Source organism: Ahaetulla prasina, chromosome 4 (genome assembly GCF_028640845.1).
Source record: "Ahaetulla prasina isolate Xishuangbanna chromosome 4, ASM2864084v1, whole genome shotgun sequence".
Taxonomy (NCBI): domain Eukaryota; kingdom Metazoa; phylum Chordata; class Lepidosauria; order Squamata; family Colubridae; genus Ahaetulla; species Ahaetulla prasina.
Genome location: NC_080542.1, coordinates 8,222,694 through 8,330,576, shown reverse-complemented (window position 1 = coordinate 8,330,576; position 107,883 = coordinate 8,222,694). Strand labels below are relative to the sequence as shown.

Sequence of the window (107,883 nt, the reverse complement as noted above, 5' to 3'; positions counted from 1 at the left end):
TACATGAATACGTTAATCAGGTGTCACACATTTACTGTATGTATGTTTGATCAGGAGGGGTAATGCCCAACCTTTCAAAAATTACCTTAACCTCAGTAGATGTTCAACAAGGTGACTGAACATCTTTTTAAAAAATGTAAAGAAAAATATTTGTTGTGTCAGAACTAGATGCATTTGAAAGACACAGAAAGCATAGATTACATTTAAAAAAAAAGATTTGTGCACAAACAGTTTTACTCATTTAAGGGATTTTTGAGATTGGCAAAGATTAGATAGCAAAGACAAATTCTTACTTTGGTACCTCGTAAGGTATTCTAGCAGGGTTTTCATCAAATTTCATTTTATAAAATTTGTAGCTCATATGAGATGCCATCCCACCAATGGTGAAATCTCCAGACTGGTACCACTCATGTGGAGCACGGAAAACATCACTTGCAGGGCAGCTCAGAGTAATTACTCTGTGCACCAAAAGCATCAGAAGAAACATCTTCATGCTTCCGTTATTGTTCAGATGGTTTATATTCTATTTCCTATATTCCATTGGAAAGTGTATATAGAGATATATATTTCTATCTTCCAATACTTCATCTAAGGATTAATCCAAGGATTATATCTGAGAATGCATCTAAGTAGAAAATCTATTATTTTGTACATGAAGATCCATCTGAGTGCAAATTTGTATCTTGAATATCAGAAGGATTTGAACAGATACTCTGGCAGAAAAGAACAGAGGGTAGAATCTTAAAGCAATGAATTTGACAGAGCTCTTAATATCCCTTGTGCCAATCTCCCAGTGGTTCAAGACTTACTTTATAGCCAAACAAAAGCCTTGAATGTTGTTGGATGTAAATACCCATCTGTGAAGCCTTTTTTTATTATTTGCATTTATATCCCACCCTTCTCCGAAGACTCAGGGCGGCTTACACTATATTAGCAATAGTCTTCATCCTATTTGTATATTTATATACAAAGTCAACTTATTGCCCCCAACAATCTGGGTCCTCATTCTACCTACCTTATAAAGGATGGAAGGCTGAGTCAACCTTGGGCCTGGTGGGACTAGAACCTGCAGTAATTGCAGGCAGCTGTGTTAATAACAGACTGTTTTACCAGTCTGAGCCACAGAGGCCTTTGATGCTTAGGCCATATGAAGAAAATATGGTGATTCCTCTAGGAGATAATTATTTTGTTTTGACCAGGTAGTAAGTGGCTGATGCTTCAGCTATTTTTTTAATTTTTATTTGAAATGATCAAAGACCAACGAAAGTAGCATCAGGAAGATTTGCAGCAGACTATATATTTAATTATGGAAATTGTAGAAATAACAATAGTGCTGTTTTTCAAGATACCACATTTATTTTCTATCACTTTTTTTCACAAAATAGAATATGAACAGATCCAGCAGATATCAGTCCCTTATTGTCTGTATTGTTTGTGAGGAGTAACAAGGCAAAATCTTTTAAATGAATTACCTTAAGTTCACTAAAAAATCTTCAAAAGATTACTTGCACCAAAGTTTCATACATTCTATTGGAAACAATTTAACATAGACTAAACTAAACTATTATCAGGGCTGCACTGTGAGAGGTGGGGGGAGGAAGCTGTGGGGGGAAAACTCGAGGGAGGGCACCCATGGGTTACCATGAGGAAACAAAACCAAGCCTGATATCATCCTATGAAAATTGCTGGTCATTCCATGATCAAGCAAAGGAATGCGGCCAGCTGAGTAGTCAATGACTGTTACCCAGGGGTGCTATTCAACAGGTTCTGACAGGTTCTAGAGAACTGGTAGCAGTCATTTTGAGTAGTTCGGAGAACTGCCAAATACCACCTCTGGCTGGTTCCAGAGTGGGGAGGGAATGGGGATTTTGCAGTATCCTTCCCCTGGAGTGGGGTCGGAATGGAGATTTTGCGGTATCTTTCCCCTTCCACACCCACCAAACCACACCACGCCCACCAAGCCACGCCCAAGAACTAGTAGTAAAAAAAATGAATTCCACTACTTCCGTTACCGAAACCATTTATCAGCACATAGTTGGATACTTCTTCATTATCAAGGGGTGAAAGGGAACAGGGAAAAGTTTACCATATACTTCAGGCATGAAAACCTCAGATCCAGCTTTGCTTCTTCTGTAACCATTTGTCTTTAGTAAAGTATACCATTGGCTAACTATGGGCCTAAGAATCTTTCTTTTCGAACTGACCTGGGCTGGGACAGCTGACATTTATTTCTTCTTCCACACCTAGAAGCATTTGAAAGACAGAGAAGTTATAGATTACAAATAAATCCTAATTTTTTCCTCAAACACCTTTTATTCATATAAAAAAAAGAAAAAAAAAGCTTTTTCCAATGGTATATCTTTTGCAGGGGTGTTAAACTGAAGGCCTGTGAAGGCCCCTGAGGTACTTAGATTTGCCTGCGGGGCCACCCTGGAAACAGCGAAGGACCTGCCTGTGATGGTTCTGCCAGCAAAAACGGAGCTCAAGGGGATCACACGCTGCCACCCAGCTCCATATTTGTTAGTAGAGGGCAGCAGGAGGCCGTTGAAGCCAAGAACAGAGTTCATGAGGGCCACACGTGCACCCCACTGAGCTCCGTTGGCAGAGGGCTGCATGAGGCTGTTGCAGCTGAAAAAAGAGCTCGGGAGTACCATGCACTCTCCCCCCCCCTCCTCCAGCTCCATTTTTGCTTGCAAAGGAGTCGTGGAAGAAATATCCTTCTGGGTTCAGTTCCAAATTGGGAAAAAGATACTGGATTCATGGAAGTTGCTTGGAAAGAAGGTTTATTGGTGAACAGGATCGCATGGCTTCCTGGGCTCCTGAGTTCCTGAGCAAAAAAAGGGGGCAAAGATGGTGAGAGTGCCTTGGCTTCATGCCCTTTGTTGGGCTTTGAATTTGAGTTTGTATTTTGATTGGTTGTCAGACTCCGATGGGGCCATGCAGGGACAACTCTGTAGGCTGTCTTGAGTCCCAAGCTTGCTTGAACCTTGCTGGGTGGGACTCTTGGGGTTTGTATAACTGGGAAAAGAATCTGGAAGTTTGGAATAATGACAAGTTTCCAGAAAAACCTCTTCTCCATAAAAAACACTCTGAAGCCATTGTCTTTCAAAGTTCTTTACTAGCATAAGGAAACTGGCACACGATGAATGAAATTCCAAAACTGAAACTTCTGGATTCTTTTCCCAGTTATACAAACCCCAAGAGTCCCACCCCCTTAACCCCTTTGCTGGTCACATGGTCCAACGTTCTTCCACTTTGTTCGAAACCTCTTCTTGCCACTCCTTCTGCAGATGTGAACACAATCCGACCTTGACCACTTGAAGAATGTTACCATACCCCTCAACCCCCCTTCTTTCCCTCAGGGGAGAAATGTGGCAGCGTCTGGAAACCTACGGCCTAGTATGGTTTCTAGGCCTGACAGTAATTATACCAGGTGCCATGCGGTGAGTTATGTTGCTAGATGGGTAGAGGGCTAATCCTACCTTTCTTGGATCTTGGGTGAGGGCATTTGCTTATGAATAGACCTGGCTACCTCTTTATCTCTTAAGTGAGCACACATGTATCACCTTTATTGCAAGAGTTGTATTGGGTGACAATTTGCTTCTGGGTACATTTCACCTTTAAACCCTACATGGCTTGGGACCAGGTTATTTGATGAAACGTCTCTTTTTGATCCCATCCATGTGATCCGGTAGAGCAGAGAGGCAGGGAATGTTGTGTGTCCTCTCTCTTAAGTAAGGACATCTGGTGGGACCCAGAAGAATGATCTCCTTTTTGAAGGCTTCTTCCCTCTGAAGCATCATCCGGATGGAGATGAAATTGGCTCCTACTTTGACACTCTCTTGCAAAGCCCTGAGCACCCAGTTTTTCCAATAGGCCTGTGGAACCCAGAGTGGGTTGGAGCCCATCAAGTGGATCAACTGGCTGATTGTTATCTCTAAAAGGTAAAGGTAAAGGTTCCCCTCACACATACGTGCTAGTCGTTGCCAACTCTAGGGGGCGGTGCTCATGTCAGTTTCAAAGCTGAAAAGCCAGTGCTGTCCGAAGACGTCTCCGTGGTCATGTGGCTGGCATGACTCTACACCAAAGGTGCACGGAACGCTGTTTCCTTCCCACCAAGGTGGTTCCTATGAAAATCAGCCCAAAAAAATTGGACCAAAAAACAGGACAAAATGGCCAAAAAAAGAGCCCAAAAATGGCTGGAAAACAGGCCCAAAATAGCCAGCAGAGTGTTGCAGGAGGCCATGAAAAGGAGGTGCAGGGGCCTGCTAATCTATGAGAAACACTCAAAATTTTACCTCAGATATTTCCATTTTTGTAATTGCTCCCTCTATCAAAGAAAAATGTACACTTTTTTTCTGGAATTTGCACTGGATTTCATCTTTGCTTTTGTTGAAAAATGCCTTCTAATTCCATACTGATTGAAATCACTCTTTATTATGGTTTTTGTTCAGTACAACTTTGAATTAATGATGAGACAGAAGAAAAATATATTTAATTCCATTTCTCTGAATTTTCCATATTATTGAAATCTGGTAACAGGTTGCAATGAAAATACATTTATGGATAGAGAGTGAATGGTAATGTTCCATCATGAAATTCTTTTGTTAAATGCTGTTAAATGTACCGGATTAACAAATATCAAAGAAGCCTAAAAAATTCCAAACTGATATTCCATAATACTATGTTAAATATATATTCACAAAAAGGTAATTAGCTTTTTACTATATTTGTATTGTGCTTTATGAATTTGAAAGTATAACAGCCATGAAAATGTATCCGCAAACAATGAACATTGTTTGAGTCAATATCTGAAATATCTTAACAGGAACCATGAAACCTAGATTACCAAAGTCAAGTTCAACAGGAGTGTTGAAATGGGGAAAGGATTAGGTTAAAGAAACTTGGGAAATGATGGAAATGCAGCAACATGAGAACTTATTTAGAAAGGCCAGCAATAATAAATTCTAATAATCATATATATCCTATATGAATCATTATTTAACAAAAATAATGTCTATGTTTCTCAACTTGTATATTGATATATTGATCATCAATTGTGTTGTAAATGTTGTACCTTGATGAACGTATCTTTTCTTTTATGTACATTGAGAGCATATGCACCAAGACAAATTCCTTGTGCGTCCAATCACACTTGGCCAATAAAATTCTATTCTATATAACTATCCTGTACGCAGCAGTCTTTCTATTCCTTTTTTGAAAAGTTCTGCTAAATCAGAAATATCACATGATATACTAATTTCTCTTTATGAGTTGCTCCCTGTGGTTTAGCTCAGGCCGTAAAACAATGATGTAGCACTTTGGCAAAAATATGCATCCCAGTAATGCAGCACTGGAGGCCAAGATGGAGAAGACCTCCACAGCTACCATGGCTTTGCCTTTTGTGCTCAGATAGGCTGGAAAGAAGGAGATCCACACACTGCAGAAGGCCAACATGCTGAAGGTGATGAACTTGGCTTCATTAAAGCTGTCAGGTAATTTACGGGCAAGGAAAGCCACAATAAAGCTGGCAATGGCCAAGATACCCATGTAGCCCAAGACACAGTAGAAGAAGAAAGATGACCCCTCATTGCACTGTAAAATCATTTCTTTGAGCTCTGAGTGCATGTCCAACTCAGGGAATGGGGGATATGTCAGCAACCAAATAATACAAATGCATACTTGTAAGAGAGAACAGGAAAGGACAGTAGAAAGAGCCAATCTTTTCCCCACCCATTTCCTCATCTGAGATCCCGGTTTAGTGGCCATGAAAGCAAAAACTACTGTGATAGTTTTGGCCAATACACTAGAAACTGACACCGAGAAAGTGACACCAAACATTGATTGTCGGAGAAGGCAGGTCACTTTGCCAGGTTGGCTGAGAAAGAATAAAGAGGAGAAAAAACAGAGCTGAAGAGAGACAAGCAGAGTGTAGGTGAGGAACCGGTTGTTGGCTTTGACAATGGGAGTATCTCTATGCTTAATAAAAGTTCCAAGTACCCAAGATGTCAGTAAGATGAAACCAAGAGCTGCTGAGGCTAAACCAATTCCTAAGGTTTCTTCAAAAGTTAGAAAGACCAGAAGTTTCAGGATACATCCTTTCTTTTCTTGATTTGGATAATGATCTTCTGAACATTCAAAACAGTCATCCATCTCTGGAAACAAAATCAAGGAATTTATCATCTAGGTATTCCAAATTATTAGAAATCACCTTATTAATTTTTTGCATTTAAAACTAGTATATTAAATATAATGAAAAATGGTAGAATTTCTACCCTACCATTTTGATCTGAAATCTTTCCTGCTGGGCATGGAACACAATTATAGCAGCAGAAGTGATCCCCCTCAATCCCTTTCTTCCAGGATCCAGGGAAACAAGGGTCATTGCATCGAGAAAGTGGGAGAACCTGGTGATAAGAATAGAAGATTATGCAACTGAACATATTTAAAACAGTTTGTAATTGTTTTTGACTTCCCAAAAAGATACTGAATTTTTCAACTTCATCAACTTAAAAAAATGTGGAAATTGCAATGATGTAGAAAAGATCCTGTTTGAAGGGCAGGATGTGCAAATAATTGTGCATAGTAACAATATCAAGGAAAAGTGGCCACTCTAGTGATTTCTGATTCAAATCCAAACCAAAAATACAAACATGCCTTTTACATTGTAATATCATATTGTCATATGAATTAAATAGAGGAGATCAAGCCTGACTGCTCTTTAGAAGGCCAAATCCTGAAGATGAAACTGAAATATTTTGGCCACCTAATGAGAAGGAAGGACTCACTGGAGAAGAGCTTAATGCTGGGAAAGATGGAGGGCAAAAGAAGAAGGGAATGAAAGAGAATGAGGTGGCTGGATGGAGTCACTGAAGCAGTAAGCGTGAGCGTAAATGGACTCCAGAGAACGGTAGAGGACAGGAAGGCCTGGAGGAACGTTGTCCATGGGGTCGCGATGGGTTGGACATGGCTTCGCAACTAACAACATCATATTTTCAATTTGAGGAATGGCTGATCATCATGAAGGTTTGAAAAGAATATGCCATTGTTTATTTTAAAAAAAACACAAGAATTTAAGTTTCTAAAGAGACTACATTCAATATCAGATCAAAATGGATTAAGCCTAGCTGACTCAATAATTCAATACCTGGTTAAAAGCTGGGTGCCAGACAATCATATCTTCATCAATGAATAATTCTTTCCCTTTTGGAGTCTGTAGATCCATCTTTCCAACTCTAACTCTCTGAAAGGATCTGTTTGGAAAAGTGATCAAGTTGGTGATGTCGAATCCACCTGTTGCTTCCCCTTTCTCATTCAGGAATACTCTCTCCCCAGCTGAATTGTTGAAAGAAATGCCTTGAAGAAATGAATGGAGCTACTTGAAAAGGAATGAAAGAGAAAGGGAGTTGAATACAATGTAGTAGGGAGGAGAACACCATATTCAAGTTTCATTGACTCATTCTTCCCAGTCCTATAACAATTATTAAATATGTACCCTTAGAAATTTAATCATTGATATTTCATAGATATGTACAGTACATAGCCACTCTATTATTAATTTGATATTATTTTAAGGAAAGATAAGAATGAACTAAAGCAGAATGAAAATAGGCTATTTGAATGACTCAAAGTCCTTCAGTTGTGATTTAGGTTCATTTCTTAAACTGTAATGAAACCAGGACCATAGCTAGTCTTCCCCCATTGACCTTGGAGTCTCCTCAACTTCTAGGGGCAAGGTTTCCACTCATTAATTATTCTCACTGTCAGGACATTTTTCCTTATTTATAGGTTGTTTCTCATACTTAACATGTAGCAAATATTAAGACTTTCCATAGTAGATTCAAAAGATAATTTTACATCAAACTGTTCATTGAAATCAAAGAAGTGTCCAATGCAGAGAGAATACCTGACAAGCCTGGAGATCTAGATGGTCAGTTTGTTTACCCATTATAGCTTTTTTTCTATTGAAACGTAATGTGTGCAGAGACTGCAAAGCATGAGCCACAGCATAAGCGGCATTGTAGATGCTGTAGCTATGGCCAGTCATTTCCATTTCAAACAAAGGTGCAGGAAGATCTTCTAGCTTCTTCTGCCCATCACACGGCTTATTATCCATTTCTTGTAATTCTGGTTTTGGAAATGAACAATCAAATGATTGTTCCCAAACGCCCTGCAGAAACCCATTTCTGGAGACTGAAAGAGGATTGATGGTCCGAAGAAATTCCTTGAAACCTACGACTTCTGTTGAATGAACAGTGAAGGAAAGAGCCCCGTGGAACATCTGGAGATCCCAACTGACTTGCAATCCAGATAATATGAAATCAATCTGTGCAGTCATGATCCACACCTTTGTAAACAATGCAATTTCCTTGCTTTCAGGATCTACGATAAACATGACAGTTCTTAGCCACGTAATTGCCCAGGATTCTCCATAGATGAGAAATGCATTGGCTTTGCTATTCATCATATTAATGGAGATAACTGAGATTTTTAGATAAAATCCTGGTAGGTCTTCCATATGGACTAGTTGGGAAAGCCTTTGTACAAATGATGAACATATTCCATTCTGTGAGAGTAAAAGCTGCATTTTCTGTAAGAAATTTTCTCCATTGTTGTTATCTACAGAAAAAATCCCAATCCATGTCCACTTGAAATGGTGAAGCAGTTGGATAATCCCAATGTACTGCTGGTCCTCTTTTGGGACCATGAAATAAAGTGAAGAGAGCATACTGGTCCCAAATGCATCTTGGGCTAATGGGCCATATGTCAACTATAAGAAAGTAGAATAGTATTCTGTTGAAATGTTAAATCAAATCTATTTTTTCATATTTAGTTTTCTTATGAAATACATTTTGGAAACATATTCCCAAGAATTCTTCTAAATATTAATATAGAAAGGAAATTAATTGGATTTACTTCAGAGACGTATAAGAGAAAATTGTTTCAATAGGTGCAAGAGTATTATATCAATTTCCCTCAGGTATGGAATGTCTTTGGATACTTACTTTTTATATTTGGTATTATAGTTTCAGAAAAGGATGCTATTTAGTAAACCATAAGCCATGCAGATCATCTTAAGAAAACCTAAACCTAATCTTTGATGTTCATCATATATTCCATAACAACAACAAAATATAGAATTTCCCTCCTCAATGTCATCGCAGCTTACTTGTGGAATCTTGAAGAAACCTGTAAGTTCACCTATATGAGACGATGTTTCAAAATCCAATCCTCCAATGATAGCCATGAGATTCCTCTGATTGTCACATTTGTAGTTAAGGACAAATTCCTGAGATTTGAAAAGCAGGTCCAGGGTGGTGCGATAGGTCATCCTCGGATTCAGGTAACTGTCATAGATGTGGAACCCAAGAGTGACGTTAGGTATGATCTGTGGATCCTCATTGATCTCCTTCACAGCAAAGGCCAAGGCAAGGACATGTTGATGAAATTTGGTGATTATGCTGCAAATGGTTTAAACACCCCCATTGAAAAAGTAAGTTGACAATTCCCATCATTTCTGTATGAATAAGAAACAATTCTTTCTCTGTCAGTAGTAAAAAGATCATCACTTTTTCTAAAATTCTTAATAATTGTTCTTAACTACAGAGGGATCCTTGGTTCTCTCCGAGTTTGGTGGCTTTCTTGCAGACATTTCATTACCCAAAGTAGATAATATCATCACTGCCTGGCACTGAGGATGTTATCTAGTTTGGATAATAAAATGTCTGCAAGAAAAGAGCCAATTTCAGAAAGCATTAAGGACTCCTCATTTCAACCCTGAGCTGCAAATATTCTCCTTTATTGGTAAGTTATTTATTTATTGATTGATTGATTGATTTGAATAGTTCTCAAGGACTCACTGTACAAACAGAATAAAAACAACATACAAAATACAATTAAAACGGAATTTAAAAACTTATTTAAATAGCCTGAAAATTTAAAAATTTACCATACACTAAAAAAACCTTTAAAATTAATAAAATTTAACATTTAAAATTCAATTTAAGCCAGCCTAGTGGATAAAATGTGTCTTCAGTTGTGGAAAGTCCAAGGTCAGGTATTTGAAAACTGTTCAGACAACACAGAACTTTGGGGCCTGCCAGATTGTTTAACATGAGAAGTCCCTCTCTGTGACACTCTACATGTTAACAGCATCTGTTCCCAACTAAGCCATGCAAAATCTAACCAACACCTTAAAATAGCAAAAAACATAGCCAGTAGTCTAATCTGACATGAGCTCTGAGCTTCTATTCAAGCTGCATTCTGGACTAACTGAAGCTGAAGTTCTAAAGAGTTCGAATTATAATTTTTACATAATATTTCCATGACTTGCAACACATATATACTGCAACAAATACAAGTAGTGACTTTTTTCAAAATACTATATTTTCTACAAGATTTTCAGATAATGTTACATGAATATGTTAATCAGGTGTATGTTTGATGTGGAGGGCTAATGCCCAACCTTTAAAAAAATTACCTTAACCTCAGTAGATGTTCAACAAGGTGATTGAACATCTTTTAAAAAAATGTAAAGAAAAATATTTGTTGTGTCAGAACCAGATGAAAGACACGGAAAGCATAGATTACATTTTTAAAAAAAGATTTGTGCACAAACAGTTTTACTCATTTGTTGGGGTTCTTTGATCTTGGTTGTTTTCTTACAAATGTTTCATTACCAAATTAGGTAACATCATTAATTCTAAAAGGGAGTAGGGTTTTCTCTTTTATATACTATCAGTATTGATGTGAAAAGTTCCTTGATTAGGCTATTATTTACTGTTTCTTTGTCTGACTTTCTAGTTCCTTGATTGGCATATTGTTTACTTCTTGATTGTTGATATCTTCATCCAAATGGTATTAAAACATATCTAAGGTAAAGGTTTTCCTCACACATACGTGCTAGTCGTTCCCGACTCTAGCTGTCATCTCCATTTCAAGCAGAAAGCCACTGTCAAGACATCTCTGTGATCATATGGAGCATGACTAAAAGGCGACATGTAACATTCCCACCAAAGGAGGTCCCTATTTTTCTACTTGCATTTTTATACGTGCTTTGAACTGCTAGGTTGGCAGAAGCTGGGACAAATCATCACCCTTCATGGCAGCACTAGATTCAAGCTGAATGACTTTTGATCAATGCTCAGTGTCTTAGCTTGCCACCGCTTCTCCCAAAACATATATATTCATATTTAAAATCTATGTTATTATACAGTCATAGATCTGTTATTATATATTTCAAAATGGCATAAAATTAAAAGTTTTGAAATGCAATTCACTGAAAGTTGTCCTAGTATGACTTAATAGACACATAAAAAGCTTCTTCATCCGTGTCCTGGAATTTTAAGATAAGCTGAGTGAAATTTAATGCAGAATCTATGAATTGGGCAATGCAAAAAAACCAAACAAAAACGAAACAAAATCCACCCTATCTTTATCATAGATGTGAACTTTATCTGCCTATGAAAGAAAACGAAATTCTTACATTGGTACCTCGTAAGGTATTCTAGCAGGATTTTCATCAAATTTCATTTTATAAAATTCATAGCCCATGTGAGATGCCATCCCACCAATGGTGAAGTCTCCAGGCTGGTACCACTCATGTGGAGCAAGGAAAACATCACCTGCAGGGCAGCTCAGAGTAACTGCTCTGGGCACCAAAAGCATCAGAAGAAACATCTTCATGCTTTCGTTATTGTTCAGATGGTTTATATTCTATTTCCTATATTCCATTGGAAAGTGTATATAGAGATATATATTTCTATCTTCCAATACTTCATCTAAGGATTAATCCAAGGATTATATCTGAGAATGCATCTAAATAGAAAATCTATTATTTTGTACTTGAAGATCCATCTGAGTGCAAATTTGTATCTTGAATATCAGAAGGATTTGAACAGATACTCTGGCAGAAAAGAACAGAGGGTAGAATCTTAAAGCAATGAATTTGACAGAGCTCTTAATATCCCTTGTGCCAATCTCCCAGTGGTTCAGGACTTACTTTATAGCCAAACAAAAGCCTTGAATGTTGTTGGATATAAATACCCTTCTGTGGAGCCTTTGATGCTTAGGCCATTGGAAGAAAATATGGTGATTCCTCTAGGAGATAATTATTTTGTTTTTATCAGATAGTAAGTGGCTGATGCCTCAGTTTTTTTTTTAAACAAGCAAAGACCAATGAAAGTAGCATCAGGAAGATTTTCAGTAGACTATATATTCAATTATTGAAATTATAGAAATAAAAATGGTGCTGTTTTTCAAGATACCACATTTATTTTCTACCAATTTTTTTCACAAAATAGAATATGAACAGATCCAGCAGATATCAGTCCCTTATTGTCTGTATTGTTTGTGAGGAGTAACAATGCAAAATCTTTTAAATGAATTACCTTAAGTTCACTAAAAAATCTTCAAAAGATTACTTGCACCAAAATTTCATACGTTCTATTGGAAACAATTTAACATAAACTAGACTAAACTATTATCAGGGCTGCACTGTGAGAGAGGGGGGGGAGGAAGCTGTGGGGGGAAAACTCGAGGGAGGGTACCCATGGGTTACAATGAGGAAACAAAACCAAGCCTGATATCATCCTATGAAAATTGCTGGTCATTCCATGATCAAGCAAAGGAATGCAGCCAGCTGAGTAGTCAATGACTGTTACCCAGGGGTGCTATTCAACAGGTTCTGACAGGTTCTAGAGAACTGGTAGCAGTCATTTTGAGTAGTTCGGAGAACTGCCAAATACCACCTCTGGCTGGTCCCAGAGTGGGGAGGGAATGGGGATTTTGCAGTATCCTTCCCCTGGAGTGGGGTCGGAATGGAGATTTTGCAGTATCTTTCCTTCCATGAAAAAATTAAGAGACAGAACTAGTAGTAAAAAAAATGAATTCCACTACTTCCGTTACCGAAACCATTTGTCAGCACATAGTTGGATACTTCTTCATTATCAAGGGGTGAAAGGGAACAGGGAAAAGTTTACCATATAATTCAGGCATGAAAACCTCAGATCCAGCTTTGCTTCTTCTGTAACCATTTGTCTTTAGTAAAGTATACCATTGGCTAACTATGGGCCTAAGAATCTTTCTTTTTTGAACCTCTACAGCTGACATTTATTTCTTCTTCCACACCTAGAAGCATTTGAAAGACAGAGAAGTTATAGATTACAAATAAAGCCTAATTTTTTCCTCAAACACCTTTTATTCATATAAAAAAAAGAAAAAAAAGCCTTTTCCAATGGTATCTGTTTTGCAGGGGTGTCAAACTGAAGACCTGTGGCCCCTGAGGTACTTAGATTTGCCTGCGGGGCCACCCTGGAAACAGCGAAGGACCTGTCTGTGATTGTTCTGTCAGCAAAAACGGAGCTCAAGAAGATCACACGCTGCCACCCAGCTCCATATTTGTTAGCAGAGGACAGCAGAAGGCCGTTGCAGCCAAGAACAGACTTCATGAGGGCCATACGTGCGCCCCCCTGAGCTCCGTTTTCATTGGCAGAGGGCTGCAGAAGGCTGTTGCAGCTGAAAACAAATGAGTAATGCACTTTCATATCTATTTGCTTAATCTGGAAGAAATATCCTTCTGGGTTCAGTTCCAAATGGGGAAAAAGACACTGGATTCATGGAAGTTGCTTGGAAAGAAGGTTTCTTGGTGAACAGGATCACATGGCTTCCTGGGCTTCTGAGTTCCTGAGCAAAAAAAGGGGGCAAAGATGGTGAGAGTGCCTTGGTTTTATGCCCTTTGTTGGGCCTTGAATTGGTTATCAGACTCCTATGTGTCGTGTCCCACTCCTCCGCTGATGGCCGGGTCAGCTCTGCCAAAGTCCTAGCAAAGTCCTCAGGGCAGGCAGGAGACCAGAAAGTGACTTCAGCAAGATATGTTTAGACTTTGCCTGACTCGGAGAATGCCAGAAAGCAGGTCCTTTATATAGGCCATGGGTGTGGCTCCATGACTCAGCACTTATCCAGGCCTGTTTCCTTCTATGTCAAATTATCAAGTCTTCTGAGTTCCTGAGCAAAAAAGCAAAGATGGTGAGAGTGCCTTGGTTTTATGCCCTTTGTTGGGCCTTGAATTGGTTATCAGACTCCTATGTGTCGTGTCCCACTCCTCCGCTGATGGCCAGGTTAGGAAACCAGTATGCCTCTGCAGCTCTGCCAAAGTCCTAGCAAAGTCCTCAGGGCAGGCAGGAGACCAGAAAGTGACTTCAGCAAGATATGTTTAGACTTTGCCTGACTCAGAGAATGCCAGAAAGCAGGTCCTTTATATAGGCCATGGGTGTGGCTCCATGACTCAGCACTTATCCAGGCCTGTCCTTCCTTCTGTTGCCTCCGTCTATCAAGTCTTCTGAGTTCCTGAGCAAAAAAAGGGGGCAAAGATGGTGAGAGTGCCTTGGTTTTATGCCCTTTGTTGGGCCTTGAATTGGTTATCAGACTCCTATGTGTCGTGTCCCACTCCTCCGCTGATGGCCAGGTTAGGGAAACCGAATCAGGCGTGCCTCTGCAGCTCTGCCAAAGTCCTAGCAAAGTCCTCAGGGCAGGCAGGAGACCAGAAAGTGACTTCAGCAAGATATGTTTAGACTTTGCCTGACTCAGAGAATGCCAGAAAGCAGGTCCTTTATATAGGCCATGGGGTGTGGCTCCATGACTCAGCACTTATCCAGGCCTGCCCCTCCCTTCCTTCTGTTGCCTCCGTCTATCAAGTCTTCTGACGCGAGGGTCACACCAGTCTGCAACTGTTGGCAATTGACCTCCCTCAGGCTCACATGCTGTGGAGGAGGGAGTCTATCTCCGCTTGCCTGGGCATGGAGCCAGAGCTGGGGGCTGGAGATACTTCCTCCTTTTCAGCCTGTCTGGGCATGGAGCCAAGGCTGGGGCCGGGAGGCATACTAGGACATTCCTCCGTGTTCGGAAGCAGATAAGAAGGCCCCGGCTGTGGTGAGATCAGACGAGACAAAACACTATGGGGCCATGCATGGGCAACTCTGTAGGATGTCTTGAGTCCCAAACTTGCTTGAGGCTTGCTGGGTGATGTAATCTCCCCAGGTGGCATGTGGTGAGTTCTGTTGCTAGATGGGTAGAGGGCTAATCCTACCTTTGTTGGATCTTGGGTGAGGGCATTTGCTTATGAATAGACCTGGCTACCTCTTTATCTCTTAAGTGAGCACACATGTATCACCTTTATTGCAAGAGTTGTATTGGGTGACAATTTCTCTGGGTACATTTCACCTTTAAGCCCTACATGGCTTGGGACCAGGTTATTTGAAGAAACGTCTCTTTTTGATCCCATCCATGTGATCCGGTAGAGCAGAGAGGCAGGGAATGTTGTGTGTCCTCTCTCTTAAGTAAGGACATCTGGTGGGACCCAGAAGAAGTGTATTCTTTGTGAAGGCTTTTTCCCTCTGAAGCATCATCCGGATGGAGATGAAATTGGCTCCTACTTTGACACTCTTTTGCAAAGCCCTGAGCACCCAGTTTTGCCAATAGGCCTGTGGAACCCAGAGTGGGTTGGAGCCCATCAAGTGGCTCAACTGACTGATTGTTATCTCTAGGGATGTATTTTTATAGTTTGTATTTGGGGTTTTATTTTTTAAGCAACTGAGAGACACTAACAGTGAATTGGTGGCCATATAAATTCTCTTAAATAAATAAATTCCTTACAATGGTTCTATTTTTCTACTTGCATTTTATGTGCTTTCGAAACTGCTAGGTTGGCAGAAGCTGGGACAAGTAACGGGAGCTCACCCCGTTACACGGCAGCACTAGGGATTCGAACTGCTGAGCTGCCGACCTTTCAATCGATAAGCTCAATGTCCTAGTCCCTGAGCCACGGCGTCCCCTTGTTATCTCTAGGGATGTATTTTTATAGTTTGTATTTGGGGTTTTTATTTTTTTTTATTTTTTTAAGCAACTGAGAGACACTAACAGTGAATTGGTGGCCATATAAATTCTCTTAAATAAATAAATTCCTTACAATGGTATGTCATACGTTTTTATTCAATAATATTCTTTGAATTTCAGTTTATAAATATCTGGAAATGTCAAAGGATCAACATGCAGTGCCTCTGGCGCAGTGGTGAAATCCAAAATTTTTTTTACTACCTGTTCTGTCTCTTTCTTGGTTTTATTTCTTTTTCAAAGGATACTGCAAAATCTCCATTCCCATCGCACTCTGGGGCCAGCCAGATGTGGTATTAACCAGTTGTCCGAACTACTCAAAATTTCCGCTACCAGTTATCTCAAACCCTGCTGGATTTCCCCCCCTGCTCTGGTGGCTAAAAAGAGCTGAGTGCAGCCCCCTGTGCCTCATTTTCATCCTCCATAGCCTCCTGCAGTACTGTGCCAGCTAAAAATGGCCTGAAAATCAGCCCAAAAAAATTGGACCAAAAAACAGGACAAAATGGCCAAAAAAAGAGCCCAGAAATGGCTGGAAAACAGGCCCAAAATAGCCAGCAGAGTGTTGCAGGAGGCCATGAAAAGGAGGTCAATCTTTATGAGAAACACTCAAAATTTTACCTCAGATATTTCCATTTTTGTAATTGCTCCCTCTATCAAAGAAAAGTGTATATTTTTTTCTGGAATTTGCACTGGATTTCATCTTTGCTTTTGTTGAAAAATGCCTTCTAATTCCATACTGATTGAAATCACTCTTTATTATGGTTTTTGTTCAGTACAACTTTGAATTAATGATGAGACAGAAGAAAAATATATTTAATTCCATTTCTCTGAATTTTCCATATTACTAAAATCTGGTAACAGATTGCAATGAAAATAGATTTATGGATAGAAAGTGAATGGTTATGATCCACCATGAAAGTATTTGTTAAATACTGTTAAATGTATCGGATTAACAAACTCAATAAATTTTCATATCAAAGAAGCCTAAAAAATTTCAAACTGATATTGTATAATACTATGTTAAATATATATTCATAAAAAGATAATTACTTTTTACTATATTTACATAGTGCTTTATGAATTTGAAAGTATAACAGCCATGAAAATGTATCTGCAAACAATGAACATTGTTTGAATAAATATCTGAAATATCTTAACAGGAACCACGAAACCTAGATTATCAAAGTCAAGTTCAACAGGAGTGTTGAAATGGGGAAAGGATTAGGTTAAAGAAACTTGGGAAATGATGGAAATGCAGCAACATGAGAATTTACTTAGAAAGTCCAGCAATAATAAATTCTAATAATCATATATATCCTATATAAATCATTATTTAACAGAAATAATGTCTATGTTTCTAAACTTGTATATAATTTTCCTGTAGGCGGAAGTTTTTCTTTTCCTTTTTTGAAAAGTTCTGCTAAGTCAGAAATATCACATGATATACTAATTTCTCTTTATGAGTTGCTCCCTGTGGTTTAGCTCAGGCCGTAAAATAATGATGTAGCACTTTGGCAAAAATATGCATCCCAGTAATGCAGCACTAGAGGCCAAGATGGAGAAGACCTCCACAGCTACCATGGCTTTGCCTTTTGTGCTCAGATAGGATGGGAAAAAAGAGACCCACACACTGCAAAAGGCCAACATGCTGAAGGTGATGAACTTGGCTTCATTAAAGCTGTCAGGTAATTTACGGGCTAGAAAAGCCACAATAAAGCTGGCAATGGCCAAGATACCCATGTAGCCCAAGACACAGTAGAAGAAGAAAGATGACCCCTCATTGCACTGTAAAATCATTTCTTTGAATTCTGAGTGAATGTCCAACTCAGGGAATGGGGGATATGTCAGCAACCAAAGAATACAAATACATACTTGTAAGAGAGAACAGGAAAGGACAGTAGAAAGAGCCAATCTTTTCCCCACCCATTTCCTCATCTGAGATCCTGGTTTCGTGGCCATGAAAGCAACAACTACTGTGATAGTTTTGGCCAATACACTAGAAACTGACACTGAGAAAGTGACACCAAACATTGATTGTCGGAGAAGGCAGGTCACTTTGCCAGGTTGGCTGAGAAAGAATAAAGAGGAGAGAAAACAGAGCTGAAGAGAGACAAGCAGGGTGTAGGTGAGGAACCGGTTGTTGGCTTTGACAATGGGAGTATCTCTATGCTTAATAAAAGTTCCAAGTACCCAAGATGTCAGGAAGAAGAAACCAAGAGCTGCTGAGGCTAAACCAATTCCTAAGGCTTCTTCAAAAGTTAGAAAGACCAGAAGTTTCAGGATACATCCTTTCTTTTCTTGATTTGGATAATAATCTTCTGAACATTCAAAACAGTCATCCATCTCTGAAAGCAAAATCAAGGAATTTGTCATCTAGGTATTACAAATTATTAGAAATCACTTTATTAATTTTTTGCATCTCAAACTAGTATATTAAAGTCTAATGAAAAATGGTAAAATGCATAACCTACCATTTTGATCTGAAATCTTCCCTTCTGGGCATGGAACACAATTATAGCAGCAGAACTGATTTCCCTCAATCCCTTTCTTCCAGGATCCAGGGAAACAAGGGTCATTGCATCGAGAAAGTGGGAGAACCTGGTGATAAGAATAGAAGGTTATGAAACTGGAGACATTTAAAACAGTTTGTAATTGTTTTTGACTTCCCAAAAAAGATATTGAATTTTTCAACTTCATCAACTTAAAAAGATGTGGAAATTGCGATGATGTAGAAAAGATCCTTTTTGAAAAGCAGGACGTGCAAATAATTGTGCATAGTAACAATTTCATGGAAAAGTGGCCACTCTAGTAATTTCTGATTCAAATCCAAACCAAAAATGCAAACATGCCTTTTACCTTGTAATATCATATTGTCATCTGAATTAAATAGAGGAGATCAACCCTGACTGCTCTTTAGAAGGCCAGATCCCAAAGATGAAACTGAAATACTTTGGCCACCTCATGAGAAGAAAGGACTCACTGGAGAAGAGCCTAATGCTGGGAAAGATGGAGGGCAAAAATAGAAGGAGATGAAAGAGAATGAGGTGGCTGGATGGAGTCACTGAAACAGTAAGCGTGAGCTTAAATGGACTCCAGAGGATGGTAGAGGATAGCAAGGCTTGGAGGAATGTTGTCCATTGGGTCACGATGGGTTTGACATGGCTTCGCAACTAACATCATCATATTTTATATTTGAGGAATGTCTGATCATCATGAAGGTTTGAAAAGAATATGCCATTGTTTATTTAAAAAAAAAACAAAACCCAGAATTTAAATTTCTAAAGAGACTACATTCAATATCAGATCAAAATGGATTAAGCCTAGCTGATTCAATAATTCAATACCTGGTTAAAAGCTGGGTGCCAGACAATCATATCTTCATCAATGAATAATTCTTTCCCTTTTGGAGTCTGGAGATCCATCTTTCCAACTTTAACTCTCTGAAAGGATCTGTTTGGAAAAGTGATCAAGTTGGTGATGTCGAAGCCACCTGTTGCTTCCCCTTTCTCATTCAGGAACACTCTCTCCCCAGCTGAATTGTTAAAAGAACTGCCTTGAAGAAATGAATGGAGCTACATGATAAAAGAATGAAAGAGAAAGGAAATTGAATGCAATGTAGTAGGGAGGAGAACACCATATTCAGGTTTCATGACTCATTCTTCCCAGTCCTATAACAATTATTGTGTACACTTAGAAATTTAATCATTGATATTTCAGAGAAGTGTACAGTACATAGCCACTCTATTATTAATTTGATATTATTTTAAGGAAATATAAGAATGAACTAAAGCAGAATGAAAATAGGCTATTTGAATGATTCAAAGTCCTTCAGTTGTGATTTAGGTTCATTTCTTAAACATGAAACCAGAACCACAGCTAATCTTCCCTCATTGACATAAAGATATTCTGAAATATGATAGATTTCCTTTAGCCAGATCTGGAAATTTGAGACTCATTATTTGATAGAGGTAAGATGGAGATTATTGCAAACATTAAGTTGTTCCAAAGCATGGATACCACTTCTGAAAAGCATCTTTTAATTCATTCCCCTTGAATTCTGAGAAGAACTGAAAGCTCAGCTTCTCAATCTGAAAAATTCATGAGCCAGGAAGAAGTATTTGGAGAATTGATTGTTTTTAGAGGAAACAGTGAAAAGTAACCTGAATTATCATTTTAAATATCTTGTATTGAACAAGCTATGATGATTTCCTACGTAATTCCTACTGATACCTAAAGCATGATAAAAGGTAGAGACAGGAAGTAGAGGGTCAGCCATACTGGATTTATTGTAATTCTCAATAACAAAGATGAAATGAAAGAAGGTGTTGAAGTTTCAGGAATGTACAGTGGGAGAGACGATGCGATAACTGGAATTTTATATTATGCGAGCAGAAGCAATAGAACAAAGTCAGACTGGAGTTTTGGTCTTATGAAATATTCCATGGATTAGAATTCTCAAGGGGAAAACAACCCAGGAAGCCATGGAAGATTTCAAAAGTGAGATTATAAAAGCCCTGTCTAGCACAATTCCAATAAACAAGAAAAATAAGACATCTCAAAATAATAATAATAATAATAATCAGCATGGCTCAAAAAAGAACTCTCTGATAAACTGAAATACAAAAAGGACAAGTATAAAAAGGTCAAGGGAACAATTGGTTCATTAATGAGAGAAAATTGATTTTTTTTGCTTCTATCTTTATATAAATCAGCCTCACCTATCTACACACACACACACACACACACACACACACACACACACACACACAAAATGCAGATGAGGAATGCAAGTCAAAATAAGCAAGGAAATGGTAGAGAAAACCTATCTGCTCTAGACAAGTTCAAATTACCAGGACCAGATGGATTACATCCCAGGGGATCAGAAGGAAGTAGAAGATTAGATATCAGAACCACCGAACTCTATCAAAGAATGGTTGTAGGAATGTCTAGTTTAATAAAAAGAAAGACTAGAGATGACATGACAGCAGTCTTCAAATATCTAAGGAACTGCCACAAAGAAGAGGGGGTCAACATGTTCTCCAAAGAACCTGAAGGCAGGATGAGTAGAAATTGATGGAAACTAATCAAGAAGAGAACCAAGCTAGAACTACTGTAAGGAGAAATTTCCTGACGGAACAATTAAGGAGTAGTTTACTTCCAGAAGTTATGGGTATTCCAACACTGGAAGTTTTTAAAAAGAGATTGGACAACCATTTGTCTGAAATTGTACAGGGTTTCCTGCTTGGGGAGGAAACAGCAAGGTCCTTTCCAAATCTTTTATTGTGTTGTAATTTATATAGTGCAGATGATACCACTATAATAGCAGAAAATGAAGAGGAATTAAAGAGCCTCTTGATGCAGGTAAAGAAGGAGAATGCAAAAGTTGAGTGCCAAAGAATTGAGGCCTTTGAACTCTGGTGCTGGAGAAGACTGCTGCAAGTCCCTTGGATTGCAAGGCGAAAAAACCGTCAGTCCTAGAGGAGATCAACCCTGACTGCTCTTCAGAAGGCCAGATCCTGAAGATAAAACTCAAATACTTTTGCCACCTAATGAGAAGGAAGGACTCACTGGAGAAGAGCCTAATGATGGGAAAGATTGAGGGCAAAAGAAGAAAGGGACTCTGTCGTATCCCACTCCTCCTCTGACGGCCGGGTCTGGGAAGTCTGTATCAAGCGTGGCCACGAAGTCTCTGCAGCTTTGCCAAATTCCTGTCAGAGTTCTCAGGGCAGGCAGGAATCCAAGGTGTGACTTCAGCAACCAGATGAGACTTTGCCTGACTCAAGGAATGCCAAAAAGCAGATCCTTTATATAGGCCATGGGGTGTGGCTCCATGACTCAGCACTTATCCAGGCCTGCCCCTCCCTTCCTTTTGCTGACGTTGCCTCTCCATTCTCCGGAAGCGGGGATCTGTCCACGTTTTGTCCTCCTGCTCAGCTGCCGGTAATTCTAGCTCGTGGCTGGCTTCTTGCTCAGTTTGTCCGGGCATGGTGCTAGGGCTGGGGGTTGGAGGCATGCCAGGCCATTCTTCTTCACTATCAGTCTCTGGCTCAGATAATAGGAGATGGGAGGAGCCCGGCTGCTGAGAGGGGGACGGGTGAGGCACAACAGACTCAATGATCCGAATATGGAAAATGGGGAAAACAAAAACTAGTTTTTCTGAATCTATTTTATACAAAAGAAGAAAAACGGTGTTGAAAGTGTCCTTGGAAGTCTTCTAGTCCAATACATTGCTGAAGGAGGAGACTTAATACCATTTTAGACAAATCACTACCTAATGACTGCAAAAATCTCCAATGTTGGAGTCTCCTCAACTTCTAGGGGCAAGGTTTCCACTCATTAATTATTCTCACTGTCAGGACATTTTTCCTTATTTATAGGTTGTTTCTCATACTTAACATGTAGCAAATATTAAGACTTTCCATAGTAGATTCAAAAGATAATTCTACATCAAACTGTTCATTGAAATCAAAGAAGTGTCCAATGCAGAGAGAATACACAAATTTTGTTTAACACACAAAATCATCTATTGCAATATCCTTCCTGTAAAAGACTACTTCAGCTTCAATCGCAATAATACAAGAGCAAACAATAGATTCAAACTTAATGTCAACCGCTTCAAACTTGATTGCAGAAAATATGACTTCTGTAACAAGGTTGTTAACGCTTGGAACTCATTACCTGACTCCATAGTCTCTACTCAAAATCCCAAAATCTTCGACCTCACCCCATTCCTAAGAGGACTATAAGGGGCATGCATAAGAAAGTGCCTACCATTCCTGTCCTATTGTTCCTTTCATTATATCAAATTAACATAGCTGTTGCATACTTTTACTTATATATTTTTTTTCTTTTATGATGTGTTGTTTTTTATTTATGTCGATGTTTGTGTATACTGTTGTGACAAATGAAAAAAAGAAAGAAAAAAGAATACCTGAGAAGCCTGGAGATCTAGATAGCCAGTTTGTTTACCCATTATAGCTTTTTTTCTATTGAAACATAATGTGTACAGAGTTTGTAAAGCATGAGCCACAGCATAAATAGCATTGTAGACGCTGTAGCTGTGGCCAGTCATTTCCATTTCAAACAAAGGAGAAGGAAGATCTTCTAACTTTTTCTGTCCAGTGCATGGATTACTCTGCCTTTCTTGTAATTCCGGTTTTGGAAATGAACAATCAAACGATTGTTCCCAAACGTCCTGCAGAAATCCATCTCTGGAGAGTGAAAGAGGATTTACACTCTGAAGAAATTCCTTGAAACCTACAACTGCTGTTGAATGAACAGTAAAGGAAAGAGCCCCGTGGAACATCTGCAGATCCCAACTGACTTGAAATCCAGATAATATGAAATCAATCTGTGCAGTCATGATCCACACTTTTCTAAACAATGCAATTTCCTTGCTTTCAGGATCTACCACAAATGTGACAGCTCTCAGCCACGTAATTGCCCAGGATTCTCCATAGACGAGAAATGCATTGGCTTTGCTATTCAGCATATTAATGGAGATAACTGAGACTGCTTGATAAAGTCTTGGGAAGTCTTCCACATGGATTAGTTGGGAAAGCCTTTCTACAAATGATGAACATATTCCATTCTGTGAGAGTAAGGGCTGCATTTTCTGTAAGAAATTTTCTCCATTGTTGTTATCAACAGCAAAAATCCCAATCCATGTCCACTTGAAATGGTGAAGCAGTTGGATAATCCCAATGTACTGATGGTCCTCTTTTGGGACCATGAAATAAAGTGAAGAGAGCTTACTGGTCTCAAATGCATCTTGGACTAATGAGCCATATGTCAGCTATAAGAAAGTAGAATAGTATTCTGTTGAAATGTTAAATCAAATCTATTTTTTCTTATCTAGTTTTCTTATGAAATACATCCAGGGAACATTGTCCCAAAATTCTTCTAAACATCACTGTAGAAAGGAGTTTCTTAGAATTACTTCAAAGACATATCAGAAAACAATTGCTTTAATGGGTGCAAAGAGTCCTACCATTCATTCTTCCCTTATATATGAAACGTCTTTGGATACTCACATCCTGTGTCTGGTATTATAGTTTCAGAAAAGTAGAACTAATTAGTAAACCTTTAGAAATGCAGAACATTTTAACACAAACATAAGCCTAATCTTTGATGCTTATGAAATATTCCATAACAATATTAACAACAATAAAATATAGAATTTCCTTCCTCAACCTCATCACAGCTTACTTGTGGAATCTTGAAGAAACCTATAAGTTCACCTATGTAAGATGATGTTTCAAAATCCAATCCTCCAATGATAGCCATGAGATTCTTCTGGTTGTCACATCTGTAGTTAGGGACAAATTCCCGGGATTTGAAAAGCAGGTCCAGAGTGGTGCGATAGGTCATCCCCGCATTGTTGTAACTATCATAGATGTGGAACCCAAGAGTGACGTTAGGTAAGATCTGGAGATCCTCATTGATCTCCTTCACAGCAAATGCCAAGGCAAGGACGTGTTGATGAAATTTGGTGATAACGCTGCAAATATTTTAAAAAGCCCAGATGAAAAAGTAAGTTGACAATTCCCATCATTTCTCGATGAATAACAAACATTTCTTTCACTGACATTAGTAAAAAGATCATCCCTCGCTTTTCTAAAGTTCTTAATGATTTCTACAGAGGGATCCTTGGTGCTTTCTGAACTTGGTGGCTTTCTTGCAAACGTTTCATTACCCAAAGTAAGAATTATCATCACTGCCTAGCATTGAGGATGTTATCTAGTTTGCCAAAAAATATCCAGTCTCAGAGAGCACCAAAGACCCCTCATTTGAACCTTGAGCTGTAAATATTTTTCTTGGTTGCTAATTTCTACAGAATTCAAGCTTACTTTGTACATAATATTTCCATGACTTGCAACAAATATATACTGAAAAAAAATACAAGAAGTGACTTTTTTCAAAACACTATTTTCTACAAGATTTTCAGAAAAGTTTACATGAATAAATTAATCCAGTGTCACTCATTTACTTTATGTAAATGAGGAGGGATAATGCCAAACTGTTTTAAAATTATCTCTAACCTCAGTAAATGTTCAACAAGGTGATTGAACCTCTTTAAAAAAAAAAGAAAAAGAAAAAAATATTTGTTCTGAAAGACACAGAAAGCATAGATCACATAAAAAAAAAAAAAGATTTGTGCACAAACAGCTTTTACTCATATGAGGGATTTTTGAGATTGGCTAAGATTTAGAAGGCCAGATCCTGAAGATGAAACTGAAATACTTTGGCCACCTAATGAGAAGGAAGGACTCACTGGAGAAGAGCCTAATGCTGGGAACGACTGAGGGCAAAAGAAGAAGGGGACGACAGAGAACGAGGTGGCTGGATGGAGTCACTGAAGCAGTAGGCATGAGTTTAAATGGACTCCAGAGGATGGTAGAGGACAGGAAGGCCTGGAAGAATGTTGTCCATGGGGTCGCGATGGGTCGGACACGACTTTGCAACTAACAACAACAACAACAACAACAACAACAACAACAACAAAAATAGCGAAGAAAAATTCTTACATTGGTACTTCGTAAAGTATTCTAGCAGGGTTTTCATCAAATTTAATTTCAATAAAGTGGTAAATGATGTGAGACACTATCCCACCAATGGTGAAGTCTCCAGGCTGGTACCACTCATGTGGAACAAGGAAAGCATCACTTTTAGGGCAGCTCAGAGAAATTACTTTATGCACCAAAAACATCAGGAGAAACATCTTGATGGTCTTGTTATTGTGGAAATGTTTTCCCTTGCATCCAACCCATAGGGAAACCTGTATAATCCAATACTTCATCTAAAGGTAGATCTAAGGATTATATACTCTGGCAGAAGAGAACAGAGGGTGGGTACTTGAAGTAATGAATCTGATAAAGACATTACTACTCTTGTACAAAACTCTCTGTGGTTCAAGACTCACTTTATAGCCAAACAGAAACCTTCATTGTTGCTGAATTTCAATAGCCTTCTGTGCAGCCTTCCATGTTTTGGCCTACAGTAATTCCTCTAGGATGTAATTATTTTGTTTTGATGTGGTGGTTCAGCTATTTTTTTTTTTAATGAGCAAATCCCAACAAAAGTAGTATAAGGGAGATTTGCAATAGAATATATATTTTATTATTATAATTGTAGAAATAAAAATAGAGCTTTTTTTCAAGATACCGCATTTATTTTCTACCAATTTTTCACACACACACACACTCAAAAAAAGAACAAATCCAGAAGGTATCTGTCATTTATTGTAAGCATGTTTTCCGGGGAGAAAACAACACCGATCTTTTTTTTTTTTAAATTACCTTAAGCACTCTAAAACTCTTCAAAATAATGTCTTGTACATTCTCTGACAAACATTCTCATATATTCTAAAGAATGTTATTTCTTTTCCCACATCTAGAAGCATTTTTTTTAAATTTGAATTTATATCCCGCCCTTCTCCGAAGACTCAGGGTGTTAAGTTCGGGCAATGAAGAGGCAGGAGACGATACAAGTGACAACAGCTCTTTGGTTTATTGTGATCCCAGCAAAAGCCAACAGGCAAAAACCCCTCTTTAAATAGTATTTTGGCTGAGGCATCAGCCAATCAGCAACGTGCATTTTCCCGCCCAAATTTCCCTCCTAAAATTCAAATACATTACACTCCTCCCCTCCCAGAACACATTTTACCATATTTACATAGCTTTTTGCATAACATTTGCATGTTATTTTTCCACATAGTCACGCAGATAGACAGGGCGTCTCCTAACTCTTTCTGACCTGTGGAATTCATTCCCTGGGAGTGAGTAGAGCTGGTCGGAGGGACTGTTTGTTCCTCCCAGCTCCTCCTCTGGGCCATCCGGCTTTGGATTATTGTCAGAGTCATCCCTGCTGTCCTCTGGAGGAGCCGGTTGGCGTTGCTGGACTTCTTCATACTCAGCTAAGTCCTCCGATCACCTCGGGGTTGAGTTAGCTGTTGGTTCAACTATTGGGTAGTCAGGGTCTGGCTGTTTGGTTTCTGGATTGTTTTGTATTCTTTTTCGTAATTGATCTATGTGGCGTCTCCACACTCGGCCATCCCCCATGTCCACTATGTATGACTTTGGGCCCTCACTCCTACAATTGTTCCCTTTAGCCATGCTGGGCCCTCACTATAGTTATGTGCCCATACCGGGTCACCTGTTGTCATTGTTCTGGTTCTTCCCTTTGTGCTTTGGTACCCATCAGGGGAGTATGTTGGTTTAACCAATCTAGGGGGCACCGGAGTCTTCTACCCATTAATAACTCCGATGGGCTGCGGCCGGTGGTCACACAGGGAGTTCTATGTTGGACTGCCAGGAAGGTATCAATTTTGGATTGCCAATCTCCTGGGCTAATTCTAGATAGCACTTCCTTGGCACTGTGTAAGAAAAGTTCTGCAAGTCCGTTCGTCGCCGGGTGGAAAGGTGCCGAGAGGACATGTCGGATGCCCTCTTCTGCCAAGTACCCCTCAAACTGGGTGGCCGTGAACTGTGGGCCGTTATCGGACACTAGGGTGTCGGGCAACCCATGTGTCACAAATAGATGCCTCAAGACTGTGATTACAGCTTCCGCTGTTGTGGTTTTCATGAGTAAAATTTCTAACCACTTCAAGTAGGCATCTACCACAATTAAGAAGGTCTGCCCATGGAATGGCCTAGCAAAATCTATGTGGATCCTGGACCAAGGACCCTAGGGTTTCTCCCAATCCCTTATGGGGGCTGTTGGGAGTAGTGGCCTTGATTCTTGATATGCTTGGCATTTCCCTACCCTTTCGCTAATGTCTTTATCCATTTGTGGCAACCACACGTAACTTCTCGCTAGGCTTTTCATCCTCACAATCCCCGGGTGGCCCACATGCAATAGTTCCAACACATGCCCTCATAATTTCTCCAGAATAACCACTCTATCCCCCCATAACAGACAACCCCCTTGTACCGACAGTTCTGAATGCTTTTTTGTAAACTCTTTGAAACGATCCCCCGGTGCAGCGGGCCATCCCCTCTGCACCCAACCTATCACAGTTCTGACGACAATGTCTTTGTAAGATGCCCTAGTCACTTCCGTAGATGTGACTGGGCCAGAGTCCAAAAAGTCAATTAACAAGACGGGCGTCCCTGGGGTCGGGTCTTCAATAGTCTCTGGCAATGGGCATCTACTGCATGTCCCAAGTCCTTGCCCAGTCGGTGAGACAGTTTGTACGAATATGCTGCCAGGAAAATAGTCCAACGGGTCAGCCTGGATGATAATGCAATATGTGTTGGACGGTCCCCCGCCAATAGTCCCAATAAAGGTCTGTAGTCTGTGACTATTTCAAATTGTCGCCCAAACAGGTACTCGTGGAATTTTTTAACCCCAGAAACTATAGCCAGGGCTTCCCAGTCTAGTTGGCTATAGTTCCTTTCCGCTGCGGACATCGTGCGGGAAAAATATGCGATAGGGGCTTCTGAACCATTCAGTAACCTGTGGCTGAGGACAGCCCCTACCCCGTAGGGTGATGCATCACAAACTAGTACTAGTGGCAACGTCCCATTGTACTGAATTAGAAGGCTATCGCTGGACAAGAGATTCTTAACGCCTTCAAATGCCTTAGCCTCAACCCTGCCCCAAGTCCAAACAGCTTTTTCCGCTAGCAGTTTATGTAGCGGTTTGGCTACCGTTGCCTTATTTTTTAAAAATACCGCATAGAAGTTTACAAGCCCCAAAAATGCTTGTAATTCTGTTTTGTTTTTTGGGGTTGGAGCCTTTCTAATGGCTTGCACTTTGCTCTCAGTTGGGTGGATGCCTTCCTTATCTATCCGGTAACCCAAGAATTCTACAGATTCAACTCCTATCTGGCATTTGTTGAGTTTAACCTTAAGCCCCGCAGACCTGAAAATGCCCAAAACCTTCCGCAATTTGACCCCTAATTCTTCCAAGTTTTCTGCTGATACCAGTACATCGTCAAAATATGGAACTACTCCCGGTAGACCTTGTAGGAGTCGTTCCATTAGGTTTTGGAATAACCCGGGGGCTACACTAACTCCGAACTGAAGTCGAGTGCATTTAAAAGTGCCCCGATGTGTGACAATCGTCTGCGCTTCAGCCGTTCCTTTTTCAACCGTTAATTGTTGGTAGGCTTCAGCCAGATCAAGTTTGGCAAAGACCTGTCCCTGCCCTAACGAGTGCAACAAATGTTGCACTAGGGGAACGGGGTAAGCACTCTTTTGCAATGCTTTGTTAAGCGTTGCCTTATAGTCAGTGCAAATCCGGACTGATCCGTCCAGTTTGACTGGTGTCACTATTGGTGTCTCCCATTTTGCATGGTCGACGGGGACTAGTATTCCCTGGCTTACTAATTTGTCTAGTTCCCTGTCAATCTTGGATTTGAGGGCGAATGGAACCCTCCTAGCTTTTAATCTAATGGGAGCCACCTGGGGGTCCAAATTGAATGAAATGGGGGTCCCCACGTACTTGCCCAGGCTGTCTTGGAAAACGTCCTCGAATTCGCTCAACAGTTCGCCCTTCAGTTTGACTCCGCTTCTGTGAACCCCGGTTATTCCCATGCCCAAGGCGCGGAACGAGTCCAGACCTAGCAAACTGGGCAGGTTTCCATCTACGATGGTGATGGGCAGGGTTTTCTTGAATTGTCCATATTTTACTCTGACGGACGTGACTCCTCAAACAGGGATTCGGTTCCCCTGGTAGTCTTGCACTCTCAGCTTTTGGGGTTGCAGCTGGCGTTTTGCGACATCTGGTAGGTCCCTTGCGATAGTGTCCCAAGACATAATCGTGATTGATGAGCCAGTATCCACCTCCATTTTACACTGCACTCTTTCGATATATGTCTTGGTGAATATTTTCTTTTCTAGCCGTGTCGATGCGTGGCCCACTCACACAGTGGTCTGATTCAACTTTGCGCTTTTTTTAAACTGACCAATCCCTGGCCGTTTCGTGGATCTGGCGCCCTGTTGATTGGCCGGTTTGAATTTTGGGCGGGAAGGTTGTGGAGCTCGGCAGGCCTGAGCTATGTGTCCTTTCTTTTCACACCGCCGACAAATTGCGTCTTTGAACCTGCAATTCTGTCGTTGGTGTTGGCCTCCGCAACTCACGCACTCGTCCCGGTCACCTCTCTCTGGCCTCCCGGTGTGGAAAACCTCTTCCTCTTCTTCACCGTCCGATTCAGCCTGGATTTCTTCGCTGTAGACTGGCTTTGCTTTCGTCGCAGCATTCGGCGTGTTCGGCTTTTGTAAGGTTTCCGCCGCTTTGGTGGACATCTCGTGTGCCCTGGCCTCATCCAGGGCTATCGCCAGGGTTAGGTTGCTTTTCGACAGCAGCCGCCTCTGTAGTCAGATGTCCCTGACCCCACAAATGAGTTGTTCTAATAAAGTGTCCTCCAAGTCTCTATACTCACAGTGGGTTGCAGCTTTCCTTAATGCGGCCATATACACACTTATCGATTCGCCCTCTCGCTGAACTCTTTGCTCAACTCGAACCATTGTACAAACTTCGACGGCACTGGCGCGTAGTGTGCTCATAGTGTCGTCTGTAGCGTTTGCCATGGCACCGACTGTACAGGCATTGGTTCCGACAGTGATTCGGCGGTATCGAAGACTTCTGGCCCACAGTGGCTCAGGAAGTAAGCGCACTTCCGATTATCTGATACTCCTTGCAGTTCATTAGCTTCGAGGAAACACTCAAAACGAGCCATGTACGACCCCCATTTCTCCTTGGCTGGGTCGAATGGCGCTGGCGGCGTATAGCTAGACATCGCTATGTATCCGCTCTTGATACTGGCTGGGTTTGAAACTAGTTTGCTCCTTCAGCTCTTTTCCTAGTCTCACTGCCTTCAAAATCCCATCCTCGTCGCCAATGTTATGTTCGGGCAATGAAGAGGCAGGAGACGATACAAGTGACAATAGCTCTTTGGTTTATTGTGATCCCAGCAAAAGCCAACAGGCAAAAACCTCTCTTTAAATAGTATTTTGGCTGAGGCATCAGCCAATCAGCAACGTGCATTTTCCCGCCCAAATTTCCCTCCTAAAATTCAAATACATTACACAGGGTGGTTTACATTGTGTTAAGCAATAGTCTTCATCCATTTGTATATTATATACAAAGTCAACTTTTATTGCCCCCAACAATCTGGGTCCTCATTTTACCTACCTTATAAAGGATGGAAGGCTGAGTCAACCTTGGGCCTGGTGGGACTTGAACTTGCAGTAATTGCAAGCAGCTGTGTTAATAACAGACTGCTTAGTCTGTTGAACCACCAGAGGCTTTGAAAGGCAGAGAAGTTATAGGTTAGAAATAAAGCCTATATTTTTGTTCAAACACCTTTTATTCACATAAGAAATTTTGGGGGAACTGGCTAAGATTATAAAAAGAAAAAAAAACTTTTACAATCGGATGTCTTACAGTTTGATTTAAGGACCTTCCTTAGATTTCAATTCATAAAAGTGACAAGCTATGCAGGACACCATGCCACCGATTAAGAAATCACCAGTCAACATGGGACTCTACATGGGACTGTAGTTGAAAAGTATCCAGAACTACAATTGGTTCAAAATGCAGCCACCTGTATGGCTTTGTGCAGACCCAGGTGCGCACAAGTGTCACCTTTATTGCAAGACTTGTATTGGGTGACAATTTGCTTCTGGGTACATTTCAAGGTGCTAGTTACCACCTTTAAACCTTACATGGCTTGGGACCAGTTTATCTGAAGAACTGTCTCTTCCTGATCCCATCCATGTGATCTGGTAGAGCAGAGAGGAATGGAATGTTGTGTGTTCTCTCTCTTAAGTAAGGACATCTGATGGGATCCAGAAGATGTGTATTCTTTGTGATGGCTTTTTCTCTCTGGAACATCATCCAGATGAAGATAAGATTGGCTCCTACTTCGACACTCTCTTTCAAAGCCCTGAGCACCCAGTTTTTCCAATAGGCCTGTGGAACCCAGAGTGGGTTGGAGCCCATCAAGTGGCTGATTGTTACCCCTAGGGGTGTATTTTTATTGTTTGCATATTGGGTTTTTATTTTTATTTTTTTAAGCAGCTGAGAGACACTGACAGTGAATTGGTGGCCATATAAATTCTCTTAAATAAATAAACTCCTTACAATGATATGTCGTCAGTTCTTATTCAAGGATGTTCTTTGAATTTCAGTTTATAAAACTGGTAAACTATGTGGGACATTGTGCCACCGATGATGAGAACAGAGGAAATATCACCTGCAGAGAAGTACAGAGTAACTAGTTTCTATCTGAATTTCATTATTACCTGGGTGACATACCTTGTCCATATCAGTCATCTGTCTGTCTATCTGTCTCTCTGTCTGTCTATCTATCTATCTATCTACCTATCATCTATCTACCTACCTACCTACCTACCTACCTACCTATCTTCCATCCATCATCTATCTATCCATCTACATGTCTACCTACATAACTATATTTATTTATTTATTTTGTTTGTCAAACATGTACAAGATAACAAGTATAGGTATGAACGTAAACATGAACAAAGGAAGTAAGTACAGAGAAATGGGGGCAGTAGGACAGGGATGGTAGGCATGCTGGGCTGCTTATGCATGTCCCCTTTAGGGACCTCTTAGGAATGGGGTGAGGTCCACAGTAAACAGTTTGAGATTGAAGCTGTGAGGGTTTGAGGATGTAACAATAGAGTTGGGTAGAGCATTCCAGGCATTGACCACTCTGTTGCTGAAGGCGTATTTTCTGCCATTGAGTTTGGAGCGGTTTACCTTGAGTTTGTATCGATTGTTTGCCCGTGTATTATTGTGGTTGAAGCTGAAGATGTCGTAGACAGGCAAGAGGTTGTAGCTGATAATTTTGTGTAGTATGCTTAGATCAGACCGCAGGTGGCGCAATTTCAGATTGTCCAAGAGCAAAACTTCAAGCCTGGAGGCACAGAGAATTCTATTGTAAGTAGAAGACTGGAGAATGCCTATCTATCCTCTCCATCTAGTGAACACTCAAAATGTTCCTCAAAGTTTCTTCATCTTTGTAGTCCTGTGCTCTATCAGAGAGGGATATACACTTTTTCTAAGATTGGAGCTGAATTTCACATTTCTGACTTTCTAGGAAAATTCCAGGCTTTTTATTGTAAACACTCACATTTTTTTCCCCTCAGATATTTTCATTTTTGTAATCGCTCCCTCTATCAGAGAAAAGTGTACATTTTTTTCCGAGAGTTTGCAGTGGAGTTCACCTTTAGTGAAAAATGCCTTCTAATTCCATACTGATTGAAATAACTTTTTATTGTGGTCTTTGTTCAGCCCAACTTTGAATAAAGGATGAGACAGAGGAGAAATACATTTAATTCCATTTCAACGAATTTCCCATATTATTGAAATCTGGCAACAGGTTTTAATGAAAATAGATTTATGGATGGAGTGAATGGTTATGATCCAGCATATCACTCTCCTAAACAACTAATTCCCACTACACTGTCAAACTATTTACTAAGATTAATATAACAACAGAGTTGGAAGGGACCTTGGAGGCCTTCTAGTCCAACCCCCTGCCCAGGCAGGAAACCCTACACCATCTCAGACAGATGGTTATCCAACATTTTCTTAAAAATTTCCAGTGTTGGAGCATTCACAACTTCTGCAGGCAAGCCGTTTCACTTATTACTTATTAGATTATATTACTATTCTTCTTCTCATCCTTCGTATTACTTTCTCTTCTCACTTATGACTATAACCATGTTGCTTATATCTTTACAATTTATATCATTTTATTTGTTTCCTGGTATGATTTGATTGCTTATTAGTAACCTATGACTATCACTAAGAGCTATATCTTATGATTCTTGATGAATGTATTTTTAATGTATTTTTTTTTCTTTTTATGTACACTGAGAGCATATACACCAAAGACAAAGTTATCATGTGTCCAATCACAATTGGCCAATAAATAATTCTATTCTATTCCTCTCTATTCTATTCTAAATGTATGGGATTTTCATTTCAAAGAAGCCTAAAAAATGTAAAATTGATGTCCCATAAGGTAAAGGTAAAGGTTCCCCTTGCACATATGTGCTAGTCACTCCCAACTCTAGGGGGCGGTGCTCATCTTCATTTCAAAGCTGAAGAGCCAGCGCTGCCCGAAGACATGTGGTCATGTGGTCAAGTGGACATGACTAAACACCATGGAACGCTGTTACCTTCCCAGCAAAACTGGTCCTATTTTTCTACTTGCATTTTTGACATGCTTTTGAACTGCTAGGTTGGCAGAAGCTAGAACAAATAACAGGAGCTCACCCCATTACACGGCACTAAGGATTCGAACCGCCGAACTGCCTACCTTTCGATCAACAAGCTCAGCATCTTAGCCACTGAGCCATCACATCTTTTCTGATATCCTATAATACTATGTTAAATATATATTCATAAAATGGTAATTAGCTTTTTACTATATTTATATAGTGCTTTAAGAATTGGAAGTATAAAAGCCATGAGAATGTATCTCCAAACAGTAGACATTGTTTGAGTCAATATCTGAAATATCTTAACAGGAACCAAGAAACGTAGATTATCAAAGTCAAGTTCAAAAGGAGCGTTGAAATGGGGAAAGGATTAGGTTAACGAATCTTGGAAAATGATGGAAATACAGCAACATGAGAACTTACTTGGGAAAGGCCAACCATAATAAAACTTAATAATCACAAATATCCTACAGAAATCATTATTTAACAGAAATAAAAATTTCTATGTTTCTAAACTTATGTATAATTTTCCTGTACAGTCTTTCTATTCCTTTTTTGAAAAGTTCTGCTAAGTCAGAAGGATCACATGATGTACTAATTTCTCTTTCTGAGTTGTTCCCTGTGGTTGAGGTCAGGACGCAAAACAATGATGTAGCACTTTGGCAAGAATATGCATCCCAATAATGCAGCACTGGAGGCCAAGATGGAGAAGACCTCCACAGCTACCATGGCTTTGCCTTTTGTGCTCAGATAGGCTGGAAAGAAGGAGATCCACACACTGCAAAAGGCCAACATGCTGAAGGTGATGAACTTGGCTTCGTTAAAGCTGTCGGGTAATTTACGGGCAAGGAAAGCCACAATAAAGCTGGCAATGGCCAAGATACCCATGTAGCCCAAGACACAGTAGAAGAAGAAAGCTGAACCCTCATTGCACTGTAAAATCATTTCTTGGAGCTCTGAGTGCATGTCCAACTCAGGGAATGGGGGAGATGTTGACAACCAAAGAATACAAATGCATACTTGTAAGAGAAGGAATGAGAGGACAATAGAAAAGGCCAATCTTTTCCCCACCCATCTCCTCATTTGAGATCCTGGTTTTGTGGCCATGAAAGCAACAACCACAGTGATGGTTTTGGCCATTACACTAGAAATGGCCATGGAGAAAGTGATGCCAAACATTGATTGTCGGAGAAGGCAGGTGACCTTGCCAGGTTGGCTAAGGAAGAATAAAGAGGAGAGAAAACAGAGCTGAAGAGAGACAAGCAGGGTGTAGGTGAGGGACCGGTTGTTGGCTTTGACAATGGGAGTATCCCTGTGCTTAATAAAAGTTCCAAGTACCCAAGTTGTCAGGAAGAAGAAACCAAGAGTTGCTGAGGATAAACCAATTCCTAAGTCTTCTTTAAAAGTTAGAAAGACCAGAAGTTTCAGGATGCATCCTTTCTTTTCCTTATTTGGATAATGATCTTCTGAACATTCAAAACAGTCATCCATCTCTGGAAGCAAAATCAAGGAATTTGTCATCTAAGCATTCCATTTTATTAGAAATCCCTTTATTAATTTTTTACATCCCAAACTAGTATATTAAATTCTAATAAAAAAAGGTAGAATGCATAACCCACCATTTTTATCTGAAATCTTCCCTTCTGGGCATGGAGCACAGTCATAGCAGCAGAACTGATTTCCCTCAATCCCTTTCTTCCAGGATCCAGGGAAACAAGGGTCATTGCATCGAGAAAGTGGAAGAACCTGGTGATGAGCATAAAAGGTTTTGAAATTGGAAATATTTAAAAGAGTTTGTAATAGTTTAAGGCTTCCCAAAAAGATATTAAAACAGTTTGTTTTATTTTTCAACTTCATCAACTTAAAGATCTGGAAATTGCAAGGGACATGGTGGCTCAGTGGCTAAAGACGCTGAGCTTGTCGATCAGAAAGATCGGCAGCTAGGCGGTTCGAATCCCTAGCGCTGTGAGCTCCCGTTACTTGTCCCTGCTTCTGCCAACCTAGCAGTTCGAAAGCATGTAAAAATGCAGGTAGGAAAAATAGGGACCAACTTTAGTGGGAAGGTAACAGCGTTCTGTGTGTCTTTGGCATTTAGTCATGCCGGCCATATGACCATGGAGACGTCTTTGGACAGCGCTGGCTTTTCAGCTTTGAAAGGGAGATGAGCACCACCCCCTAGAGTCGGGAATGACTAGCACATATGTGTGAGGGAAACCTTTACCTTTACCTTTAGGAAAGGTCCTGTTTGAAGGGCAGGATGTGTAAATAATTCCACAGAGTGAAAATCTCATGGAAAAGTGGCCAGTCTTATGATTTCTGATTCAAATCCAGAACAAAAATGCAAACATGCCTTTTACATTGTATTGTATATTGTCAATTTGAGGATGCCTGATCATCAAAAAGATTTGAAAAGAATATGCTATTTGTTATTATTAAAAAAGACAACAGAAATCAGATTTCTAAACAAACTATATCTAATATGGGATCATAATGGATTAATCTTAGCTGCTTCAATAATTCGATACCTGATTAAAAGCTGGATGCCAGATAATTCCATCTTCTTCAAGGAATAATTCTTTCCCTTTTGGAGCGTGGAGATCCATCTTTCCAATTCTAACTCTCTGAAAGGATCTGTTTAGAAAAGTGATCAAGTTGGTGATGTCAAATCCACCTGTTGCTTCCCCTTTCTCATTCAAGAGTACTCTCTCTCCAGCCGAATTGTTAAAAGCAATGCCTTGAAGAAATGAATGGAGCTACTTGAAATAGAATGAAAGAGAATGAGAAAGGGAAGGGAAGGGAAGGGAAGAGAAGAGAAGAGAAGAGAAGAGAAGAGAAGAGAAGAGAAGAGAAGAGAAGAGAAGAGAAGAGAAGAGAAGAGAAGAGAAGAGAAGAGAAGTTTTATTGGCCAAGTGTGATTGGACACACAAGGAATTTGTCTTGGTGCATATGCTCTCAGTGTACATAAAAGAAAGGATACCTTCATCAAGGAACAACACTTACAACACTTAATGATAGTCATAGGATACAAATTTAACACTTAATGATACAACACTTAATGATAGTCATAGGCTACAAAGAAGCAATCAGGAAACAATATCAGTATAAATTGTAAGGCTACAACAACAAAGTTACAGTCATAAGTGGAAGGAAGTGGAGATGGGAACGATGAGAAGATTAATAGTAGTGCGGATACAATGTAGTAGAGAGGGGAACACCATTATCATGTTTCATTGACTCATTCTTCCCAGTCCTATAACAATTACTAAATGTGTACACTTAGAAATCTATTATTAATTTGATATTATTTTAAGGAAAGATAAGAATGAACTAAAGCAAAATGAAAATAGGATGTTGGGATTACTCAAATTTCTTCAGTTATGATTCCTGTTCACTTCTTGAACAATAATGAAATCTATATAATAGATAATCTTCCCTCAATGGCATAAAGATATTTGATAGTCTGAAATTTGACAAATTTCCTTTAGCCAGATTTGAAAATGTGAGGTTTATTAATCAATAGATAGAGGTGAGTTAGAGATTGTTCCAAACATAAAGTTGTTCCAAAGCATGGATGCCACTTCTGAAAAGGACTGTCTTTTAATTCATTCCCCTTGAATTCTCATATTGACTGAAAGCTCAGCATCTCAATCTGAAAAATTCATGAGCCAGGAAGAAGTATTTGGAGAATTGATTGTTTTTGGAGGAAACAATGAAAAATAACCTAAATTATCATTTTAAATATCTCATATTGTACAATCTATAATGGTTTCCTATATAATTCCTACTGATACCTAAAGCATGGTAAAAGGTAGACACAGGAAGTAGAGGGTCAGCCATAATGGATTTATTGTAATTCTCACTAACAAAGAGAAATGAAAGAAAGTGTTGAAGTTATAGGAATGTTCAGTGCGAGTAACCATGCAATAACTGGAATTTAATATTATGCAAGTGGAAGTAATAGAACAAAGTCAGACTGGATTTTTTGGTCTTTAAGAGAGCTGATTTCAATATAATTAGAGAGATCTTATGAAAGATTCCATGGGTTAGAATCCTCAAGGGGAAAACAACCCAAGAAGCCTGGGAAAATTTGAAAAGTGAGATTATAAAAGCCCTGGCTAGCACAATTCCAATGAAGAAGAAAAACTAGAGATCTAAAAAAAATATCAGCAATGCTCAATGAAGAAATCTCAGATAAACTAAAAGACAAAAAGGACAGGTATAAAAAGTGGAAAGAGGGGCAAATAACTAAGGCTGAATATCAGCAAATTGCTTGAATCTGCAAAAATGAAATCAGGAAAGCTAAGGCTCAAAATAAACTAAGGCTTGCAACTAAAGTAAAAAATAATTTTAAAAAGCATCTTTCAACAATGTAAAAATGAATCCAAAGATCAAGAAAACAATTGGTTCATTAATGGGAGAAAACTGATTTTTTTGTATTTGTCTTTACATAAAACAGTCCAAACTATCTACGCACACACACATACCCCGTAAAATGCAGATGAGGAATGCAAGTCAAAATAAGCAAGGAAATGGTAGGAGAACACTTATCTGCTCTAGACAAGTTTGAATTACGAGGACCAGATGGATTACACCCCCAGGGATCAGAAGGAAGTGGAAGATATGATCTGAGAACCACTGAACTATATCAAAGAATGGTTGTAGGAATGTCTAGTTTAATGAAAAGAAGGACTAGAGGATAGCAGTCTTCAAATATCTAAGGAAGTGCCACAAAGAAGAGGGGGTCAATATATTCTCCAAGGAGTCTGAGGCTAGGACGAGAAGAAACTAATGGAAACTAATCAAGAAGAGAACCAAGCTAGAAATAAGGAGAAATTTATTTCTTTTCTTTTTAATTTTATTTTATTACGATTTTCTTTTTTCATAACATTAGGGCATATTCAATAGAACGGTGACATTATTATTTATTTCGGATCTACCTTCCATATAGTTTCTATATACATTATACACATCTAATCATCAATAGCCATATATATATATATATATATATATATATATATATATGTCTTTGGTTGTTCGAGTTTTCTCCCGTGTAAAATTGGAAGTGTCTTGGCGACGTTTCGACGAAGTCTCATTCGTCATCTTCAGGCTTCAGCTTCGTGCTTCTGGGAGCAATGTGTGATCGCAGCTGTTTCTTCCTTTTAACTGCTAGTGGGGGTTTGAACTGATTGGGTGGGAGCTTGGCTGTGCTCTGATTGGATGGGGGTTTTTCTGTGCTCTGATTGGCTGGGGGTGTGTCCTGTGTTGGTGGGGGCTTGGTTGTGCTCAGTCTGGTCTGTGCTGCAGGGGGATTTGAGCTGGTGAGCTGCATAGCTGTTGTTTGGCTTTGTGGTCGTGCTACATCTTCATAGTGGGTCTGCTGCATGAATGGATTGGAGGGGTTTGAAATGGCTAATGTTGCAGCTGCGGTCTGGCTTCTGGTCCTTGGTCGTGCTTCATGATCAGTGTGGGTTTGGGTCTGCTTTCTGGGTGGATGTGCGGTGGTGACAAAATTGAGTTAGAAAATCAAGGAGTATATGAAATCCCATGCACCGCATGCCCCACCACATACATTGGACAAACCAACAGAAGAATAAGTGCACGCATTGAAGAACACAAGAATTCATTCAAAAAAGAGGAACCAACTTCTTCCCTGGTCCAACACTTTAAAGTCACAGGACATGATATTGACTTTAAAAAGACCAGAACTATCGCCAAAACTGAACACTTTAACAACAGAATAATCAGAGAAGCCATTGAGATAGAAAAACGCCCACACAGCATGAACAAACGAGATGACACCTCCCGCCTACCAGCCATTTGGAAACCCGCTCTTATTGACAAACGAGTCCCTAACACGAGGAATGACACCAGACCCACACTCACAAGGTCCACACAGGATGTCACCACCGCATCCACCCAGAAAGCAGACCCAAACCCACACTGATCATGAAGCACGACCAAGGACCAGAAGCCAGACCAGCTGCAACATTAGCCATTTCAAACCCTCCAATCCATTCATGCAGCAGACCCACTATGAAGATGTAGCACGACCACAAAGCCAAACAACAGCTATGCAGCTCACCAGCTCAAATCCCCTGCAGCACAGACTAGACTGAGCACAACCAAGCCCCCACCAACACAGGACACACCCCAGCCAATCAGAGCACAAAAACCCCATCCAATCAGAGCACAGCCAAGCTCCCACCCAATCAGTTCAAACCCCACTAGCAGTTAAAAGGAAGAAACAGCTATCACACATTGCTCCCAGAAGCACGGCTGAAGCCTGAAGATGACGAATGAGACTTCGTCAAACGTCGCCAAGACACTTCCAATTTTACACGGGAGAAAACTCGAACAACCAAAGACCTATATACAAACACCGTGAAAACCTCAGAAAACATATATATATATATATATATATATATATATATATATATATATATATATATATATATATATGGCTATTGATGATTAGATGTGTATATATATATATGTCTTTGGTTTTTCGGGTTTTCTCCCACGTAAAATTGGAAGTGTCTTGGCGACGTTTCGACGAAATCCCATTCGTCATCATCAGGCTAGGTGCTTACAGCTTCCTATTTCTAGGAGAAATGTATGATCGCTGCTGTTTCTTCCTTTTAACTGCTAGTGGGGGTTTGAACTGATTGGTTGGGAGCTTGGCTGTGTTCTGATTGGGTGGAGGTGTGTTCTGATTGGTTGGGAGTTTGATTGGTTGGGAGATATATATGTTTTCTGAGGTTTTCGCGGGTGTTTGTATGCAGGTCTTTGATTATTCGGGTTTTCAAAGTTGGTTATTCAGGTAACCAAAGACCTAAATATATATATATATTAGTTTCTATTTCTATTGATTGTCCATGTGTACCAATTTTCCCAGACCACATAGTATTCTGAATCTTCTTTTTTTTGTAATTCTATGGTAAGCCTGTCCATTTCTGCGCAATCATATACTTTTTTGATAATCATTTTATAAACCTCCTCTGGGAGACCATCCTGTCCTGGTGTCTTATTGTTTTTAAGTCTTAGGATTGCCCCCCTCAATTCTTCTGGTGTTATTTCTTTATTTAACATTGCCCTTTTTTCTTCTTTTAGCGGCATAAGCCATTCTTCCCATAGATAATTATCAATTTTGTCCTTTGCTGTTTCTTTTTGCTTGTAAAGGTTCATATAATAATCTTGTACTATTCTCTTTTTCTCTTCTTCATTATTTTGTGGAATCCCCATCTCATCATTTAATTGTTAAATAATTCTTTCCTCTTTCTCTTTCTTCAACTTGTAGGCCAATCACTGTCCAGTTTTATTAGCTTGTTCAAAGAAATTTTGTTTAGAAAATTTTAATTTTCTTGCAATTTCTGCTTTTTCTAGTAAATTTAATTTATGTCTAGCAAGAGTCAAAGTTTCTTTGACTAAATTATCTCCTGATTTTGTTTGTAGTTGGTTCTCCAATTTTTCAATTTCTTTCGTTAGGATATTGTGTTCCTTCCATTTGTCTTTATTTTTCTTTGCCATATAAGCTATAGCTATCCCCCTTAAATAAGCTTTCATCACATCCCATAGATTTGTTAGGGAGGTATGAGGTTTTTTGTTTTCTTTAAAAAATAATGTCAATTCTTTCGTTATTCTTTCTATGTATGCCTCCTCTTTTAAAATTTGGGGGTTTAGCATCCATCAATTAATTTTTTTTTGTTTTTGGCCTCTCCAAATTATCTCAAGGGGATTATGATCTGCCCAGCTGTTTGGGGAAATTTCAATTTTTTCTATTTCTATGCCCAATTCCTTATTCATCCAGATCATGTTGATTCTGGACCAAGGACACATTTCTTGACAAAACAATTAATGAGTGATTTATCTCCAAAAGTTGTGGATGCTCCAACACTGGAGGTTTTTAAAAAGAGATTGGACAACCGTTTGTCTGAAATTGTATAGGGTTTCCTGCTTAGAGAGGAAGCAGCAAGGTCCTTTCAGATTCATTATCCTGTTGTAATTTACATACTGCAGATGATAGCACTCTAATGGCAGAAAGTGAAGAGGAAGTAAAGAGCCTCTTGATGTAGGTAAAGAAGGAGAGTGCAAAGGTTGGCTTGAAACTCAAGATTAAGAAAAGTAAGGTCATGGCATCTGGCCTTCTCAATTCCTGTCAAATAGATAGGGAAGAAATTGAAGCAGTGACAGATTTTATTCTCCAGGGCTCCAAGTTCACTGCAGATGGGTACTACAGCTAAGAAATTAAAAGATGCTTGCTCCTAGGGAGGAAAGCTTTGGCAAATCTAGACAGCATACTAAAAAGTAGAGACATCACCCTTCCAAAAAAAGTGTGTATAGTCAAGGCTATGTTTTTTCCCAGTGCAATGTATAGCTGTGGAAGTTGGATCATGAGGAAGGCTGGGTGCCAAAAAATCGAGGCCTTTGAAATGTGGTGCTGGAGAAAACTCCTGCGAGTCCCTTTGACTGCAAGGCGATCAAACCGGTCAGTCCTAGAGGAGATCAACCTTGACCGCTCTTTAGAAAGTCAGATCCTGAAGATGAAACTCAAATACTTTGCCCACCTATTGAAAAGGAAGGACTCACTGGAGAAGAGCCTAATGCTGGGAATAATTGAGGAGCAGAAAAAGGGCACTAAATGATCAGAATATGGAAAATGAGAAAACAGAATCCTTTTTTTCTGAATCTATTTTATACAGAAGAAGAATAACAGAGTTGGAAGGGACCGTGGAAATCTTCTAGTCCAATATACTGCTCAAGGAGGAGAATTAATACCATTTTAGACAAATCACTGCCTAATCACTTTGCAAAAATCTCCAATGTTGGAGTCTCCACAACTTCTAGAGGCAAGGTTTCCACTAATTAATTATTCTCACTGTCAGGACATTTTTCCTTATTTATAAATTGTTTCTCATACTTAACATGTAGAAAATATTAAGACTTTCCACAATGGGTTCAAAAGATAATTCTACATCAAACTGTTCATTGAAATCAAAGAAGTGTCCAGTACAGAGAGAATACCTGACAAGCCTGGAGATCTACATGGCCAGTTTGTTTACCCATCATAGCTTTTTTTCTATTGAAACGTAATGTGTACAGAGCTTGTAAAGCAAGAGCCACAGCATAAACAGCATTGTAGATGCTGTAGCTGTGGCCAGTCATTTCCATTTCAAACAAAGGTGAAGGAAGATCTTCTAACTTCTTCTGTCCAGTGCATGGGTTACTCTGCCTTTCTTGTAATTCTGGTTTTGGAAATGAACAATCAAATGATTGTTCCCAAACATCCTGCAGAAATCCATCTCTGGAGACTGAGAGAGGAGTGATGGTCTGAAGAAATTCCTTGAAACCTACAACTGCTGTTGAATGAACAGTGAAGGATAGAGCCCCATGGAACATCTGGAGATCCCAACTGACTTGAAATCCTGATAATATGAAATCAATCTGTGCAGTCATGATCCACACATTTCTGAACAATGCAGTTTCCGTGCTTTCAGGATCTACCACAAATGTAACAGACGTTAGCCACATAATTGCCCAGGATTCTCCATAGACAAGAAATGCATTGGCTTTGCTATTCATCATATTAATGGAGGTAACTGAGACTGCTTGATAAAGTCCTGGTAGGTCTTCCACATGAATTAGTTGTGGAACCCTTTCTATGAACGCTGAACAGATTCCACTCTGAGAAAGTAAGGGCTGCATTTTCTGTAAGAAAATTTCTCCATTGTTGTTATCAACAGCAAAAATCCCAATCCATGTCCACCTGAAATGATGAAGCAGTTGGATAATCCCAATGTACTGATGGTCTTCTTTTGGGACCATGAAATAAAGTGAAGAGAGCTTACTGGTCTCAAATGCATCTTGGGCTAATGAGCCATATGTCAGCTATAAGAAAGTGGAATAATATTCTACTTAAATGTTAAATCACATCTATTTTTTCTTATCTAGTTTTCTTTTTTAAAAAATATACATTTTATTGACTTTTAACAATTAAACAATTTTCATTCAACTCTTCTGGTCCCATTACTGTTCTCCTACACTCTATATAATTTTACTAAATTATATTACTAATTCTAATTAGAATTTCCAATTCTTACTAATACTACTATCTGTTATTTCCCATTTTTTTCCTATTTTCGACCCAGTTATACCATTTCTCTCATATTATATAAAAATCTGAATCCATCCATCCTTTCAGTTCAAGTGTCATTTGGTCCATCTCGGCGCAATCCAATATTTTGAATTGGATGCATTTTCTGTAAGAAATTTTCTCCGTTGTTGTTATCAACAGCAAAAAACCCCAATCCACACCCACTTGAAATGATGAAGCAGTTGGACAATCCCAATGTACTGATGGTCTTCTTCTGGGACCATGAAATAAAGTGAGGAGAGCTTACTAGTCTCAGATGCTTCTTGGGTTAATGAGCCATATGTTAACTATAAGAAAGTGGAATAGTATTCTATTGAAATGTTAAATCACATCTAATTTTTTCTTATCAAGTTTTCTTATGAAATACATTCAGGGAACATTTTCCCTAGAATTCTTCTAAATATTAATATAGAAAAGAAGCATTTGGATTTCCTTCAGAGACGTATAAAAGAACAATTGTTTCAATAGGTGCAAGAGTACTATATCAATTTCCCTCAGGTACAGAATACTCTAGATATTTACTTCTTATACTTGGCATTATATTTTCAGAAAAGAATGCTAATTAGTAAACCATAAACTATGCAGATCATCTTAACACAAACCTAAACAAAATCTTTGATGCTCATTATATTTTCCATAACAATAACAAATTTCTCTCCTCAACCTCATCACAGCTTACTTGCGGAATCTTGAAGAAACCTTTAACTTCACCTATATAAGATGATGTTTCAAAATCCAATCCCCCAATCATAGCCATGAGATTCTTCTGGCTATCACATTTGTAGTTTGGGACAAATTCCTGGGATTTGAAAAGCAGGTCCAGAGTGGTGCGATAGGTCATCCTCGCATTTAGGTAACTGTCATAGATGTGGAACCCAAGAGTGACATTAGGTAAGATCTGGGAGTCCTCATTGATCTCCTTCACAGCAAAGGCCAAGGCAAGGACGTGTTGATGAAATTTGGTGATTACACTGCAAATATTTTAAATACCCCACTTGAAAAAGTAAGTTGACAATTCTCATCATTTCTGTATGAATAAGAAACAATTCTTTCTCTGACAGTAGTAAAAAGATCATCACTTTTTCTAAAATTCTAAATAATTCCTACAGTGGGATCCTTGGTGCTCTCTGAGATTGGTTGCTTTCTTGCAAACATTTCATCACTCAAAATATATAATATCATCACTGCCTGGCACTGAGGATGCTATCTAGTTTGGATAATTAAAAGTCTGCAGGAAAATAACTAATTTCAGAGAGCACCAAGGCCCCCTCCTTTCAACCCTGGGCTGCAAATATTCTCCTTTATTGGTAATTTCTTGAATTCAAATTTACTTTTTACATAATATTTCCATGACTTGTAACAAATATACACGTAGTGACTTTTTAAAAAATACTATATTTTCTACAAGATTTTCAGATCATTTTATATGAAAACATAAATCAGGTGACGCTCATATACTGTACGTATATTTGTTGAGGAAGGATAATGTCAAACCATTTTAAAATTACCTCAGTAGATGTTCAACCAGGTGAATGAACATCTTTAACAAAAATGCAAAGGAAAATATTGGTTCTGTCAGAACCAGATGCATTTGAAAGACATAGAAAGCATAGATTACATTTCTTTAAAAAAAGATTTGCGCAGAAACAGCTTTTACTTATATAAGGGTTTTTCTAGATTAGAGCGTGGAATAAAATTCTTACATTGGTACCTCGTAAGGTGTTATGGCAGGATTTTCTTTAAATTTACTTTCAAGAAAGTGGTAAAGGAGGTGAGACACTATCCCACCAATGGTGAAGTCTCCAGGCTGGTACCACTCATGGGGAATAAGGAAAGCATCACTTGCAGGGCAGCTCAGAGTAACTACTCTGTGCACCAAAAAGATCAGAAATAACATCTTCATGCTTTTGTTATTGTGAAAATGGTTTGCCTTCCATCCTACCCATAGGGAAGCATATCTAATCCAATACTTCATCTAAAGAAAGATCTAAGGATTATATCGGAGAATGCATCTAAATAGAAAATCTGTTATTTTGTACTTGAACATCCATGTGAGTACAAATTTGTATTTTCAATATCAGAAGTATTTGAACAGATACTCTGGCAGAAAAGAACAGAAGGTAGAAATTTGAAACAATGAATCTGACAAAACTCTTAGTATCCCTTCTGCCAATCTCCCAGTGGTTCAAGACTTACTTTAGAGCCAAACAAAAGCCTTGAATGTTGTTGGATATAAATACCCTTCTGTGGAGCCTTTGATGCTTAGGCCATTGGAAGAAAATATGGTGATTCCTCTAGGAGATAATTATTTTGTTTTGATCAGATAGTAAGTGGCTGATGCTTCAGTTATTTTTTTTATTATTATTTTTATTTTAAACAAGCAAAGACCAATGAAAGTAGCATCAGGAAGATTTGCAGCAGACTATATATTTAATTATGGAAATTGTAGAAATAAAAATAGTGCTGTTTTTCAAGATACCACATTTATTTTCTACCAATTGTTTTCACAAAATAGAATGTGAACACATCCAGCAGATATCAGTCCCTTCTTGTCTGTATTGTTGGTGAGGAGTAACAATGCAGAAAGTTTTAAATGAATTGCCTTAAGTTCACTAAAAAATCTTCAAAACATTTCTTGCACCAAAGTTTCATATGTTCTATTGGAAACAATTTAACATAAACTAGACTAAACTATTATCAGGGCTGCACTGGAACAGAGGGGGGAGGAAGCTGTGGGGGGAAAACTCGAGGGAGGGTAACCATGGGTTACCATGAGGAAACAAAACCAAGCCTCATATTTATTTATTTATTTATTTTATTTGTCACAACAATATATATGAGCATCACACAAAAGATTATATAGTATATAAACATATATATGAGGAAATATAAGGAGGTATAAGCATATATATATATATATAAGAAGAAGAAAAATGAAAAACAATAGGACAGAAATGGAAGGCACGTTTGTGCTCTTATGCACGCCCCTTATGGTCCTCTTAGGAAAGGGGTGAGGTCAATAGTAGAAAGTTTTTGGTTAAAGTTTTTAGGATTATGGGAGGAGACCACAGAGTCAGGTAAAGTGTTCCAAGCACTGATGATTCTGTTACAGAAGTCATATTTTCTGCAATCTAGATTAAAGCGGTTAACATTAAGTTTAAATCTATTGGTTGCTCTTGTATTATTGCAATTAAAGCTTAAGTAGTCTTTAACAGGAAGGACATTACAACAGATGATTCTATGAGTTAAACTTAGGTCTTGTCGAAGGCGACGGAGTTCCAAGTTTTCTAAGCCTAGGATTTCAAGTCTGGTGGGATAAGGTATTTTGTAGTTTGCAGAGGAGTGAAGAACTCTTCTTGTAAAATATTTCTGGACATGTTCAATTGTATTGATGTCAGAAATGTGGTGAGGGTTCCAGACAGGCAAGCTGTATTCTAGAATTGGTCTAGCAAATGTTTTATATGCTCTGGTTAGTAGTGTAGTGTTTTTGGAAAAGAAGCTACGCAAGATTAGGTTGACAACTCTTGGAGCCTTTTTTGCTATGTAGTTGCAGTGGGCTTTGGCACTTAGATCATTTGACATGAAAACTCCAAGGTCTTTAACGGGATGGGGGTCATCTGTAAGGTAATGTCTATTTTTTTTTTTTGAATTTATATCCCGCCCTTCCCTGAAGACTTAGGGCGGCTTACATTGTGTAAGGCAATAGTCTCATTCTATTTGTATATTTATATACAAAGTCAACTTATTGCCCCCCCACAACAATCTGGGTCCTCATTTTACCTACCTTATAAAGGATGGAAGGCTGAGTCAACCTTGGGCCTGGTGGGCCTCGAGCCTGCAGTAATTGTAATTGCAGGCAGCTGTGTGTTAATAACAGGCATTAGCCTGGTGAGCCACTTCCCAGCCCTATCAAGTATGTACTTAGTATTTGGGTTCTTTTTTCCAATATGTAAGACTGAGCATTTGCTGGTTGAGATTTGGAGTTGCCAAGTTTTAGACCAAGCGGTTAGATGATCAAGGTCTTTTTGAATGGTAGATGTATTGTCGGTGGTGTTAAATAGTTTGACATCGTCAGCAAAGAGAACACAATTACTTGAGATATGGTCACAAAGATGTATAGTATAAAGAGTGTTGGTCCAAGAACGCTGCCTTGAGGAATGCCACTCTTGACAGGAACAGGATTTGATAAAGCATTGCCAATTTTGACCACTTGTTGTCTGTTAGACAGAAAAGCAGATTTCCATTTGTGAAGGGGTCCTGAAATGCCATAGGATTTTAGTTTTAGGAGAAGTTTATCATGTACTACTGAGTCAAAAGCTTTGCAGAAGTCTATGTAGATTGCATCTATTGTTTTGCCTTGATCAAGATTTGTAGTCCATATGTTTTTACAGTGGAGAAGTTGTAAGTTACATGACAATTTTTTCCTGAAACCAAATTGTTTATTGGAGAGTAGGTTGTTAGTTTCTAAGTGTAAGGTAATGGATTGGTTGATGATTGATTCCATGATTTTGCAGGTGACGCAGCACAGAGAGATTGGTCTGTAATTTTCAACTAAGCTGGGGTCTCCTTTTTTGAAGATTGGGATGACTGTGGCTAGTGACCAAAGTTTGGGAAGAGAACTGGTCATGAAAGCTTTATCAAAGATTATGCTTAGGGGTTCTGCTATATTCTGCTATTTTAGTGGAAAGTTTTTTAAAGAAGTATGCACATAGTCCATCGGGTCCAATAGATAGTGATGGTTTCAAGTTATGAAGAGCTTTTCCAACATTATCTTCTGTGAAATCTATATGTGTTAAGTCGTCATACTCATTGCTGGTATGATTTGGGAATGTCGGATATGTGTCATCGCTGTTAACAAAAACTGAGCCAAAGAATATGTTGAAGAGGTTTGCTTTAACTGTTTCATCATTGCATTCTTTGCCATTAGAATCTTTTAGTGGTTGGATGGATCTTGAGTCTTTAAGTTTATTGTTCACAAAATTATAAGAGGCACGATTGGAATTTGTGCGCAGAAGGTCCTCTTCTTGTTTGGTGTGATAATTTGTGCATTCAGTTTTTATTTGGTTGCATATATTTCTGTAGTGGTTTTTGAAATTTGCTACATAGTCTTTTTTGTTTCTTCTCCAGAGGGATATTTTTTTTTGATTGAAGCTTTTTTATTGATATGGGTAGTTTGCTTTTCCTGATCTTGGTGGTCGTTTGTGGTATGTATAATTTAATGACTCTATTGATTTCAAGTAGGAAAACTCTATAGTGGTCTTCAGCAGTTATACAGGTTGCGAACAGATTTTGCCAGTCCAGAGATGAGAGATCGTTGTTTATAAGGTCATAGTTGGCTTTTTTGAAGTTGTAGTTAGGAATACTATTGCTATGATGATTTATGTAAGGGTATATATTGAGACGAAAGTCAATCATGCAGTGGTCGCTGTTGGAAAAGGGTTCTTTAATTTGTAGTCCATAAATTGAGTTTGTGTTGTTGCAGAAGATGAGGTCAAGGCAATTGCTGAGTCTTGTATTGTTAGTTACAAGTTGTTCAAGACCTAGGTTTGTAACAGCATTGTATAGCGTAGTATGGATTGGATCAGTTGTACATTCATTAGTTACCCAGTTAATAAGAGGTAGATTTAGGTCACCAAGGAAGATGAGAGGATATGGGCAAGAGGTAGCCCATGTTAGCAGTGAGGTTAACATATTTGCGTGAATAATGTCGTAGTCAGGGGCTCTGTAGCATAGTAAGAATTGAAGTGTGGTGTTAAGGGATAGGTCGCATACAATAGTTTCAGGAAGAGAAAGTTTACGTGCAACTTGAATGTTTTTTAGATTCAGTGACTTTTTGTAAAAGATAGCCACTCCACCACCTCTTCACCACGATCTGATTGATAAACTTGATGTTCTTTGTTTGAAACAATGGAGTCAGGAAGGGATGAGTTTAGCCATGTTTCACAAACGAATATGATATCAAATGTACCACTGTTTAACAAGAGGATAAATTCAGGTAATTTGTTAACAATGCTTCTTGCATTTATCAATTTGCATTTGAGATCTGAAGTGATTGGTGTTGAAGAGGTAAGGGCCGTGCATACCTAGTTTTGGATGTTAGTTGGTTGAGGGTTGTGTACAACAGGTGGTTGTATAGGTGGTTGGATGGGTGGATGGATGTTCTGGGAGGTGAGTGTTTGGATGTTGGGTACTTGACTGTTTGTTGAGATGGTTGGTTGGATGGTTGGATGGATGGCTATTTGGATGGCTGTTTGGATGGATTGTTGGATGGCTGGTTGGATGGCTGGTTGGATGGTTGTTTGAAAGGCTGGTTGGAAGGTTTGTTGGATGGCTGTTTGGATGGCTGTTTGGATGGCTGTTTGGATGGCTGGTTGTATGGATGGTTGTATGGATGGTTGGGTGATGGCTGTTTGTATGGATGGTTGGATGGATGGTTGGATGGATGGTTGGATGGATGGTTGGGTGATGGGTACTTGATTGAATATTGGGATGGCTGGTTGATTGTTTTGGGTGATGGGGGGTTTGGAGGTGATTTTTTGATTGTAGGTTTTATTTTTTATGCAATCAGCATGGTAGTCAATATATAGGTTGGATTCACCATTGTCTTGTCTTCGTTTGAGTTCTGTGTGGAATTCACGAGAATGTATCCGTTGCAGAAAAGATAGATCAAGACGTGATCTAAGTTTACTGTAGGCAGGGTTGGTTTTAGCAATTGAGTTTATAGTATAAATGAACTTACGTTTGCTGTCCTCATTTATGCATATGACTCTACAAAATCTTGGTGCTATTGATCCATCACTGTTTTTATATTCTGGTCCATCTCTGGAGACTGCAATTATTTCACTTGGGGAGATGGTTGATGAATTATAATTTCCAATGATGTTGTGAATCTTAATGATATCCGGTTCATTAGTGTTTTCTAATCCAAATAATATTGCATTATTTATTTTTTCCTCTCTCCATGTCATTTCTAATTAGTTGGTCAGTAGTTATTTGTTGTTTAGGTTGTGTTGTAGTTATTTCTTGTCTAGGTTGTGTTGTAGGTTGTGTATTATGTAATGTTAGATGAGTTGGGAAGAGATTTAGATCATTTGAGTTTTCATTTTTTTGTGTTGTAATTTGTTTTATCAGATTTGTGAAACTATTAGAATTTTTTTTCCTAAGTTTTGTTCAATAGCTTGTATTCTTTTTTCCTAAGTTTTGTTCAATAGCTATTATTCTTGTTTCTAAGTTTTTATCAGCGTCAGTGGTTGATCTGTTGGATTTTCTGGCTGGCATAATGATATTTATTGAGCATTAAATTAGCATTAAAGCAGTATCTTTCTTATTTCTTTTGTTTTATTTCAGACTCTTTTCAATTTTAGTATTGAAGTAGTATCTCTCACTTAATCAATCTTCCTCAATTTTTATCTCTCCCTCTTTCACTTTCTCTGGCAATCACTATGGTAATGGTGAAGATTTGGTGGGAAATTTAAAATGATGAAACTGGGCAGTTGAAGTCCTTTAAGTACGGGATGATGGAGGCAGATGGGAGCGCAATATCTCCTTAGTAACTGACCGGTCCTGTCGATCCACTCAGTCCTGGGGATTTAGTCCTGGCAATTCTGGTCCTGGTGATCCAACTTGAAATTCTTGACAGGAATGGGGAAGCCCAATGTCAGATTCGGAGATGGGAATCCCCGGCAGCAAGTTTCGGCGGTGGGGGAAGCCTATTTCGGCGTGGTCACAATGGCGAGAATTTTAAAAAGTAGATAGAAGTTGGGAGACTGGAGTCTCCTCGGAACTCTCCAGCTACAGCAGAACAGGGCAGGGCTTTATCTACAGCACAAGGAATACCTGAGGGCTTTGGCAGAGCAAAATTTCCTTTAAATCCTGGTTGATGATGGAAATGCAGCAACATGAGAACTTATTTAGAAAGGCCAGCAATAATAAATTCTAATAATCATATATATCCGATATAAATCATTATTTAACAGAAATAATGTCTATGTTTCTAAACTTGTATATAATTTTCCTGTAGGCGGAAGTTTTTCTTTTCCTTTTTTGAAAAGTTCTGCTAAGTCAGAAATATCACCTGATATATTAATTTCTCTTTATGAGTTGCTCCCTGTGGTTTAGCTCAGGCCGTAAAACAATGATGTAGCACTTTGGCAAAAATATGCATCCCAGTAATGCAGCACTGGAGGACAATATGGAGAAGACCTCCACAGCTACCATGGCTTTGCCTTTTGTGCTCAGATAGGATGGGAAAAAAGAGATCCACACACTGCAAAAGGCCAACATGCTGAAGGTGATGAACTTGGCTTCATTAAAGCTGTCAGGTAATTTACGGGCTAGAAAAGCCACAATAAAGCTGGCAATGGCCAAGATACCCATGTAGCCCAAGACACAGTAGAAGAAGAAAGATGACCCCTCATTGCACTGTAAAATCATTTCTTGGAGCTCTGAGTGTGTATCTAACTCAGGGAATGGGGGAAATGTCAACAACCAAAGAATACAAATACATACTTGGAAGAGAGAACAGGAAAGGACAGTAGAAAGAGCCAATCTTCTCCCCACCCATCTCCTCATCTGAGATCCCGGTTTCGTGGCCATGAAAGCCACAACCACAGTGATGGTTTTGGCCAATACACTAGAAATGGCCATGGAGAAAGTGACACCAAACATTGATTGTTGAAAAAGGCAGATTACTTTGCCAGGTTGGCTGAGAAAGAGTAAAGAGGAGAGAAAACAGAGCTGAAGAGAGACAAGCAGGGTGTAGGTGAGGAACCGGTTGTTGGCTTTGACAATGGGAGTATCTCTATGCTTAATAAAAGTTCCAAGTACCCAAGATGTCAGGAAGATGAAACCAAGAGCTGCTGAGGCTAAACCAATTCCTAAGGTTTCTTCAAAAGTTAGAAAGACCAGAAGTTTCAGGATACATCCTTTCTTTTCTTTATTTGGATAATGATCTTCTGAACATTCAAAACAGTCATCCATTTCTGGAAGCAAAATCAAGGAATTTATCATCTAGGTATTCAAAATTATTAGAAATCACCTTATTAATTTTTTGCATTTAAAACTAGTATATTAAATATAACGAAAAATGGTAGAATTTCTACTCTACCATTTTGATCTGAAATCTTTCCTGCTGGGCATGGAACACAATTATAGCAGCAGAACTGATCCCCCTCAATCCCTTTCTTCCAGGATCCAGGGAAACAAGGGTCATTGCATCGAGAAAGTGGAAGAACCTGGTGATAAGAATAGAAGGTTATGAAACTGGAGACATTTAAAACAGTTTGTAATTGTTTTTGACTTCCCAAAAAGATACTGAATTTTTCAACTTCATCAACTTAAAAAGATGTGGAAATTGCAATGATGTAGAAAAGATCCTGTTTGAAGGGCAGGATGTGCAAATAATTGTGCATAGTAACAATATCATGGAAAAGTGGCCACTCTAGTGATTTCTGATTCAAACCCAAACCAAAAATACAAACATGCCTTTTACATTGTAATATCATATTGTCATATGAATTAAATAGAGGAGATCAAGCCTGACTGCTCTTTAGAAGACCAGATCCCAAAGATGAAACTGAAATATTTTGGCGACCTAATGAGAAGGAAGGACTCATTTGAGAAGAGCCTAATGCTGGGAAAGATGGAGGGCAAAAGAAGAAGGGGATGAAAGAGAACGAGGTGGCTGGATGGAGTCACTGAAGCAGTAGGTGTGAGCTTAAATGGACTCCAGAGGATGGTAGAGGATAGGAAGGAACATTGTCCATGGGGTCACGATGTGTCGGACACGACTTCACAACTAACAACATCATATTTTTAATTTGAGGAATGCCTAATCATCAAAAAGATTTGAAAAGAATATGCCATTGTTTATTTTTAAAAAAACAACAACCCAAAAATCAAATTTCTAAAGAGACTACATTCAATATCAGATCAAAATGGATTAAGCCTAGCTGATTCAATAATTCAATACCTGGTTAAAAGCTGGGTGCCAGATAATCATATCTTCATCAATGAATAATTCTTTCCCTTTTGGAGTCTGTAGATCCATCTTTCCAACTCTAACTCTCTGAAAGGATCTGTTTGGAAAAGTGATCAAGTTGATGATGTCGAAGCCACCTGTTGCTTCCCCTTTCTCATTCAGGAATACTCTCTCCCCAGCTGAATTGTTGAAAGAAATGCCTTGAAGAAATGAATGGAGCTACATGATAAAAGAATGAAAGAGAAAGGAAATTGAATACAATGTAGTAGGGAGGAGAACACCATATTCAAGTTTCATTGACTCATTCTTCCCAGTCCTACAACAATTATTAAATGTGTACACTTAGAAATTTAATCATTGATATTTCAGAGAAGTGTACAGTACATAGCCAATCTATTATTAATTTGATATTATTTTAAGGAAATATAAGAATGAACTAAAGCAGAATGAAAATAGGCTATTTGAATGATTCAAAGTCCTTCAGTTGTGATTTAGGTTCATTTCTTAAACATGAAACCAGAACCACAGCTAATCTTCCCTCATTGACATAAAGATATTCTGAAATATGATAGATTTCCTTTAGCCAGATCTGGAAATTTGAGACTCATTATTCGATAGAGGTAAGATGGAGATTGTTGCAAACATTAAGTTGTTCCAAAGCATGGATACCACTTCTGAAAAGCATCTTTTAATTCATTCCCCTTGAATTCTTATAAGAACCAAAAGCTCAGCTTCACAATCTGAAAAATTCATGAGCCAGGAAGAAGTATTTGGAGAATGGATTGTTTTTAGAGGAAACAGTGAAAAGTAACCTGAATTATCATTTTAAATATCTTGTATTGTACAAGCTATGATGATTTCCTACGAAATTCCTACTGATACCTAAAGCATGATAAAAGGTAGAGACAGGAAGTAGAGGGTCAGCCATACTGGATTTATTGTAATTCTCAAGAACAAAGATGAAATTAAAGAAGGTGTTGAAGTTACAGGAATGTACAGTGTGAGAGACCATACAATAAGTTGAATTTAATATTATGCAAACAGAAGCAATAGAAAAAAGTCAGACTGGAGTTTTGGTCTTATGAAATATTCCATGGATTAGAATTCTCAAGGGGAAAACAACCCAGGAAGCCATGGAAGATTTCAAAAGTGAGATTATAAAAGCCCCGTCTAGCACAATTCCAATAAACAAGAAAAATAAGACATCTCAAAAAAAAATCATCAGCATGGCTCAAGAAAGAACTCTCTGATAAATTGAAATACAAAAAGGACAAGTATAAAAAGGTCAAGGGAACAATTGGTTCATTAATCAATCATCATTGATAAAATCAATCATCATTGATTTTTTTGCTTCTATCTTTAGATAAAACAGCCTCACCTATCTACACACACACACACACACACACACACACACAAAATGCAGATGAGGAATGCAAGATAAAATAAGCAAAGAAATGGTAGGAGAAAACCTATCTGCTCTACACAAGTTCAAATTACCAGGACCAGATGGATTACACCCCCAGGGGATCAGAAGGAAGTAGAAGATATGATCTCAGAACCACCGAACTCTATCTCTCTATGGTTGTAGGAATGTCTTATAGTCTTATAGTCCAATAGATATGTCAAGGGGGAGACTTAAAACTATTTTAGACAAATCACTGCCTAATCACTTTGCAAAAAACTCCAGTGTTGGGGTTTCCAGAACTACTAGGGGCAAGGTTTTCACTAAATAAATAAGAAAATAATAATAATGATGATGATGATGATGATGATGATGATGATGTTCCAACACTAGAAATTTTTAAGAAAATGCTGGTGAAAATGCTTGCTTGAAATGGTGTAGGGTTTCCTGCCTGGGCAGGGGGTTGGACTAGAAGACCTCCAAGGTCCCTTCCAACTCTATTATTGTTGTTGTTGTTGTTGTTGTTGTTATAAATAATTATTCTCACTGTCAGGAAATTTCTCCTTATTTCTAGATTGTTTCTCATACTTAATATGTAGAAAATATTAAGACTTTTCCACAATGGGTTCAAAAGATAATTCTACATCAAACTGTTCACTGAAATAAAAGAAGTGTCCAATGCAGAGAGAATACCTGACAAGCCTGGAGATCTGGGTGATCAGTTTTTTTACCCATCATAGTTTTTTTCTTATTGAATCCCGACATGAATAGAGCCTGCAAAGCATGAGCCACAGCATAAACAGCGTTGTAGACACTGTAGCTCTGGCCAGTCATTTCTATTTCAAACAAAGGGGCGGGAACATCTTCTAACTTCTTCTGCCCAGTGCATGTCTTACTATGCATTTCTTGTAATTCTGGTTTTGGAAATGAACAATCAAACAACTGTTCCCAAACATCCTGAAGAAACCCATCTCTGGAGACTGAAAGAGGGTTGATAGACTGAATAAATTCTTTGAAACCTACAACTGCTGTTGAGTGAACAGTGAAGGAAAGAGCCCCATGGAAAATCTGGAGATCCCAACTGACTTGAAATCCAGATAATGTGAAATCAATCTGTGCAGTCATAATCCACACCTTTGTAAACAATGCAGTTTCCGTCCTTTCAGGATCTACGATAAATGTGACAAATCGTAGCCACAGAATTGCCCAGGATTCTCCATAGACGAGAAATGCATTGGCTTTGCTGTTCATCATATTAGTGAAAATTCTTGAGACCATGTGGTAAAATTCTGTGTAGGCTTCCAAATGGATTAGTTGTGGAAGCCTTTGCATGAACGCTGAACAGATTCCATTCTCTGAAAGTAAGGGCTGCATTTTCCGTAAGAAGTTTTCTCCATTGTTGTTATCAACAGCAAAGATCCCAATCCATGTCCACTTGAAATGGTGAAGCAGTTGGATAATCCCAATGTACTGATGGTCTTCTTTCGGGACCATGAAATAAAGTGAAGAGAGCTTACTGGTCTCAAATGCATCTTGGGCTAATGAGCCATATGTCAACTATAAGAAAGTAGAATAGTATTCTGTTGAAATGTTAAATCACATCTATTTTTTTCTATTCAAGTTTTCTTATGAAATACATTCAGGGAACATTTTTCCCAGAATTCTTCTATGTATTAATATAGAAAGGAATTATTTGGATTTCCTTCAGAGATGTATAAGAGAACAATTGTTTCAATAGCTGCAAGAGTACTATATCAATTTCCCTCAGATATGGAATACTCTGGATACTTACTTCCTACATTTGGTATTATAGTTTCAGAAAAGGATGCTATTTAGTAAACCATAAGCCATGCAGATCAACTTAACACAAACCTAAACCTAATCTTTGATGTTCATTATATATTCCATAACAACAACAAAATATAGAATTTCCTTCCTCAACCTCATCACAGCTTACTTGTGGAATCTTGAAGAAACCTGTAAGTTCACCTATATAAGACGATGTTTCAAAATCCAATCCACCAATGATAGCCATGAGATTCTTCTGGCTATCACATCTATAGTTAGGGACAAATTCCTGGGATTTGAAAAGCAGGTCCAGAGTGGTGCGATAGGTCATCTTTGCATGGAGGTAACTGTCATAGATGTGGAACCCAAGACTGACATTAGATAAGATCTGGGGATCCTCATTGATCTCCTTCACAGCAAAAGCCAAGGCAAGGACATGTTGATGAAATTTGGTGATTACACTGCAAATATTTTAAAAACCCCAGTTGAAAAAGTAAGTTGACAATTCTCATCATTTCTGTATGAATAAGAAACAATTCTTTCTCTGACAGTAGTAAAAAGATCATCACTTTTTCTAAAATTCTTAATAATTTCTACAGAGGGATCCTTGGTGCTCTCTGAGCTTGGTGGCTTTCTTGCAAACATTTCATTATCCAAAGTAGGTAATATCATCACTGCCTGGCACTGAGGATGTTATCTAGTTTGGATAATGAAATGTCTGCAAGAAAATATCCAATTTCAGAAAGCACTAAGGACTCCTCATTTCAACCCTGAGCTACAAATATTCTCCTTTATTGGTATTTTCTACAGAGTTCAAATTTACAATGTTACACACTATTTCCATGACTTGCAACATATACTGCAACAAATACAAGTAGTGACTTTTTTCAAATACCTATATTTTCTACAAGATTTTCGGAGCAGGTTACATGAATACATTAATCAGGTGTCAGTCATTTACTATATGTATGTTTGATGAGGAGAGAAAGGGGGAAAAAACAGATCCAGAAAACTACAGACCTATTAGCCTGACCTCAATACCAGGAAAGATTCTGGAAAAGATAATCAAGAAACGAATCCCCGAACACCTAAAAACAAACAAAGTAATAACCAAAAGCCAACATGGGTTTGTTAAAAACAGGTCATGCCAGAATAATCTTATTGCATTCTTTGACAAAATGACAAAATTAGTGGACCAGAGGAATGCTGTCAATATAATTTACTTTATACCACTTTATACCACTTTATAATGCCTTGGCAAGGCCACACTTGGAATATAGTACTCGGTTTTGGTGGTTATGATGTAAAAAAGATGCTGAGACTCTAAAAAGAGTGCAGAGAAGATCAACAAAGATGTTTACGGGACTGGAGGCTAAAACATATGAAGAACGGTTGCAGGAACTGGGTATGTCTAGTTTAATGAAAAGAAGGACTAGGGGAGACATGATAGCAGCCTTCATTCTAGCTGCTGCACCACCATGGCTCTTTACATAGATTACATATAAAAACCTACATTTTTGCTGAAAACCTTTTACTCATATAAGGAATTTTGGGGGAGCTTATTAAGATTAGAGCAGAGAAGAGCAGAGAAGAATGCAGAGAATTGTAACAAAGATGATTAGGGGACTGGAGGCTAAAACATATGAAGAACGATTGCAGGAACTGGGTATGTCTAGTTTAATGAACAGAAGGACTAGGGGAGACATGATAGCAGTGTTCCAATATCTCAGGGGCTGCCACAAAGAAGAGGGAGTCAAACTATTTTCCAAAGCACCTGAGGGTAGAACAAGAAGCAATGGGTAGAAACTAATCAAGGAGAGAAGCAACTTAGAACTAAGGAGAAATTTCCTGACAGTTAGAACAATCAATAAGTGGAACAACTTGCCTGCAGAAGTTGTGAATGCTCCAACACTGGAAATTTTTAAGAAAATGTTGGATAGCCATTTCTCTGAGATGGTGTAGGGTTTCCTGCCTGGGCAGGGGGTTGGACTAGAAGACCTCCAAGGTCCCTTCCAACTCTGTTATTATTATTATTAGATAATACCAAACCATTTTAAAATTACCTCTAACCTCAGTATATGTTTAACAAGGTGAGTGAATCTCTTTTAAAAAAATAGAAAGAAAAATATTTGTTCTGTCAGAACCAGATGCATTTGAAAGACCCAGAAAGCATAATTACATTAAAAAAAAAAAAGATTTGTGCACAAACAGCTTTTACTCATATAAGGGATTTTTGAGATTGGCTAAGATTAGAGAGTGAAGAAATATTCTTACACTGGTATCTCGTAAGGTGTTATGGCAGGGTTTTCTTTAAATTTACTTTCAATAAAATGGTAAAGGAGGTGAGACACCATCCCACCAATGGTGAAGTCTCCAGGCTGGTACCACTCATGTGGAACAAGAAAAGCATCACTTGCAGAGCAGCTCAAAGTACCTACTTTATGGACCAAAAACATCAGGAGAAACATCTTGATGGTCTTGTTATTGTGAAAATGTTTTGCCTTCCATCCTTCCCATAAGGAAGCCTATATAATCCAATATTTCTTCTAAAGATAGATCTAAGGATTATATTTGAGAATACATCTAATGAGAACATCTATCATTTTCTGTTTGAACTTCCATGTGAGTACAAATTTTTATCTTGAATATCACCAGGATTTGAACAGATACTCTGGCAGAAGAGAACAGAGGGTGGGTACTTGAGACAATGAATCTGATAAAGACATTACTACCCCTTGTACCAAACTCTCTGTGGCTCAAGACTCACTTTATAGCCAAACAGAAACCTTCATTGTTGTTGAATTTCAATACCCTTCTGTGCAGCCTTTGATGTTTTGGTGTATAGTAATTCCTCTAGGATGTAATTATTTTGTTTTGATGAGTTGGTTCAGCTATTTTTTTTCTTAAATGAGCAAATGCCAACAAAAGTAGCATAAGGGAGATTTGTAATAGAATATATATTTAATTATTATAATTGTAGAAATAAAAATAGAGCTTTTTTCCCAAAGCACATTTTCACATTTATTTTCTACCAATTTTTAACTGTGTGTATATATATATATATGTATGTATTTATGTATGTACATATATATATATGTGTGTGTGTGTGTGTGTGTGTGTGTGTGTGTGTGTGTGTGTTTTCTGAGGTTTTCGCGGGTGTTTGTATGTAAGTCTTTGGTTATTCGGGTTTTCTCCCGCGTAAAATTGGAAGTGTCTTGGCGACGTTTCGACGAAGTCTCATTCGTCATCTTCAGGCTTCAGCTTCGTGCTTCTGGGAGCAATGTATGATCGCAGCTCCCAAGCTCCCACCCAATCAGTTCAAATCCCCACTAGCAGTTAAAAAGAAGAAACAGCTGTGATCACACTTTGCTCCCAGAAGCACAAAGCTGAAGCCTGAAGATGACGAATGAGACTTCGTCGAAACGTCGCCAAGACACTTCCAATTTTACACGGGAGAAAACCCGAATAACCAAAGATCTACATACAAACACCCATGAAAACCTCAGAAAACATATATATGTATGTATGTATGTATCTATTTATGTATGTATATATGTATACGTATATGTATATAAACAGATCCAGAAGGTATCAGTCATTTTTGTAAGCATTTTTTCTGGGGAGAAAACAATACTGATCTTTTTTTTTTTTTAAATTACCTTAAGCTCTCTAAAACTCTTCAAAATAATGTCTTGCACATTCTCTGACAAACACTTTCATATATTCTAAAGAATGTTATTTCTTTTCCCACCTCTAGAAGCATCTGAAAGGCAGAGAATTTATAGGTTAGAAATAAAGCCTACATTTTTGCTCAAACCCATTTTACTCATATAAGAGATTTTGGGGGAATTGGCTAAGATTATAAAAAGGAAAAAAAAATGCTTTTACAAAGGGATGTCTTATAGCCATGATGGCGAAGCTATGGCACGCGTGCCACAGGTGGCCCGTGTAGCCCTATCAGTGGGCATACAAGCTCAGCTCCAGTGCACATGCGCGCACTGCACAGCTGATTTTTGGGCCATCTGGGCCCACCAGAAGTAGGGAAACAGGCTCTTTCCTGCCTCCAGAGGGCCTGGGTGGTGATGTGGAAGGCCCATTTTTCTCTCTCACCTGGCTCCAGAGCCTCTCTAGGAGTCTGGAGGAATGGAAAACTGCCTTTCCCACCCCACCCCTCCCCAGAAACGGCCCTTTTACCAACTTCCGGTTGGACAGGAAGTGACATTTTTTGCTGTCCCCAGCCTCTCTAGGAGTCTGGAGTCTGGGGACAGCAAAAAAGTCATTTCCTGTTCAACCGGAAGTTGGTAAATGGGCTATTTCTGGCATCCAGAGGGACTCCAGGGAAATGGGGAAAGCCATTTTCCACCCTCCCAGACTTATAGCTAGGCTCTGGAGACAGGTAGGAGAGAAAAATGGGCCTACCGGGAAATCGCGTGTCGGGAGTGGGGGGGGGAGAGTTGCGTGCAAATGCACAGGGGTGGGACACATAGAATTATGGGGCACGTGATGGCAAAAAGGTTAGCCATCGCTGTCTTATAGTTTGATTTAAGGACGTTCCTTAAATTTCAATTCATAAAAGTGACAAGCTAGGCCGGGCACCATGCCACCAATTAAGAAATCACCAGTCGACCATGGACTCTACATGGGACTGTAGTTGAAAAGTATCTAGAACTACAATTGGTTCAAAATGCATCTGCCTGTATGGTTTTGTGCAGACCCAGGTCCATGCATGTGTCACCTTTATTGCAAGAGTTCTGTTGGGTGACAATTTGCTTCTGGGTCCATTTCAAGGTGCTAGTTATCACCTTTAAACCTTACATGGCTTGGGACCAGTTTATTTGAAGAACTGTCTCTTCCTGATCCCATCCATGTGATCCGGTAGACCAGAGAGTCAGGGAATGTTGTGTGTCTTCTCTCTTAAGTAAGGACATCTGGTGGGACTCAGAAGAAGTGAATTCTTTGTGATGACTTCTTCTCTCTGGAACATCAGATAACAGATTAACAGGGTTGGAAGTGACCTAATAGGTCATCTAGTCCAACCCCCTGCTCAAGCATGAGACCCCATACCATTTCTGACAATTGGCAGTCCAATCTTTGCTTGAAAGTCTCAAGTAATGAAGCTCCCACAACTTCCGAAGGCAAACTGTTCCATTGGTGGATTGTCCTCACTGTCAGAAAGTTCCTCCTCATTTCTAGGTTGAATCTTTCCTTGGTCAGTTTCCATCCATTGTCTGGCCTTCAGGTGTTTTGGAAAACAGCTTGACCCCCTCTGCTCTGTGGCAGCCCCTCAAGTATTGGAAGATGTCTGTCATGTCTCCTCTGCTCCTTCTCTTCCCTAGACTAGCCATGTCCAGTTTATGTAGCCGTTCTTCATATGTTTTATTCTCCAGTCCATTAATCATCCTGGTTGCTCTCCTTTGCACTTTTTCTAGAGTCTCAACATCTTTTTATAGTGTGGTGACCAAAACTGGATTCAGTAGTCTAGGTGTGGTCTTACTAGGGCTTTATAGAGTGGTATTAGTACCTCACTTGGTCTTTATAGAGTGGTATTAATATCACATATCATCCAAATGGAGATAAGATTGGCTCATACTTTGAAAACTCTTTTGCAAAGCCCCAAGCACCCCATTTTGCCAATAGGCCTATGGAACCCAGCATCAGTTGAAGCCAATCAAGTGACTCAACTGGCTGATTATTATCTCAAGGGGTGTATTTTTATTGATTGTATTTAGGGTTTTGATTTTTATTGTTTTAAGCAGTTGAGAGACACTGACAGTGAATCATTGGCCATATAAATTCTCTTAAATAAATAAACTCCTTATAATGGTATGTCATAAGTTCTTATTCAAGGATCTTCTTTGAATTTCAGTTTATAAAACTGGTAAACTGCATAAAAGAACAATTAGACACAAGAACAGTTTTTTCCTGAAGGCCATCACTCTGCTAAACAAATAATTCCCTCAACACTGTCAAACTATTTACTAAATCTGCACTACTATTAATCTTCTCATAGTTCCCATCACCAATCTCTTTCCACTTATGACTATATGACTGTAACTTTGTTGCTGGCAATCCTTATGATTTATATTGATATATTGACCATCATTTGTGTTGTAAATGTTGTACCTTGATGAAGGTATCTTTTCTTTTATGTACACTGAGAGCATAGGCACCAAGACAAATTCCTTGTGTGTCCAATCACACTTGGCCAATAAAAATTCTATTCTATTCTATTCTATTCTAAACAATGTGGGACAGTATCACTTGCAGAGAAGTACAGAGTATTTAGTTTCATTCTGAATTAGGGTTGCACTTTCATTATTACTTGGGTGACATGACTTGTCCATCTCTCTCTCTCTCTCTCTCTCTCTCTCTCTCCATCTATATATCCATCTACGTGTCTACCTACATAACTATATGCCTATCTATCGTCTTCATCTAGTGAACGCTCAAAATGTTCCTCAAAGTTTCTTCATCTTTGTAGTCCTGTCCTCTACCAGAGAATGGTACACTTTTTCTAGGATTTGAGCTGATTTCAGCTGACTGTCTTGAAAAATGCCAGCCTTTTTATTGTAAACTAATTCAAATCACTCTTTCTAATGATCAGCAACACTTTGAGTAAAGCATGAAACAGAAGGAAGAATACATTTCATTTCACTAAATTTCCCCTGTTGTTAATATCTGATAAATAGGTTGTTCTGGAAATAGATTTATGGGTAGAGAGTGAATGGTTATGACCCAATATAATAATAATAATAATAATAAAAGGTGGAAGGGACCTTGGAGGTCTTCTAGTCCAACCCCCTGCCCAGGCAGGAAACCCTACACCATTTCAGACAAATGGCTATCCAACATTTTCTTAAAAATTTCCAGTGTTGGAGCATTCACAACTTCTGCAGGCATGTTGTTCCACTGATTAATTGTTCTAACTGTCAGGAAATTTCTCCTTAGTTCTAAGTTGCTTCTCTCCTTGATCAGTTTCCACCCATTGCTTCTTGTTTGGAGAACAGCCCGACTCCCTCTTCTTTGTGGCAACCCCTGAGATATTGGAACACTGCTATCATGTCTCCCCTAGTCCTTCTTTTTATTAAACTAGACATACCCAGTTCCTGCAACCGTTCTTCATATGTTTTAGCCTCCAGTCCCCTAATCATCTTTGTTGCTCTTCTCTGCACTCTTTCTAGAGTCTCAACATCTTTTTTACATCATGGTGACCAAAACTGGATGCAATATTCCAAGTGTGGCCTTATCAAGGCATTATAAAGTGTTACTAACATTTCACGTGATCTTGATTCTATCCCTCTGTTTATGCAGCCCAGAACTGTGTTGGCTTTTTTAGCAGCTGCTGCACACTGCTGGCTCATATCTAAATGGTTATCCACTAGGACTCCAAGATCCCTCTCACAGTTACTACTATTGTGCAAGGTACCACATATATGGTACCTGTGCATTTTGTTTTTTTGGCCTAAATGTAGAACCTTACTTTTTTCACTGTTGAATTTCATTTTGTTAGATAGCGCCCAATGTTCAAGTCTGTCAAGATCTTTCTGTAACTTGAGCCTATCTTCTGGAGTGTTGGCTATTCCTGCCAGCTTGGTATCATCTGCAAATTTGATAAGTTCCCCATCTATCCCCTCGTCCAAATCATTGATGAAGATGTTGAAGAGTACTGGGCCTAAAACAGAGCCTTGGGGTACTCCACTGCATACTTCCCTCCATGTGGATGTAGTTCCGTTGAGGACTACACGTTGAGTGCGGTTGGTCAGCCAGTTACAAATCCATCTGGTGGTGGTGCTGTCTAACCCACATTTTTCTACTTTATCTAGTAGTAGGTTATGGTCTACTTTATCAAATGCTTTACTGAAGTCCAAGTAAATTATATCGACAGCATTCCTCTGGTCTACTAATTTTGTCATTTTGTCAAAGAATGCGATAAGATTAGTCTGGCATGATCTGTTTTTGACAAACCCATGTTGGCTTTTGGTTATTACTTTGTTTGCTTCTAGGTGTTCGGTGATTCGTTGCTTGATTATCTTTTCCAGAATCTTCCCCGGTATTGAGGTCAGGATGATAGGTCTGTAGTTTCCTGGATCTGTTTTTTTTCCTTTTTTGAAGATGGGAACTACATCAGCTCTTTTCCAGTCCTCTGGCAGCTCCCCTGTGCTCCAGGATCTTTGAAAGATATAGTTCAGTGGTACTGAGATCACGTCTGCTAGTTCCTTCAGAACCTTGGGGTGTAATCCATCCGGTCCTGGTGATTTGAACTTGTCTAGGGTAGACAGGTGTTCACTTACCATTTTCTTCCCTATTTTAACTTGTGTTTCTAATCTGTTTTTTGTAATGCTGTTTTTGATAGGTTGGATTGTTTTTTCCTTTTGTGTAAAGACAGATGCAAAATATGAGTTAAGTAGATCTGCTTTCTCCCTGTTGCTTGTCATCTTCTTACCACTTTCTCCCAGCAATGGGCCAATTGTTTCCTTGACTTATTTCTTGTTTTTAACATGTTGGAAGAAGCTTTTTTTGTTATTTTTTACTTTTGTCGCTAGCCTTTGTTCATTGTGAGCCTTAGCTTTCCTCACTTCATCTTTACAGGCTCGGGCTATTTGCTGATATTCTGCCTTAGTTATTTGCCCCTCTTTCCACTTTTTATATTTGTCCTTTTTGTCTTTCAATTTGTCAGATAGCTCTTTATGCATCCATGCTGGTTTCTTTTGGGATCTATTATTTTTCTTTTTCATTGGTATTGTGTTAGACTGCGCTTTTATAATCTCACTTTTCAAAATTTCCCAAGCTTCTTGAGTCGTTTTCCCCCTGAGGATTCTCATCCATTGAATCCTTCTCAAGCTCTCTCTAAGTTTATTGAAATTAGCTCTCTTAAAGTCCAAGACTCTAGTTTGACTTTGTTTTACTACTTGTATTTGCTTAATGTCGAATTCCAATATTGCGTGGTCACTTGCCCCCAAGGTTCCTGTAGCTTCAACACCTTCTATCATTTCATCTCTGTTAGTGAGAATTAAGTCCAGTATGGCTGATCCCCTTGTCGCCTTCTCTATTTTTTGGGAAATAAAGTTGTCTGCTAGGTTTGTTAGGAACCTGTTGGATCTTCCACTTGGTGCAGAGTTTGTTTCCCAGTTGATATCAGGGTAGTTAAAATCCCCCATTACTACTGTGATGTGCTTCCTACATACCTTAGTTAGCTGACTAGCAAAAAGTTCATCTACTTCCTCTGTTTGGTTGGGTGGCCTATAGTATAGACCTATGGCAATATCGTTTTTCACCCCTTTTATCTTGACCCAAATACATTCAAGATGATTTTCATCATTGTTGTGCTCTATTTCTGTAGAGATGTAGTTATTTCTTATAGAAAATTTCTGAAAGAAGCAAAAAAGATTTTGCTTCTTTCAGCAAAAATGGAGTCCAGGGGACCTACACATGCTTTCGGCCTGGACAGCCTCCTGCAGCCTTCTGCCACAAAAAACAGTGCTCCCAACATGAGTGATGTTGAGCTGACCACATCCACCAGGCCCGCAAAGGTCAAACACAACCTTTTAATAAATAATTTTTTATTTCCATTTTTCAACATCGTATTTATGTACAAACTATTATCCATCATTAATCATTAATTTTTATTTATTACTAATTCAGGCCTGCCCGACTGCCACTTCCTTTCTACACAACTTCCCTCTCTACCTCTACTACTTTCCCTTATCCTTCATCCCCTTCGCTTTACTCCTTCCTCTCCTCCTTCTCCACTCCTCCCTTCTTCCACCCTATCTAACCCTCTTATTCCCCTTCTCCTTCTCTACACTTTCCTATCTACTTTCTTCCCTCCTTCTACTCCTCTCTCCTTTTCTTCCCGAAATTGCAGTCGAGCATCCCCAATATCATTTTAAATTTTTTAATTTCATATCTTCAAAAATTACTGTACATTAATAATCAGTCCATGTATCACTTGTTGATTCATTTTCCTCCCCTTCCCCCCCTCCTCCCCCTTCCCCCCCACAGACTTGCCAGAGCAAATACCGGGTATTATAACCAACAATCACAAGCTAAAGTATACAAAATATACATAACCTCCCACCTTAAAAAAAATTTAAAACTATAGATCCCCTCACAATAAAAATAAAAAAGATAGGAAAGAATAATAAAAAAAAAAAGAAAAGAAACAATACCAACTTCACATATTGCTTCTTCTTACAGTCCATTTTTTAAAATTAATCCATCTTCTCAAATTCAATTTTTTTCTTTTCCCACTTGTATATTCCTTCAAATTTCATAAGTCCATTAACTCAAATTTTTATCACTTATATATTTCTTCAATTGCCATAACATTTAATGTCCATTCTTCTTATAGTCTTATAGTCCATTTTAAAAATTAGTCCATCTTCTAAAGTTCAAATTTTTTTTTCCCGCCCACTTGTATATTCCTTCAGATTTCATAAATCCATTTCTTAAATTACAATCCAGCTTCTCAAATTCAGGTTTTCATCACTTATATATTTCTTCAATTGTCATAAGATTTAATATTCAATCTTCCAATACTACTCTATCAATCAAATATCAAGCAAATAATCATTTAGACTACATCCACAATATAACAGTAAACAATTAAAATCATTACATCCACATTATCTGAATTCATAAATTTCACTTTCCAACCTTCACAATTGAGTAATATACCATACCATAGATTTATACCATACAGATAGCAAATAACACAAATCCTATAATTTATATCCTAAACAGATCAATTCCAAAAATTAACCATAATCATCCTATTCACATCTTAAACATTCCTCCCCTCTCCCATTCTATTTTCCATCATTTCCAAACCAGTTAACTTAGCATCTGACAACAAAGAATTCCCACTCTTTAAAACATTAATATAAAAATGTCTCGCTTTCATAACAGAATTAAGAAAATACTTTCTACCTCTAAAATTCACTGACAAACCCATTGGGACTTCCCATCTAAAATGTATCTGATATTTCTTAAGCTCATCCACCAAAAAAGCAAATTCTCTTCTGTTTCTTAACATTTTAGGAGGAATTTCCTTCATCATTTTTATATCTTGTCCCAATATCTGAAATTTATTTTTATAAAAGGCTTGCAAAATTTCATACCTAACCTTTTTAGTTGTAAAATAAATAACCACATCCCTAGGTACTCTATTTTGTCTTGCCCACCAAGAATTAACACGATAAATTCTTTCAATATTAGTCTCAAAATCTTCTGGCTCCACACCCTTTATCTGTGCAAAGGCTTATGAAAATCTCCTTTAAATTTTCCTTCCTATTTTGTTTCAACCCCCTCACCCTTATAGCATATTCCATTAATCTATATTGTAATATTACTCTTTCTTCATCTGCCCTATCTACCTTTGCCTTTATATCTTCCATCTTATTATCTAAGTTCCAATTGTTTTGATCTTTTTGAATTTCTTCTATTTTCCTTTGCAGCTCTAAATTAGCTTTATTAAATTCTGCAAGATCATCCTGCATCTGAATACAAGAACTTAATATTTCCGCAATTGCATCCTTTACCATTTTCATTTCCTCTTCTGCTCTTCCACCACTTCCTTGAAATCCAACATCTCTTTCTCTATTTCGTCAAATTTTTGATCTATTTCTAAAAAGTGACTCTCCAAAAACTCCTGTAAAAAATTTCTTACTTCCTTTTTGATTTCTTCTTTTAATTTTTGAATCTGAGCTGAAGAAATTTCAAAGTTTTTAATAACTTTTGGCACTATTTGCTTAAAAGCCATTTTTAAAAAAAGGATAACTTAATAATAGACCAAGAAAAAGAAAGAAAAAAAAATTATAAAAGAAAGTTTCAAAAAACTTATCTTCTAAATCACTATAATCCCAAGGAAGAAGAAAAAATATAAATCATAAGATTCTCATTTCTTCCAATTAGTCAGTATCTTCCTATATATCTTCTTTTTCAACACACTTTTAGCACTATTTGCTTAAAAGCCATTTTTTTTAAAAAAAATATAACTTAATAACAGGTCAAGAGAAAAGAAAAAATATTTAGAGAAGAAAAAATTTCAAAAAACCTTTCTTCTAAATCAGTATAATCCCAAAGCAAAAGAAAAAATATAAATCATAAAATTCTCATATCTTCCATTTAGTCAGTATGTTTCTGTGTATCTTCTTTCTTCTATTTCAACACTAGCCGTTAGTAAGCATTTCTACTTTCGTTTTCAGAACACACATTCCACAAAACCGCCATTTTTTTCTCTCTCCTATTTTCGCAGCAAATAAATCCTCAGGGGCACACAGTCTTCTTACAAACAGGTGCTAGAACGCCAGTTTCTGCTCCGTCCACGTTCCAATCCATCATTAAACCAATTCCTGTCATGGAAATTGGACGCTTCGTTTGTTTGCCATAAAGGCAAATGCCTCTCCTAGCCAGGAGCTTATCAGGTTATAGAAGGAGAACTTCCCACAAGCTTTAAAAGCTTATTAGGGCATCTCTACCTCAAACCTAATTGCTCAACTTTTCTCCTTTGCCTGAAGGAAAGAATCCAAGCTGTCGGACTCAGATTTACGATGTCCTGACAGCTTACAGACTAGGGAGTTAGCAGCTAAATCATAGCTGCTTCTTCACGAAGCGGAGCCAAAACCGGAAGACTTCGGTCAAACACAACCTTGATGCAGCCCTCAATGAAATCAAGTTTGATACCCTTGATCTAGGGGAACACTCACATATTTTCCCTCAGATATTTACATTTTTGTAATTGCTCTCTCTAACAGAGGCAAGTTTACATTTTTTTTCCAAGGATTTGCCCTGGATTTCAACTTTGCTTTTATTGAAAAATGCCGTCTAATTCCATACTGATTGAAATCACTTTTTATTATGGTCTTTGTTCAGCACAACTTTGAATAAAGGATGAGACAGAGGAAAAAATACATTTAATTCTATTTCACTGAATTTCCCGTATTAATGAAATCTGGCAACAGGTTGCAATGAAAATAGATAGATTGATTGATTGATTGATTGATTGATTGATTGATTACTTGATTGATTCACATTTTTATACCGCCCTTCTCCGAAGACTCAGTACAGCAAGTAAAAGGACAATAATACAAAAAACCATTTAAAATACCATAACAAAATTAAAAATCTAATTAAACTGCTGTATACTTAAAACTATTAGGTAAAAAATACAAAAGATAAAAACCCCTGTTAAAAACCCGCTAAAATCCCCAAATATTAAAATCAATCAATCAGGCCAGCCCCGCTTGGTGAAAAAAGAAAGTCTTGAGCTCGCGTTTAAAGGTCCGAAGATCAGGGAGAATACGGAGTCCCACCGGCAGCTTGTTCCACAGAGCCGGGCCCCCCACAGAGCACGCTCTTCCCCTGGGGGCCGCCAGCCGACATTGGTTGGCTGACGGCACCCTAAGGAAGCCCTCCCTGTGAGAGCACACTGGATGCACCGGACAATGGGAGGGAACTGGCGGCAGCAGGCGGTCCCGTAAATATCCCGGTCTGATGCCAACACCTTGAAACGCACCCGGAAGACCACCGGCAACCAATGCAACCCGCGCAGGAGAGGTGTTACATGGGAGCTACGAGGATCTCCCTCAACCCCCCGCGCGGCCACATTCTGTACCAGTTGGAGCCTCCGGATGCTCTTCAAGGGGAGCCCCATGTAGAGAGCATTGCAGTAATCCAGGCGGGAAGTGACGAGGGCATGAGTGACTGTGCATAATGAGTCCCGGTCCAGGAAAGGGCGCAATTAGCGAATCAGGCGGACCTGATAAAAAGCTCCCCTTGGTGATGGCCGTCAAATGATCTTCTCCGTGCGTCCAGGAGAACACCTAAATTGCGCACCGATTCCCTGGGGGCCAACGATTCGCCCCCCACAGTCAGCAATGGGGTAAGCTGACTGTGCCGGGACACCGGCAACCACAGCCACTCCATCTTGGATGGGTTGAGTCGGAGCCTGTTCGTCCCCATCCAGATCCGAACAGCTTCAAGACATTTATGGATAGAGAGCAAATGGTTAATTTATATCGTTTTATTTGTTTCCTGTTATGATTTGATTGCATATTGCAAACATATGACTGTCACTAAGTACTATATCTTATGATTCTTGATGAATGTATTTTATTTTATTTTATTTTATTTTATTTATTTTATTTTATTTATTTATTTATTTATTTATTTATTTATTTATTTATTTATTTATTTATTTTATTTATTTATTTATTTATTTATTTATTTATTTATTTATTTATTTATTTTTTTATGTGCACGGAGAGCATTCACACCAAAGACAAATTCATAGTGTCCAATCACACACAGCCAATAAAAAATTCTATTCTATTCTGTTCTGTTCCATTCCGTTCTAAATGTATGGGATTTAACAACTCAATAAATTTTCATTTCAAAGAAGAAAAAAACATGCGCGCGCACACACACACACACACATATCCAAAACTGATATACTATAATACTATGCTAAACATATATTCATAAAATGGTAATTAGCTTTTTACTATATTTATACAGTGCTTTAAGAATTGAAAGTATAAAAGCTATGAGAATGTATCTGCAAACATTGAACATTGTTTGAGTCAATAATTTTCCTGTAGGCAGAAGTCTTACTTTTTTGAAACGTTCTGCTAAGTCAGAAAGATCACATAATGTACTAATTTCTCTTTCTGAGTTGCTCCCTGTGGTTTAGCTCAGGACACAAAACAATGATGTAGCACTTTGGCAAGAATATGCATCCCAGTAATGCAGCACTGGAGGCCAAGATGGAGAAGATCTCCACAGCTACCATGGCTTTTCCTTTTGTGCTCAGATAGGCTGGAAAGAAGGAGATCCAAACACTGCAAAAGGCCAACATGCTGAAGGTGATGAACTTGGCTTCATTAAAGCTGTTGGGTAATTTACGGGCAAAGAAAGCCACAATAAAGCTGGCGATGGCCAAGATACCCTTGTAGCCCAAGACACAGTAGAAGAAGAAAGCTGACCCCTCATTGCATTGTAAAATCATTTCTTGGAGCTCTGAGTGCATGTCCAACTCAGGGAATGGGGGAGATGTTGACAACCACAGAATACAAATGCATACTTGTAAGAGAAAGCATGAGAGGACAATAGAAAGGGCCAATCTTTTCCCCACCCATCTCCTCATGTGAGATCCTGGTTTCGTGGCCATGAAAGCAACAACTACAGTGATGGTTTTGGCCAGTACACTAGAAATGGCCACAGAGAAAGTGACACCAAACATTGATTGTTGGAAAAGGCAGATTACTTTGCCAGGTTGGCTGAGAAAGAGTAAAGAGGAGAGAAAACAGAGCTGAAGAGAGACAAGCAGGGTGTAGGTGAGGGACCGATTGTTGGCTTTGACAATGGGAGTATCCCTGTGCTTAATAAAAGTTCCAAGTACCCAAGATGTCAGGAAGAAGAAACCAAGAGCTGCTGAGGCTAAACCAATTCCTAAGGCTTCTTTAAAAGTTAGAAAGACCAGAAGTTTCAGGATACATCCTTTCTTTTCTTGATTTGGATAATGATCTTCTGGACATTCAAAACAGTCATCCATTTCTGGAAGCAAAATCAAGGAATTTGTCATCTAGGCATTCCATATTATTAGAAATCCCTTTATTAATTTTTTGCATTTAAAATTAGTATATTAAAGTCTAATGAAAAATGGTAGAATTCCTACCGTACCATTTTGATCCGAAATCTTCCCTTCTGGGCATGGAGCACAGTCATAGCAGCAGAACTGATCTCCCTCGATCCCTTTCTTCCAGGATCCAGGGAAACAAGGATCATTGCATCGAGAAAGTGGAAGAACCTGCTGATAAGTATACAGAGTTTTGAAATTGGAGATGTTTAAAACAATTTGTAATTGTTTAAGACTTCCCAAAAAGATATTAAAACAGTTTGTTCAATTTTTCAATTTCATCAACTTAAAAAGTTGTGGAAATTGCAGTGATGTAGGAAAAAATATAATTTCACATAGTGACAGTCTCATGGAAAATTGGCAATTCTCGTGGTTTCTGATTCAAATCCAAACCAAAAATGCAAACATGCCTTTTACATGACATTTTTTTGTGAATTTTTCAGAGTTTGATATTTTAAATTTGCCTTCAATAAAATAAAAAGATGGGGGGTGGGGGAAGAGTGGTTGATTAAATGCCTCCATACCTGGTTAAAAGCTGGGTGCCAGACAATCCCATCTTCATCAATGAATAATTCTTTCCCTTTTGGAGCCTGGAGATCCATCTTTCCAATTCTAATTCTCTGAAAGGATCTATTTGGAAAAGTGATCAAGTTGGTGATGTCGAAACCACCTGTTACTTCCCCTTTCTCATTCAGGAACACTCTCTCCCCAGCTGAATTGTTGAAAGAAATGCCTCGAAGAAATGAATGGAGCTATTTGAAAAAGAATGAAAGAGAAAGGGAGTTGAATACAATGTAGTAGGGAGGAGAACACCATATTCAAGTTTCATTGACTCATTCTTCCCAGTCCTATAACAATTATTCAATGTGTACCCTTAGAAATTTAATAATTAATATTTCATAGAAGTGTACAGTACATAGCCACACTATTATTAATTTGATATTATTTTAAGGAAAAATAAGAATGAACTAAAGGAGAATGAAAATAGGCTATTGGGATTGTTCAAATTTCTTCCATTATGATTCAGGTTCACTTCTTTTTTTTTTTTTTGTAAAAAGTTTTATTTTCATTTTCCAACAACCTATTCAATATACAGTCTCTTATTCAACATTAATCATTAATTTTCATTTGTTACTTATTCGGGCCTGCCCAGCTACCACTTCCTTCTTTAACAAACCTTTCCTCCTCCCTTCTCTACTTTCTTCTACTTTCTTCATCCTTCCTCTCCTTCTCTTTTCTACATCCTCTCCTCCTTCCCTACTCTTCTCTTCCACCCTTTCTAACCCTCTCTCTTTCCCCTTTCTTCTTCCTCTCCTTTCCCCCTTTTCTACCTCTCTCTTTCCTACCTACTTTCTTCCTTCACTCACTCCTCTCCCTTTCCATTCCCTTCTGAAATGGCAGCTGAGCAGCCCCGCTTTCATTTCAAATTATTTCTATTTCTTAATTACTTATCTTCAATCATTCCTTTACTTTGATCCTTCATCTCCCCCCCTCTCCCCATTTCCGCTCCCTCCCCCCTCCCACCCCCCGAGACTTCCCAGAACAAAGTACAGGGTATAAAATTAACAATCATAAATTAAAATACAACATAATTCAAATCCATAGTCACTCCTCTCTCTAAGACCTTAACTCCCCTTCCAGAAACAAAAAGGTACATTCTTCTTCCAGTCCATTATATATCAGTCCATTCCACTCCTAAAATCTTCAGAATCTTCCAATTAAATTAGTATTTCCAGTTCATCAATAATATCCAATCTTCATCGATCAAGACCAAAACGATATTCCATCTTCCAGTATTCATCAGAAATTCTTCTATAATATATCTTTCTTCCTTAAACAGTGTCCCAAATATAATTCATATTTCCAGCTTAAATTCTTAAATTTTTATCCAATCTCCAAAAATAAACAATATTCTATCTTCTCATATCTTTAATATCACTTACATAAATCAAATAACATTACTAATATTAATATTTCTTCAATTTACCTTACATCTGTCAAATAACATTATTAAAATTATAACTTATATCCAAAATATATCAATTATAACAATTAAATTCTATTTAACCAAATACCAACATTACATCCTCCAAAAGTTGAACAATATTCCATCTTCCCATTCCTTTATACCTCACATATATCAAATAGTAACACCTTATACCCAAAATAAGTCAGTTATAAAAATTAAACCCTATATATATATTTTTTTTTAAAAAAAAAATACCATCAAAATCACATCTTAAGCATTTCTCCTTGTCTTCTGTCTTACACATGTGATTCAGGTTCACTTCTTAAACAATAATGAAACCAGGACTGTAGCTAATCGTCCCTCAATGGCATAAAGATATTTTTGAAATCTGACAAATTTCCTTTAGCCAGATTTGAAAATTTGAGACTCATTATTCAATAAATAAATGTGAGGTAGACATTATCGCAAACAGAAGGTTGTTCCAAAGCATCGATGCCACTTCTGAAAAGAAGTGTCTTTTAATTCATTCCCCTTGAATTCTGATAAGGACAGAAAGCTCATCTTCTCAACATGAAAAACTCATGAGTCAGGAAGAAGTATTTGGAGAATTGATAGTTTTTGGAGGAAACTAAGTAAAGTAACCTAAATTATCATTTTAAATATTTCGTATTCTACAAGCTCCAGCTGTACACCACCCTGAGTCCTTCGGGAGAAGGGCGGTATAAAAATTCAATAAAATAAAATAAATAAATAAATAAGCTATAATGGTTTCCTAAATAATTTCTACTGATACCTAAAGCATGATAAAAGATAGAGACAGGAAGTAGAAGGTCAGCCCTACTGAATTTATTCAAATTCTCATTAACAAAGATAAAATAAAAGAAGGTGTTGAAGTTAAAAGAATGTTCAGTGTGAGGGATGATGCAATAACTGGAATTTAATATTATGCAAGCAGAACAAAATCAGATTGTAGTCTTGGACTTCAAGAGAGCTGATTTCAATATAATTAGAGAGAGTTTATGAAGGATTCCATGGATTAGAATTCTCAAGGAGAAAACAACTGAAGAAGCTTGTGAAAATTTGAAAAGTGAGATTATAAAAGCCCAGCCTAGCACAATTCCAATGAAGAAGATAAACAAGAGATAAATCAGCGCAGCCGAACAAAAAACTCTCTGATAAACTGAAAGACACAAATTACAAATATAAGTGGGGCAAATAACTAAAGCAGAATATCAGCAAATAGCTTGAACCTGCAAAAATAAAGTCAGGAAAATCAAGGTTCAAAATAAACTAAGGTTTGCAACTAAAGTAAAATAAAATAAAAAGCATCTTTCACCATGTCAAAATCAAGAAGAATGTCAAGGAAACAATTGGTTCATTAATGGGAGAAAAGTGATTTTTTTTTGCTTCTACCTTTACATAAAACAGTCCAACCTATCTACACACACACACACACACACGTAAAATGCAGATGAAGAATGCAAGACAAAATAAGCAAGGAAATGGTAGGAGAAGACCTATCTGCTCTAGACAAGTTCAAATTACCAGGACCAGATGGATTACACCCCCAGGGATCAGAAGGAAGTGGAAGATATGATCTCTGAACCACTGAACTATATTAAAGAATGGTTGTAGGAATATCTAGTTTAATGAAAAGAAGAACTAGAGCAGGGGTGAAATGCTCCCAGTTTGGACCGGATCGCGATGGTGGCTGGTGGTTCAGAGAACTGGTAGCAAAAATTCCTGCCCCCACCCCGCCCATGGCCAGCTGAGCCATGTGATCATTTTTTCTTTGGCCAAAAAAATGCTTTTAAAAGTAAAAAAAAAAGCCTCTGATGATTGTGTGGCTCAGCTGAGATCATCAGAACTTTTAAAAGCATTTTTTTACAACCTCTTTTGCCAAAGAGGTTTTTCAAAAATGCTTTTAAAAGGTTCTGACGATCAGGCAACTCAGCTGGAATCGTCAGAACCTTTTAAAAGCATTTTTTCTACAACCTCTTCAGCCAAAGAGGTTGCAGAAAAAATGCTTTTAAAAGTAAAAAAAAAAAGTTGGCCACACCCACCTAGTCACATTACCACCACCACCACCCAAGTCATGCCCACAAAACCGGTAGGATGAGAAGAAATTGATGGAAACTAATCAAGAAGAGAACCAAGCTAGAACTAAGGAGAAATTTCCTGACAGAACAATTAATGAGTGTTTACCTCCAGCAGTTGTGGGTGCTCAACTCAACATTAAGAAAAGTAAGGTCATGGCATCTTGTCCTCTCAATTCTTGGCAAATAGATGGGGAAGAAATGGAAGAAGTGACAGACTTTATTCTCCTGGGCTCCAATATCACCACAGATGGGGACTACAGCTAAGAAATTAAAAGACGCTTGCTTCTAGGGAGGAAAGCTATCGCAAATCTAGACAGCATAGTAAAAAGCAGAGACATCAACCCGCCAACAAAAGTATGTATAGTCAAGGCTATGGTTTTTCCCAGTGCAATGTATTGTTGTGGAAGTTGGACCATAAGGAAGGTTGGGTGCCAAAGAATCGAGGCCTTTGAACTGTGATGCTGGAGAAAAGTCCTGCGAGTCCCTTGGATGCAAGACTATCAAACCAGTCAGTCCTAGAGGAGATCAACCCTGACCGCTCTTTAGAAGACCAGATCCTGAAGAGGAAACTGAAATACTTTGGCCACCTAATGAGAAGGAAGGACTCACTGGAGAAGAGCCTAATGCTAGGAACAATTGAGGGGAAAAAGAAGGGGACTCAATGATCAGAATATGGAAACTGGGAAAACAGAATCCTTTTTTTCTGAATATTTTATACAGAAGAAGAAAAACAGTGTTGGACGGGTCCTTGGAAGTCTTCTAGTCCTATATACTGCTCAAAGAGGAGACTTAATACCATTTTAGACAAATCACTGCCTAATCACTTTGCAAAAATCTCCAATGTTGGAGTCTACACAACTTCTAGAGGCAAGGTTTCCACTAATTAATTATTCTCACTGTCAGGACATATTTCCTTATTTATAGATTTTTTCTCATACTTAACATGTAGAAAATATTAAGACTTTCTACAGTGGGTTCCAAAGATAATTCTACATCAAACTGTTCACTGAAATAAAAGAAGTGTCCAGTACAGAGAGAATACCTGACAAGCCTGGAGATCTTGATGGCCAGTTTGTTTACTCATCATAGCATTTTTTCTATTGAAACATAACGTGTGCAGAGCTTGTAAAGCATGAGCCACAGCATAAGCAGCATTGTAGACGCTGTAGCTATGGCCAGTCATTTCCATTTCAAACAAAAGTGAAGGAAGATCTTCTAACTTCTCCTGCCCATCGCACAGATTACTCTGCATTTCTTGTAATTTTGGTGTTGGAAATGAACAATCAAATGATTGTTCCCAGACATCCTGCAAAAACCCATCTCTGGAGACTGAAAGAGGATTGATGGTCTGAAGAAATTCCTTGAAACCTGCAACTGCTGTTGAATGAACAGTGAAGGAAAGAGCCCCGTGGAACATCTGCAGATCCCAAATGACCTGAAATCCAGATAATGTGAAATCAATCTGTGCAGTCATGATCCACACTTTTCTAAACAATGCAATTTCCTTGCTTTCAGGATCTACCACAAATGTGACAGATCTTAGCCACATAATTGCCCAAGATTCTCCATAGACGAGAAATGCAGTGGCTTTGCTATTCATCATATTAATGGAGATAACTGAGACTGCTTGATAAAGTCCTGGGAAGTCTTCCACATGAATTAGTTGGGAAAGCCTTTGTACAAATGATGAACATATTCCATTCTGTGAAAGTAAGGGCTGCATTTTCTGTAAGAAATTTTCTCCATTGTTGTTATCAACAGCAAAAATCCCAATCCATGTCCACTTGAAATGGTGAAGCAGTTGGATAATCCCAACGTATTGATGGTCTTCTTTTGGGACCATGAAATAAAGTGAAGAGAGCTTACTGGTCTCAAATGCATCTTGGGCTAATGAGCCATATGTCAGCTATAAGAAAATGGAATAGTATTCTGTTGAAACGTTAAATCAAATCTATTTTTTCTTATCTAGTTTTCTTATGAAATATATAAAGGGAACATTTTCCCTAGAATTCTTCTAAATATTAATATGGAAAGGAATTAATTGGATTTACTCCAGAGAAATATAAGAGAATAATTGTTTCAATAGATGCAAGAGTACTATATCAATTTCCCTCAAGTATGGAATGTCTTTGGGTACTTACTTCCTATATTTGGTATTATAGTTTCAGAAAAGAATGCTAATTAGTAAACCGTAAGCCATGTAGATCATCTTAACACAAACCTAATGTTCATTATATATTCCATAACAACAACAAAATATAGAATTTCCCTCCTCAACCTCATCACAGCTTACTTGTGGTATCTTGAAGAAACCTGTAAGTTCACCAATGTAAGACGATGTTTCAAAATCCAATCCTCCAATGATAGCCATGAGATTCTTCTGGCTATCACATCTGTAGTTAGGGACAAATTCCTGGGATCTGAAAAGCAGGTCCAGAGTGGTGCGATAGGTCAACTTTGCATGGAGGTAACTGTCATAGATGTGGAACCCAAGAGTGACGTTAGGTAAGATCTGGGAGTCCTCATTGATCTCCTTCACAGCAAAAGCCAAGGCAAGGACATGTTGATGAAATTTGGTGATTACACTGCAAATATTTTTAAAACCCCAGTTGAAAAAGTAAGTTGACAATTCTCATCATTTCTGTATGAATAGGAAACAATTCTTTCTCTGACAGTAGTAAAAAGATCATCACTTTTTCTAAAATTCTTAATAATTTCTACAGAGGGATCCTTGGTGCTCTCTGAGCTTGGTGGCTTTCTTGCAAACATTTCATTACCCAAAGTAGGTAATATCATCACTGCCTGGCACTGAGGATGTTATCTAGTTTGGATAATGAAATGTCTGCAAGAACATATCCAATTTCAGAAAGCATTAAGGACTCCTCATTTCAGCCCTGAGCTACAAATATTTATTTATTTATTTATTTAATTTTATTTATTTATTTATTTTTGTCACAACATCATATAAAAAGGATTATATAGTATATAAACATATATATGAGTAAATATTAGGAGGTATAAGCATCAATATATATATATATAGGAAGAAGAAAAAAAGAAAAAAAAAACAATAGGACAAGAACGGTAGGCATGTTTGTGCGCTTATGCACGCCCCTTATGGTCCTCTTAGGAATGGGGTGAGGTCAATAGTAGAAAGTTTTTGGTTGAAGCTTTTTGGATTATGGGAAGAGACCACAGAGTCAGGTAAAGTATTCCAAGCATTGATGATTCTGTTACAGAAGTCATATTTTCTGCAATCTAGATTAAAGTGGTTAACATTAAGTTTAAATCTGTTGGTTGCTCTTGTATTGTTGCAATTAAAGCTGAAGTAGTCTTTAACAGGAAGGACATTACAATAGATGATTCTATGAGTTAGACTTAGGTCTTGTCGAAGGCGACGGAGTTCCAAGTTTTCTAAGCCTAGGATTTCAAGTCTGGTGGGATAAGGTATTTTGTTGTTATCAGAGGAATGGAGAACTCTTCTTGTAAAATATTTCTGGACACGTTCAATTGTATTGATGTCAGAGATGTGGTGAGGGTTCCAAACAGGTGAGCTGTATTCTAGAATTGGTCTAGCAAATGTTTTATATGCTCTGGTTAGTTAGTGTGGTGTTTTTGGAAAAGAAGCTACGCAGGATTAGGTTTACAACTCTTAGGGCCTTTTTTGCTATGTAGTTACAGTGGGCTTTGACACTTAGATCATTTGACATGAAAACTCCAAGGTCTTTAACGGGCTGGGGGTCATCTGTAAGGTAATGTCCATCAAGTATGTACTTAGTGTTTGGGTTCTTTTTTCCAATATGTAAGACTGAGCATTTGCTGGTTGAGATCTGGAGTTCCCAAGTTTTAGACCAAATGGTTAGATGATCAAGGTCTTTTTGGATGATAGATGCATTGTCTGTGGTGTTAAATAGTTTGACATCGTCAGCAAAGAGAACACAATTACTTGCGATATGGTCACAAAGATCATTAATGTATAGTATGAAGAGTGTTGGTCCAAGGATGCTACCTTGAGGAACGCCACTCTTGATAGGAACAGGATTTGATAGAGCATTGCCAATTTTGACCACTTGTTGTCTGTTGGACAGAAATGCAGATATCCATTTGCGAAGGGGTCCTGAAATGCCATAGGATTTTAGTTTTAGGAGAAGTTTATCGTGTACTACTGAGTCAAAAGCTTTGCAGAAGTCTATGTAGATTGCATCTATTGTTTTGCCTTGATCGAGATTTGTAGTCCATATGTTTTTACAGTGGAGAAGTTGTAAGTTGCATGATAATTTTTTCCTGAAACCAAATTGTTTATTGGAGAGTAGGTTGTTAGTTTCTAAATGTAAGGTAATGGATTGGTTGATGATTGATTCCATGACTTTGCAGTTGACGCAGCACAGAGAGATCGGTCTGTAATTTTCAACTAGGCTGGGGTCTCCTTTTTTGAAGATAGGGATGACTGTGGCTAGTGACCAAAGTTTGGGAAGGGAACTTGTAGTGAAGGCTTTATCAAAGATTATGCTTAGGGGTTCTGCTATATTAGTGGAAAGTTTTTTTAAGAAGTATGCACATAGTCCATCAGGTCCAATAGATAGCGATGGTTTCAAGTTATGAAGAGCTTTTTCAACGTTATCTTTTGTGAAATCTATATGAGTTAAGTCATCATATTCATTGCTGGTGCGTTTATGGAATGTCGGATATGTGTTATTGCTATTAACAAAAACTGAGCCAAAGAAAATGTTGAAGAGGTTTGCTTTAACTGTTTCGTCATTGCATTCTTTGTTGTTAGAATCTTTTAGTGGTGGGATGGATCTAGAGTCTTTAAGTTTATTTTTTTGTTCAAAAAGTTTTTATTAGTCAAAAAAGGTTTATACAAATACATATCAGGTATGGTAAATTTTCATTTTTCTTATCTAAAATAAGAATTTTACTCAAATTTTTTAACACATACAACAGCCATAAGGCAAGCAGGTGACACGAAGTAGCAAAGTTTGCAAATTTTAAATACGTAATAAAGAAGAGTCAAGAATAAACAGAATATCGTACAAAAGAGAATAAGGAAAACCAACACAATCCCAAATATCTTTATCACTTCCTAGTTTTGGATCTCAGAACTCTGGGTTCAGCCTGACCCAACTCCAGGGCCGCAACAGCGGCAGCCGCTTCAGCCCCATGATCTATAACCTCCCCTTCTTCAATTCCTGGGTCATCTGATTCCAGGAAGGCTTTGTGTTCCTCCACAGGCCGTAGCCTCCATAATTGTACTGATTTTTTCGTAATGCCCTCCCGGAAAATCATCAATCCCTCTGGCATCAGCCATCTGAAGCCCACTCCTTCTGGTACAATTTGCTTGACAAAAATAATATTTCTTTCTTTTCACGTACCTGTCTGGGAATCTGCCTCAGAATGGCTATCTCCCTGCCCCTGTAAATCAGTGCCCCACTCCTATGTTTTCTAAGAATTTCATCTCTCGTCTCTCTTCTCACAAATTTGACATGAACCTCTCTGGGAACTGCATGCGTGCGTGCATATTGCAATTAACTCTATAAACTCGATCCACATCCCAATTCATGAAATCAACACTTCTCCCAAGAAATTCTCCCAACAATTTAGTCACAACATCTCTCAAGTCTTCTTGGTCCACTTCTTCCAAATTTTGAAACCTAAGGAAATAAGACATTTTATCCATCTGTAGTCCAAGCACAGCATTGCCTGTCGTCTCCTCTCTTTTCTGCACTGCCCGCATTTCACCCTCAGACCTTCCACTTTCTGCTTGTTTTCTGCTGAGACTTGTTGAGTATCCTTTAAATCCTTTTGGATAGTCACAATTTCTTCTCTTATTTCCGTTTGGCCTCTTTGCAAATCATCCAGTTTCTTGTCCATATTGGATAACTTTTCCAGAATTCTCTCCATCTCTCCAGCAGTTGGTCTCTGACCTTTTGCCATTTGAAAAAAAAAATCAAAATCCTCAGGCAAGCACAGTATCCTTGTAATTTCCTCCGGATCCACCAGGGGCACTCACAGGAGCAACGAGTCCAGAGTACAGTTAGTCAACCAGGAAACCGAAGGAAGTGATGTCATCAAAATTCTCATAGTGAAGGCGAAGCTGGGCGCCACCACTGTTCCCCAGAAGGAGGGGCCTCAAACCTTCCCTCCTAAATTTCTCCATCACCTCTTCTCTCCAGAGCTCCACAAAACCGGTAATCTTCTTATTTTAAGTTCTCCTCTCTCCAAAATAACTCGTGCTCCTTCCAACCGCGGGAGAAAACCCCCGCACTCGGGCACTCCACTCACGTTTACCGATATTCCTTCCTTCTCCTCCTCAATTCTACTCCGTGCCCTGTTCACCACCAGGCTGCTGCAGTTATAAATCCAATGCCCGGTGTCACGGGCACAGGCCCAGCAAGCGGCGACCAAAATAATGGCCGCGGCCTGTGGCCTCCGAACCCCGCCAAGCCTAGGACGCGCCAGCATCGGTCCCCACAGTCCTGTATGTCGGCTGGGAGACCCCTGGCGAGCCGTCCGTACGGCAGGTGTCCTTTTCGGAACACCTGGCCCCTGAGGGCCTCGGCGGCGGCCGGATTCGGGCGCTGGAGGCAGGAGAAACCTTCCAGACGTCCGTTGCCACTGGATACCGGAAGTCGTCTCGAGTCTTTAAGTTTATTGTTAACAAAATTATAAAAGGCACGATTGGAATGCGCAAAAGGTTCTCTTCTTGCTTGGTGTGACAATTTGTGCATTCAGTTTTTATTTGGTTGCATATATTTTTGTAGCGGATTTTGAAATTTGCTACACAGCCTTTTTTGTTTCTTTTCCAGAGGGATTTTTTTTTTTGAGTGAAGCTTTTTTATTGATATGGGTAGTTTGCTTTTCCTGGTCATGGTGGTCATTTGTGGTACATATAGTTTAATGACTTTATTGATTTCAAGTAGGAAAACTCTATAGTGGTCTTCAGCGGTTGTGCAGGTTGCAAACAGATTTTGCCAGTCCAGAAATGAAAGATCGTTGTTTATAAGATCGTAGTTGGTTTTTTTGAAGTTGTAGCTGGGAATACTATTGTTATTACGATTTAAGTATGGACGTATATTGAGACGAAAATCAATCATGCAGTGGTCACTGTTGGAAAAAGGTTCTTTAATTTGTAGTCCATAAATTGAGTTGGAGTTGTTGCAGAAGATGAGATCAAGGCAGTTGTTGAGTCTTGTGCTGTTAGTTACAAGTTGTTCAAGACCTAGGTTTGTAACAGCGTTGTATAGTGTAGTATGGATTGGATCGGTTGTACATTCATTAGTTATCCAGTTTATGAGAGATAGATTTAGGTCACCCAGGAAGATGAGAGGATATGGGCAAGAGGTAGCCCATGTTAGCAGTGAGGTTAGCATATTTGCATGGGTAATGTCATAGTCAGGGCTCTGTAGCATAGTAAGAATCGAAGAGTAGTGTGAGGGATAGGTCGCATACAATAGTTTCAGGAAGAGAAAGTTTTGTGCAACTTGGATATTTTTAGATTCAGTGACTTTTGTAAAGATAGCCACTCCACCACCTCTTGGTTTTCACGATCTGATCGATAAACTTGATATTCTTTGTTTGAGATAATGGAGTCAGGAAGGGATGAGTTCAGCCATGTTTCACAAACAAAATAATATCTAATGTACCACTGTTTAACAAGAGGATAAATTCAGGTAATTTGTTAACAATGCTTCTTGCATTTATCAATTTGCATTTGAGATCTGTAGTAATTGGTGTTGAAGAGGTTTGCTTTAACTGTTTCGTCATTGCATTCTTTGTTGTTAGAATCTTTTAGTGGTGGGATGGATCTAGAGTCTTTAAGTTTATTTTTTGTTCAAAAGTTTTTATTAGTCAAAAAGGTTTATACAAATACATATCAGGTATGGTAAATTTTCATTTTCTTATCTAAAATAAGAATTTTACTCAAATTTTTAACACATACAACAGCCATAAGGCAAGCAGGTGACACGAAGTAGCAAAGTTTGCAAATTTTAAATACGTAATAAAGAAGAGTCAAGAATAAACAGAATATCGTACAAAGAGAATAAGGAAAACCAACACAATCCCAAATATCTTTATCACTTCCTAGTTTTGGATGTTTGTAGGTTGGGGTTGTGTACAATAGGTGGTTGAATAGATGGTTGGATGGCTGGTTGGATGGCTGGTTGGATGGTTGGTTGAATGGTTGGTTGGGTGGCTGGTTGGATGGTAGTTTGGCTGGTTGGATGGATGGCTGTTTGGATGGCTGGTTGGATGGTTGGTTGGATGGCTGTTTGGATGGATGGCTGGTTGGATGGTTGGTTGAATGGATGGTAGGGTGATGGGTACTTGGTTGAATAATGGGATGGCTGGTTGATTGTTATGGGTGATGGGGGTTTGGAGGTGATTTTTGATTGAAGGTTTTATTTTTATGCAATCAGCATGGTAGTCGATGTATAGGTTGGATTCACCATTGTCTTGTCTTCGTTTAAGTTCTGTGCGAAGTTCACGAGAACGTATCCGTTGTAGAAAATATAGATCAGGACGTGATCTAAGTTTACTATAGGCTGGGTTGGTTTTAGCAATTGAGTTTATGGTATAAATGAATTTACGTTTGCTGTCCTCATTTATACATGTGACTCTACAAAATCTTGGTGCTGTTGACCCATCACTGTTTTTATATTCTGGTCCATCTCTGGAGACAGCAATTATTTCATTTGGGAAGATGGTTGATGAGTTATATCCAATGATGTTTTGAATCTTATTGATATCAGGTTCTAGTCCAAATAATATTGCATTGTTTATTTTTTGTCCTCTCTCCATAGCATCTCTGATTAGTTGATTAGTAGTTATTTGTTGTTTAGGTTGTGTTGTATTTATTTGTTGTCTAGGTTGAGTTGTAGGTTGTGTATTAGATTGTGAATTGTGTAATGATAGATGAGTTGGGAAGAGATTTAGTTCATTTGAGTTTTCATTTTTAGTGTTGAAATTTGTTTTATCAAGTTGTGAAATTTTGTTCAATGATTATAAGGAATTTTTTTTTTGATTGACGCTTTTTTATTGATATGGGTAGTTTGCTTTTCCTGATCATGGTGGTCATTTGTGGTACATATAGTTTAATGACTTTATTGATTTCAAGTAGGAAAACTCTATAGTGGTCTTCAGCGGTTGTGCAGGTTGCAAACAGATTTTGCCAGTCCAGAAATGAAAGATCGTTGTTTATAAGATCGTAGTTGGCTTTTTTGAAGTTGTAGCTGGGAATACTATTGTTATTACGATTTAAGTATGGACGTATATTGAGACGAAAATCAATCATGCAGTGGTCACTGTTGGAAAAAGGTTCTTTAATTTGTAGTCCATAAATTGAGTTGGAGTTGTTGCAGAAGATGAGATCAAGGCAGTTGTTGAGTCTTGTGCTGTTAGTTACAAGTTGTTCAAGACCTAGGTTTGTAACAGCGTTGTATAGTGTAGTATGGATTGGATCGGTTGTACATTCATTAGTTATCCAGTTTATGAGAAGTAGATTTAGGTCACCCAGGAAGATGAGAGAATATGGGCAAGAGGTAGCCCATGTTAGCAGTGAGGTTAGCATGTTTGCATGGGTAATGTCATAGTCAGGCTCTGTAGCATAGTAAGAATCGAAGAGTAGTGTTGAGGGATAGGTCGCATACAATAGTTTCAGGAAGAGAAAGTTTTTGTGCAACCTGGATATTTTTTAGATTCAGTGACTTTTTGTAAAAGATAGCCACTCCACCACCTCTTCGGTTTTCACGATTTGATCGATAAACTTGATATTCTTTGTTTGAGATAATGGAGTCAGGAAGGGATGAGTTCAGCCATTTTTCACAAACAAAAATAATATCTAATGTACCACTGTTTAACAAGAGGATAAATTCAGGTAATTTGTTAACAATGCTTCTTGCATTTATCTATTTGCATTTGAGATCTGTAGTAACTGGTGTTGTAGAGGTAAGGGGCGTGCATACCTAGTTTTGGATGTTTGTAGGTTGGGGGTTGTGCACAATAGGTGGTTGAATAGATGGTTGGATGGGTGGTTGGATGTTTTGTATTGAGATGTTTGGTTGAATGGTTGGTTGGGTGGCTGGTTGGATGGTAGTTTGGCTGGTTGGATGGATGGCTGTTTGGATGGCTGGTTGGATGGTTGGTTGAATGGATGGTAGGTTAGGTGGTTGGATGGTTGGTTGAATGGATGGTAGGGTGATGGGTACTTGGTTGAATAATGGGATGACTGGTTGATTGTTATGGGTGATGGGGGGTTTGGAGGTGATTTTTTGATTGAAGGTTTTATTTTTTATGCAATCTGCACGGTAGTCGATGTATAGGTTGGATTCGCCATTGTCTTGTCTTCGTTTAAGTTCTGTGCGAAGTTCACGAGAACGTATCCGTTGTAGAAAATATAGATCAGGATGTGATCTAAGTTTACTGTAGGCGGGGTTGGTTTTAGCAATTGAGTTTATGGTATAAATGAATTTACGTTTGCTGTCCTCATTTATACATGTGACTCTACAAAATCTTGGTGCTGTTGTCCCATCACTGTTTTTATATTCTGGTCCATCTCTGGAGACAGCAATTATTTCATTTGGGAAGATGGTTGATGAGTTATATCCAATGATGTTTTAAATCTTATTGATATCAGGTTTATTAGTGTCTTCTAGTCCAAATAATATTGCATTATTTATTTTTTGTCCTCTCTCCATAGCATCTCTGATTAGTTGGTTAGTAGTTATTTGTTGTTTAGGTTGTGTTGTATTTATTTGTTGTCTAGGTTGAATTGTAGGTTGTGTATTAGGTTGTGAATTGTGTAATGATAGATGAATTGGGAAGAGATTTAGTTCATTTGAGTTTTCATTTTTTAGTGTTGAAATTTGTTTTATCAAGTTAGTGAAATTTTGTTCAATGATTATAAGGATTTTTTTTTCTAGGTTTTGTTCAATAGCTAGTAATCTTTTTTCTAAGTTTTGTTCAATAGTTATTAATCTTGTTTCTAAGATTTTGTCAGCGTTGGATTTTCTGGCTGGCATAGTGATAATTTGAGTTTTTATGTAATTGGTATTGAAGTAGTATCTTTCTTATTTCTTTGTTTTATTTCACACTCTTCCTAATTTTAGTAATGAAGAAGTATCTCTCCATTAATCAAATATTTCTTAGTTTTATCTCTCTCTTTCTAACTTTAATGGCAATTCCTTTGGCAATTGCTATGGTAATGGGGAATCACTATGGTAACGGTGAAATTTGGTGGGAAATTTAAAATGGTGAGAATGGGTGATTGAAGAAGACTCTTTAAGGGTGGACACAATGGCGGGAGTTTCAAAAAAGTCAATAGAAGCTGGGAGACTGGAGTCTCCTCGGGACTCACCAGCGGTCACTTGGCGGCTTTAATTCCTGGTTGTTGTTTGGCTTTAAATCCTGGCAACGTGGGAGTTGATTCCGGGTGGTGTTGGAGAGCGGTGTGGATCGTGGCTGCAGTGTGAATTCGGTGGTGGTGGAGAGTGGCTTGAATCGGCTTGAATCCTGGGATCTCGAAGCCTGGGATCTCAAAGTCTCCGTGGCCACTCGGATCGTAGTGCTGATAGCCTCCGCGGATAGCCTCCACAGCCGCCCGGATCGTAGCGGCGGCTGTCTCCTGGGATCTCCTCCTGGGTCCTCCTGGGTAGCCTCTTGGATCGCCGGCAGCCTCCTGGGTCCTCGCCATAGCCTTCTGGATCGCGGATCACGACGGCGGCAGTCTTTTCAAGCCGAAGCCGCCCAGATCCTCCTGGGGCTGCCTCCTGGGATCTCCTCCTGGGTCTTCCTGGGTAGCCTCTTGGATCGCCGGCAGCCTCCTGGGTCCTCGCCGTAGCCTTCTGGATTGCGGATCGCCGCGGCAGCGGCGGTCTTTTCAAGCCGCGGCGCCCGGATCGTAGCGGCGGCTGTCTTTTGAATCCTGGCGGCGGTGGAAGCAACAGCTCCAGCGGTTAAATTTAATTTTGTTTAAATTTGATTTTGGGCTAAATTGGAGCTTCGGGGATTGCCCTCCTAAAGAGCTTTCGCTCTTTTACAGAGAGCATACCTCCGAGGCTACCTTGCTGGCCGCCATCTTCCTTTACTGGTAATTGTCCTTTACTGATAATTTTTAAAGAGTTCAAATTTACTTTTTACATACTATTTTCTTGACTTGCAACAAATATATACTGCAACAAATACAAGTAGTGACTTTTTTCAAAATGCTCTATTTTCTACAAGATTTTCAGAACATTTTATATGAATACATAAATCAGGTGCCACTCATATACTGTAGGTATTTTTTGTGCGGAGGGATAATGTCAAACCTTTTTTAAAAAATTACCTTAACCTCAGTAGATGTTCAACAAGGTGAGTGAAAGTCTTTTAAAAAAAATGTAACGAGAAATATTTGTACTGGTAGAACCAGATGCATTTGAAAGACACAGAAAGCATAGATCACATTTAAAAAATGAAAAGATTTCTGCATGAACAGCTTTTACTCATGTAAGGGATGTTCATGATTGGCTAGATAGTGAAGAAAAATTCTTACATTGGTAGCTCATAAGGTGTTATGGCAGGGTTTTCTTTAAATTTTATTTCATAAAAGTGGTAAATGACGTGAGACACCATCCCACCAATGGTGAAGTCTCCAGGCTGGTACCACTCATGGGGAACAAGGAAAGCATCCCTTGCAGGGCAGCTCCGAGAAACTACTCTGTGCACCAAAAAGATCAGAAATAATATCTTCAAGCTTTTGTTATTGTGAAAATGTTTTGCCTTCCATCCTTCCCATAGGGCAGCGTATATAATCCAATGCTTCATCTAAAGGTAGATCTAAGGATTATATTTGAGAATACATCTGATCATTATATTATATATATTATATTATATCCAATTAATATAATTATTACATACTCATATATATATATATATATATATATATATATATATATATATATATATATATATATATATATATATATATATATATGTCTTATTCGTTTTCGGGTTTTCTCATAAAATTGGAAGTGTCTTGGCGGCGTTTGATGAAGTCTCATTCGTCATCTTCAGGCTTCAGCTTGCTTCACGAGATGATGATGAATGAGACTTCATCAAACGCCGCCAAGACACTTCCAATTTTACGCGGAGAAAACCCAATAACCAAAATATATATATATATATATATATATATATATATATATATATATACATACATACATACATACATACATACATACATACATACATATATATATATATATATATATATATATATATATATATATATATATATATATGCTTATATATTGTATAGTTATTTCATACTTATGCTTATATATACTGTGTGACAAAAATAAAAAAAACAGAGGGTGGGTACTTGAAGTAATGAATCTGGCAGAGACATTACTACTCCTTGTACCAACATCAGAAGAAACATTTGTTATTGTAGAGATGTTTTATCTTCTATTTCCTACATTCCATAGGAAAGTTTATCTATTCCAATAGTTCACCTAAGGATTAATCCAAGGATTATATGTGACAATGCATCTAAACAGAATATCTATCATACCTACTTGAAGATCCATCTGAATATCTATCATTTTCTACTTGAAGATCCATCTGAGTGAGTTTACTGTCAGGATTTGCACAGATATTCTGGCAGAAGAGAACAGATCATAGAATCTTGAAGCAATGAATCTAACAGAGCTCTTATTACCCCCTTGTGCCAATCTCCCAGTGGTTCAAGACTTACTTTAGAGCCAGACAAAAGCCTTGAATGTTGTTGAATATAGATACCCTTCTGTGCAGCCTTTGATGCTTGGGCCATATGACCAAAATATGGTGATTCCTCTAGGAGATAATTATTTTGTTTTGATCAGATAGTGAGTGGCTGATGCTTCAGCTATTTTTTTTATTTTAAATGTGCAAAGGCCAATGAAAGTAGCATTAGAAAGATTTGCAATAGAATATATATTTAATTATTGAAATTGTAGAACTAAAAATAGCGCTGTTTTTTAAGATACCGCATTTATTTTCTACCATTTTTTCTTCACAAAATGGAATATGAACTGATCCAGCAGATATCAGTCATTTATTGTCTGTATTTTTTTATTTTTATTTTTTGGGGAGGACTTACAATGCAGAAACTTTTAAAAGAATTATGTTAAGTTCACTAAAAATCTTCAAAATATTTCTTGCACCAAAGTTTCATACATTCTGTTGCAGACAATTCAATATAAACTAAAGAATATTATTGTCAGGGCTGCACTGTGAGAGGGGGGAGGGAGCTGTGCGGGGACAACTAGAGGGAGGGTACCCATGGGTTCTATGTCTACAGAAGTGGCCAAAATTGTGGAAACCTTTTGGGAAAAGTGTATTTTTGAGGTTTGATGGCTAATAAGACCACTTTTTTTGGAGTTTCAAGATAATCCTATTCCACTGCAGGAATGGCCTGGGAATAGCCCAGACCTTCACCCAATTGAAAATCAATGGAGCCAACTGAAAAAAATTGTTAAGTCAGAAACAACCCAGCAATAAAACCCAGTTAATTGAAGCCATCATTCAATCTTAGGTTCACATGATAACAGCTGCACATCTAAAAGACTTGGTTCACTTCATGGGAAGACATTGTAAGGCCGTAATTCATGGCAAAGGTTGTCCAACTAAGTATTAACTGACATGGTGATAATTTTTTTATATCTCATTTTTTCCTATGGTGATAATTTTTGTACAACTCATTTTACTCTTCTTTATAACTGCTATTCTAATTGCAAATCCTTCATAAACTTAATTGCATTACATTCTTGATTAAATTATCTTTCCATTGATATATAATTTTATGGTACTCCTACTCCCCCCAAAAAGTGTCGTTATTAGTTAGTTTTAGAAAATACATTTTTCCTAAAACGTTTCCACAATTTTGGCCACTACTGTACTTTGGGCATAAAAACCTAAGATCCAGCTTTTCTTCTTCTGTGAACATTTGGCTTTAGTAAAGTCTCTTCTTTTTCTTCTTGCCCCATATCCATCGTCGGACTTTGCCGATCATGTTGGCAATCCTATTTTTATTCATAGATGCTCTATAGTAAAGTATACCTTTGGCTAACCATGGACCTATGAGTCTTTCTTTTCTGACTGACCAGGTTGGGATAGCTGACATTTATTTTTTCTTCCACAACTAGAAACATTTGAAAGACAGAGAAACCCTAGATCATCATCAGCAATAACAGTAGCAATAGCACTTACACTTACTGTCATAGTATGTTTTACAAAACTCTCTAAGCAGTTTACAGAGTCAGCCTATTGGCCCCAATAATCTGGAGATCCATCTCTCCAACTCCAACTCTAATTGGTGCCGTCGACCAAACAATGTAGGTTGGCGACCCCCAGAGGGAGGGCCTTCTCTGTGGCGGCACCAGCCCTGTGGAACGAGCTTCCTCCGGGATTACGACAACTCCCCAACCTCCGGACCTTCAGACGTGAACTGAAGACTCTATTATTTCAGCGTGCGGGACTAGCCTAAGAATAAAATGTTTTAGCTAAATTTTAACGGGGGTTTTACCGGTTTTTACTGTTTTAGTGATCAGGCCATGATAATATTTAGTTTTAACTGGGTTTTAATGTTTATTTATTATATTGTTTTTAATATGCCTGTGAACCTCCCTGAGTCCTTCCAGAGATGGTGTGGTATATAAGTTTGATAAATAAATAAGTAAATAAATAAACTCTCTGAAAGGATCTGTTTGGAAAAGTGATCAAGTTGGTGATGTCGAATCCACCTGTTGCTTCCCCTTTCTCATTCAGGAACACTCTTTCCCCGGCTGAATTGTTAAAAGAAATGCCTTGAAGACGTGAATGGAGCTAAAAAGAACAAAAGAGAGAGGGAATTAAAAGAAATATAATATAGCAGAGAAAATCATATCCAAGTTTTATTCATTCATTCTTCCCATTCCTATAACATTATTAAGCTTAGAAATTTGATAATCAATATTGCATGATAATGTACATATCTACACTACATTTTTTTTTATTTTGTCAAGTACGTATTAGATAATATATATAAGTTAAAGCATAAATTGAATACATAAAGGGAATACAATAAAAGGGAACATTAGGACAGGGCAGTAGGCACGCTGGTGCTCTTATGCATTCTTATGAATGGGGTGAGGTCACAGTAGACAATCTTAGGTTAATGTTTTTGGGGTTTGGGGATGAGACCGCAGAGTCTGGTAGTGCATTCCAGGCATTAACAACTCCGTTACTGAAGTCATAATCTGATATCAATAAAAGGAAAAGTAGGAATTAACTGAAGCAGAGTGAAAAAAGGATTTTGGAATTTTGGAATTCTTTAAATTATTATTTAGATTCACTACTTAAAACAACTAATTCCACCTAGATCATATCTACTCTTTCCCCATTGACAGAAAGCTCTTTGACAGTCTGTGACATCTGACTAATGTCCTTTTGCCAAATTTTAGAATCTGAGACTCAAGCATTCCTCTATAGAGAGATGCAAGATAGTGAATATTGCAAACATTATTTCACGTTTCATACTATGGATGCAGTGGTGGGATTCAGCCAGTTCACACCTATTCGGGAGAACCGGTTGTTAACTTTTGAAGGAGTTTGGAGAACCAGTTATTGGAAGAAATCTTATTTCGGTTTTTTTTCCACTTTAAAGGGCTAATCCTGTAAGGAAGGCAGGAAGGAAAGATTCTGGTAGTGTTTCTAGCCTAATCTTTATTGCCCTGCTTACAGAAACTGCCTCTCTGGTTAACCCTTATTACATTGTAACAGCTAAGGCGAAGCGCCCATCGATGGGAGTGATGTTGAGTTGGCCATGCCCACACGGTCACATGACCACCGAGCCACGCCTACCCATTAGGGCAGAGAACCGGTTGTTGAATTATTTGAATCCCACCACTGTGGATGCCACATCTAAGAAGGACCATTTTCATGGAGACAGAAAATTCAGCTTGTTTCCCATGAAAGGTTCATAAGCCATGTAGAAACTTTTTGGAGAATTGATTATTTTTGGAGGTAGCAATGAAGAGTAAATTATCATTTCAATTAACTCTTATTGTACAATATCTGGTGATTTACTAAATAACTTCTAGTGACATATAAACCATATTTCATACAGTAGCTTCTCAATCATTAGAATAACAACTAAACCATTTTTTTCTGTATCTATTTAAAACAGAACCGTATATCAGAGTCAGAATGGACCTGGAGGTCTTCTAATTCAACACCATGCTCAAGGAAGAGACCCTACGCTCTTTCAGATAAATAACTATCCTTCTCTTTGTAAAAATCTCCAGTGTTGGAGAATTCAAAACTTCTGAAGGCAAGCTGTTCCACTAATTAACATAACATAACATAATAACAGAGTTGGAAGGGACCTTGGAGGTCTTCTAGTCCAACCCCCTGCCCAGGCAGGAAACTCTACACCATTTCAGACAAATGGCTATCCAACATTTTCTTAAAAATTTCCAGTGTTGGAGCATTTACAACTTCTGCAGGCAAATTGTTCCACTTATTGATTGTTCTAACTGTCAGAAAATTTCTCCTTAGTTCTAAGTTGCTTCTCTCCTTGATTCGTTTCCACCCATTGCTGCTTGTTCTACCCTCAGGTGCTTTGGAGAATAGTTTGACTCCCTCTTCTTTGTGGCAACCCTTCTGATATTGGAACACTGCTATCATGTCTCCCCTAGTCCTTCGTTTCATTAAACTAGACATACCCAGTTCCTGCAACCGTTCTTCATATGTTTTAGCCTCCAGTCTCCTAATCATCTTTGTTGCTCTTCTCTGCACTCTTTCTAGAGTCTCAGTATCTTTTTTACATCATGGCGACCAAAACTGAATGCAATATTCCAAGTGTGGCCTTACCAAGGCATTATAAAGTGGTATTAACACTTCATGTGATCTTGATTGTATCCCTCTGTTTATGAAGCCCAGAACTGTGTTGGCTTTTTTGGTAGATGCTGCACACTGCTGGCTCATATCTAAATGGTTGTCCACTAGGACTCCAAGATCCCTCTCACAGTTACTACTATTGTGCAAGGTACCACATATATGGTACCTGTGCATTTTGGTTTTTTTGGCCTAAATGTAGAACCTTACTTTTTTCACTGTTGAATTTCATTTTGTTAGTTAGCGCCCAATGTTCAAATCTGTCAAGATCCTTCTGTATCTTGAGCCTATCTTCTGGAGTGTTGGTTATTCCTGCCAGCTTGATGTCATCTACAAATTTGATGAGTTCCCCATCTATCCCCTTGTCCAAGTCATTGATGAAGATGTTAAAGAGTACTGGGCCTAAAACAGAGCCTTGGGTTACTCCGCTGCATACTTCCCTCCATGTGGATGTAGTTCCATTGAGGACTACACGTTGAGTGCGGTTGGTCAGCCAGTTGCAAATCCATCTGGTGGTGGTGCTGTCTAACCCACATTTTTCTACTTTATCTAGTAGTAGGTTATGGTCTACTTTATCAAATGCTTTGCTGAAGTCCAAGTAAATAATTAATTGTTCATTGTTCTCACCATCAGGAAATTCCTTGTAGATAGTTTTCTCATGCTTGATTCCACATGCAGAAAATATGAAGACTTTCCACAATGGGATCAAAACATAATTCTACATCAAACTGCTTGTTGAAATAGAACTGTCCAATGGAAAGGGAATACCTGCCATACCTCCCATACCTGGAGATGTGGAAGGTCAGGATTTTTCAACATCATAGGTTTTTTTCTATTGAAATCCCATGTGCATAGATTGGGCCTGTTTTTTTTCAAAACGGGTCAGTTTTGCGAAAAGCGGGGTGCACAGAGGGTTTAGGAGGCATGCAGAGTGCTCCTGGGAGCTGGGGGAGGGCAAAAATTGGATGAGTGGAGCAGGGTTGGCTCCATGGCTCTATTCGGTATATAAGAAGCACCAACATTTCCGCCCTCTTTTTTGGGGGGGGAAGGTGTGTCTTATACTCTGAAAAATACGGTAATATGTGAATACATATTGGATGAATATAATTCCTAGAAGAATATCAGAAAGAGCTGGCCCAGCCCAAAAGTTTAATTCAGCTCAAGGAGAAGTTGGAAAAACTCAATTCTAGCCAATTGGTCCAGCTGGCTGAGTCCACTCCAAAGACTTTTTAATTTTGATTATTGATGGAAATTTTGACAAAACGTAACAGTAAACATTCTCTTGATGGCATGGAAATGTAATCTTTTTGTGCAACTGATTATGCAGACAGAAACTGAGTGGAATTTGGATCATAATATTATCATACACACTTCATCTTTATATCATTTGCACTTGCCACATCAGATTTATTTTATCATTTTTTATTTATTTTATTTTTTATGATTTTACTTTTCATTTTACTTTATTGTTTTATTTTATTTTTTATAGTATATATCCCACGTTTATTATTTTTGGAAATAACTCAATGCAGTTGGGTTGGGCTGAAAGACAGTGTTGGGTCTTAGGCAGTGGTGAAATCCAATTTTTTTTACTACTGGTTCTGTGGGCATGACTTGGTGGGCATGGTGTGGCTTGGTGGGCGTGGCAGGGAAAGGATATTACAAAATCTTCATTCCCACCCCACTCCAGGGGAAGGATACTATAAAATCCCCATTCCCTCCCCACTCCTAGGGGAAGGATATTTCAAAATCTCCATTCCCACCCCACTCTGGGGCCAGCCAGAGGTTGCATTTGCCAGTTCTCTGAACTACTCAAAATTTCCGCTGGTGGTTCTCCGAACTGCTCAAAATTTCCGCTACCGGTTCTCCAGAACCTGTCAGAACTTGCTGGATTTCACCCCTGGTCTAAGGTCATCAAGATGGCTTTCATGGCCAAGTTAGGACTTGAACTCATGGTCTCCCATTTTCTAACCTAGTGCCTTTACCATTAGACCAAACTAAAATCCATTTAAACATAGAGAAACCTCTTTGAAAGAAGAATCTGGACTGCAATTGCACCATATATGAAACATTCCCATCACCCATCTCCTTCCACTTATGACTGCATGACTGTAACTTTGCTGTTTATATCCTTACAATTTATATTGATATTGATTGTTTCCTGATTGTTTATTTGTAGCCTATGACTATCATTAAGAGTTAAATTTGTACCCTATGACTATCATTAAGTATTGTAAGAGTTGTACCTTGATGAAGGCATCTTTTCTTTTATGTACACTGAGAGAATATGCACCAAGACAAATTCCTTGTGTGTCCAATCACACTTGGCCAATAAAAAAATATATTCTATTCTATTCTATTCTATTCTATTCTATTCTATTCTATTCTATTCTATTCTATTCTATTCTATTCTATTCTATTCTATTCAATGCTATGCTATGCTATGCTATGCTATGCTATTCTATGCTATTCTATTCTATTCTATTCTATTCTATTCTATTCTATTCTATTCTATTCTATTCTATTCTATTCTATATATCAGGATCATTTTCTGAAATTACACAATAAACCACCTTTGATCTTCTAATTTGGTGAGAAATCCACCTTCATTTCTATATTTATTTATTTTTATTTTATTTATTTTTCGCATTTTTATACCGCCCTATCTCCCTAGGGACTCACAGCCAGATAAAATATACATATAAATACAAAATAAAACATCCATTAAAAAACTTATTACAAAGGCCGAATAATTAAAAATAGCAATACAAATAGTAAAACCCCATTAAAACCAAATTCAAAATTTAAAATTTTAGTCCAGTCCTGCGCAGATAAATAGATGTGTCTTAAGCTCGCGGCGAAAGGTTCGAAGGTCAGGAAGTTGGCGGAGTCCTGGGGGAAGTTCGTTCCAGAGGGTGGGAGCCCCCACAGAGAAGGTCCTTCCCTTGGGTGTCGCCAGTCGGCACTGCCTGGCCAACGGGACCCTGAGGAGTCCTTCTCTGTGAGAGTGCACGGGTCGGTGAGAGGCATTCGGTAGCAGCAGACAGTCCTGTAAGTATCCCGGCCCTATGCCATAGAGTGCTTTGAAGATAGTTACCAGAACCTTGAAGCGCACCCGGAAGGCCACAGGTAGCCAATGCAGTCTGCGCAGGAGAGGTGTCACATGGGAGCCATGAGGGGCTCCCTCTATCACCCGCGCAGCCGCATTCTGAACTAACTGGAGCCTCCGGGTGCTCCTCAAGGGGATTCCCATGTAGAGAGCATTGCAGTAATCCAGACAAGATGTCACGAGAGCGTGAGTGACCGTGAATAGGGCATCCCAGTCTAGAAAGAGGCGCAACTGGCGAACCAGGCGAACCTGGTAAAAAGCTCTCTTGGAGACGGCTGTCAAATGATCTTCAAAGGACAGCCGTCCATCCAGGAGAACGCCCAAGTTGCGCACTATAGACAATGAAGAGCAAATGAAAATCTCCTCTAGCATCCCCACCTCCACTTCTTTTATGGCATCTTTGAAGCAAGTCTCCCTGTCTCCCATGGTGTCTCCAGTTTCCAGGTTCTCACACAAAAACTTGGGATTGATGGGAGCAAAGCCATAACAAAGAAGTTCTTCACCCCATGTCCAAATCAACAGTCAACACACATGTCGCTGGCTGGAAAACATCTATAATATGAGCAAATTCCTCCCCTTTCACACTTGGAATACGAATGCTCAAAATAGACAGTTGTATGTCATCCAGTGGTGGGTTGTCCCTGGTTTGCACCAGTTCGCAAGAACTGGTAGTAAAACCGGCAGGAGGCTCCGCCCACCAACCCGGACGTCATCAGGAACAATCTGCGCATGCACAGAAGTGTGTATGCGTGCACTCCCGTTGTGAACCGGTAGTAAAGGTAAGTAGAACCCACCCCTGATATCATCAATCATTCCGCTTCATTCTTGTGGTATCCAGTGAGGCTGGATAACCCCTTCAGCTACAGATTCTTCAGGTAGCGTCTGACGGAAAGCTGGAAGTTTGGAATGACAGGGTTTTTCAGGGAGATATTAGTGGAACTGCTGTGTCTCTCTGTGTGAAGATACCTGGCATTCTCCCACAAGCATATAGACTCTTCTTACCCTTTCTAATGGATCAACTACTGGGTTCCCCTTGCCCTTCACCTAGAACCCCAAATTTCCTCCATTTTGTACATTATTTTCCCCTCCATTATCACTGGCAGAGAATTCGTGAGACTTGAGAGCACAAAGTGCTGAGAGGCTTTTATTGAAGTAGCAACAAACACTGAAAAAGTAGACAGAGTGAGGTAATTACAAGCAGAGAATTACAGGATTCATCTGCTGGAGGACTTTGAAGGGTCCTACAAGTTTGACATCTAGCTTCTTATACAGTCTTGCAGAGACCAAAAAGTGGTCAAGAACCAGAGTTTGTCTCCTTCAGTTATTAATGGTCATTTCTATTCTTCTTTTAGGATTGTTCCAGCTGGTTCAACAAGGGTTTGTGCAGCAAACAGGTCTTGTAAAAAATTCACAGCTCTAAGAAATTATCATGTATGTATCCAGATATGCAAGCAAAATGTTGGAGATGTAATTGTGATGATGCTACATATTTTCATATTTGGTGGACTTGCAAGTAGATTAAGGCTTTTTGGATAAGGATTTGGTGGGTTTTACAAAATGTTTTTAAAAAGAAGATAAAGTTCCTGCCGCAATTTTTTTTATTGGGAATTATCATGGACTGTACAGTAATTGAGACTAAATTGATTTTAAATCTAATAACAGCGGCAAGATTACTGATGGGACAGTATTGGAAGAAAAAAGAACTACTACAATGGGAGAATGGATATTGAAAGTTGCCAATTTGGCTGAGATGGCAAAAATCTCAGCCTTTTTGAAAGACAATACGCAAGAAAGATACTTAAATGAATGGAAAAAAATGGATTGACTATATTCAAAACAGATATCAGACGAAGAGATATTAGAGTGCCTTTGAATGATTAGGATGTATTATTTCTCATTGTATTGGGGGAGGTTAGGATTTGATGAGAAATGCAGGAGTATAACTGAGTTAGGAGGGAACATTTTTAGCATATGTTAGTTTTATTTTTAACTATACCTTGTGTTTGTTCCGGGAAGTCGGGGGGGAGGGGGTTTTTGAAGGGAGGGGGGAGGGAGGGTAGAGCGGGGGAAGGGGGGAGAAGTTTGGGTTTTTTTGTAAAAACTTTTTCAATTAAAAAAAAATTCACAGCTCCTCTGATAGAATGCTGGGATGTCTTCCATACAAAGTTTGAAAGTGGGGTCATAGCAAATAAAGATTGGAGAGAGTTACTATAGAAAAAATTCTTCCAATGGCAACTATGAGAGCCAGTTGTCTTGGCTATAGGTGCAGTAACTTCTTAAGTATATGTTTGGGGTCCTTGGAGATCATCCAGTGGTTGCCCTAAACAGCACGTTTTCTGTGCTTTGATCCTGGTAGTTAGTACTGGTAGTTAACCATTGGGGCATTCCTTAGTTGACATTGGGATACTATCTCTTACCAGGTATTTTATCCCATATCTCCCCTAAGAACAGGTCTATATTACAGTTGTCGTTTCTTCCTCCTCCTCTGTGGAACAATGTCAGTAGGAGGTTTTTGTCCAGTATCAGGAGGTGCAGAAGGCAGCAAAAGTTTAGTTTCAGATACTGGAGGAAGCACTACAGCAGTAGAATGCTGAGGTGAAGGAGGTGATAAAAGAGAAACTTCCTCATGGCCAAATGTTTCCACAGCATGCCTACACAAATGCCAAACATGCAAAATTTCTATCTCTGCTCTTGGCTCAGAATGCAAAGCTTTTACCAATTCTTTCCCAATCTGACAATTTTAAAGAACCGTTTTCAGTGTACCATGAACATCTTAAAGCAATTTCTCATACCAGCCAAAAAAGAGCTTTCTGTGAAACAGCTAAACCAGATTTTTTAAGAAGATAAGACAATTCATCTGCATGCTTTCTCTGTCCCTGTGAAAGCAAAGACCCCATACTTACAAAAACCTTGAAAGGTTGAGAAGCCTGAAGGCTGGAGGTGCACCTGTCCTTGCCGGACAAAGTAAGGAGTCCCTGTTCGGGGTTAACATTTTGTTGTTCATCCCTCCTCCTCAAAAACATCTGGAATATCTGTGTAATTAATTGGGAACTTGGTTGTTCCCTCTTTGGGGTGTTCTGCCAGTTACTGCAATGGAACTTCTCGTCTGATGCTTAAACTTGGTGAAGTTGTTAAGTTTGGGGGAACTGGCTAAGATTGTAAAAAAGAAGAAAAAAACCCCTTCACAATGAGATATTATATGGTTTTATACAAGGATGTTCCTTGTTTCAATTCATAAAAGTGATTAACTATGTGGAACACCATGCCACCAATTAATTTCCTGAAAGTTAGTAGAACAATTAATAAGTGGAACAATTTGCCTGCAGAAGTTGTAAATGCTCCAACACTGGAAATTTTTAAGAAAATGTTGGATAACCATCTGTCTGAGATGGTGTAGGGTTTCCGGCCTGGGCAGGGGGTTGGACTAGAAGACCTCCAATGTCCCTTCCAACTCTGTTGTTGTTATTATTATTATTATTAATAAATCATCAGTCCAACATGGAGCTGTCATTGTACCCAAATGCTCCAGTTGGTTCAAAATGCAGTGTCCAATATGGTTTTGTTTAGACCCAGATGCCTACATGTGTCACCTTGTCCTGCAGGAATTGCATTGGCTGACCATTTGCTTCTGGGTAAATTTTATGAAATATATGTAGTTGAAAGTAGAAAAAGCATAAAAGTGTCTTGCAGATATTGGACATTGATTAATTAATTATTATTCGAATTTGTATACCGCCCTATCTCCCGAAGGACTCAGGGCGGTTCACAGGCAAATAAAAACATTAATATACAAATTAAAATAACCATTAAAAAACTTATTCTAAAGCCAGATTCTTAAAAAATAATATAAATATTAAAACTAATTAAAACCCCTATAAATTTAAAATCTAGCCCAGTCCTGCACAGATGAATAAATGTATCTTAAGCTCGCGACGGAAGGTTCGGAGGTCCGGAAGTTGATGGAGTCCTGGGGGGAGTTCGTTCCAGAGGGTGGGAGCTCCCACAGAGAAGGCCTGTCCCCTGGGCGTCACCAGACGACATTGCCTAGCTGACGGCACCCTAAGGAGTCCCTCTCTGTGAGAGCGCACGGGTCGGTGAGAGGTATTCGGTAGCAGTAGGCGGTCCCTATCTGAATATCTGACAGATATTCAGTCAATATCTGAAATATCCTAAGAAAATGAGATTACCAAAGTCAACTTCAACAAGAGCATTGAAAGGGAGAAAAGATTTGGTTAAAGAACCTTGCAAAATGAAGCAACATAAGCATTTCTTTTGGAATGTACAATCACAATAAATCTTAATGATAAAACATATCCTACATAAATTGTTGTTTAACAAAAAATTAAAAAAATAAAAAAACTTCTGTGTTTTATAAGTTTTTTTATACTATATATTTCCTGTGGATGTCAAAGAGTCTTTCTATTTATTTTTTCAGCATTTTCATCAAGGCAGAGATATCACGTTGGTACTAATTCCTCTTTCTGAGTTGCTCCCTGTGGTTGCGGTCAGGCCGAAAAACAATGATGTAGCATTTTGGCAAAAATATGCATCCCAGTAATGCAGCACTGGAAGACAAGATAGAGAAGACCTCCACAGCTACCATGGCTTTGCCTTTTGTGCTTAGATAGGCATCTCAGAAGGAGATCCACACACTGCAAAAGGCCAACATGCTGAAGGTGATGACTATGCAACGCACGATCCGTGGTCAATAAGGCCCCCCTAATACACAATCTTATCCAGGGGGGCACCGCGGATCTTATAGGCGTTACGGAAACCTGGTTGGGCACTGAAGGGGGCGGCCCCTTGTTGAAATGTGCCCACCGGGTTTCCGTGCATTTCATCAGCCGAGGGCTCAGGGTAGGGGTGGGGGGGGGGCAGTAGTTATTAGAGAAGGTCTAGAGCCGAGGGAGACCACTGTACCTCAGATTGCCGGGTGTGAATCCCTCTTTGTGAGGTGGGGTCATAGGTGTCAGATGGGCTTGTTTGTCGCGTACATGGCTCCTTGCTACGTGACAGCTGCCCTGCCCGAGCTCCTGGAGGTGCTTGCTGGAGTGGCGGTGGAGACCCCCAGACTTATAGTCATGGGGGACTTCAACTTGCCATCATCCGGCATATCATCGACAGCAGCTCGGGAGTTCATGACTTCCATGACGGCCTTGGACCTGACTCAAGTAGTTGATGGCCCTACTCACATTGGGGGTGGCACACTGGACTTGATTTTTATCTCTGGTCAGTGGTTGAAGGATCTGGACTTGAAGGAAATAGTCACTGAACCTTTGTCATGGTCAGATCACTCTCTCCTTCGCCTGGACTTTCTGACCACCACTCAACACCGCAGGGAGATGGAGCCAATACGTTGGTTCCGTCCCAGGCACCTGATGGACCCGGAGAGGTTCCGGACGGAGCTTGGGCCATTTTCGAGGGTCTGGCTCACGGCACGGCTGAGGAACTAGTCGCGGCCTGGGAACGGGCCGTGGCAGGGGCTTTAGACCGTTTCGTGCCTTTGCGGCCTCTGACCCGGTGCAGGTCCCAACCGGCTCCTTGGTTTTCCGAGGAGCTGAGGGGGATAAAACGCCGGAGAAGATGCCTAGAGAGTTCTTGGAGGTCCAGTCGTTCGGAGGCTGATCGGACACTAGTTAGGTCCTATAATAGGACCTACCTAGTGGCATTGAGGAAAGCGAGACGTTGCTACGTCTCCTCCCTCATTGCATCGGCAGATAACCGCCCGGCCGCCCTGGGGGAGCGGGATGACCCATTGCAGGGATGAGCTGAGGAATTTAGTGGTTATCTATACGATAAAATCGTTCAGCTTCGGGACGGTCTGGATCAAAATTGGGTAGATCCAGGTGAGACGTCGGAGGGCGGTCTTGTTGAGATTGTTTGGGATGAGTTTGACCCTGTGGCTCCTGAGGACATGGACAGGTTGCTGGGTAGGTTGAATGCCACCACGTGTTTACTGGACCTGTGCCCCTCCTGGTTGGAACTGGCCACTCAGGAGGTGACACGAGGCTGGCTCCAGGAGATTACGAATGCTTCTTTGGTGGAAGGGGTCTTTCCGGCTGCCTTGAAAGAGGCGGTGGTGAGGCCCCTCCTCAAGAAGCCTTCCCTGGACCCAGCTGTTTTAGGTAATTATCATCCAGTCTCCAACCTTTGTTTCGCGGCGAAGGTTGTAGAGAGTGTGGTGGCATGTCAATTACCCCAGTACCTGGATGAAACTGTCTATCTAGACCCGTTCCAGTCTGGCTTCCAGCCCGGATACAGCACTGAGATGGCTTTGGTCGCGTTGGTGGATGATCTCTGGAGGGCCAGGGATAGGGGTTATTCCTCTGCCTTGGTCCTATTAGACCTCTCAGCGGCTTTTGATACCATCGACCATGGTATCCTGCTGCACCGGTTGGAGGGATTGGGGGTGGGAGGCACTGTTTTTTGGTGGTTCTCCTCCTATCTCTCCGATCGGTTGCAGACGGTGTTGACAGGGGGGCAGAGGTCGGCCCCGAGGCGCCTCACTTGTGGGGTGCCGCAGGGGTCGATTCTCTCGCCCCTTCTGTTCAACATCTATATGAAGCCGCTGGGTGAGATCATCAGTGGTTTCGGTGTGAGGTACCAGCTGTACGATGATGACACCCAGCTGTACTTTTCCACACCGGACCACCCCAACGAAGCTATCGAAGTGTTGTCCCGGTGTCTGGAAGCCGTACGGGTCTGGATGGGGAGAAACAGGCTCAAGCTCAATCCCTCCAAGACAGAGTGGCTGTGGATGCCAGCATCCCGGTACAGTCAGCTGCAGCGAGTCATTGGCCCCGATGGAGAGGGTGCGCAACTTGGGCGTCCTCCTGGATGAATGGCTGTCCTTTGAAGATTTTATTTATTTATTTATTTATTTAATCATATTTGTATACTGCGCTATCTCCCAAGGGACTCCAGGAGAGCTTTTTACCAGGTCCGCCTGGTTCACCAGTTGCGCCCCTTTCTAGACCGGGATGCCCTATGCACGGTCACTCACGCTCTCGTGACGTCTCGTCTGGATTACTGCAATGCTCTCTACATAGGGCTCCCCTTGAGGAGCACCCGGAGGCTCCAGTTAGTTCAGAATGCGGCTGCGCAGGTGATAGAGGGAGCCCCTCGTGGCTCCCATGTGACACCTCTCCTGCGCAGACTGCACTGGCTACCTGTGGTCTTCTGGGTGCGCTTCAAGGTTTTGGTGACTATCTTCAAAGCGCTCCATGGCATAGGGCCGGGATACTTACGGGACCGTCTGCTGCTACCGAATACCTCTCACCGACCCGTGCGCTCTCACAGAGAGGGACTCCTCAGGGTGCCGTCGGCCAGACAGTGCCGGCTGGCGACACCCAGGGGAAGGGCCTTCTCTGTGGGGGCTCCCACCCTCTGGAATGAACTTCCCCCAGGACTCCGTCAACTTCCTGACCTCCAACCTTTGTTTCGCGGCGAAGGTTGTAGAGAGTGTGGTGGCATGTCAATTACCCCAGTACCTGGATGAAACTGTCTATCTAGACCCGTTCCAGTCCGGCTTCCGGCCCGGATACAGCACTGAGATGGCTTTGGTCGCGTTGGTGGATGATCTCTGGAGGGCCAGGGATAGGGGTTATTCCTCTGCCTTGGTCCTATTAGACCTCTCAGCGGCTTTTGATACCATCGACCATGGTATCCTGCTGTACCGGTTGGAGGGATTGGGGGTGGGAGGCACTGTTTTTTGGTGGTTCTCCTCCTATCTCTCCGATCGGTTGCAGACGGTGTTGACAGGGGGGCAGAGGTCGGCCCCGAGGCGCCTCACTTGTGGGGTGCCGCAGGGGTCGATTCTCTCGCCCCTTCTGTTCAACATCTATATGAAGCCGCTGGGTGAGATCATCAGTGGTTTCGGTGTGAGGTACCAGCTGTACGATGATGACACCCAGCTGTACTTTTCCACGGACCACCCCAACGAAGCTATCAAGTGTTGTCCCGGTGTCTGGAAGCCATACGGGTCTGGATGGGGAGAAACAGGCTCAAGCTCAATCCCTCCAAGACAGAGTGGCTGTGGATGCCAGCATCCCGGTACAGTCAGCTGCAGCGAGTCATTGGCCCCGATGGAGAGGGTGCGCAACTTGGGCGTCCTCCTGGATGAATGGCTGTCCTTTGAAGATTTTATTTATTTATTTATTTATTTAATCATATTTGTATACTGCGCTATCTCCCAAGGGACTCCAGGAGAGCTTTTTACCAGGTCCGCCTGGTTCGCCAGTTGCACCCCTTTCTAGACCGGGATGCCCTATGCACGGTCACTCACGCTCTCGTGACGTCTCGTCTGAATTACTGCAATGCTCTCTACATAGGGCTCCCCTTGAGGAGCACCCGGAGGCTCCAGTTAGTTCAGAATGCAGCTGCGCAGGTGATAGAGGGAGCCCCTCGTGGCTCCCATGTGACACCTCTCCTGCGCAGACTGCACTGGCTACCTGTGGTCTTCTGGGTGCGCTTCAAGGTTTTGGTGACTATCTTCAAAGCGCTCCATGGCATAGGGCCGGGATACTTACGGGACCGTCTGCTGCTACCGAATACCTCTCACCGACCCGTGCGCTCTCACAGAGAGGGACTCCTCAGGGTGCCGTCGGCCAGACAGTGCCGGCTGGCGACACCCAGGGGAAGGGCCTTCTCTGTGGGGGCTCCCACCCTCTGGAATGAACTTCCCCCAGGACTCCGTCAACTTCCTGACCTCCAAACCTTTCGCCACGAGCTTAAGACACATCTATTTATTTGCGCAGAACTGGACTAGATTTTAAATTCGAATTGGTTTTAATGGGTATTTTATCATTTTTATTATCATTTTAATTATTTGGCCAATTATAATAAGTTTTTTAATGGATGTTTTATTTGTATTTATATGTATATTTTTATCTGGTTGTGAACCGCCCTGAGTCCCTAGGGAGATAGGGCGGTATAAAAATACGATAAATAAAATAAATAAATAAATAAATGACTACAAAACCCCAGCTATCTGTAATTTCCCCCCCCCCAATCTAGTGGTGGGATTCAGCCAGTTCGCACCAATTCAGGTGAACCCATTGTTAACTTTCTGAGCCATTTGGCAAACTGGTCGTTGGAAGAAATCATTAGGGCAGAGAACTAAATTACTTGTATCCCACCACTTCCCCCATCCCTCACTCCATTGTGTCAACACTGAAGTTCCAAGATGGCTTCAATCAGGTCAGCTTCAGAGTTGACAACCACATTTGTAATATTACATCCAGTTCTGGTCATTCCCTAGAAAGAGTGCAGAGAAGAGCAACAAAGTTGATTAGGTGTGTGGGGATTAAAATATATGATGAATGGTTGCAGGAACTGTCTATGTTTAGTCTATGAACTGTATAGAGAAAGATTAGGGTGACATGGTAGCAATGTTCAAACTACTTCTGAAACTTAAATCTTATGGCATTTCTGGACTCCAACATAATTGGATTGCTGTGTTCCTGTCAAACAGGCAATAAGTGGTCAAAATAGGCAGCGCCCTATCAAATCCTGCACCTGTCCTCAGTGGTGTTCCCCAAGGCAGTGTTCTAGGTCCAACAGTCTTTCTCCTTTATATCAATGACCTTTGTGATCAAATTATAAGCAGCTGTGTCCTCTTTGCCGATGTTGTTAAACTATTCAACACCACAGACAACTTTGCTACTCTTCAAAATGACCTTGACTATGTATCTGAATGGTCTAACAATTGGCAACTCCAAATCTCTGCTAACAAATGTTCAGTCCTACACATTGGCAGTAGAAATAAGAAC

At 39.2% G+C, this 107,883-nt stretch overlaps 4 protein-coding genes across 4 annotated transcripts; all 4 read right to left on the bottom strand.

The window, feature by feature from the left end:
• Positions 1–5,256: 5,256 nt before the first annotated feature.
• LOC131197040 (vomeronasal type-2 receptor 26-like) lies at positions 5,257–11,685 on the bottom strand. The gene is made up of 6 exons (XM_058180638.1): positions 11,486–11,685; positions 9,170–9,461; positions 7,907–8,770; positions 7,148–7,375; positions 6,281–6,407; positions 5,257–6,155 (listed from the first exon to the last, which is right to left on the bottom strand). The coding sequence occupies exons 1-6, from the start codon at positions 11,683–11,685 to the stop codon at positions 5,257–5,259; spliced, it is 2,610 nt and encodes an 869-aa protein (XP_058036621.1).
• Positions 11,686–17,334: 5,649 nt separating this feature from the next.
• LOC131197033 (vomeronasal type-2 receptor 26-like) lies at positions 17,335–25,609 on the bottom strand. Its single transcript, XM_058180621.1, has 6 exons — positions 25,416–25,609; positions 24,097–24,388; positions 22,820–23,683; positions 19,233–19,460; positions 18,360–18,486; positions 17,335–18,233 (listed from the first exon to the last, which is right to left on the bottom strand). Exons 1-6 carry the CDS (start codon positions 25,607–25,609, stop codon positions 17,335–17,337), a joined length of 2,604 nt encoding a protein of 867 aa, XP_058036604.1.
• A 9,073-nt stretch (positions 25,610–34,682) lies between these two features.
• Positions 34,683–46,141, bottom strand: LOC131197032 (vomeronasal type-2 receptor 26-like). Its single transcript, XM_058180620.1, has 5 exons — positions 45,942–46,141; positions 44,918–45,209; positions 43,110–43,973; positions 35,708–35,834; positions 34,683–35,581 (listed from the first exon to the last, which is right to left on the bottom strand). The coding sequence occupies exons 1-5, from the start codon at positions 46,139–46,141 to the stop codon at positions 34,683–34,685; spliced, it is 2,382 nt and encodes a 793-aa protein (XP_058036603.1).
• A 6,179-nt stretch (positions 46,142–52,320) lies between these two features.
• On the bottom strand, positions 52,321–57,113 carry LOC131197031 (vomeronasal type-2 receptor 26-like). Its single transcript, XM_058180619.1, has 4 exons — positions 56,313–57,113; positions 54,209–54,436; positions 53,345–53,471; positions 52,321–53,219 (listed from the first exon to the last, which is right to left on the bottom strand). The coding sequence occupies exons 1-4, from the start codon at positions 57,111–57,113 to the stop codon at positions 52,321–52,323; spliced, it is 2,055 nt and encodes a 684-aa protein (XP_058036602.1).
• Between the last annotated feature and the right edge of the window lie 50,770 nt (positions 57,114–107,883).

What these genes read in the sequence shown, in the direction of transcription:
- LOC131197040 (XM_058180638.1), bottom strand. Translation starts at nt 11,685, where the DNA reads ATGAAGATGTTTCTTCTGATGCTTTTGGTGCCCAGAGCAGTTACTCTG. An exon ending in ATACCTTACGAGGTACCAAT is followed by an intron (nt 9,462 to 11,485) that starts GTAAGAATTTCG and finishes AACCATTTGCAG; the next exon opens with CATAATCACCAAATTTCATC. An exon ending in GTTTCTTCAAGATTCCACAA is followed by an intron (nt 8,771 to 9,169) that starts GTAAGCTGCGAT and finishes ACTTTCTTATAG; the next exon opens with TTGACATATGGCCCATTAGC.
- LOC131197033 (XM_058180621.1), bottom strand. Translation starts at nt 25,609, where the DNA reads ATGTTTCTCCTGATGTTTTTGGTGCATAAAGTAATTTCTCTGAGCTGC. An exon ending in TAGATCTCCAGGCTTCTCAG is followed by an intron (nt 19,461 to 22,819) that starts GTATTCTTTTTT and finishes TTTATCATGTAG; the next exon opens with CTCCATTCATTTCTTCAAGG. An exon ending in GGCACCCAGCTTTTAACCAG is followed by an intron (nt 18,487 to 19,232) that starts GTATTGAATTAT and finishes TCTTATCACCAG; the next exon opens with GTTCTCCCACTTTCTCGATG.
- LOC131197032 (XM_058180620.1), bottom strand. Translation starts at nt 46,141, where the DNA reads ATGAAGATGTTATTTCTGATCTTTTTGGTGCACAGAGTAGTTACTCTG. An exon ending in ACACCTTACGAGGTACCAAT is followed by an intron (nt 45,210 to 45,941) that starts GTAAGAATTTTA and finishes AAATATTTGCAG; the next exon opens with TGTAATCACCAAATTTCATC. An exon ending in TAGATCTCCAGGCTTGTCAG is followed by an intron (nt 35,835 to 43,109) that starts GTATTCTCTCTG and finishes GCTCATCACCAG; the next exon opens with GTTCTTCCACTTTCTCGATG.
- LOC131197031 (XM_058180619.1), bottom strand. Translation starts at nt 57,113, where the DNA reads ATGGTCCCGAAAGAAGACCATCAGTACATTGGGATTATCCAACTGCTT. An exon ending in GGCACCCAGCTTTTAACCAG is followed by an intron (nt 53,472 to 54,208) that starts GTATTGAATTAT and finishes TCTTATCACCAG; the next exon opens with GTTCTTCCACTTTCTCGATG. An exon ending in AAAGATTTCAGATCAAAATG is followed by an intron (nt 53,220 to 53,344) that starts GTAGAGTAGAAA and finishes TTTTGCTTCCAG; the next exon opens with AAATGGATGACTGTTTTGAA.